This window comes from Ochotona princeps, chromosome 9, assembly GCF_030435755.1.
Source record: "Ochotona princeps isolate mOchPri1 chromosome 9, mOchPri1.hap1, whole genome shotgun sequence".
Lineage (NCBI taxonomy): Eukaryota > Metazoa > Chordata > Mammalia > Lagomorpha > Ochotonidae > Ochotona > Ochotona princeps.
The window spans coordinates 73,543,919-73,688,097 of NC_080840.1; the positions used below are offsets into that span (position 1 = coordinate 73,543,919).

General features: G+C 36.1%; 1 protein-coding gene across 2 annotated transcripts; it reads left to right on the forward strand.

Moving 5' to 3' along the window:
* The first annotated feature begins 34,591 nt into the window (after nt 1-34,591).
* On the forward strand, nt 34,592-105,772 carry TRIQK (triple QxxK/R motif containing). 2 transcript variants are annotated; one of them, XM_058668802.1, is made up of 4 exons: nt 34,592-34,832; nt 79,537-79,618; nt 99,326-99,411; nt 105,387-105,772. In XM_058668802.1, the coding sequence occupies exons 2-4, from the start codon at nt 79,558-79,560 to the stop codon at nt 105,498-105,500; spliced, it is 261 nt and encodes an 86-aa protein (XP_058524785.1). In that variant the 5' UTR covers nt 34,592-34,832; nt 79,537-79,557; the 3' UTR covers nt 105,501-105,772. The 2 variants fall into 2 exon arrangements, with proteins under 2 accessions (XP_058524785.1, XP_004597284.2); XM_004597227.4 differs by having other exon boundaries at nt 34,599-34,832; nt 79,540-79,618.
* Nucleotides 105,773-144,179: the final 38,407 nt, after the last annotated feature.

Sequence of the window (144,179 nt, forward strand, 5' to 3'; positions counted from 1 at the left end):
TAAAGAAAATGCATTCTTATAAATGAGATTCTTTAAGGATGGTTATTCTTTAAGAAGTTAGAAATCTTGGCTTTTCTATTTCTTCATGTCTTATAATAGACCCAAGGTGGGAGGATGACCTACCGGAACTGCTCACCTTCCCATGTGTCACTGATTATTTAGGCACCTTTCATAGCTACTCACAGGACTTGGAACAGTGCTTTGAATTTAAAATGTCTTCTTCTGTGCTTGATGTGCCTAATTATGTCAGCACCAGCTGGAAGGAGATATTGACAAGACAGTACAACAGGCTATGTTCCCTACATAATTCAAATTCAGTGGCAGCCTTCCACCTCCGTCTCCCCCTTCCACCTCCATAAGCAAGAAATGGAGCAAGTATAGTACTCCATATTAAGCTCACAGAAAAGAAAGGTTACACAAAGGAAGCTTTTGTTCCCTACCCTTCAGTACTGAAGTTCTCTAATATCAGAATTATCACCAATGATTAATTTCTAGAACATCCATAGAAAGCGCATGTTGCGTTAGGTTTCAAATGTTTCAACACCATTTCAGTTTGTGTTTCTGATGACAAATGTTAATCATTTTCTTTCCCCTATCTAGGGTAAAGCAGTGAAATGGTTTGTCTGTTTTCTTCATCTTCAGAACATTATTTAGGACGTATGCAGTGGATGCATTTGGCTGATGTCAAACCTATTAGGTAAATGTATCATATACAATCTGCTAAAAGGTGCTGTGGTATTCTTTTCTATTGCATGTTTAATTTAATGAAATTTTAGTGAACTTCATGTACCCGATGCTGGGAATAAAACAGGAGACACTCTGTTTTGTTTCATTCCTTGAGAATTTGCAAGGTCATGAGGGACACTGACGAGCAGGAAAATAAGGTAATTGAAAACAAAGTGAGAAGGAGATTCATAGAATACTACTGAGATCCTTGAATGACGACCTAGTCTTATGAAAATCTTTTTTTTTTTTAAATGTGCTTTTAAAAGTAAAAATTTACACATACTCCACAGAGTAAGATAAAAATCACCACTGTTCAAAGAATAGTATCCAGCAAGCTTAAAGTAAATGAACAGAGACTTTGATGGAGACTGCCTTATATAATTGATCAAATCTGAACTTTTAATAGTCACAACTAAATCACTCTTCTTATAAATAAAACACAGTGTTATTATTAAGAATTGCATTTATTAGGAATTGCATACCCTTAAACTTATGTGATTCAAACAGCATATTCTGCGTGTCATTTAAAATAAAGTTATAATGATTCTATCACTATTTAAAATTAGAAAAAAGTTATTAACTGTTTATCATATTAATACTTAAATGTGAACTATGTATGGAAATATATTCATAGATCCCTATAGATTAGGCATGGAGAGCAAGCATAACAAGTTCATTGTAGAATGTGAAATACTTGTCATTAATAAAATACTTTAAATGTAATTTTTCACTATTAGACATAGGTACATGAATAAAATATGTTAATGTTCTACATATGTTAAGTCCAAAATTAAGCCAGTAGTTTGTTATATTGATTTTTTTTTTTAATATATAGGTCTTTGCATGGAACAAAGATTCATTCAGGTCACCACATATACAGTTAACATTGTAAAAATGAGGAAAACATGATTTCTAGCTGATTTTCAAGGAAAAAACTGGGACAAAAACCTGTTTTTAGCAAGAACAGAAACCTCTGAGAAGCCTGGCCATGTGGTAGCTGGAACACAGCTTCACAAAGCCTAGAAAACTCTCAGGTGACTTATTTGCTCCTTGAACTTTCTGAAGCCACCCTCAGCATCCGCTTTTCACCCCCCAGCTTCTTCTTCTGCTTCAATTTTGTTACCCCCACCTTCGGCATCTCCTTTCAGTCTCACTCAGGGGGCAGATCTGCTTACTGCAGCCGTCAGTGTCACAGGGAGGTAACAGTCCTTCCACCTCTGAATGCTCCGGTTGCCCAGGAGTTAGTGTCCATCCAGGATAATTATGGTGGCCTACGTCACAAGGTCAGATGATGGGAGAGAAAACCAACCATGACTAAGCTGTTGCTTGGGTCTCCTCTAAAACACTTTTATCAAATGTATGACGTAGAGTTCTAGTGCCTGTTTCCAGTGTGTGACGCAATCCCTTTATCAGATGCTTATGTGAACATGATTTATACAATTACATGGTAGGTTTTTCTTTTCATTTTCTAACAAAATTTGAGCAGAATACAGACAAAATTGAAACCAGAAATACTACAAGATTTTTTTCAACTGATTTACTTCTACCATTTAAAAAAAGTAATAAATATCTGTGATTATATAAAGAAAATAAAATAAAGAGAGAGCGTCAGGCTCTAGGGATTTACCAGGTGGAGATTCACCAACACAAAGTAGAACAATTAGTTGCTTCAGTGAATTAGCTAAAACAAGAGGCCGAGAATCACACACTCAAATTAACCTGCTGGGTATTCTGTTTTCATTGTTACTTTTGTGTTTTGTGTGGCATAACTATTCCTCAAAGTTGACATGCTATATGTCAGATATGCAAAGTCCGATTAATCATTAATTTAAAATGTCAGTAACCCATTTGTTGACATTTATTGACCGTGTTCCACGTGTTACTCCTATTCCATTATTATGATGCATTAATGCATTAAATGTCTAGCTGCATAAGTTAGTGACTATTAATTACCTCCATTTACCAATAAGGAAACTAAGTCACAAATGGATTGGAATCTCAGCTCAAGGTCAACACACAGCTGGTAGCTATTGGAACCCAGAGTTTGTTAGAGGCATCTGAATCCAGAACTCATTCTGTTCACTACTGCTACACAAACCCCTAGAAAGGTAAGTTTAGAAGATTACATTACCCTGGGACCAATGCCATCGCTCAACAGCCTAATCTGCTACCTTGAAGTCCTTGCATGTCATATGAACACTGATTCATGCCCCAGTTCAGTCCACTTCCTATCCAGCTCCCTTCTTATGACCTGGGAGAACAGAGAAAGATACCCAAAAGCCTAGAGACATTGCACAACTATGTGGGAGACCCAAAAGAAATTATGGGTCCCTGGCTTTGGATAGGTTCAGCCCTGGCCATAGTAGCCATTTAGGGAGTGAGTCAATGCAAAGAAAATTCTTTCTCTTTGTCTCTTCTTCTGTCTGTAAAATGGCCTTTCAAATAAAAATAAACAAATCTTTTGTTTTCTTAAAAGATGATTATGTTTCCCTGACTTGGAAAGAAAAGTTTTGCTAATTTGTGTGATCCTACAGAGAAAATTTTTCTTTCAGAATTTTAGCCAAGATGACACAGAGTTAAGGAAGAACAGATTCTAATACAAAGTATGAAACCCTGAAGAAAACTGAGTGAGAAAGTAGACTTTTAGGAAGAGCGGTTTGGTCTGCCAGTATGACTGTTCCTACTCCCTGGCCTCTAGACCTTCGTGGACACCATCCAATGCTTCTGGTCTTTGTACTATGGAATTTGATATTCTCCAACTTGCTGAAAGAAAACAGAGCCTCCTTGAATTTATTCTGGTCCTCTTATGAGGTGTAGACATCAGGAAAGCAGGAGTTAGCAGAACTCTGTGTGTGTGTGTGTGTGTGTGTGTGTGTGTGTGCGCACCCCTCTAGACTCTCTAAACCTGACTAAATCATCCCCATGAAGTTTGATTCAGACAAATTTCAGCACACAATGGAAGGCAGTGAAAAACTTGAGTTCCATCACTTGGCATGAAAAGAAATATTTTTAAATGTGATAATGTTTTTCTCCTATCATGAAAAAAATAGGCTGATACATGAGGGTCTCTATATATCCAGATGTGAAGATACAATTCAGTATGCACCTCTACTTCCAAATCAAAGATGAGCTTCTTATGAAACTGTCAGATGTTGAATATATCTTGACAATAAGATGCTGGACTCTGCCATTGTGTGTACCGGCAATGTTAGTATACACTTAAACAACAAAATAATGGACTTATGACTGCTCATGAAGGAGTATACTATTGTAATAACATGGGGGAATAAGTTGGGAGGAGGGAATTTGGGGAGGGGTAAGAACAATCCTAGAACCCATGGAAGTGTATCATAAAATTAAAAATAAGATAGAAGGAAAAATTAAATTGCACACAAACTGGACCCTGGACATGATAAAAGCGTTTTTGTCCCTAACCTACCTGAACTCAGATTCTAAGAAGTAACATCTTTCCTCCACTCATGCATCTATGGCTAGAATTTTCCACAAGCACCCACCAAGGAACAGAGTGGAAAGTACACAGAAATAGTATCATACCTTGTGGCCAAACTGTTTCTTCCCAGGTATTTTCTTTCTCATTTTTGCCTCAAATTATCTTGGACTCAAAACCGGATATCAGGGTCATTAGTTCAGCAGTGGTGTCGTCTTAATGAAATTTTAAGAACTTTTCTAAGAAGCTAAGTCATCAACACATTTAAAAGCCTTTCTAATCAGTTCTTATACTGGCTTGAACTGCTGAGGTGTGTCCAGCCTCATATTTTTGTTTAAAACATGCAAAACACAGAGAAAACTGCTGTATTACACACACATCTTTAATTTGAAAATGATGTTTTCGTATCATTTTTCTTTTTCTTTTTGACAAATTACAAAACACCCTTATTAAGTACAATTGATCTTTTGGTAAATGTATACATTGTAGAATGATAATACTGAGCTAATTAACATGATATGCCCTATTTAACATACTATCTATTTTAAGGTGAGAATTATAAATATCTATTCTTATAAGTAACTGAAATGTATGATGCAATATGATAATGCAAAAGTACTGAGAACTTCTTCTTCCTGTCTAACTGAAGCTTTAGAACTTTTGGCCAAAATCTCCCCATTTGGTGACCTCCCCACTGCAGCGCCTCATCACCATCAAACCGTGTAGTTTTGTGAAATTTAGAGTTCACTGGTAAGAAAGATCACACAGAAACTGTGCCTGGCTTCCTTCACTGAGTCACCCGCCCTACCTCCCAGCTGTATCCATATTGTCACAAGTTCCTGATTTTTAAAGTGTAAGCAGTAGCCTATTCTTATTTTTTAAAAAAGTAAAATCTATACTTAATCATTAAACACTGAGTGCACTAGACCCTCTTCTTGATGGGTGGGATATGTCGATGAGCGACATAGCCCCTACAGTGATTCTTGAGCAGCATGCATCCAGTGTACATTGTTCTGCAATGTGCTGCTGCGGCTGCCTACTGTCCGGTGGGAACTCCGACCAGCACAGCCAGGATGGCCACCTTTCACTCTCCTCATCACTCCCCCAGTGCAAAGGCCCATTGCCTGGCTACCCAATGGTGTGTAGACTCAGCCCCAATGTTTCTTCTTTCATCAAGGTCTTCCTCATTCTGAGCAAGCCTTGTCTCCTCCAAATTTTTATGCGGATCTGCTTTAAAAAAAGAAGAACTGAATTGAAAATGATTTGTAAGTTCTTTTAGAGTTCTCTACAATGGTGAAATCAGTGTGAGATATGTTCTGTAAATTCTTTGTGTTAGAAATCAGCTAAATTACAATGAAACTTTGTTCAAGTTTTGGTAGATCTGTTTTCCCAAACTTGATTCGAAAATTAGCTATTAATAAAATGAAAGGTGCCCCTGAAACTCTCTTCCACACACTGTGCTAAACACTCTGATTAGAAAGGAAAATGTCCACTTGGAATCTCAGTGGTATCAATCCCAGAAGTCATGTGAAAAATTAAGAAATTTGTTTTATTTGATCTGGCAAGTGGGAAACATTGCCTTTTTTTTTTTAAAGAAAAAAAAGCTGGGACACTGCTTTGCAAAATGCACTTTGTTCATTTATGGTGATTACTTTTATTCTAGTTTAAATTATTTATGATGAGATTTTACACTATGTTTTACAGGCTGAGTAATGCGAGTCCTCACTGAAGCTCTTTGTCAGTAAATCTCTGCCAAGAGGCGTTCAAGACCATCAGTTTTCAGTGAGAATGTTCAGAATCACCAGAAGAGTTAGTACATTTTTAGTGTAGATTAGACACATTATGTTCAGTTTTGAGGCATAGGACTCCAGGCGTAGCCTAGAAAAGTTGGACTATATTTGATTATGTTTATCTTGAAAAAAGGTGGCTTTGTTTCTGATGCACAAGGTGTGTGTGGGTAACACTCATTAGGGTTAATGCAAGTAAGATGCAAAAATCTCTCCTGCTTTGTGAAAAATACAGGCCCCGTAATGTTTCCAGGAGGAATACTCTGAAACCTTCATAAAACATTTATATCAGTTGGATAGAAAAAAAGAAAAATCTCTTTTAATAAAACATTTGCCCCTATTACACTATGCTGCTTTAGAATTTTATTTATTCAAGAATCATATGCAGTAAATTTGCATTATACATACGTTTTGCACAGAATGAGAGTGTGTTAATGCCCTCATGGTGTAAGAAAAGCTTCCAGCACAGTGGATGTGCAGATTTTTTAGAATCTTGCCTATTTCCTTGCTGTTGTCCTATGTTAGGTATATGGCTTTCCTAATTTGAGTTGCAACTATTGGTCTTAAATTCATATGATTTAAAATCAGATAAGCTTATACCCATTTAATTTTCTGAGAAAAGGGTTAGGAAAACTATAAATGAATACTGGAAAAAACAGTGTGTTCTTTCTAAAAATTACAAATCATACGTTAAATTCATTTTATAGTATTATTTTACTTTGCTTATATATTAAAACCCACAGTTTAGCTGGAATTTTAGAAATATGCTAGTATTTTGTTAAGGAACTTTGCCTATCAACTTTTTGATCAGATATACTAAACAAAAGATACTTTTTAAAATCACAAAAAAAGAAAAACTATACATATTACCACATACACACACATCTACATCTATTCATGGTTTCATAATTCCAAAAGAGTGTTTCTTAGCTCTATATAAAAATGTTGATATTTTGATCATCTTTAAAGAGTGGAACAGTGCACAGCTAATGTTTATATATCTTGAGTAAAATATGCTATTATTCTTGAGAAAATGTAAAATGCTAAACATCTATGTTCTCCATAAGTAAATAACACATTATATGGCTACATTATGACCAGATTATATCTATTAGTTACTGCTGTGCACCATGTAAATCTCTAGGTTCCCCTGGGAAATGAGAAAATCATTTCAGACTTCAATAACTAACAATCAGCTATTGCTCTGGGCAATAATAAAGCTGGATGCAATTACCTAAAGTGAAGTTAGCAGTGTAACAAATGAAATACGGATTCCTCCCTTTCCCTTAAATAAATGTAGCAGAGCCTCATCCCATGCTACTGTGTACTATAACAGGATCTTCCAAATAATGCATTGTCTGAGCAGTCTATTTAAGATGTGAAATATATATGATTGCATTTACAGAGTTACCTTATAGGATGGCGTTTATTTGATCAATGTTCAAACAACAACACACACACACACAAGAAAACCACCAGCAGCAGCAGCAAACAACAAAAAATCAAACCAGTGAAACTCACAAAAGAACAAAACATTATTTTTTGCATTATTTATTGGACAGGTTCTCATCTTTTTAAAATACTGTGTTTTTTCAGTGACAACAATTTGTTGCTACTCTTTGTTCAAGTAACAAGATGTCCAGTCTAAAAAATGATACCATCGTCTTCAGTGGTAGATACAACTAGCTTACATATTTATCACATTGTTAAAGTGTTTACTAGAGTAGGCACTAAAGGAAAGGAACTGTATCACAACAACGGGTTACTTGCAAATTTTATTCTTAGAATTGTTTTCTGTTATTTATTTATCCAAAATTGATTTCTAATTCATTATTTGCATATATTTCCTATTTGTCACAACAGAATACAGTTATATTGAAATAGATTTCCCAGTAGAAAGTTAATCCTGCTGTTTCACATTTTGTTTAACCAATTTTTATGTATAATTGTAGTCTGTGTTTTGGCATAGACTACTCCTGAAACAGTAGATTTTCTGGCAATTTGGCTGTTAGCATGCATTTGATGGTGAATGTAGCCTTTCATTAGCCCTGTATTCAGACAGCACTGCCAAAGTATTTTTCATGTTTTTTACTCATTTCTGTTTATAATAAATCCTTGGAGGCTTGAAGCTGACATCTGTTTGCTGAAGTAATCCTTTCCTCTCTATGGGTACATACTGACTTTTTATTGTGGGGTTGTTTATTAGAATTGGGCTGGTAACAATTATTATTATTCAAGAAAATGGATTGTTTTGTGGAGAAAAACACATAGGAAAATTGCATGAATAACGTTACCAAACGATATGTAAAAATTGGCACCTACAAACACTGATGACATCTGCTTAAGTGCATATTAATATTCTGTAGTTTTGTTATGTGTTGAAAAAGTTGAGGCATGCTTCTATTTCACAGACTGCATTATTTGAAAATAAAACTCATGTAGCAGTATAAAGAAATTCCTGGATTTGCTTGTCCAGAAGCCCTTTGCTAATTCTATTATCATGCTCAAGTTATTTTTTTCCCTCCCTCCATCCCAACCTCCCATTCATTCTTTCTTCTTTCCATTGGTAATTATTGAGTACGTCGTGCGTCCATCACGATGTAGGCTACACTGGCAGTGCAATGGGCAGTAGGACATCGTCGCTAGCCACAGGAAATTTTACCATCTAATAAAAGAGTGTGAGACATGGACAGTTATTTTGTAAATTGGGGGCTTCAAATATCAAATATTTCTCAATATAGCCTTATTGAACAAGCGTGTTTACTCTTTAGCTAGGGATTTTCTAAAGTTGAGCTTAGTGAAACAATTGTGCTTAGCCGACCCATCTCACTACAACCCAATGACTAAAAGTTTTTGAGTATTTAAGCCTTTGAATTTTAGTGTAGCTGGACAATTCTAAATTCTGTAAATCAGGCATCATGGATGCTCCTTATGTCAAATAGCATGTTTTTCAAATGCTGTTTTTTTAACATATATTTTTATTGCATTTCCTTTTTTTAAAAAAAAACTAATTACATTGCATTATGTGATACATTTTTTTATGCACTGGGATTCCCCCTACCCCTCCCAAAACCCTCCCCCCATGGTGGATTGCTCCACCTTGTTGCATTTCCATAGTTCAAATTCGGTTGACATTCTTTCATTGGAGGTATTTACCAAGCATACAGTCCAGCATCTTATTGTCCTGGTAAGTTCAATGGTTTCTTGGTGAGACCATCTCTGGTCTGAAGGTAGAGCTGGCAGAGTATCATTCCAATCAATTAAAAGTCCCAACATAATATTTCCAACCATTTACAACATTATGGCATTAATTGACATGGTATTGATTAACCAATATGTTAATAGGAAAATGCAGGTTCTCAACCACAACCTGTGACTTCTTCATAGACATTTCAATTTTGGTTTACATTCAACCGTATTCTGTACACCTTAAAATGGCTTAGATTGCTATTCAGCTGTCTCATGCCTACTTTAATTTTAGTCTTAACAGTTTATAGCATTGAAGCATGATTTCGCTGAACCTGGCTGTTTTTCGGGTGGTGTAACTCTATAATTCTAACAGGATCTATGTCAACAGTTTAGGTGAGCATGTTTAGGAGGGGTGTGCAGAGAAATCTTCCATACCCCAGTTAGGAGTAACTAATCTTTGTGTCCCACCCTTCTTAACAGGAGGTCATACGCATAGAGCAGGGGGGACCCCAGAGTGGAGCAGGCGGAAAGGAGGAGGCTTTTATCCCAATCCTGAAGACTCCCAGATCCTCACCAAGGAGCACCGAGGACTACATCCCTACTGCCAAGGAGACCACGGGGAAATGGAGTGCCTTCTGAGACCAAGAACTCTGAGGTCAACCACCCCCATTTGGATCTACCACATGGGATGGAAGAAGCCCCCCCCCAAAAAAAAGTTTTCAATTACAATAAACACTGGGAATAAATGGAGTTCAAGAAAAAGATATAAGAAAAAGTTACAGATAATGCAAAGAGATTTCATTAATACATTGTATCTTATGTATGTATAAATACTGAAAGTGAACAATAAATATTTCTGAAATAAATATCATATGAAGTATTATGTCACTGAACTATTCAATGAGTTAAAAATATGAACTGCATAGTCTACATGTTTTTCTACAATGTTGTCAAGTTTGAGCCACATTAAATTAACATGCATTGTATTATACACTTACATGTAATGTAGCTTTAATTATTGCTAAAGGTATTGACAAGAAGCATAAAAATTACATCAAATTCAATCATCAGTAGCAACAATTGTAGTTCTAGACTAAAGGTGAGCTGATCAAGCAAGTTTACTTCAAGGCAGCCAGCCCGGTGGTTCAGCAGGTAAATCCTTTGCCTGCAAGTGCCAGCATTCCATACAGGTCCCAGTTCATGCTCTGGGTGCTCCACTTCCCATCCAGCTCTCTGCTTGTGGCCTGAGAAAGCAGTAGAGTAAGGTCCAATGTCAAAAGTCTTGGGACCCTGCACCCACATGGAAAATTCAGAAAATGCTCCTGGCTACTGGCTTCAGATTGGCTCAGTTCCAGTTACTGCAGCTATTTGTGGAATGAACCACTGGGGTAGAAGATCTTTGTGCCTCTTCTTCTCTCTGTAAACCTGAATTTTAATTATAACAAAATAAATAATTAAAACATGGGTAGTTAGTAGCATGAAGTCAGCAAACGGGTGAGAAAATATTCATGTCTGAAGCTTCTCTCTTTTCTTGAGTGCTAATCGTGTCATGTGTCTTTCAAGAACCTCTGACATAATGAACAGTTCCTAGCAGTGAACATTTACCATCTTCCTTTAAAAACAGAGAATAACATGAGAACATAAGAGAGATAAGTTATATACACATTTCATATTCTATATTAATGAGCATGAGAGAAAGAAACATCAGGTATGAATCATTTTAATTTTATTTGTTTTAAAGATTTATCATTTATATTTATTGGAAAGTCAGATATATGGAGAGGAGGAGAGAAAGACGAATGTCTTCTGTCTGCTGATTCACTCCCCAAGTGGTTGGAAGGGCCAGAGCTGTGCTGATCTGAAGCCAGGAGCCTGGAGCCTCCTGGTGCAGGTCTCTCAAGGCCTTGGACCACCCTCAACTGCTTTCCCAGGCCACAAGCAGGGAGCTGGATGGAAAGCGGTGTCACTTGGATTAGAACCGGCATCCTTATGAGATCCTGGTGTGTGCAAGGCAAGGACTTTTAGCTGCTAGGCTACCGTGCTGAGCCCAGGCATGAAATTTTTAAAACTAAGGATTTCTCAGTTCAACTAGAGTGTGCTAGGGGCAAAAGTTAGATTTAACAATTTGCTGTATGTATCTTGAGTTTCCAGCAGCCGAAGAAAATTAATTCAAAGTTAATGAATGTTTAATTCATTGCATAGAGATATTACAAATCACATATGGTTTGATTCACATGGATTGAAAGAAAAATATTATTTAACATGAAGCAGAATTGATTCTGCGATAGTGTACCTGAATAGATAACATAGTTAGTTGTCAATAACCTATGAGACTTGAACTGACTGTTAGGAGATATGGCTTTAATTACATTTATGGTGATAATATTCTTGAAAAAAAAGAAAAATAATATATATTTGATATTGTCAAAATTCATTGTGCGTTGAAAATATTTCCTAGTTCAGATTCTACAGTTCAACCACTCTTGAGCATAGGATGAGAGTAGCTCTTTAATATGGTTAATGGATACCTTAGAAGCACTTCATTTGGCTTTTATTTCAACACTCCACTCAGTACCCCACACTTTATTGGAGTAGCTAAGTCTTTGTAAATATTTCCTTGCTGCTCCCTGAAGTTGGAGACCAAGGTCCTGTCTCTTTGCTAAGTTGGTGGCCACAGATATTGAATTCTAGCAGACATTGAGTAAATATTCACACAATTCTAACTGTGCTCCCCCTTACTTCTAGGATGCTGAGTCGGTAATTTTTCAATTAGTATCTTATCCACTTTCTTCTCTGAGAGATTTCCTACAGTTCTTTGGCGAAATTTTTTCCCCTGAGGTGTGCTCTTATTACTACTCTGAGCTTTTGTTCATCTTTGTTTATCAAAACATGTAAAGTTGTCCATGAGATGTTGGCTTACTTTTCTGACGTTACTTGTGATAATACAAGTACCTTAAAGTTGTCATTTCATATTTGTAGCCTCAATTTTGAAAGTGGTAGTAAGAATAGGTCCTTAATAGTTAATAAGAACAGGGCCCGGCGGCGTGGCCTAGCGGCTAAAGTCCTCACCTTGAAAGTCCCGGGATCCCATATGGGCGTTCTAATCCCAGCAGCTCTACTTCCCATCCAGCTCCCTGCTTGTGGCCTGGGAAAGCAGTTGAGGACGGACCAATGCATTGGGACCCTGCACCCGCATGGGAGACCCGAAGAGGTTCCTGGTTCCCGGCTTCGGATCGGCGCACATAGGCCCGTTGCGGTTCACATGGGGAGTGAATCATCGGATGGAAGATCTTCCTCTCTGTCTCTCCTCCTCGGTGTATATCTGGCTGTAATAAAATGAATAAATCTTTAAAAAAAATAGTTAATAAGAACAGGTCCTTAATACCTGAACTGAAGATGGTCACCATAGTATTGATTTCTTCATTAGAGACATGAGTACATTTTTTTCACAGTGCTACTGTAATTAAATACTTACCTACACTTCACCTTTATTACACATAATATACTTGCCATTTCACAAAATGTGGAAAGAGTTTAGTTTCTGTAGAATCTTGTATGAAATAAAAAGTCATACATTTCAAACTACTGATTTGATTTCACAATCTGCCTCTCTGCTGTGCTCATATTATTCCCTCAAGAAATATACTGCTGTCTTTCAGTAAGCTGTCTTTTATCAGTTTTCTCTACAATATTTTTTTAAATCAAATATAAATCCTTCAAACCTAGCTCAACCCACTTCCCTCTCTTTGAGAATTAATGGAATCAATTGAAATGAATATAAAAAAAGAATCTATTTAGTCACTAACAAGTATTTAAATGGCCAATATCTGATCATGTAATATAATCATTAATTTTTGATTTACTTATCCAACAGACATTTATAGAAGGATCACTGAGAGTGTGGTACTGTATTGGATCCTTTTATATAAGATTCAAATATGAGCAAATTAAAGTTAATTTATTGACAATATAGCAGAAAGTGTTAGGTTTGATATTCAGTGAACATTTGTATTTTCCCATTTGTATTTAAATTTGCCATATTTATCATATTAAGTATATATACATATGTATATACATAATATAAATGGAAATATTTTTAATGAGCTGGATGCAACATTTTTAAAGGTTTATTGGATCTTTTTTTTTTTAATATTTACTTATTTTTATTGGAAAGTCACATTTACAGAGAGAAGGAGAGACAAACGGAAAGATTTTTCTCTGGTTCACTCCAGATGTGAACTGCAACAAAGTGGCAGGAATGGCGAGAGCTGAGCTAATCCAAGGCCAGGAACCAGGAGCTTCTTCTGGGTCTGGCATTTGAGTGCAGGTACCCAAGACTTTGGCCCATCCTCCACTGTTTTCACAGGCCAGAAGCAGGGAGCTGGATGGGAAGTAGAGCAGTTGGGATAAGAACCAGTGCCCATATGGGATCCCTGTGCATGCAAGGTGAGGATTCAGCCACTTGGCCTCTGGATGAAAATTTATATTTTAATTATTTAATATAATGAGTATTGTAACATTTCTAGACATTTCTTTCTCATATTTCTAAGTGCTGTTTTTTCATCTGAAGTCTTGAATTTTTCTTGATAAAGTGAAGCTAGAAAGATGTTCAGAGATCAAATTTAAATTCTTTACACTTAATGACTAAATATGGTGAAGCCTCAAGATGTTGTTAGAACTAAGCCTTGTTTGACTCATTTCTTTATTTATTTTATTTTTGACTGAGCTATTCATGCTGTGATGTATTGATGCTTTCATCCGTTTTACAAACATAGATCAAAGGGTATGTTGTGAGATGCTGAGATAACAGTGGCTCTACCAATGTCTTCCTATCTGTTTACCAGAAAATTGAGGAAACATCTTCCAGTGATGTAAAATACAAGAGTAAATCACAAACATCATGTCTCACTATTGATGACTATCTTGTTAAGTACAGAAATTGAGGGGTGTGTATTTATGATGTCATGGAATGCTTGCATCCCAAACCAGAGCTCTTAAGAACAAGTCTCATCTCCAGTTTACTTCCCAGTTTTGTCGCTGTGTCTGGGAGCACCAGATAATGACTCAGACCTTTGAACTCCTGCCTATTGCAAGACTGGTTGTTGTGGACATGTTAGGAGCAAATCAGCAGATGGATGTTGAGATTTGCTAATTGTGGAAATATGCCCCATGAGCCAGACCACCAAATGTCCAAGGGACTCCAAATCTCAGATGTTCTCCACAGACTGAGAATTACACAGGAAGCAAATTTCTTGCTGAGATTGTGGCCACCTTGCTGGCTAAGAGTGCCTGGAGAGGTGTGAGGCATCTTCACTGTCATTTCTTGGTTTTGGTGACTGTGGCCTAAACATATCTGAGTACAGATGAAGTTGTGTTCGATTCCTTTTCTACTTAGATCTGTTTGTCTACTGGTATTGGTTCCTGTAAATCATATTTACTTATCCTGCTTTCAGAGACATGGTGATTGTTCTCCAAATCCCTTGTGATCTATTGTTAGAGCGGCTTGTATGTTATTGGTTAGTTAACTAGTAACTTTCATCTTCCTGCTTGCACTGCAAAAATTATGGTATAATTGCCCAGTATAACTCAATAAAGTGTGCATTGCATTTTTCTAACCTTTGCATCCCCTGTGTCCCAAATTCTTTGTGTAATCATGACACCTGGATTCCCGGTCCCCACTAGAGGGACCCCTGAGAGATGGAAGCTCTTTCTCTTCCTTTTCTCTCTGTCACTCTGCCTATCAGATAAGTAACTAAACAAAAACTTAAAACAAAAACAAGTTGAGTTGAACTTAAGATAGAACAACGTATTTTATTTTTAAAAATATCCTTGGCATTGTAACCTAGAAATCCAAGTGGTTTTTGTAACCTACTGTTCAAAGACCCTTACTTTCTCGAAAATGTTAGGTTTTTGATCGCCATCTTCTAAAATTTAAACAATAAATCTCAAAGCTATAGCATGTATATTATGGTAAATCTAGCAAGATTCATACGTTCATGTGGATTTGTCAGAGGACATTCATTCTAAACAGTGAGACCCCATTTCCCAAAATTAGAAATGTGAGTGGGATACTACCTTCTCCACATTTTGTAAAATCATTAATACTGAAAGCTACATAACACCCACATTTTCCCTTTCACTTGTTTTCTTGGTTTCCTGCCTGTATTATATCATCCTTCACAATGCAAGATTCATAAGGGGAAAGCTTATGATCTGCTTTTCTGTACCCTTTGAATCTGGAACAGTGCCTGGTCACAGAACTGAGTAAACAGGAATTTAATAAATAAGAATCAGGTTGTTTATTCTAACATTTTTGTGGTAACAGCTAATATAAGAAAAAAAATAAAATTGGGTTAAAAGAGACAAAACTACTTCTTTTGTTCTGACAAAAATCCCAAAAATTTAAATTAAAAATAAATGTAACTACAAATAATGAATGAAAAATTTGTTAAGAGGGTTGGATTCTTTCTCCAAGAAGTTTAACTTTGGAAGTTAACTTCCTCCAAGGGCTCTAACCTCGCTACCGTGGCCGATGCCATTGGCGTTGAGTCCTTGCTTACCTGTTCTGATCTCATATATTTTGATGCTCGGTCTTCCGCAAGAAATTCTCTTTCTGCCATCATTTAATCAAAGTTAGCTTTTGTCGCTGGATGTCAATACACTTTACCTGATGCAATAAACAGAACTCATTTTTTGTTTGCTTGAAAAATGAATAATAATAGAAAGGTTTGGCAAGTCTCACTGAGAATTATAAAGAAAAAGGAGCAGCACAGCAAAAATAGCATCCGTATTAGTACATAATTGACTTGGAGTCTTCGAGAAACAGATGCTCTGATTAATTTAATTTTCTTACAAATTGACAAATAAAGAAGCTTCTAACATTTGAGACAACTTTTATGAAACATAGCTTTTCATTTTGCTTTAATACACAGTACAAATATCATCACTTATTGCTTCCTTGGCAAGTTGGGCTTCATGTTTTCATTTTGTTACATTGTGAATATTAATGAATAATCTTTCAGAATGGTATTCTATTTATAAACTTTGCTTTTTATTATTTAGCTTTTATGATATTATTGCTTATAAGAATTTATAAGAATTTATTATTTCTTTATTAAAGTCAGTAAATTTGGCAGCAATCTTCCTGCTAATTGTTGTTCAATTCTCATTAATCAAACAATAATTATTTTAAAGGTTTATTTATTTTTATTTGAAAGGTAGATCTAGAGAGAGAATGAACACCCTCCCCCTCCCCCCAACACACACACAGAAAAAGAGAAAGCAAGGCCTTCCATCTGCTGGTTAATTCCTGAAATGGCCATAGTGACCATGATTGAGCTGACCCAAAGCCAGGAGCCAGGAGCTTCTTTCAGCTCTTCCACATGGGTGCATGGGTGCATGAGTACAAGGGGTTGAGCCATATTCCACTGCTTTCCCAGGCCACAAGCAGGGAGTTGGATTGAACCATATAGAATACTACCTGGTACCCATGTGCAGTACTGGCATGCAGGTGGGGGATTAACTTGCTCTTCTACTATACTACACCTTGAAATAAGAATTTCTAAGAATGTTTTTGCATAGTCAAATCTTTGACTATGCTTGTTTTACTCACTAACTTTAACTGGTTTTTTAAATTACGTATGTATTCTGTTTTATTTTATTGCAGCTATAATTTCTTCTGTATTTTTAAATTTGATTCATGGGGAATTTGCTTTGATTTTTGGGGATCAGTCTTGATACTATATTGATTGTTTTAAAAAAGAAATATATTTTATAGACTAATCTTTCTTTTCGTTCTTTATATATAGTATTTTCTATATCATACATTAAATGAAATTCTTGTGACTAAAGAGTTTACTTATTTTTGTTCTTCACTGATTTGTTGAAGCCTTCCTGTGTTTGTAAAACATTCACTTTTCTTAGCTCTTCCCATTAATTTCACTTTTCAAAGTAAACTTTTCAAAGCTGCTATAAAAAATAAACAATCCCCATGCTCCTGTTGAGACGGCATGAAAACAAGTTGGAAAGAAAGTGCAGACATTTTATAACATTAATCTATGCATATTCATCATACTTATTCTGCTGTATAAAAAGTTGAACCAGACACAATCTCTGATATTGGGAAAATTTTGGTTACTAAAATATGATTCTGAAAGAGAAATATAAAAATTGCCCGTAGTGACTTGAGAATCTTCCAGTTGTTATAGAATAGGATGTGAAATTTGACTGGGATGCACCTCCTGAATTCATGTGTGCGTTTAGACCTCCAAGATGTCAGTTAATGCGACTAAGAAGATGGAAATTTAGTCCAATTACAGTGTTTAGGAAGTGGACCATTTAGAAGGTCCGTAAAGCATCGGAGTAATGCTCTTGGTAGGTTAAGTCTTGTGAAATGGCTATTTGCAATGTCTGAATAGTATCCAACTATTATCCCTACTTTCTGACTACCTGTGTATTCCTTTGTGTTTGTGTGCATCCTCTTGCTGTGTGATGCTCTGAAATGCCTTCATGCTGTACCAGTACGAATCTCATCATCAGATGCCAAATGAAGAAGCCACCTGATCAAGGACCCCAAATCTGTGAGCTTAAGTTAACCTGTTTCTTTCACAGATAATTTGTCTAAGGTACTAACAGAAATCTATTACTGGAAAGTGGCACCTGAAGTGGGGATTATTACCACAGCTACAATTGAAAGTGTTAACACAGCCTTTGGGTTTGGTCCAGAAAAGGTTGGGAGAATTTGGAGGAATGAGCTAGAGAATTCCAGGATATTTTAAATGGAGAATTAGGGGAATTTCCGCAGATAATTCAGTAGATCAGAATGTTCATAGAATTGTGAATGGACCTAATGGTGGTATGTCTCTGTCCTGCAACGATGGACTTGGCGCATGGAGCCTATAATAACATGAATGGACTCTGACTGATGGTCCATAGCCAAAGTTTATTAGCGGCATCAGACTTTATAGACTGAGGGTCATATAGGATAAGTGAGGAGGTATTGAACTCATCAATGGAACCCTTCAATTGTTTCTATACTCTTGTTTGGATCTCTTTTGTCTTGTATTTCCTACAAATGTTCTCATTTACCTGCTATCCACTCAACTGTTCTCATACAAATGATGTCCAATCAGTTATACAAAAGGTATAACTAGTGTTATCATACTAGTGTTATCCAATCAATTGTTAATCCTGTGCTTGCTGACCTTCTAGGGTCACAATTTCCTTCTACAGTGGTGGGATGTTGATTTGGCAGAGGTGATTTCAAAAGAGGAAATAATTCAACCTGCAATATGGTCCTGGCTGATTTTAGCTTCATCGTGAGAATCGGGAGGCAAAGGAGCCGATCAAAAAGACTTGTATCATTTGAAGCCTAAGAGCAAAGAAAAGAATGTTCAGGAGAAATTAGAACTGCAGAGAAACAATTTGCTAAATGGTTTAGTTGGAAGAAACTAGCAGCACTGCTCTGTAGGCATTTCAGAGATCATGACAGTTTCCCATCCCATCACAGTCTCATCCGAAGACTAGAAGTAGAAATTTGTCTCAAAGATCTTCCAGGGAAGACTCCTTATGGGAAACAGCAATGTGGTGCCCTGATCACCCACAACCAGCTCTAGATTCTTGTTTGTTGGTAAAGTGCTCCAGAGTTGCTCCAGTCTGGATGGTTCCAGGCCTAGATACTGCTACCGATAGACTTTGGCATGATCTGCAAGGTGCTGGTGTTGGACATATCCAGCATGCAAAACTTATGGTTGATTCCTGTCACAATTAAGAAAACACATGAGTGGCCGCATAGAGCTGTGTCACAACATTGAAGCATGAGTGGCCACATAGAGCTGCATCACAATATTGGTATGCCTATATTTAGCCCTTGATGGAATGATGTCTAGTAGAGTTAGGAGTAAAGCCAATGTGGAGATCCCAGAAAGCTTGAGGTAACAGTAAATGCTTGCCAAGACAAGCTGTAAGTTGTGTAACAGGAAAGACTCAGAAAGCTTAAGGCATCTGTGTACAGCCTCTGAGAACAGCTTTGTGGATAGAGACCAACAGAGCTATAGAGACATGGAAGACTCCCTCTAGGCAACAAAGAATGTCACGGGCAACCTGGGCACCCAGCAAGATGCCTGTTGTAGGGAATGGAACCACTGAAAGGGTCTCCAGTAGGAGAAAGCCTAACAGAGAAGTGAGCTGAAGAGATTCCCTGCAAGGGTCAACAGCTGCAGAGCTGAGACCCAAGCGCACGAAACTGAAGTGTTGCTTACGGCCAACAAAGCTCTAGGGGCAAGACTGTCCTTGCCACAGTGGGCCTAAAGTATTAGCCGTGCGGTTTATTAATTTTAATGTTGGTGCATTAGGTTTGGGTTTTGCTTTGATGGCATTTATTCTTTTACTTGCCTATGGTTCCTTTTGGAATGTAAACATATGTCCTGGGCTTGTCCCACCATTGTACCTTGGAAGTATGCTACTCAGATTTTTATAGATTCACAGCAAGAGAAGTTGACCTTGAACCACAAATGAAATTGTGGAGGTAAGCTTCGAATGATTTAAGACTGACCGTGGGCCCGGCGGCGTGGCCTACCGGCTAAAGTCCTCACCTTGAAAGCCCCGGGATCCCATATGGGCGCCGGTTCTAATCCCGGCAGCTCCACTTCCCATCCAGCTCTCTGCTTGTGGCCTGGGAAAGCAGTCGAGGATGGCCCAAAGCTTTGGGACCCTGCACCCGCGTGGGAGACCCGGAAGAGGTTCCAGGTTCCCAGCATGGGATCGGCGCGCATCGGCCCATTGCGGCTCACTTTGGGGAGTGAAACATCGGATGGAAGATCTTCCTCTCTGTCTCTCCTCCTGTCTGTGTATCCGGCTTTCCAATGATAATAAAATTTTTTTAAAAGAAAAAGACTGACCGTAACATGATTCTACGGTATATGTAAGGGCATGAGTCTCAGGGACCTAACAGTGGAACTTTTGATTTGAGTAGGATATGGCTCCTAAATCCATGTAGAAGTTTAAATCCTCATGTCAGGAATTAATGATCTGTGCGTGGCTATGATGCTGCTCATAATGCCCATATTTCAAATTGGAGTGCCTGTATTTACATTCTATCTCCAGGTCTAGTGCCAGCTGATAATGTATGCCCTGAGAGACAGCAGGTGATGGTGCCAGTGTTTGTGTCCCTGCTACAAACAATCCAGGATACACCGATTGAACTTGAAGCTCATGGCACAGACTTCAGCTAGCCCCAAGATGCATTCGGTGTGTGTCCGTGGGAGAAAACCCTCTCTCTCTTTCTGTACTTCAAATATTAAATATAAATTAGAAAACCTAAAGGAAGTGAACGATACTGAAAGTGGAAAATTAATCCAATTATAATATTTAGAAAGTATGCCTTGTAAGACGTGTTTAGGTCGATGGGTTCAAGCCCTTGGAAGACGATTTTGGTGGGAAGGTAATTGATTTGAATTTTCTTTTCATTTTACCTTTTAATTAGTTTTTTTAAAAAATAGATTTAATGTAGTTCCTAGATGAAATTCTAAGAATATAATGATACCTCCTTTCTCCTTCCCTCTTCCCCCTTTTTTCTTACTTTCTCTTTTTCGTAGTTTTTGAGATATTCTAAGTTTACATTGAAGTAACAATGGCCTAATTCTTCACAAAGTAAGATGTCTAACAACTGAAAACCATAGAGACATTAGTGGGAGTGTAAAGAATAGCTATAAGTAATAAATAAACGGAAGACTAACCATTTTAACCCTATATAGTGAATTTTAAAGTAATCACCAATCATCAAAACTATATCAATAAAACATTCTTTGCTGTTTAAAAACAAAGTTTTATGAATTATTTGCAGTGTTTGCAGCAACACTGATTTACGTAGGTATTCTTGTTTTGGATTTTTTTTGTTAAATTTTTATTTTGAATTTTTGAATTTTATGGTACAATTTCGTAGAGACTAGGATTCCAATCCCCTAACATCTACCTCCCCCTGACAAATTTTCCCCTCGTTGCTACAATAATACAGTCCTTCATAAGGAGCCATGATTTCATCAATCTGTCATTTAAGTGTGCCCTGACATTGGTGGTACAGACAATGTCAGACAGTCCAGCATCCCATTGTCTACACATGTCCAACAGTTTTATTGGGAGCCCATCTTTGATTTGAAAGCAGGGATACACATTGCAGTGTATCCCCACATCTGGACATGCTAGTCTTTAACACTCCACCACGATAGATTCCCATATTATGAGAAGCCATTGAGATAAGGTCAACAACCGGTATGAATTAGAACACCACCACAAAGATTACAGCACCATGAAAAAATGTGACACTGAGTAACCAAATCCTGGGTGACAAAAGAGAAAACACAAAAGTCTCTTGGGTAAAATGATGCCACTTATAATCAATGAGCCAGCAATTACTTCGACAAGAGAAAAGAAAATATTTGGAAGATATTCAACTGAAATCAAAAACATCAAAACACATGGGATTTTTATTTTAGTTTCAGCTTCAGATATAAGGGGAAACATGCAATATTTATCTTTCTGCTTCTGGATTATTTCTGTCAATATGATGACTGTCCATTTTGCTTCAAGTGGTAGATTTAATTCTTTTTTGTAGTTTAATAATATTCCATTGTACATATATACCACAATTTTTACACATTCAAGTCTTTATATATTTAATGTATTTTGATAAACATTAGATTCTCACGGTAACATAAAATGTATGATACTCTAGCACACTTTTCAACAGCTCTCAGGTTAATGTGATATTAATACAAAGAGAACAGATTCAGTGTTTTTTGTAGATGCAATTTTATTATATTGATACCCTTTCTATTCTTCCCACTTCCTTCCACCCTCCCTCCTTCCCTTTATTTCCTTTTTAAAATTTAAGGGAACACATATTAACTTACTAATGTAGTCAAAGGCTTAGATGCTTCACTAAATAAATAGTTCAATATATAAAAGTAAAAAAAAGAAGATAATCAAATGAAAAGATGCCCATATCACGCATATATCATTTCAAAATATTGACATCTTTATATCTGTTAAATATGACAAATAAGAGAAAAGGATTTTTGTTTTGGGATCTGGCTTAATTTACTTAGCATAATGATCTCTGGTTACATACATTTTGTTGCAAATATCAACACTTCATTGCTTTATGGCTTAATAATATTCCCCACATACACACACACACATATTTTCTTTATCCAGTCCTCATTTGATAGTCTTCTAGATTGGTTCCATTTCTTAGCTATTGTGAATTGAGCTGCTATAAATACAGGAGCACAGGCAAATCTTAAAGCTTTCATTTCTTTTGGATTCATTTCCAGAAGTAGGCTACCTGGGTCCTATGGTAGATCTATTTGTAGTTTTCTGAGGAATCTCCATATAATAGTCCATAATGGCTATACCAGTTTATGATCCCATCAAGGTTTATTAGAGTACATTTTCTCCATATCTACAACCACATTTGTTATTTTGTTAGTTTGTTTTGGGTAATAGCCATTGTAGTTGGGGTGAAGTGATAGCTCACTGTGACTTTTATCTGCATTTTTCAGATGGCTAGTTTTTCTGAGAATTTTTTTTTCACATATGTGTTGAGAATTTGTATTTCATCATTTGAAAAACGCTTGTTCATGTCCTTGCCCATTTTTATTGGAAAGTCAGATATACAGAGAGGAAGAGAGACAGAGAGGAAGATCTTCCCTTGCTGATTCACTCCCCAAGCAGCCACAAGGACTGACCAGGAACCCAGAGCTTCTTCTGGGTCTCCTACATGGGTACAGGGTCCCAAGGTTTTGGGCCATACTTGATTGCTTTGCCATGCCACAAACAGGGAACTGGCTGGGAAACAGGACCACCAAGATACAAACCAGCACCCATATGGGATTCCGGCTTGCACAAGGTGAGGGCATTAGCTGCTAGCCTACTGGGCCGGCCTGTCCTTGCCCATTTCTTACTTGGATTGCTTTCTTTGTTTTTGTGAAGTTCTTGAGTCTCTTAAATATTCTGAATACAATCCTCTATTAGATGTATAGTTTGCAAATATTTCCTATTGTGCGTATCAAAGCTTTTGCCTAGACCAATGTCTTGCAACATCTCCCTTGTTTTCCTCCATTAACCTGATGGTTTCAGGTCTTAGGTTTAGATCCATGATCAATTATGAGTTGAATTTAATATAAGGTGTAAGGTAGGAATTTGGTTTCAGATTTGGTATGAGGAACTGCAATATTCCCAACAAAATTTATTGAAGTTGTTTTGTGAAGGGAAGTGATTTCAGCTCATTTGTCATAAATTAGTTGGTTCCTGATGTATGGATAAATACATGGAATTTTAAAATGCTATTATATTGGTAAACATGTATTTTATTATGCAAGTGTCAGACTGTTTTGATTATATCTGCCCTGTAGTAGGTCTTGAAATCATCTCGTGATGCCACTGGGAATATTTTTCCTTTTTTTTTTTTGTTTTCAATTTCTTTCCCTGATGTTTTGTAATTTTCATTGTTTAGATCTTTCATATCTTTGGTTTCATTTACTCCAAAGTATTAAAAATTGTAGTTGTTGTAATTTGGACAGTTATAAATCTTTCTCAGCCAGAGCATCATTGATTTATAAGAATATTACTTATCTTGATTTGTATCATGAAGCTTCACCAACTTGTCATATGATTTCCAACAGTTTCATAGTGGAGTTTTTGGTTCCCTTATGTAACAATGATGTTATTTGTAAAGAGGGATAATCTTTACCAATTTGTATCCCTCTGATCTTTTCTCTTGTCTAATAACTGGCTAAAATTTTCATAACTATATTGAAAAACAATGGTTATGGTGGGCATTCTTATCATGTTCCACTTAGTAGAAATGCTTCTAGTTTTTTCTCATTCAATCCATATGATGCTGGTTGTGTGTTTTATATTGTCATGATTGTCTTCTACACCCAATTTTAAGGATTTTTTTTTATTATTATGAAAAACGTTCTGCTTTAGTTAATGTGTTCTCTGCATCTACTGAGAGGATCATTAAGATCATTTTTTTAAAATCCTTAATTTTCATGATGCCCTGTATTATGTTTACTTACTTACATATGTTGGATCATCCCTGCATCTCTGATATAGATTTTATTGCAAATTATTTTTAAATGTATTTTTGAGTTCAATTTGCTACTACTTTGTTGAATGTTTTTATGTCTATGTTCTTTTTATTTCTGTGTTGTCAGTTGTAATGTCTCTTTTTTTAGTGGTGATTTTGTTAATCTGAATCTTTTTTTTTAGTTATTCGGGTCAATTTTTTTAAAGTGTCTTCATTTCAATATTTTGAATATTTAAAAATATATCTTGTTTATTTGTTAGTTTCATTACTTCTTTCCTCCTGTTAATTTTAAGATTGGTTTATTCTTCTTCAGCTTTTTGAGATGCTTTGATTACTTATTTGATATCTTTCTAATTTTTTGATATAGGCATCACTGCTATAGGCTGTACTTTTAGCCATGTTTTTACAGTGTGTCATACCTTTAACTTTCATTCATTTACGGAAACATTTTTATTTCTCTTGATTTGTTCCATTATCCACTGGTCAGTCAGGGGTATGCTCTTTAGTCTCCATGCATTTGCTAATTTTCTAGATTTGCTTTTGTTGTTAACTTCCAGCTTTGTTTTATTGTGCTCCTAAAGTTCCAGGATATGATTTGGTGATTTTAATGTCTGAGTGAGACCCATTCATTCTCTCTAATCTCCTGCTAACCTTGTTATTCATATTCCACATGTGTTTCTCTTGCTTTGTGATGTATTATTTCAGACTCTTGCACAACACCAGGATCAAAAGCCAGAAAAGTTGGGATTAACTTATCATGGACTATGAATCCTGAAACATGAGATGTTAATTAATCACATTCTTTAATAAGTAGGTTGGCTTAGTTATGTTAATGTAGTAATTAGAAGCTAACTTAGACACTAACCATATACTACTTCACATTCTCATCACTTAAATAGTGCCTGTCTGTGATTAAATGTCACAAACACCTTTTGGGTAATTTGACTTCTCACGTAACTTACAACTAGGGAGACAATGTGCTCATAAAATAGAGAAAGTATCTTTTTTTCTCCACAATTTAAATTATTCACATATTACTAAGTTTACATCTTTTTACATATTTCAATATTTTATATTCTTTGACAGTTTGTAAGAGAATATTACTAATTTTCAAACACTGAAAATTCAAACTTCAGAGCCAGCAAAAAGTAAAGGATAGAAGTTGGATTGTGTTAATTGATACTTTATGTGGTGTCTCATTGGTGATGGCCTTTTTACAAAAAAAAAAAACTAAAAAAAAACACTATCAAAGCTTAATAAAATATAAAAATGAGTGTTTTCATGTTCTTTTTCCTAAGTTTTCATAGTGCTTATGTATTTTTCATTTAATGCCGTCCCAAGTAATTAATCAGAATTTATATCATCAGCAGGAATATGACCCCTTACCTTTATATCATATACAATGTTAGTTTTAAATGAAGATACAAGTGTATTTACTGGTAGGAAGAATCACAAAATTATAGAACTCAAATTTCCCAGCTTATGTTCTTGCCTAAACTAGAAAAACTACAAACACTGTGAAAAGTAACTCATCCGTTCTAGCAACACTCAGTAGAAACAAGAGACTTGCATAATACCCTTACTTGTACTTACTTTGAGCTTTCCTAAATTCTTGGTCATTACAGACCCACTGGAATCGTTTCACATGGCATTGCACACTCTATATGGAGGTTTGATAAAAGTAAATATCTAGGAGCCTGTGATTTGTATATGTCTCCTGTGTTCCTACACCAATTCCATTCTCTTAGACTGCACATTAAAAAGACACATTTGAGGGCTGGTATTGTGCTGGCAATCTATATTAGTGCTACTCCGTCTTGGATATAACTCCCTGATAATGCATCCAGGAACGGCAGAAGATGCCCTAAGTTCTAGGAACATTGTCCCATGCGGAAGATCTGAATGAAGCTCCTTACTCCTGGATTCAGCCTGGCTCGGTCATGGCTGTTGGGACATTGAGGAATGAACCAGTGGATGTAAAATCTCTACTTCCCTCTTCAGTAACTCTGCTTTCAAGTAAAATCAATAATCTTTTCCTTTTTTTAAGACAAGTTCAAAAACAAAATGATTAAACACTGGAAGACAGCAGTGGTAGAGCATTCATCTACCCTGAGGATGTTCTGTGCTTGGGGTGCTGTCTTCCTGAACAATGTCACACCAGAATAAGGATCAAATGGAACTTCTGGCTTTTGTGGAGGGCTCAACACTGTTTGCTATTTCTGCTGATGGGTTTGACCTTCACTCTCACTCTGTCTGTTTCCTGAAGTCAGATATACAGGGAGATTACTGCTGTCAAACTCCTGGTTGGGATGATGCCATGGGGCATAATGTTCAAGCATGTAGAAAGGTTTCTTGGTCCCAATGACCCACTGGAGCCCATGCACCAACAGCTGTTAACCTGGGCCACCAGCCAGGGCTTCTATTGCAACTGTTGAATAGCAGATCACCTGGAGTGCATTTTAAAGCTAGAAAAATATTAATCCAATTAATCCTATAGAGTATAAAGCTGAAAAACATTATCATTTCCAAACATGCAGGAAAAAACTTGTGACATCTAATTTCCATTTATGCTTTTTAAAAATTTCTTGAAAATTGGACACAAAAGGGAACTTCCTTAACCTACTGAAGAACATGAAAGAATCCAGAGTCAAGATATACTTAACTACAAATATCTCCAGTTCTGATTTCAAGAAAAGAATGCCTACCATCATCACTTCCCTTGAACATTGTACTGTAGATTATAGCATGAACATTAAACAAAAACATGAAAAGAAGTAAAATGTCATAATTTACATATAATGACTATTCAGACATTAAACATTTAAAGAGAGGTTTAGCAGGGTTCCAAGATACAAAATTTAAAAAATCAAGTTTATCAGTGTATATTTCCACTTCATGGTATTGTAAAGTAGTTACTGATGGGCTAGGCCTTCTGCCTAAACCACTGAACGAAATATAGGAGACAGCATTTTTCAGGCACTGGACAAAAGGCTTTACAGTATTATGATCCCTGAGAAAAGGGAGATACAGTCCCATTGATTTGTGGAGGAAGATTTCAGAGTTTGGGGCTATCAAAGCTGTAAGAATATGCAGGGCAATAGACTGGAGAAAAGAAAGTTTCAAATTAAACAGGCTCGACCATCTGTGTGAGGGTTTCCTATAAGTCCTTGGGTTTATTAGGCTGTTTTTATAGTGAGAGATATCTGTAAGCCTTATCAAAGACTAGCTGCAATAAGGCTGAGAAAGCATAAAGATATTAGAGAGTGATCAGGGCTGAAAGATCAAATCCCATCCCAGACAGAGCAAATAAATAACAGACAGAAACACTTCATGAACAAACGTTAGACTTCAGAAAGTCCACATTAGCTAGAAGGAACACACTCCTAGAGTAGTGTTTTCTTTACAGCTGCATTAACTAAGCTAAAAAACCAAGCCTTGATAAGTACACAAGGGAAAACACTTTAGAATCTGAGGAAGCTTTATGAACAGAGCATTGAGACACTCTTTGGAATTTCCACAAACTCACCTTAACAGAACATAAAATTAAGCTTATAGAAACACATTGTGATAGGACATCCTGGAACTGACTACTGGAAAATATAACAAACACCTTTTAGAAGAATAAAAGAACACCTTTTATTTAAGAGAAAAAAACCAACTTGATTGAGTCCGTAGAGGATATAATTTATGTCCAGTATATAACAAAAAAGATACCCAGACATGAAAAGAAGTAGAGAAACCTGGACGATAGCCAAGCAAAATAGCAAGCAAACAAAGTAGCCTCAAGAAGGCCTTGTTGGTTTAATTATCAGCTAAGTGTTCAAAGTCCCTGTCATAAACAGACTAAAAAATTTAAATAGAAGTGTTTCATAACCTTGATGGTTGAAAAGTTACAGAATTTCAGTATGAAATTTGAAATTCAATAAACACTTTTACCATAAATTACAGAGATTGTACAGTAGCAACTGTAATAATCACTGAAGAAGCTTAAAGTCAGGTTGAAGAGAGCTGAAGTGAGTATGCAATATTTTGAGGAAAGAGAGAAAAGACCTAAAAATAAGCAGTGTTTTCGTGATTCATGTAACTCAATTATCACTCATTTAATTGGATTCCTACATTGAAAGAATTACCATAGCTTAGGAAAATGACTTACAAAATCATAAATGTAAATTTAGCAAAGAATAACTAATAATAATAAAATAACAATGATAATAATAAAGAATTTAACTTCTATCTATAAGCAATCAGTTAAATTCAGGCAGACATTTGATGCAGCATTCTATCAGAGTGTTTAAGTCCAGACTGTACTTCTGATCTAGTTTCCCTGGGAGGAAGCAATGATGACTTCAGTGTTTATGTGCCTGCCACCCAGATGAAAGATCTGTATTGAATTTCAGTTTCTCATTTTGTCAGGCCTACTCCTAGCGGTTGCAAGGAGATCTTCCATCCACAAGTTTACTCCCCAAAGAGCCACATATCTTCCACATGGCTGGTAAGAACCAAAGCCACTCAATCATTTTGTGTGCTTTCTAGGCACATTAGCAGGGAACCTGATCGTGCCCATATGGGATGCTGGTGTGGAAGGCAATGGCTGAACCCATTGTGTCACAATGCTACTTCCTTAACTCTTCATTGGCTGGAGCATTAGGTCTTCGACTATAATATAAATTGAAATAATGCAAGTTTACCATAAATATTTGAAAAAGAAAAAACAGAAAGGAATTATATTGTAGCAAGGAACTTACATTTATAAAGTATGGTTCATGGATGAAAATGTGAAGATTGAGTGTGTAGTAAGAAAGTCTGTGCAGTATGAAGAGCAGCAGTGGATTCTGGGGTGTTATATCATAGAATAACACTAAGCAATGTAATAGTAAGTGAATATAATATGGATAACTCTTAGCCACAATTCAACAACACACATTTTTCATTCTTGAATGAACCCTAAAGAAATAAAGCAAATATAGTTAAAGTTATTAGCAAAATAGAAATTAGTGGCTAAACATATTTGACAAACTGAATGTGAGAAAGGACAAAATAGAGAAATGTATAAACAAATAGTGGAGTATACATAGGAAGATAATTGAGTTAAATACTTTATATCAGTTATCACACTAAATATAAATGGAATAAACATTCTGATAACATCAAAGATTTTAAGTTTGGATAAACAACCAGACTCAACAACTTGCTGCCTAAAAGAAACAGACTTATATACAAAGACAGAGATGGATTTAAAGTAAAGATATGGCAATGAATTTGGTAGAGTAAAAAAAATAAGAAACCTATTCAATCTTTATTAATATCAGGCAAAGTAGGCTTTAAGAAAAAGAATATTACCAGAGGTTAAAAAAGTATGCAATGATGAAAGAGTGGCTTCATTAGAAAGTCACATAATGTATATGCCCATCACCAAGCTTCAAAATATATGCAGCAAAAATTAACACAAATTAAATGGAAAAACAAATGTACAAGTATAGTTGGAGATTTAATATTAATGATAGAACGTTAAAAGTATCAGTAAAGGTGTAGGCTATAATAGACAATTTTAAATCCCTTTACAATTGCAGAATACATACATATATGTGTGTGCATGTGTGTGTGTGTGTGTGTGTGTGTGCATTGAAAGTAAACTGAGAATAATCATCAAGACAAATCATATGCTGGGCTATAAAATGAGTCTTAGAAATCTTCAAACATTTGATATAATATAGAACTGTTTTCTAACCAGAATAAAATTTAAAGTCATTAACAGCAAGATGTTAAAAAAGTCTTAAGCATTGGAAACTCAACACAATTCTCAAAACATAATCTGATGGAAAAAAAATGAGTTCTATATGAATGTTAACTAAAATATAACACACTGAAATTTTTCCAAAGAAGTTCTTAGAGGTAATTTCCTAGTTAGAAAAGAAAAAAGAAGTTTAAGCCAACTGTGTTGCATTTTACCTAAGTAAGTGGAACAAAAAAGCAAAAATTAAAGAGATAAAAACCAATAGTTATCCAAGACAAAATTTAATTTTCTGAAAAGATTAATACATTTAAGATGTCATAGATACTACTGTTAGGAGGGCAAAATGGTGTAATACTTTGGGGAAAACATTTCATATACACAGAGAGACGTACACATATATTTTTTGAGAAAAAATAAAGGAACCCAAGTAAAGAACTCTTATGTGCTGACTGACTCCTTTAGATGCCCACAGTAGCCTAGACAGGACAGGGGCAGGAGCCAGGAAAAATATTCAAGTCTCTAATGAAGGCAAAAAGAATCCAGTTGAAACTCTCACCACTGTTGCTAGCATCAGCATGGACAAGAAACTAGACTCAGGAGCTGGTACTGCAAACTGAATCCAGGTACTGACATGGGATGTGTGCATCTCCAAGGACGTCTTCATTTCCATAGTCACCCTGGGATATGTTTTCATTTGGAGTGTACACAAACTCTTCAATTTTGTTATGCTACTAATAGTTATAAACTGCTTAGAGATGCCTTGCAAATCTACACCCAGCAGTTTGTGTCTAGGCATTTGTCATCAGACAATCTTAGTAATATTTCCCAAATCCTAAGAAGGAGAATAGATAACATAAGTTGTTTTATTACAAGCACTAGATTACCATAGGAGATACAAATGAATCAGTCACAGTAATGAACAGCAGCAAATTTAATCCATTATTGAGAATTTGATCAATGATCCTGCCTTCATTGTCTGTGAAGTACTAGACACCGACAAAGATCTCTACCCTAAACAAAAAGCAACAAAGATAAATAAATTATGTAAAACATATTAAAATATATGAGTTACTATGAACCAAAGGACAACTAAGTATGGTAACAGTTGAGAAGAAATTACAATGTGATTCAAAAAGAATAGGGAGACCGTTCTTAGTGATATAATAGTAAATGAATATAATGTTGACATATCTCAGAAATAATATCGAGAGGCAGAAGTGCATCCCAGATGATGTATCTCAGTTTCTCTTTTTAGCAGTATAAACCCCTTCCGATTTTGCTTTATTTTTCTCTGATGTGAGGAATGCAGAAATCTCCTTAGGAGTTGGACGACAAAAACATCAACGCTGCTTGTATTGCTGTGCCAGCTGCTAGACATCAGGCAGTCATTTTAAATTATTACACATACTCTAACAGGGGAAATCTCTTTGTGAGTCATTTACCAGTTGCATCATGACTTAGTCTTTGACACATAAATGTTCAAGGAACTTGGAAAAATTAAATGTGAACATTTTTCATTGGCTATAAGTTATACTTGTCATCTACGCGTCACTTTTTAAGGAAATGACTGGGTGCTACACATTCAGAATTATATTCTTAGGATTTTCAGTGTATGATTTCACCTTGCTTTCACTTTATGAAATAATTGCCAATATATGTTCTTATGCAATTTGAGGAATATGTAGGGGCATTCTTTTCCAGATTTCAGAGACAATTTGCATACAATTATCCAAAATGGAATGAGCACTGAAATGTGCATTTAATAATGCAGTCCTATTCTTTCCATGAGTCTCATTCTATACAAATACTATGTAATTATAATTTCAAATATTGTACAGGGCAATGAAAATGATTGTTTCAAGATTTATGTGAAAGAATTACAGAAAAGAGGGAGACAGGGTGAGAGACATTTTCCAATCACTGCTTTACGCCCCAAGTGATAGCAACAGCCAGGGTTTCTCCAGGAGTAGCACATTGCCAAGCACATGGGCCATGATCTGCGGCGCTCCAGGGCCATTAGCCAGGGGTTGGATTGGGAATAGAACAGCCGAGACAGAAACCAATACCCACTGGTATGTGAGCTTCAAAGCTGATGGCTTTACCTGTTAAATCATAATGCCCATGCTAAAAAAAGATAATCTTTTATGGCTTATTACTTTTCTTTGCTGTGAAAATGAAATTTTAAGGATGTATGTCCATTTTTTAGTTTTGTTGTTTAAATATAGTACTATAAGTTAAAACTAAGACTGTAAAGAATAGGCCTTGGAGATCGTAAGGCTTTTTAAAGGAACTCACAGATTAAATCATTGCTTTAAATTTAAACAATGTTCAGCCCATCATTTTCTAATAAGATTGTATATAAAGAGCAATATTTGTTTTGATCTAATATGTAAATAATTCCAGATTCTTGGAGAGTTAGGTTGGACAACTATACTTTGTGTAATCAGGCAAAGTGCTGCTGGACATGGTTAAATATTTTGATACTATAATTTTAATCATTTAATTACTTTGTTAAGAAATTTGAGTTCCTTAATTATTATAAAAATTTCTAGAATGAAGTAAAATTCATTATCCTGAATTTCAAGGTACATTCATGGAGGCTACAGCCATTCATGTATCTAATTATACTTTAGTTCATATTTTGACTTGCCACCATCAGAAATCAGTAATATGCCATCATATGGTAAGGAAATTATTATATTTTAAACATAAACCTGACTTTTAATTCTGTAATTACCCACTTACTTCTTATTCAACGATCCTAAAAATTTGTTTGTCGGTTGGCTAGCCATGCTTGTTTTTTATAATTTCTTTCAAGGAACAATTATGCTTATGGAGAAAATCCAAATTATACATGTTCCAAGTTTTGAAGTCTATGGAAGAAATCAAAAAGAAATAGTCTAGAAGTGAATAGTGTGACTTTTCCTACTGCAACTCTGGGAAGTATTAGGGTTAACTGCCAAAAAATGGTTTTAAAATATTTTGAAACATTTCAGGACTAATTTGGAATAGTTATGTTCAAATATAGCAACTTGCTGCTCATCCTGTAGATTTTTAAACTGCTTGTATGATTAGCTAGGACAGGTTCACTCTGTAAATATATGTCATAATAAAAAATTCAACAAGAGCCAATACTTTATGATAATTATTTCCTTATACTGAATATACTTTAAAAATGCATCCCTATGCAGTATCTTCTATTGTCTGTACAAATAGATATCAAGGTGTAGAATTTCAGAAATTTGAATGAATCAAACATCTGGAGCAGTGCATATGGGAATATACAGCTGTGTTTATTTCAATGAATGACATTTAGATGCATACAGTGCATTTATTTAAATGTATATCTTATATATGAGAATATTAAAATAAATGCATTTGTTGCACATGTTTGATACATAATTGAAAAATATGTAAGAAAATATGTTCCTCATTTTTATGTAACATATGGGACTCATTCGTATAATGTACCTATTAATATACAATCATAACTCCTTGTAGTCTACAACCAAGCAATTTTAAAGGATTAAGGAAAAATATTGGGGAGCATGAGTCATGAAAATTAAGAAAGTTTGTTATAAAGTTATTCATAGTAAACAGACTTTCAAAGGAATTTGAAAATTCAGCAGAATAAGAAAATCATTTCTAATTGGAATTTGTGCCTTTTATTGCAACAGTTTTATCACAATATGGCGGATGTTTTAATTGAACCTTGCTTTTCCAAAAGTATCTACTTTTTTCTACTTACTGCCATTGTATCTGATGAGATACAACTTTTGGGTTTTGATTTATCGACAGAAAAAGCTTCACTAATATAAGCTACACACACAGAGTCACAGAGATTATTAATATAACCTCGCTTAACTCTGTGCTTATTTCTAAGGGAGGATTTGGTGACTAGAAAATGATTTATAAAGACAGAAGTTAAAATTACACGTTACAATCAGTTTTTGGTCACGATATCTAGGAAGATTAGAGGATCTTCTGGTTAATGCAGTTTTACTTGTCTCAGTTTTTTGCAAGCTACTTTTTCCCTAGCCAAGAGCTTTTTAAAACAGATGTGACTGGTTGGCCTCCAGGAGCCTGACTTTTCAGATGAGTGAAATAATGTCTAGAGGCATTTAATTTGTTGACTAGTGGCATAAACAAAACCACTCAGTTTCCTTGTTCAGACCATGAATAACAATGTTTTTCAACAAATTTTGTCAATATTATGTGAGTGTAAGGTATAATGCAGTAAACTGTTCAACCTCTTACCCTCCCCAAACAACACCTTAATATCTGATTCCCACTTTTTGTATATGTGAAAACCACCTGTGCAGAAATTCCCAAATCTTTGGTGTTACTCATGTCTTAGCAATCACTTTTTAAACGCTAAAATGAGGAAGAAACCCCAGGCTGTGTTGTGGCCATGTGGCCAGTTACTCCATGTGCCTTTGCCTCTTTGCAACTCCCCGCCTTTCAGAAAAATATGTTAAAAAAAGAAGCTAAAATTCACATTAAAAAGTTGTTTTTGCTTTCCTATCTGTTTGAATCCCATGTTTAATAGTCATAAAATGAGTACCCGTCCTCACTGGGTGGCACGTAGCAGGCTTCGGACGGCGTCCCAGGGAAGGGAACGCCTCAGGGCGGCCGCCGCGGCCCCAGACCGGCGCAGAGGCGGGAGAGACGCGGACCAATCAGAGGCCGCTCTGTGCGCTCGTCCCGCCCCTGCCCTCGAGTCCGGCCTGTCTCCGGCCTCCTGACTGGGGTGTGCGCCCCTCTCGGCCCGCCCCCGCCTCTGAGTGACAGCACCGTGGACAGCAACAGTGGCCTCCGGACTCGAAGTTTGTCGACCCTTGCCTTGGCAGAGCTGAGGTGTGTGTGTGTCCAGCGAGGGCGAGGGGTCTGGGGAGACCCTCCCCAGGAGGCTTGGGCTGCGGGACGGAAAACGGGCGCCTCTCCTGAAGGGAGCCCTCAAAGCGTTCAGGAACCCCTGGGAAGAGGTGGTTGGGCGGGTTGGATGAGGGAGGCCCCGCGAAAGGAATCTCCGTGGCTTGAGAGAGCCAGTGGGCATGGGGATCCTTTAAGGAGCCTTTCCCTCAGGCGGGGAGCTGCCAGGGCCCCCAGGCGGACGCGGGGTCGGGCCGAGGGGCGTGGCCATCGCGGTTGCTAAGGAACGCGCGGTTCGCGCCCTGCCAGCGTGTCGCGAGCAGCCGCAGGGTCCTGGAAACGGTCGTCCCGCCCACATCCCGGGGCCCTCCGGTCGACTGGGGATTGGCTCGCTCCTACTGTCAGTCAAGCCTCAGCGGCTTGTGCCTGGGCACTGTTCTGAGGGTTCGGTAGTTCCCGCGCAGGCCTGCCTTGGACCCGGTTCTGGTCCTCGCATCCCCGCCACTTTTCCTGTTCATGAACATGTATCTAAAGACCAAAACGTTGCTGCGAAAAGTTTCAGACAACGATGGCTGGCTTTACAGGTGGAGGGGTGGGAGGTGAATTGAGTCCCTGAACCTAAGGAGAGTTGGGTCCCATGTGAGAATGGGAGAAGGGGAAGAGAAGATGCCTTTGCGCTACCTGGAATTCTGTTTTCGCTATGGCTTCCTTGAGCTCAGTGAAGGCCCTTACAAAGTTAGGGCAATGTATTGCTGGGTGGACCCCAGCGTGTGATCTTTGAATCCTACAGTGGAGTTGTGTGCTAAAGTTGTAGTGCCATTCTCTTGCTTCATTGGGCCCATACTTAATGATCAACTAGGAATATCACTTCAGATCTCCTAAACTTCAGTGTTATCATCTGACTCCAAGTGAGTCAGCAGAGCAAACATAAAACATGGAGGAAGTGAAGGTTGATCCTGCTTCGCTTGGCCAAGTTCACCCCAGGAAGGAAGCTCGTACTGCTTGTTGATACTGGGAAAAGCATAGGCCTCCAAGTCAGGAAGTCCCAGGCTAGCTGTATCTGCCCTTGGCCAATACCCCTCTCGACTGCAAAGTAGGGATACTATTGTGCATTAGTCAATCCTAAAAAGGAGGACTGAAAGATGGTGAAGGTATTAGTAAAGTAATTATTTGCACGGATACAAAGGGTTTTAGTTGTACTTTTAACTCATTTTCCCAAGGATGTTAACTTGTAAGCGCATGTAAGTATATGCATTCTGCTTAACGTTTCTTGAATTTATTTTGTGGTTTCATCTCTTATCTCTGGGTTACTTATAAACGGAGAAGGAAACCCATTCACCTATCCATTATTGATATGTGTTGGCTATAAATATAGTTCAGTACTTTTTTAAAAACATGGGTTCTTTAGCTTTCCCAATGAAAGTGGATATTAATAACAAACATAAAATATTAGTACTTGGTATTGGAAAACCCAGAATATGGAAAGATCTATTGCATTTGCAACAAACTTAAGGATGTATATGGAGCTGTTCTTTAGCACTTACAATTTTATTTGAACTATTTAAATAATTGAATATTTCTTTACTCAGCTGTTCATTTCTGGCAGAGAATCAGAATAAAGACAAATGGATTAGGATTTGTAGATTTTATGTGCTCAGTAATAGCTCTTTCCTTCCTTGCATGCGTGTTTAAACAGAAGGTTGGGGTTTGCAATATCAGCCTCCCACCCGGCTACCTGATTGGTGAAGAATAAAAAAAATAATTAATGTCTACGTGAAATAAAAAATAATAAATTGAGCTTCTGACTCCCGCTTGATTCTGCCAGAGTCTACAATTGAGCTCTGTATGGATCAGGCAACTCTTCAGAGGAGCCTATTAAATAAGGTGTGGCATCCGCAGCCAAGACATGTGCTATGGCTTGCTGGACCATTTGGAATGTGTGGGAGTGTTTTATAATTGATAACAATGTCTTTACAGTCATTTTGGATGACTTTTGGGACCCTTATTAATGGTTGCTAATCATTGGACAATTCTGAGGTCCATCAGCTCAATGAATAATTGTCTTCACTCATTCTAATGTCAAAACAGCTATACTGAAAATTGCTGATCACATGAAAGTTCCTCTGTGTAAAAATAGGAAGCTAGGCTAAATTTCCTCCAAGGTTTGTTTGTATCTGTCCATGTTTTTATTAGCGACGTAATTGTTTCTAGAGGTGAAAGTTTCAAAAATACTGCTTCGAATATAGTTTTGGATATTTTCTAAAATGACTACATTATACTAACAAAGTGATTTTTTAAAATTATATTTGTTATCCTCAAGGAATTTCTTGTGGATAATATAAGGATCCTGTAGTACTAGGGCTAGTTATTTTTACAACCATTACAATAACTTAATCCTTATAAGTTTGAAATGTTAAGTATGCAGCAAAAGAGTGAAATAGATAATTTCATGAAAAGAAAATAATTCATTATACTATAATTTTGAAATGTAAAACATTAAGAAGGTAAATATTATATGCTCATAGTTTTAGCAAAGTGTTTAACTGAGGCAGAAAGCGAAGGTTTCCTAAGTGAGATAATTGTCAGTTGCATATTATTTAAGCCATTGTTTGTGGACAATAACAAGAATAAACTTGCCTAGTTCTTCTGTTGTAGTGTTATGTAGTGACCTGTTATCAAAAATGGCAGGCCAATTTGAATGAATAAATTAAAATTTTGGCAAAGAGAAAAGGAAGACGGCTTAATATAGACAATATTTATTTTTGCATAGTTTTAATCAACTTTGGAGGGGGCAGAAATTCCCTTAGGCAAAGGTGCTAAGGGTGGACTACAGTTTCTAATCTATAGAAGGTAGAAGATCCAGAAGACCGAAAGTACTATGACTGAGATTTGCAGTAGATGGGTTCTTTATTGATTGTGTAAGATCTCCAGCCACCAGTTTTGTTATCTATGCATAACCAGTTGACCTTCTGGTTTTCTACTAGTGTTTAGAACAACATGGGGTTAAACAGGCTACATGCTTTTAGGAGGAGTGACTCAACAAAGCTTGCATCTTTTTTGGCATGAGCATTTTTTTTTTTTTTTTTTAGAGAGAAGCAGGGATGATAAAATTTTAGAAAAGATTTACTAATCGGATTGTGTGTATTCTAAGGATCCAGTCTCAATACCTCTCCAACACTCCTTTCTCCTACACCTGTTTGGAGAGCACTGGACTTTGTAGATATGATCTATTTTTAGTGCAAAAATCTTCTGAATGAATTTAGCATTTGTAAATGAGTAAAGTTGAATATAATGTCACACAGAAGTAAGGTAGGGCAAATCAGATGACTCAGGCACAGCTATGTATGTCCAGAGAGAATATTAAGCTAAGTGAGATTCTTTTGGGACATCTTTTGATATTTATCACATTCAAGTAAACATGACCTCTTTGGATAGGAGAATTTCATATGAAAAAAACAAACAGTGATAAAGTGACAATATGGAGATAGAAAGGGAAAATGAAAGTGACAAACTAAAAATACGCAAACCCTATTTGTTGTTTGTTCCCTCTGCTAAACAGATTACTGCAAATTTAGTGACTTGACATGTATTATCTTATGGTTTTGAACTACAGATATCTGGTCACCTTATGTCTGTAAAGTCTTATGCCACATGTGATAACTTAATAACCAATTGTGGGGATTAGAACTTGGATACCTTTGAATTGGTAAATGTATTTCTGCCTAAAGCAAGAGTGTATTTAAAAACTCATGTTTGAGGAATATATTAGCACACTGTATATTGCTTTTGAAATTTAAGTCAGTATGAGAAATAGAACTGGAAATTTCTCCTGCATATAATATGGAAAATCATGAAATGATGCTATGTGGAGATAAAGATTGAAGTGAAATAGATGGATATTTGGAGCTCTGAGGAGGACACAGACTATGTTAGTTGTACTTGAAGAAAAGAGCATTTATTAGAAAAGTGATGAAATGATCATGGGAATATACCTTCTAATAAGCTTAAAAAGACCTATGAATGCTGAGCAGACCTTTCGTGTAATACACGAGAACCTCCAAAAAAGGCAGTATCACAAAAATTTCAAATTAGAATGTTACAAATTTGTTTTACATATCATGTGTACTTTTAAGAAAAATAAAATCTTAGGTTAACCAATGTTTCATAAGATGATGCAATGTGAACATGAAAGTCATGGTGTATATCTGATGGTATTCAGATTGCTAGAACATAGATGTGGTTCTAAATAATTATATGAAATCTAAATATTGTCTCAGATGTTAAAAATGTTCATAGAAGGAAGCACATGTAAAGATAATAACACCATTGTAAGTTTAAATAAAAATGAGTGCTTTCTGGTGCATTTTGTTCAGAAGTAAATCCTGGTGATTCAAAATGATGGATAGATCTTAAAAGTTACCTGAAACGCTGATCAGTAAAATACAACCAGTAGGCCAAGTCTGGCTTCTGCTTGTATCAAATACCTGTGAGCTTCGATTGCTTGACATTTTTAAATGGATGAAACAGCATCAAAGTGAATACTATTTTGCAACATGTGTAACTTACCTGAAGTTGAAATTTTCGTATGTGTAAGTAATGGGTTTTTCTTTACCACATCCGCAGTCACCTGTTTTCGAACTGTCTATGACTGCTTTTGTGCTGTAATAGCAGAGTTGAGAAATTGCTGCTGAGATTCACATGAGGCACTTTGATTGCTTTGCTCTGCGTCTCAGCGTACTGCAAATTGTAGTGACACTACTAGAACTTCATATTGGCTCTTGCAATGCAAAACCCAAAATAAATTGTATTTGGCACATAATGGAGTTTTCCAACTTCTGATGTGCACTAAATGCTTTAACATGTAGGAGGAAATTTTAATTTTTTTTATTCAAGAGTCCCAAATTATTCAATTATTGTTTCCCAAAATTTTACATTCCATAGCATCTCTTTGTTCTTTTGTGGACTAAGGTTAGCATCAGGAATATTCTCTTTGTGTTTGATAATCCGAGACTTCTCACTTCCTACTCTGTGCCTTAGATGAAATACAACTGATGCAAAGAGTCTAGAACTTTATTTCCAAAGAAAAAATCAATCAGTTAATACCTACATAGTATAAATTACAAATGTTTTAAAATCAGAGATTTTACTAAAAATTATAGGCAACTCATACAAAGGAAGTACATAATTGATACTGTGTGGATGAGTATCTAGGCATTCAAATTACATAATACAGAAATTAAATCATCTGTATGTAAGGTAGAAAATGTAACCTTCTCTAGCTCCTCTTGGATAGAACCACCGGAAGACAAAACATAGTACATAGCCCAACATAGAATGCATATAAACACATACACTTTTGTATATGACTTTTGGAAGGTTTAAATGATAGAAGACTAATTGTGAATCATTTAAACACGTTTGGATATTTTTTACTTGGATATCTAGAACACGATGTTTAAATTACTGCTTGGTACTTTTCCTAATAAAATTAAAATATCTGCTTGAATGCCTGTATAAAATTTGACTGCAACTGTATTCCATTTTTATGTTTTAGATAATCTTGTCTCATTCACATTTACGCCTTCATACTGGATACTTAATTTTATAGAAATTATGTCACTTAATTCTTACAAATCTCTGTGATACATAAAAGGATTTTTACTAGAGTCTTCAGCTTAAGGGGATGGTCTGAACATATTCTTCCATGTAGCAAAAATGAAGTACATTTTCAGTCTTGTTAAGATGCGTGTGTCTAAGAATAGGCCATTTTCTCCTAGGTAATTAAATTTTTTGGCATGTAATTATTTTCAATAGTATCTAATAACATTTTGTATTTCTGTAATACCCCATTGTATGTCTCCTTTTTGTCTCTTATTTTTAGTCTTCTGATTTTCTTAGCCTAGTGAAATGTTTGTGAAATTTGTTATAATTGAAAAATCATCCAGCTCATAATTTCTTTGACATTCTCTATTTTTCTTTTCGTTCTATTTTGCTTTAGTTCTAGTCTTTATGATTTTTCTATGTTATTATGAAAAATTATGAAAATTCCTTATTTACTTCATATTCTCTTGTTTCCTGAGAAACGGAATGAGTTCTTATAGGTAGGATTTAGTTGAACCTTCCTTTTAAAAACCCATTCAATCATTTTAAGTCTCTTAATATAAGAATTTAATAATTTTATTCAAGGTAATTTTTGATACAGAAAGTCTTATTCACATTTTTGTTACTGTATTTCTAATTTCCGTTTTAATTTGTTTTTTTTTCTTAATTCTGCATCTAATGCATTCTTTTATATATATATACATTTTATTATCAATGCTATCATTTTATGATACAGTTCCATATTCCCTTATCCCCTCCCCAACTCCCTCCCCCCCATCAAGTTCCTCTATATCATTGCTAACATATACTTCTTCATACTCAGTCATATGTCCATCATTGCGGGGATGGACAATGGCAGAGAGTCCAGAAATCTATTGCCAACATATAGTAAACAGTTTCATTGTAAGTCCATCTTTGCCTGGAAACAGAAATGCATACTACATTGTATCCTCACATCTGGATGTTAGTCTCCATTTCACAGCTACAGTATATCCCCTTAAATGAAAAGTCATGATACAAAAATCAACAATAGAAAGAAAAATAGAAATTTACAATGCCATGAAGTTAAATGACATGTTACTAGATATGACAGTCTCCATTACACAGCTACTGTACATCCCCTTAAGTGAAAAGTCATTCTACAAAATCAACAAGAGAAAGAAAAATAGAAATTTACAATGCCATGAAGTTAAATGACATGTTACTAGATATGACAGTCTCCATTACACAACTACTATACATCCCCTTAAATGAAGAGCCACAAAACAAAATCAACATCCGGGAGGAAAAAGAAATTAACAACACCAAGAAGTTAAATAACATGCTGTTAAATGACTAATGTGTAGCTGAAGAAATGAAAATCAAGAACCTTCTTGAAGAAAATGATGCCACTGCATGATCTACGAGTCATTGAATGATTTAATCAGAAGGAAGTGTTTTGAAGAGATGAAACCAACAGGAAACAACAAAACCCAGTTTCTGTTGATCTTTGTTGAAGTGTGTCTCCTCCAGACAATAAAAAGATGGGTTTTGTTTTTTAATCCAGTCTACTAATCTATGACGTTTGATTTAGCTTAAGTCGTTTACATTCAGAGTTTAATATACATGGGTGTTACTTTGGTCCTGTTATTTTAGGAATGGGTTGTTCATTGGTTTAGTCTTCTGTTGTCATTTTACTGGGATGTTCTCCCCGTTTTTTGTTGGTTTTGTTTGGTGCTATTCCTGTTCTCTGTCGAGAACATCTTGAAGTATCATTTGTAGGGGAGGTTTGAAAGAGGCAAATTCTTTTAGCTTTTCTTTACTGTGGAAGAATTTTATTTCATTTTCAAAGACAAAAGAAAGCTTTGCTGGATATGTCATCCTAGGCTGACAATTTTCTTCTTTTAGAATCTGGAATATGTCACTCCATTGTCTTCTTGCCTGTGGAGTTTCCTGTGAGAGATTTCCTGTGAGCTTAATTGGGATTCCTTTATATGTCAATTGATTTTTTTTCAAGTGCACATTTAAGGATCTTTTCCTTATGTTCAATTGAAGAGAGCTTGATGATCATATGTTGTGGTGAAGATCGCCTTTGATCAAGCCTGTTGGGAGTTCTGTGCCCCTCCTGGATCTTGTTTCCCAATTCTTTCTCTAGATTAGGGAAATTTTCCTTGATTATTTCATTGAACACATTGGTAAACTCAGCTTCTCTTTCTGCACCTTCTGGGACTCTCATAACTCTTATATTAGGCTTCTTAATAGTGTCTTTCAATTCTTGAATACTTTTTTTTGGCCTGATCCAGCTCTGCTTCCAGCTTTTTGTTTGCTTCCCCCTGATGACAGGAAATATCTTCCAATGCTAAGATTCTTTCTTCTGCTTGCTTCATTCTATTTTGGAGACTCTCCACTGTTCTTTTAATTTGCTTTACTGTGTTCTTAATTTCTGATATACCAGCCTTGATTTGCTTTATTGCTTTCTTAAATTCTTTGAACTCTTGCATGAGCTTCTCAATTTTGATCAGAATCTTTGGAGTCTTATGAATTCTGTGCGCCCCATTTTCTCGATGTCTTCCTCAGTCAACTCTGAGGTTGGCATAGGGTTTTGGTCCTTTGCAGGGGAGTTTTCAGGAATATTCGTTGTGCCTTTGTCTCTTCTTTTGCTCTTGATCATTGTACTTAGGGTTAGCAGAGTCTTCTGCTTGGGGCAGGTTTCTAAGCTGTGTCACCCACAGGTCTACAATGCAATTTTACTTATTGTGGTTGGTGCATAACTTTTTGCTTGCAGCCGCTTGTGCCGCAACCTCCAGCAAGTTCCAGGTCTGGGTTCTTATGTCAGATTTCCACCGTGGTCTCCACAGCCCCAGCTCTTGGCTCACTACTCTCCACTTCCTGTGATACTGTGCTGAGCCTGCACCATTGTCTCTGCAACCTTTCTCCCACTTTTGGCTGGAGCAGGTCCCAGGATTAGAGAGACACCAGATGTCCTATATAATTAGGTTGTTGGTGGCGCTGATCTTGTCTAAACCTGTTGGAAGTTAGGTCTGGGTGCCACACAGACCTATTTTGACTGGTACGATGCCACAGTCGGTATTATTTTCCTGTGGGACCAGTGCGATTCACGGACCTCAGTGAGTTCTTGCTAGTTCAGCACATGTGCAGTTCACTGTTGTCTCTTCAGTCCCAAAGCTATTGCCACAGTGTGCAAAATGGCGCCCTACGTACCACCAGTACAGTTCTTGATTTGCTGGCCGTCAGATCCAAGGGCTACCCAGACCTGCCCTGGGTGGAACCCGTAGAATGCCACATCATTGCAGCTCACTCCCAGCTCAGTATGCTCTGTCCTTTCCCTTGCCCTTTCATCCTTACACAAAATGGGTCCCAATTCAGCTCTAGGGGGCTGACTGGGCTATGACATTCACTCTGTTCTAGCACTGCCCATCTGAGATCTGCTGCTCTGTCTGTGCTCCTGGTCAAGTCAAATGGACCAGCAGAACGGACAGTTCTTTGTCTGGGTTCACCTCCCAAGCTCCCAGTGAAAGTCCCTTCCCACCTGGTTGCTAGTGGAATTCAGATCGCCGTGCTGGAGTATCAGTCTCTGCAACACCACACAGCTGTGCCCACTGCTTTCCTGTGTCGGTCAGTTTCCAGGTATCCCTCTGCTGTTGTTCTGTCTTTTACTGTTTCCTGAAATATGTCCTCTCTGCTTCATCCTGATTAAATGTTTTCCATCCATTTAAACGTGTCCTTACCCTTTTCTGACATCTTGATTCTCCCGTCTCTTGCATTCTTCTGTTGTGCTGATTCTCACTGACATTATGCTAACTACTTTGGGTGTGCATATTACAAATTATTTTGCTTTATGGTTATCATGACTAGCAAAAGTATCTTTTAATTAAAATAAGCTTTTGAAATTATTATAAACTAACATTGATTGTAAATGTTAAAAAAAGAAGCAAAGAAATAGAAAGGGAACATACTAACAAAAGTGACACTTGGATTCAACTCTCATTTTTTGAATTTCTGATGTCACATTTACATATCTTTATATTGATTATCTCTTGTGTTTTAATATTATTACTTTTAGTTCAAGTTTTATATTTATATTTTTTACTTACTAGTGTTTATGTTAAAATGATTTATACGATGTTTACAATATTAGAGTATTCTGCATTTTTTGTGTAGTGTGTATGCCTACTAGCTAGTTTTCTTCCTTCTGATATATTTTTTTCTTAGTAATCATTCAGTTTCTGCTTGAAAACTCCCTTTCGTATTTCTTGCAATGCAAGCTTAGGCATGAAAAATTTTGTTAGCTTTATAAACTCCCTTGCTTCCCTCTTCCTCCCATCCTTCCTTTTAAAAACATTTATTTACTTACTTGAAAGAGATAGAGAGGAAGGGATGAGAGGCAAAGCCAGAGATAGATATAGAGATAGAGATGGCAATGGCTGGAGAGGAAGGTGGAGAATGGCGATGGAAATGGTGATAGAGAAATGCTGTTTCATTCCCCAAATGGCTGGAATAGCCAGGGCTCAGAAAGGCCAGGTCTCCAATGTGGTTGTATGGGCAATAAATACTTGAGCCATCTTCTGCTGCCTTCCCAGGTGCATTAGTATGGATCTAGATTAAAACTGAAGCAACAAGGAGTTGAAGCCATATCCGTGTGTTATTCTGATGTGTGAGGCAGCATCCTGACCCACTGTATCACACCACTGGCCTCTCATCAGTTTCTTGCACATAGTATTTAAAGTACAATTTTTGACAAAGTAAAATTTATTTGTTTGTTAGTTTTACTTGTGCTTTGTTGTTATAGCTAATAATTTATTGTCTAACTCAAAATCATGTATTTTTTAATTTTTAAAAAATCATGAATTTTCTTTTAGCATTTTGTAATTTTAGGATTTGCATTTAGGTCTGGTGATTCATGTTGAGTTAATTTTTGTATATGTTGTAAGTTAGGGGGCCAGTATTTTTCTTTTATGACTATAAACCACTGATGTTTCACGTTACATCCTTGAGTTGGATAATTACCATTATTGTAAATACCATAAGTTTTCTATGCTATTTTAATAGTCTTATTATAATTTCTATAACTTGCGATCTTCAATATTTGATATGATATTAGGCAATGGTCTGGAGCCATTTCAATTTGTTACACTTATCTATACAAGAGTAATTGCAGTGTAAACATAGTGATGATTTGAATGAGAGCACATAATATATATTCAGTAAATATTTATTGAATAAAAACGAAAGAATCATGTACTGTTTCATCATTGCTCATATTTTATTTTTTTTAACATTTTGGTAAAATACAATATGTGCCTCAAGAAATGCAAGTGTGTAGATCAATGTGTTTTCACATTGTCACCTATCCCACTCATAATAAACACCCAAGTGAAGCATAAAGCATTGGTAGGACTGCAAGAGTCGCCACAGTTGATCCTCTCCATTTGTTATTTCTTTGACATATGAAATAAGGGTGCTTTGCCACGTAATGTGCCTCAGTGAAACACTGCTATGACATAACAAATGATTTGACATCCACATGATTTTTATCCTCTCTATATTAACCAACACCAATAAGAGAAAGTGCAATCTTTTTATTTTTGGGTCACTTACTTTAGTTCTATCAATTTTGTTGCAAATGTCAGGATTTGATTCTTTTTATGAATAATAGTCCATGGTGTATGTATGTGTGTGTATGTTCATTTAATATTTTCTTTATGCAATCACAATTGAATGACATCTTAGTTAATTCCACATCCTAGCAACTGTGAAGATGTGTGCTATAAACATGGAAGTAACAATCATTCTTTCGTAGACTGAATTGAATTCCTATGGATACATCCCCTGTAGTGGGATAGCTTGGTCATATGTTAGATGTGTTTTAGATTTCTGCAGAATCTCCATATTGGCTTTTGTAATGGTTGTATCAGTTCAGATTTCCACTAGCAATGTATCAAGATACCTTTTTCTCCGATTATTTAGCATTTGTCATTAAAAAAAAATCTAAGGGGGTGAAGTGATATGTGATTGTGGTTTACATTTATATTTCTCTAACTGGGAATTTTTTTTCTCATTCTTCTTTTAGCCCTTTGTATTTCCTGCTTGAAAAATCTCTTCTCATAGCTTTTGCCCATTTCTTAAATGAAGGAAGTGTTGTTATTGTTATTGATTTATTACACTCCTTATATATTTTGGGTATTAATCCTTCATCAGATGTACAGCTTGAAAATATTTTTTTAAAGATTTATTTACTTTTATTAGAAAGGCCCCTGTTCAAAGAGAAGGAAAGACAGAAAGATCTTCCATCCAAGATGCTGCAAAGGCCAGAACTGAGCTTATCCAAGGCCAGGAGCCAGGAGCTTCTTCTGGGGTTTTCACATGGGTGTAGGGTCCCAAGGCTTTGGGTCATCCTCTACTGCTTTCCCAGGCCACAAGCAGAGTTGGATAGGAAGTGGTGCAGCTAGGGCACAGCTGGCACCCATCTGGGATTCCGGCACATGCAAGGCAAAAGCTTTAGCCCCTAAGCTACTGTGCTGGGCCCTGCAAATGTTTTGATCAGTTACTTTTTTCTTGTTGCTGTTTCCTTTGCTTTATTTCACATCCACACTTGTGTTATTTCACCTTAGGGTTTCTGTTTGCAGTGTTTCTCCGATATATTAAGATATTGTCTGTATGATTTATTTTTGAAAGTTTGATACCATGTATTAGTGGAAATCTTTGCTAATTGTGCTTATTTAGGCTGTGTGCTCCCTGTAGCATATTCTGGAGTTTTTCTACTATTATTTCACTGAGTAAGTTTTTAAAGTTATATGTTTTTTTCACATCTTCATGAACTCACGAGAATTGTATATCTGGTCATTTGATGGTGACTGAAATATTTTAATTGATTGCATTCTAGATAAGATAGTTTTTCTTTTGCTTCACCAAGTCTATTGTAAAGGCTTTTCACACTGTATTTTTTTACTTGAGTCATTAAAGAGTTTAATATTTCTGCTGGATTTTCCTTCAGTATCTCTGTCTCTACAGAATTAACTTGTCCATGTCATGTACAGGTTTCATTATTTCGTTTAACTGTTCATCTGTGTTCTTGTGTAAGCTTATCATTCTTTTTGAATTCCCATTTTTCACAGTCCAATATTGGAGTTTTATTGGTTTTTTAGTCCAATGATGCTTTTTTAATTCTTTAATTCTTGATTTTTGTGTTCTTACATTAATTTTTATGCCTCTGGACGAATCACTTGATGTCTCCTCCGGATGTTGTTTGTTTTGTTTTTGTTTTTGATCAGAGGATTGTTTATTGTCATGGGTTTCTGTGGCTCAGTGGGACTGCGGAGTACAAAAGGCTTGCAGTGGAGTTCCTGGGGTGTGTGCAGGGTAGAATCACAGCGGTCTGGCCAGTTTTGTGGGTGGCACAGGAGTTTAAGGTGACAGCTGCATCGGGCGTGGCTGTAGCATCTGTGACTACCCTTGTTGGGAAGAGCGGATGCTGGAGCTAACCAGAGCCAGCTCTTCTCTGTTATGAGGCGGACCAGCTGATTGTCAGATTAGAGTGAACTCATATTTTCTGCGAGGACTATCTACCTAGAACATGCAGCCAGGAAAGCGCCCACCAGCTCCACAATGTATTCACGGGTCCTCTGTGAGGTCCGCCAACTGTACAGGGAGCTCTTGTGATTCCACAGTCAGACCACGTGGGTTCACAGGAAACCCATCACCACCTGCGTCCCTCTCAGCTCCTTGGCCAGTCACAGAGAACGGGGGATCTGAATTTTATTCTCTGAGCTGCTGCATCTCCAGGATGAGAAGGCTGCTGTTCCCTTATTCGGGACAGAGAAAAGCTGCAACTTCTAACTTGCAGTTAGTTCAGTGGGGAGAGGGGATAAAAGCAACACGACTTGACTTTATGGAACAAAGTAGTGGATCAGATTCCTGCCAGGTCTCCAAACTTTGGGGACTGTGGGATTCTTCCCTTGTCAGAACCGCCAGGACCATGGCAGCCTCCTCTCGTTCGGCCCTGGGAAGATGGTGTTTTCCAGCCCTTCATCTGCTGGAGTAAATGGCAGCATGTGGCTGGCAGCTGTGTATCTGTCTTCTCTCCTCACTGCACCTTGGATGTCAGTCCTATTACGTCCAGTTTATACTGAAGATTTCAAGCACTTCCCTGAAAACTTGATCCCTCCTTTTTTTCCTGGTTATCTTTCTGTGAATGGAATCAGTGTGTCTTCTCTTTATTCAGCCATCATGGGTCCTTAGATTCCTTGTTATTCTTTAACGGACAGTAGGATTTTCCTGAGAAATTCATGATTGTGAGTCAACTCGTTAAAAATTGAGATGATAACTAAGTAAGATTATCAAAAAATAAATAAAGTAAAATTAAAAATTGAAATGAGAAAATAATTTCAAATCAGTTACTTTTCATTAAAACTCGACTGAAATACAGTACAAGTACCTCTCATTTCTTTTCAGATAATCAGCAGATCAAATAAAGTTCATTAGCATTTTATATGAAAGCATTTCTCAAAGTCTTATTTTTAAAAATGTGCCTTGTGAATATTGGGCAGAATATGCAGTGCTTGCCAGATGTATTTGGCCATAGAAACTTGGTCTTAACATGTACTAGTGTTAGCAAACCAACCAACGCCTTTTGTAAATGTTCGTGCTGTGATTTTATTTTGTGGACCATTAGGAAACTGGAGACTATGCATTTAGTATTCTTGTATACCCTCTTTTGAATTCCAGTAAGAAAAAGTGACCAAGAATATTATTTTTGGTATCTGGAATTGAATCTGCCAGGGATGCAAACACAGCTTCCTTGATAAAGACCTTGCCTTTGGAAACCTTTCATCTGTTGGCAGCTCTCCGGTGTTCAGACTTGGCAGTGTCAAGGACACAATGCAAGATAGGTCTATTTGGGTTAACATTTGTCAAAAGGTGTTCAGCTCTGTGGTTGTTTTCTTTCATTTTTGTCTTTCTTATTTGGGGTTGTTTGCTTTTGGCAGTGTACTTGGGTTCAGATCATAGGTTTATGGAAGGCCATATTACCAGAAAAGGTTTTCACTTGCATGCGTTTTGTGATATTTTGATAAATTAAGTAAATGAAGCAAGAGTCAGTGTTCTTTATTGGTAATTTCATATTGTTAATTGCCAAGTAGGATTTATTGTTGCGTTAAATATTTGTTCTCTTGATGTTTAAACCTTTTATTATTTTGATACTTTCTGATATTTTTGTAACTAAATATTGGTTTTAATAACCATTTCTGTATATGAAGTAACTAAAAGATTAAGATACCACATTATGAGTCAGTTACTGAATATTTATTATACCATTTTTGTTTAATTGATAAATCTCTATCATAGATGTTTAGGAAAAGTAAATATGGCATATACAAAAAAATGGAATCTCTGACTTCATCTTTTACTGTCCTTTCTCATTCTCACTTTATTCAGGATCTTTTAGAAGCACTCTAGTTCACTCATGTAGCAGCTTTCCAAACAGCCTGTGTACAAAACTCAATGATTTGTTCCCGCTCTAATTTCATGTCTAACCACTGTTCTCATCCTTCCTTACTCTGGGCATGTTGAGTGCTCTGTTTTTCTCTTGAACATGCCAGGGCATTTCATGTCCTTAATACTTTCTATTCTCTCTGCTGAAGTATTCTTCTTGCAGGTATAAGCATGAAAAATATTTCTTACTTTCTTTTGTGTCTTTACTGTAGAGCTGCTTTCTAAATAGAGTGTTTGTTGACCACTATCCAAGTCTTTATATTATCTCCCTGGCTTGTGCCACTTACCACAATCTGGTAAACAATATGTATCATATTGACTGTGTTGCATGATATTATTTTATCTTTTTATTTGCTTTGTTTTTACTCTATCTCTAGCTACTAGAGTAGTCACTGGCCTTTAACTACAGATTATGTAATTGAAGAGTTAAACTTTTTTTAAACACTATGAGCTAACCCTTCTGCTAGATGATGAGCACACTCTTAATTCCTTTAAAACTACAGTTCAATAATGAAAACTTAGTCCTCTCAGTAATTTTACCACTTTAATTGTATTATATTATATAAATAAAATTGTATTCTTACTTGGAAAAGCAATAATTAAATAAGGTTATGTTGATTTTGTGAAAGGTTTCATGAAAAAGGTAACACTGCATCATTGGTAAGAATAGCTTAGGTTACACTGTAAGGACAAATAAATTGATGTTTTGTTGTAATTGAAACAACAAAAATTTGTTTCTCACATGGCTATATAACCACAGTATGTTGAAAGGAGAGTTCAGGGACCCACAACATCTCAAGGCTTTCATCATGATACAGTTTCATGGTTACAGCTGCAATGGGAAGGGAAACTAGCTTATGATATAGTGACCAAAGTAAGTGCTTAATTTCAAATAGTTTATCATGCAGTATAATATTTATTGGCTTCTGCACAGGCGGAAAGAAGAATTGAGAGACTTATGAATCATTTAATGACTTCCGTGTTATTTTAAAGAGAGCTATATACCCAAATAGCGAAGCATTTTCTAAATATTAAGATCATGAGCAAGGATTGTAAGTTGAAATGTAGTATGATAATTTCAGTGAACTATGTGTAGTTCAACATAGCTGCCATGTAGTGGATTGTGGGGATAGATAGCTTAAAAAGTTGGAGGGAAAAATGGATACTTAATATCACACTATGATTAACCTGCATCTCAAGAACTGGAGAAACACTATAATATACTTCAAGGTGACTTGTAGATTAAATTTAAGTCTAAGCTTATTTAGGGTCAGTGTAGGAGTGAGCTTCAGGGAGACAAGGCAAAATGGAGACAGTAGGATCAATTATTATGCTAAAGGAAGAGAGGTCCCAAATGGAGGCAATGAAATACAGGTGGGGAACAAAATGTAAAGTTAAAGGAAGACAAAAATGAAATTAATTTCTTAAAGACACAGTGAGCCTTGAAAAGAGACAGTGTTCATGTCTGAAGATGTATGTACAGATTTGTGTGTGTCAACATGTGAAACATATTATGAAAACATACACATTTAAAGAATATATTTCTGTTTCCATTACAGAGACTCATGAGATACAATCCAACTTGGTCCAAGAATCTTGGATAATTGTAATAATAAGATTCCCATCATTTTATAATTGAGAGAAAATTTTTCTAAAATCAGTGAGATAATTAATCAGTGGCTTCATAAAATAAATTTTCATTATAGACTTCTAAAAAATACTTTTAAAGGTCAGTTTTAGGGTAACAGCAAAACTGATAGGAAGGTTCACATATTTGTAATACACACACACATCATCCGGATTCCCAGCAGAGGAGTTCATTTGTTGTACGTGGTGAGCTGTAATTATCACCCAACATCCACAATCTACATTAGGAATCACTATTGGTGTAATACATGCTGAGGCTTCAAGTATGTGCAATGACATGTCATTATCATTAGAGTATTGTACAGAATATTTTTGCTACCATCAAAATCTGTGTTCTGCCAATTCATTATTCCAAGAACTTCTAATCTCTGCCAACAGTTATCTTTTTACTCTCTTGACAGTTTTGCTTTTTTCACATCATCATACAATTGGAATTAATAGACTAACTTTTTAGGATTGATTTTTCACATAATAATAGGTATTTAAATTTCCCATGTGACTTTTCATTGCTTCATAGCTCATTTATTTTATTACCCTGAGTTATATTCCATTGTGTAGACATATCATAGTTTATTTTTTCGTTCACCTGCTGAAGGGCATCTTGGTTGCTTCTAAGTTTTGTCAACTGTGAATGAAACTTATTTAAGTATTTAGAGTTTTGTGTAATGTAAGTTTTTAATTCCTTTGAATAAATACCAAACAATTAAGTTGTTGGATTGTGTGCAATATGGTTAGATTTTAAAGAATCTATCAAAATATGCTCCTAATATAGTTGCTTTATTTTTCATTCCCACCAGCAATGAATGGAGTTGCTGTTTCTTCATTTCTTTGGCAGATTTTGATGTCAGCGATCTAGATTTTGGACATCCTGATGGATGTGAAGTGCTAGGTCACACTGTCGTTTGAATTTTCTTTTTCATGGTGGTGCATGGCATGGAACATCTTTTCATGTGTTGTATGCCATCTTCATTTTTTTCTTATCTGTTGTTTATCTCCCACTTTTTTCCTACATTTTAAAACTGTAATTAAACAACACATATTATTTAATCTTCTTTTTTCTTGGCATACCAGTTATCTATCTGCCTACATTTTTATTTTGCTGGTTACCCTAGAATGTGCACTGAACACTTATAAATAATCCAATGACAATTTTAGGTGACACTTTACCATCTCATGGGTGGTGTCAACACCTTATAATAATAAGAAAAAAAATTGCTAACTCCTTGCCTCCATTCCTTGTATCATTACTGTATCTTATTTGTGCATAGTTAAACATAAGCATATATGCATATATGTATGTAAGCATACTATATATATACATAATGTGAATAACCGAAAGGATTGGTTACCATTCTTTTCTAAAAATATTTATTTTATTTTTGTTGCAAAGTCAGATATATAGACAGGAAAATCTTCAGTACACTGATTCACTCCCCAAGTTACCGCAATGACTGGGTCTGAGCTGATCCAAAACCAGGAGCCAGGAGCTTCTTCCGTGTTTTCCATGTGAGTGTAGGATCCCAAAGCTTTGGGCCATCCACTGCTTTCCCAGGCCACAAGCAAAGACCTGGGTGGGAAGTGGGGCTGCCAGGACATGAATAAGCACCCATATGGGATTCTGGTGTGTGCAAGGCAAGGAATTTAGCTGTTAGGCTATCATGATAGGCCTGGTTACTATCTTCTTTAACTTCTTTAACTTCTTTTTTAATATTGATTTATTTTATTGGAAAGTTAGATACACAGAGAGGAGGAGAGACAGAGAGGGAGATCTTCTGTCTACTGATTCACTTCCCAAGTGGCCGCAATGCAGAGATTTCAGCCGATCTGAAGCCAGGAACCAGTAACCTCTTCTGGGTCTCCCAGGTGGGTGCAGGGTCCCAGGGCTTTGGCCTGTCCTCTACTTCTTTCCCAGGCCACAAGCAGGGAGCTGGATGGGAAGCAGGGCCACCGGGATACAAACTGGCACCCAAATGGGATCCCAGTGCATGCAAGGAGAGGACTTTAGCTACTAGGCTACTGCGCTAGGCTGGGTTACCATTGTTTTTGAACTAACTGTTATTTGTTTGGTTAATTAAGACTTGGAGAAAAATGTTTTCTTTTACTTTCATTGAATTTTTCTATGATGTGTTATATTTATACAAATACAACTTTCTGACCTATATTATGTACCTTGTCTCCAAAGAATTTCTTTCAACATTTTTGAAAAGAGACTATTTTTGATCAGTTCTTTCCCATTTTTGTTTTTATAAAAGCTTTCTTCCTTCATTTCTTTCTGAAAATAATTTTTAAAAATGTATTTATTTGAAAGAGGTGAAGAAAGTTTCTGTAATTTATATTACAGCCTTTTTAAAGATTTATTTCAATTTTTGTTGGAAAGTCAGATGTACAGAGATAAGGAGAAATAGACACAAAGATCTTCCACTCACTGGTTCACTCCCCAAGTGACTGCGAAGGCCAGAGCTGAGCTGACCTGAAGCCCAGATCCGGGAACTTGTTCCAGATCTCCCACGAGGATGCAGGGTCCTATGACTTTGGCTGTCCTCTACTGCCTTCCCAGGCCACAAGCAGGGAGCTGGATGGGGATTGGAGCAGCCGGGACATGAACCAGTGCCCTAGGTTATAGCTGTTCATATCTCTCACAATTATCTGGCTCTTTCTTAGAACTCCATCTCTCTCCCTCCCACTGTTGTTTCCTGTTCTGGTGTGCTGTTTGCTCTATGCATTAGAGCTCTTAACTTACTTGTGATAGTTTTACATTCCTGATCTGATCATTCTGACATCCTTGACTTGTCTTTTTTTGATATTTTCATGTTTCTTTTTATTTATGTTGTTTTTTAAAATGCCTTGCAATCTTTTCTTTCTAGTCACACATTTTGTACTGAATAAAAGAAATTGCTCTTTATAGATCTTTATTATAACAGCTCTTACCCCTACCACTGTATTTGCAGTGAATATTTTCTTTTTTAATAAAAGATTTATTTAAAGAGAATGAGAGATAGAGAAGGTCTTCCATGTGCTGATCACAATAGTTAGAGCTAAGCTGATCCATGAGCTTCTTCCATGTATTTCACCTGGCTACAGGGTCCCAAGGACTTGGGCCAACCTCTGCAGCTTTCCCTGGTCATAAACTGAAAACTGGAATGAAAATGGAGCAGCTGGGACACAACCTGATGCCGGTATGGGAGGCTGGCACCACAGCGTGGAGGACTTGCCTGACACATGACTGCATCAGCTCTGCAGTAAATACTCTCTATGACTGCCTCGTGCTGTGTGAATCTGCAGAGACTTCTTTCCCCCGGTGGGTACCCGGACAGCAGTCAGTTAACTGAGATGACTGTTGATGGTGTACAAGGCAGTTAGTCTGTATGGCCTATGCAACCATACATAGGGCATACACAAGGAGGATTCATAGCCATGAATGATGCTGAAGGATAGCATGAGATTTTAACATACTACCCCAGTGATACATGTTCTCAACCTTATGGGTTGATGAATTCTGGAATTTACCACTTAATATCTTTTGATTGTGGTTAGCCACAAGTAAAGTACTCTTCAGACTATTCCAAAATTTTGAACAGGATGGAATTTTGCTAAACTCTTTTTATGTAGGTATGAACCTGTCTTTCCTTTATTTCTCTGACACCCTGTTTGTCATATAAATAAATCCTAAAAAAATCCAAAAGAATGGAATTCTACCATTCATTTCTAAATAATTAATTTTCCTCTATGCTGATAGCAGGTTTAGGAAATTTTCTTTTTGGTCATGATTCTTGAGGTGCAACTTGTAAGGCTAAGGGTTCATGCAAAATGTGATTTCGTCTTTGCAATGCCTAAATTAAACCAGCATGATGTTGTAAAACTTACATTTATTGAGTACTTATTATGTGAGCTCATTATTAAATATTATTAAATACTCTATATGTTAGTATCTAATTTAACTTTTACAACAAAGCCCTATGAGCCAGGTATTCTTACTGTACACAATGTCAAAATGCAAAATGAACTTATTTTTTATTAATACTGAGAAGTGACAGAAACACAAAGGAAAATAGAAAAGTGTGTATCAAAATATTATCAAGTTCATCTTTCGAAATGAGATTGCTAATAATACTATTTTAAAACTCAGCATTTTAAATCAAGTTTATAATAATTGAATATCAAATATGGATGATTCATGTTAATATACTTGGATTCTAGAGAACATCACCTAAATTATGTATTAGTATCTAAAATGTGCTAAACATTGGGATTCTTGCATATACAAAACAGAGCTGACTATACTAGTGACACCACATTTTGGTTGAAGGAAGTCAGAAAATAAACACTAGGCTAAATGTAGCCTGAAAAAAATGTTCTCATGCTTTTAAACTAGTTGTCAATTAAGCTAGGATAAAATAAAGGTTCTTTTGCAACATTGCTAGTCTACTTGTTCATAACATTTATAGTGTCTATATCAAACCCCAAAGAAAATGAAATAGTAAATGTTGTAAAATAGTGATTTATTTTAAAAATTAATTTTAGATAAAATATTCTTCACCATTACTGTGAAAAAACCTTCTCCCTCCCTTCCTTGCACACTGAAGATGCAGCATTCCAAGGAAGCAATTACACGTCATTTGCTGTTTGTAAGGCAACTTTTGTTTTCTATAATTACACACCTACTTGGTCCATGGCTAAAACAGCAAGAAAGTAAATAAAGTGGCTGTAAGATTTATTTTTCCTGTGAAGGACATATTTAAGTGTCATGTTAGTACCTTTAAGTACAGACGTTCATGTTTAAAAATTCAGTTTAGCAATCCTTGTTTACACTATATGGGTATGTGTGACCAAAAGGGGGAGGATGAACGTGAAAATGAGAACGAGTTATGCCTGGACTCCCAAGGTGCTTTTGTTCCATAGCTTTTCAGAATCCCACCACTGTAATTAAGGGAATTGACAAAACGTTTATATATATTGTTACTCCCATAGTACGAGATGCCATTTTCCTTGATGTCATTCTTCTTGGCTTTGTGTTACTGCTGTCCTTCAGCAATCTCTGTGTTGTTCTACTGGATAGCGCTTTATGTGCCTATAGTCGGTATAGCTTCCTCAAGCACACTGACAGACCAACCACCTTTCATTAATTCTTTATTGTGATGGATGCGGTTTATGGACTTCATTCTCCAAATAGTAACTTTGTGGTATGGTGAAAAGTTAAAGTGTTTAATCACAAGGTCATTAACAAAGAATGGAATTTAATTAAGGGCAGATGAAAAGAAGGATTTAAGATAAAATCCAAACTCAGCTTGGAATGCTAAAGGAGCACAGTGGTGAAAGAGACAAAAGCAAGCATTTTTGCTGAGAGTAAAATCTGTATTAAAAGAAAAGGCCAGGTCTCTTCTAACTAGATTTTGATACTGGAAGGGATAACAAGAAAGTCTTTGGAATAGAGTCTGAAAAAGTTTCAGGAAAATAGATGCGACAAAAATGATATAAGTAGTTAAAAAAATAAACAGTAAGGATGGCACACATGGTAACAAACTCTGGAAAAATATAATGCAGCCAGCTAATGCGGACACAATTATGCACAATTCTTTTGGGTCTTTTACTCCTGAAGTAAGAATTGTTTTGTTTTACAAATTCCTATCTTCTGATCTGAGGTAAACAGGGCAGATTTGAAGGCAGGAAATTGGAGTAATTCCTAGCCTTTAATGCATTCATTTCTAAATGCCTTATTGACAGGGAATGGCCTGGTTTATGATTCTCATACTTTCCCTGCTTCAGAAAAAGGCAGATGGTATGAAAACTGGACTCCTTTATTTAAAGGGAGTGTTGATATTTATAACCAAGCTTATCTTCAGCAAGATTTGTTTTTTTGCAGCTGTTTCAGGTTGGAAAAAAATATTATATTAAATCTCTGGCTTGTTTTTCTTTCCATATTTAGGGGGGAAATATTCAAAATGTGAAAAAGTAGTGTTTGAGTTTAAGCCTGAATGTAATGTAAACTGTGATTTTGATGTCTATATATGAATTTTATGTTTGTGTGCTGTGATATTACTTTTTTGTTTCACTGATCTGTTTCTTTGCTACATCACGCTTGAAAACATACTCATCATTTTTAGCAGCTCGTTAAAACAGTCTATGAAAAGTAGTGTAATTCATTAAGAGTTAGCCTGTTTCATTAAATTAGCCACTTTTTTATTTTCCATTTCATGTTTTAGTCGTTTTTCGTTCTGCTCCAAGCATCTGCGCCCTGAAAAATTAATTTTTTGCTCATTTTCTCATGTTTACCATGCTTTCATATTTTTTACTTCTATTTTTAATTACAGTTATTCTTTCTCTGAACATGTTTATGATGATTTCTTTTATGATATAGTGGAGAAATAAATGCAAATAAACTAAGTAAACTGACTCAATGAAGTTATATCTTTGGGTATTTATACTATAATGGAGTCCTGTGCCTGAACACAATATGCATATATTCTTTGTATGTATGTAGATCTATATGTGTGCCAACAAAAATGATATTCAATAAAGAAGACTATTTTTAATAAGTATGCTTATTATGAATAAATGTTTTGATCATTGATTAGTGTGGGGGCAGACATGATGCTCTTTAAATAAAGCAGCCCCCACAGTTTATGTACGGAATGCCTTGCTACATAGGAAATGTGCAAATTGAGATTGTGTATTTTTTTTTTTTTTAGTAATCAAAGCCCAGATGTTCATTTAAGCATTTCTGTGACCTCTATATGAACATTTACAATTTCAACTTTATCATGAAGAACAAGTAAGAGTCCAACATTTCCCTTACGATGTCTTTTCCAATATCCCACGTGAGGAGACAGGCAGGCCTGGGCCTCACATATACCTGGCTAAGTCTTACCACCAACCTAATTATCAAACTGCCTCTATTAGTCTATTTTTTTAACCTCCCTCTATGAAGCCCCTCCTGTCAACTTCTGTCCACCTCTCAATGGGAGAACTTTGGGATTTGGGTAGCTGTAGATCTGGGTTCTTCAATAACTCTGTCCTTTGTGACCTTGAGTAATTTTGCTTGTTAAGTATGTCTTCCAATATTGAAACAAAGAAATTCTAAGTGCCCATAAAGCCTCAAATAGAGACAGTTCTTGCTACTGGCACTGTGGTCCCTTTGAGGTCCCTTTGTGGCCACCTGGCTTGACCACAGATTGGTACTTACTGTCTTTCATCTCCAAAAAACCGAAACAGTCACTCTAACTCCTGACAACAGCCACAGTTTCTGTAAGCAGAGAGAGAGGATGAGGGAACCCAGGACTGGGAGCAGGCCACACTAGCTCCATCCCACAGGTCCTTGCTGGCAAGTGCAAACTGTCACAAACACACATATTATTTCTGTTTCTTTTTACACCCTGTGTGCTTCACACACCTCTTGCTAATCAATCTTTTCATCAACTCTTCTAAGGTCATTCTGAACCACTGCCCAATAGTGATCCGCTCTAATCCCCTAAGTTACCCCCTTTCAGTTCCCGGAAATGCCCACCAATACCATAAGGCAGAAGGCTGGAATACTAGGTTGGGCAGAGCAGAAGTGGCTCCACAACCCTGCCAAAATGAAGCTGGAAGTCTCATGCAGAAATACTTGAAATGCCTAGTGACTCTAAACTTGTCTCTGCAAAAGGTCAACAGCTACCTTAGTGAGCACCCTGTGCTAGATGTCACACACATGGCCAAGCCAAGAAGCCGCTGCCTTCTTCCATCTCTTGTGCCTAAGATGTATAAAAATCCAGTGCTGCATACCCTGGGTGGCCATTCCCCCTCACAGGGTCACCCATTATGTGAAAGCGGCCCCTCGCTATCCCCCAACAAGGGGCATTTCATCAGACTCTCCCCTGCCTAGAAACAACCAAACAAAAACCCAAAAAGCCCTTTAAAAATAACTTTTGTTACTTATTTGAAACATAAAAAGAGAGAAAAAGAGACATCTCTTATCCACAGATTCATTCTACAAAAGCCTACAGTAGCAGGAGTCAGGGGAGGTAGGAGCTGGGGGCTGGGAAATCAGGTTGGGATGCTCACATGGTGGCAGGCACCCAGCTACTTGAACCACAATGTGCTGTCTTCCAAGGTGTGCGTTAGTAGGAAGCTGAAATGAGAGCTGAAGCTGGAACTTGAACCCAGGCTCTGTGACAGAGTCCCAAGCAGCATTTTAATCAGTGTGCTATACGCTTGCATTTATTAGCTAAATCTTTGAAACAGACCTGGCATAGCACTTGTCTGTTTCTCTTTATAAGGAATGCCTTTCACTGTAGAACAGCACTTCATTGTACAAACACCATTGTTTTTGAGTTCTTGTCTTATGTGGGATTTAAAGAATTCTAAAAGGAATTCTTCTGTTAAGAACTAAAGTGATGTAAAAATCTAGTGAAATATTTTACCATTCTGTTCTTCTATGTCAAAGCAAGTAAATCTGCAAAAGGTGCTAAACTGTAGAGAGAAAAATGTTGCACAGTGCTATTTCTGTCCTGTTGTTACTGCTCCTTAACTATTGGTTCCCAGCGACTGAGCAGCTCAGCACTATGTGATCTAGCATGGCTTATAAGCTTTGGATTCCCTGGCTCTTAAAGATATAGAAAATATAAGCAAAAATTTCTCCAGTTCTTTGAAATAATAAAGATGGATGGATCCTCATCCAGTCAGTGTCTTATGCTTTGGAATGATACATAAGTTCAGATACAAAAAGAGCTAGGATAGAAATTAAATATATTATTTCATTATGTAATGTAACTGAAGAAGGTGATGCATTTGTTTAAATGGTCCATTTTAGTCTAGAAGTAATAGTGAATTTACTTTAAATAAATTGACTTTTTACATTCAGAGCACACTTATTTATTTGTTAGGTTTGCAGATTTTAATTATGGACATCAATAATCATTACTTCACTAGTTCATCAGGGCAAACAGAAAAGTACTAGTAATAAGTATTTTCTTCGGAAATATCCTTTTTTAGGACCCAATCCAGAGTTAAAATGTTAGCTTTTGTGAAGGAGGATTTAATCAAAACTAGCCCCATCCAGCAATGGAGAATTTACTGTGGTTAAATTTAGATTTATTTCATTTCATTTAGAAACCTTTTGACTTCTTTGATTTTGACTTCTAGCACTGAGATTTAAAATATTCATATGATTTTTTTTGCTTTCACATTTGGGTAATATCTTTATTTTAAAGTCATCTTATATAGGACCTTAATTCTATGAAATATTTTATTATTATTTAGCATAATCTAATCACAGAAGTGATATAGTACATGTACGTGTTCCACTGACAATCGAGGGAGTGAGGCAGAAATTATTTAGGAGAGTCACCGGGAGCCATTTTAAAATATGCCTACAGCTTTTACCATAGTGAATATCTATCAATATGAATTTAAGGATAATTTTCTGAATATGTGCTTAGGGATTACTTCATTATTTTTGTAGTTTACTGCAGGTTTTTCTTTATTCACTCAACATTCTTGTATTTATATTAGACATTCTACTTTCAATATTTCAACTGATGTTATAATATAGATATTCATTTAACCTGAGCTTAGATATAGACACTTATTTATTTAGTCTTCTATTCTTAATGAAAAACCTATGAATTCCCAGGGAGAATTTTTCCTGGATTTGTATTGGACATACAAAAGTATTTGGAAAACAAGCAATATTCAAGTTAATTGCAAAACTGTAAAATATCAGTGCAACAAAAATAGAATATTGCTTTGTATGCAGACAATAGTGAAGAAAGCTCAACCTTGGGTGCAAGAAATACATCAACTGGGCCCAATATAATCTATTATATTTTTATTGTTTCCAGCCGACTTCATTAAGGATTCTTTATCATACATAAAAGTAGCTGTGATATTATGTGGAACACTATCAGCACTCATCATCTGTTTGCTGAAGTTAGTTTTTAGTTAATATGGTCATTTTGATTCTTACAGACTACCAAAACGTGGATGGAGTTTTGTTTTATGCATGTGTTTATTTATTATGGGTAGGGTACAGTAGGTAAAATTCCTTTTGACAGACTTTGTTGAATTCTGCAGTCAAACTGAAGTGCATTGATCTTATGAATGTGTCTCTGGTCAGAAAATTATTTATATAGGTCAGTATTACTAGTATAGGCAGAGCTGATTGGTTGAAAGACAGAATGTTCATGCAATTATGAATACAGATTAATATTTGCATGGTCTTTTTAAAGAAAGATATTTGTTTTGTTAATAGTAAGATTTAAATAAGAATGAAATAAAATTTTTGGTAAGGTTTGTTTTACTGGCCAAAACATAAAGCTTAAGAGCAAGCAGATTAATCACTCTATAAGGTCAATCCCGATATTGTGACTGTGTCATCCTTAATCGTGTAATGATAAGTGTTTCGACGTGTCAGTTGTCACTTCTGCTTCCAGAATCAGTACATTCATACATCTTTTAGTTCAGTTTCATAATTTTTTATTACCAAATAAAGTTCTTTCAATTTTACTTATTTCAAACTAACCTCTGATGTTGTTCTCAGAAGATATATTCTAACTGTCCTTTGGAAAACTCTTAACTGTGAATAAAATTGTGGATATCGAATTGTTGACAGAAAAAAAATAATGGAACCAAACTCAATTTGCATATGATCAAGTAAATATGTATCAAAGCAAGTTGTATATGAACAAACATTGTCTGTTTAATAATGATATATTTCATTATTAAAAGAAATGCAATTAAGTAATATTATAAACATCTGTGGCTCACTCCCAAGATGAAGCCGTAGAATTATAAATACAATTAAAATGTCCTCTTCTGAACAAGATGGAGTCACTGGGGTTAGATTCCGTTCATTGCAGACAGCTACTAATAGCAAACAAACACACACACACATTTTGAACACAGAATAGCACAGAATTACTGTTCCTGGGATGAGGAGAAGAAGCCAGGTAAACTTACAGTGTCCATGCCTTTTTTCCTTGGATCGATTTTCTGACTGTGAAATGAGAGGAGGAACCCAGACATAGCCCAGAAATCCTGCTGCATGTGAGTGACAGAGATTGGAGTGAGCGTTAAGCAGAGGGAGAGGAGCCTTACAGGGCAAAGTTGAAGAGGGAGCTATGCAACCACCGAAGATGAGAAATCTACAAAACAATTCCCTTGCTTCTTTGATGGGTAGCAGGTCATGTTTTAGTAGTGTAAATCTCTAAGTGGAAGGCAAACATGGGAAGGTATTTAAAATGAAAAAGTCTATAGCACTGCAGCAGTTTGGGAGTAAATCTGTCTATCTTGCCTTTTCCCTGTGTGACACTGCTGTTCATATAATTTTTTTCATTCTCAAAGGAAAGTTCTGTGAGTTCACAGAAAGGGCTGTGATACAGGACTTTAACTGATCACAATGACCTGTCTTCATGATCGGCCACAGGATTTAGCTGAGACCTCAGAGGAGAGAGGCTTTAAAAGTAGAACTGGTTGAAGCCTTTGAGTGAAGTCTGTATAAAATCCAGCCCAGTAAAACTTAAATCTGATCAGACAAATGTTAACTATCCCTTTTTCTGTGCCCCTCCCTCCAAAAATCCTCACACTATTTCCATGAAATAAAGTAATACTCAGACATTCAACTATAAAACACACGTGATATGTCATGGGGTAGGAAAATGTGATTAATAACCGGGAGGAAAAAAATGTAGTCCGTTTAAATGTGTTTGAACATTTAGAGTAAGATATTAGCATAAGGGAAAATGAAAGCTATTAGAAAGAATCAAAGGATATTTTAGCAATGGAATGCAATTTATGAATTAAAAATCTCTCTGGTAGTCATTAATCACAGTTTAGACCCTGCCAAAGATCAGACCAGTAGACTGGACTATATTGCAATTAAATGAAAACAAAAGTAAGGCAGAACTAAAATAAACATTCCTTTAAACAATATCAAATTTCATATATGTGTGAAGTCCTAGAATAGTTGCTTGCGGGAGGGAGATATTTGAGGAAATCATGTCATAAATTTTTTTAAACTTAATAGAAATTACACCACAGATTAAAAATTTCAGACAGGGTAAGACACTTTAAAATTAAGTTTCTTAAAATGTAAAGACAAATATCACATTTTTCGCATGTTAAAATTAGTACATAGCATCCAAAAAGTATGTGGGTGTCATATTACTTAACATAGATAATTATAAATATTGTATTTACTGAATGATGCCCCATGTAATAGTATATCTTTGTTCCCCAACTTTATCATCATCGTCATGAATACATATTCAGTGTATTACTGTCTTGTTTTAAAGAAGTTATACTTATGTGTTTATACAATGTCTACTTTTTAAGTGAATATTTTGAAGTAGCCAAATCGAAGAAAGAATATGACCTATAATAAGTTTAAAATGGATGGTAATGGATATGTTAATTCAGATGTGATACCCATTGCATATCTTATGCATATCTTGTGCATCCTGTACAGTTTTTAGTTGTCAATTAAGTATCCTAATATAAAATGAAGATAAATTTGAAGTCTGTTTCATAAACTACAATAATTAGAAGGCAGAGGAGTATTCTCTTTCCAGTACTGTCAGAAAATGGTATTACACAAGCAGATGTAAAGTGTTGAACAATAATAGAAGACTATTTTAATTAGTGATCAGTATATATGTGAGTGTATATTCCACTAACCTCAGTTTTAATCTGCTGGTTATTTCTCTTTAATTTACACTTTCAGTGGTTCTGCTAGAATTAACTAAAGGTGAGTAGTTATATATGTATTCTTTATATATACATATATATATAATTCATAGTTAATTCTGGAGGAATGGATGTCTTAGCCTAGCAGTTAATATGTTTACATTCAGCATTAGAGTGTCGTCATTTGATTATCAGCTCCAGTTTCTAACTCTAGCTTCTCACCAATCCAGACATTAGAAGGTGCTTGTGAAGGCTCAAGTAATTTGAACCCTGGTACCTACCTGGGAAGCTGGGCTTGCATTCCTGGTTACTACTTTGGTCTTTTTTTTTTTTCACATTTTATTATTATTTTATGATACAGTTCCATAGGCTCCTGGTATTTCCCTTATCCCAGCCCCAACCGCCCCCCCCCACCTAGTTCCTCTATATCATTACTAAAGTATAGTTCTTCATATACAGTCATATGTGCATCATTGTGGGCATGGACAATGGCAGAGAGTCCTGCATCCTATTGTCAAGATATAGTGAACAGTTTCATTGCAAGTCCATCTTTGTCTGGAAGTAGAAATGCATACTACATTGTATCCCCACACCCAGTCCTGAGCACTGTAGGCATTGAGAGCTCTGTTTCTTTGTCCCCCTGCCGCATACACAAATAAACTAACTGACTACCTGTTAAAAAGGGAAGGTATAATGGAGCAAAAATTTAAATCCCAAAAAGGCAGGTAAAGATCAACTAGAGGAAAGGTCAGATGGCACAGTGAAAAGGTAAATTGCATAGTGGTAACTATAAATACTAACATTATCTGTACTTTCCCTAAATTTACAGTGTGCTTGGTGAAAAGGCAAGACCCTATGAATCTTGTCAACAAATCCCATGCAATAATTGTATGCAAGCTATCTCAGTTGCGTCTTTTCATGTTCTGCCCACACAGTATAGAATTTGATATTTAAGATTTGGGGGCTTCAATGCATATATATGCATTTTTAAAACTAATATTGGCTATTAATTTGCAAGTTTAAAGTGTTTTATATGTACATTAATATATGTATCTTTACACATTTTAACTGCTTTTACCACTTGATGAATAAATTATGTGAGTGATTTTCTGAAAAGCTTTTGTCTGAAAAACACATTTCTAGCCAACAAGCATACATATAGAACTGTTTCCCTGATACATACAGTAACCATTGGAATTGATGGTTCATGTATGTACTTATATTCATTTTACTTGTTCCCCCCAGTATTTCATTAATAATTTGTTCTTCGTGTTTTAATTAGAATTTAAGCCTGATGAATTCTGTAAGTGCTCTTGTGTATATTAATAATATTTACATTTACTTAATGGAGTATTTTGCTATGATAAATAGTGATTTTTGTATTTGTAGTATCCATGCCATGTTCTTTTAATTTATGTAGGATCCAGTAATTTGCTTGTGCTTCTCCCCTACTCCAACCCCTCTTTAGCATTATGCCTATTATTGTTATGTTTTTCTCTTTTTCCTATGATTTTTGCTCTAAGCTAACCATATTGCCTGAATTTCTCAGCACAAAGAGTATCATTGTCTTGTTTATGATTTTAAAAGGAACATTTTAATTTCTTTGTCCAATAAGGTTATTCTAGTTATTTGCTTACCTATCAACAGGGTAAGAAAGTTCTTTCTATTTTTCTTTTTAAATTCCTTCTCTTCTCTCCTTTCCTGAAAGTCTTACTTCCTCTTTCCTTCCTTTTTTTTCTTAACTTTCAGTGGATTCAAATTGGCACAATTATTTAATGTATCTCATAATGTTATATATCTGTAACATGAATTATCTCTATTTTCATTTTCATTATTACTATTTCGGTTTATTTTATTTCTTTTTATATTTTAAAGGATTATACCTTTTTACTAGAATTAGGGAATTTATTATTTTTGTAAATTTAAGTGTGCTCTGTTCATCATTTTAACTCTTCATATATACACATACTTTTGTAATAAATTTTATTTGGTGCACATTACATAAAGCAACATGAAGACAATGAAATAGAGCAGATGTGAATAGTCACAAAATTAACATCCTGATTATATTATTTTAATCATAATTTCTATTCATTTTAGAGTTGCAGTGCTTTTTTTTGCACCAAAGCAAGTATATCTTTTAATTCCTTTTTACATAAACTTTAAAAAATTACTATGTTTTATTTTGAATTTTATGGTACAAGTCCATTGTGTCTGAGATTTCCCTAAGTCGTCCCCAAATTCCCTCCCCATCAATTGATCGTCCCCATATTATTACAATAGTATAATCCTTCACAAGTCCATTAGTCTGTTATTGAAGCATCTCCTGACATTTCTGGTACAGAAAATGCCAGACAGTCCAGCATCCTATTGTTTAGACATGTCCAACAGCTTCACTGGCAGTCTATTTTTGATGTGAAAGTAAAGATGCACACTGCATTGTATCTTCACATCTACTATGCTGTCACTATATATTCCCTGAAATGAGAAGCCATGAAATAATGTCAACAACAGGAATGAAGTAAAAACAAAAAATTTACAGCACCATGGAGTTAAAGGAATGCTACTAAATAACTGATGTGTTGATGGAGAAATCAAAAACACATCACTTCCCGGCCTTTTGGCTAAGATCAAGTGTAGTGTGAAAAAGAAAACACAAAAACTTCTTGGGTAAAATGCTGCTACTGTGTGATCTATGAGTCAATGAAGAATTTGATAAGAGGAAACTATTTGGATGAAATGAAAATAAGAACAAAGGTATCGAAACCCGTACGTTGCAGCAAAAACGGTATGCAAAGTATTATTGATCTTATGATTTGCATGAAGGCAGTTGCAGTGTTCTAATCTCTGCAGTTTGTAACATTGGAATTGAAACTGTATATTAGATGTGAACAGTGTATTTTGCCTGTGAATTTTCCATTTTTTCACTTGCTAACTTTATTTTTTGTTCTGTGGAACAATGTTTTTGAAAAGGCGAGATATCTGCATTTTTTAAAGATTTATTTATTTTTATTGAAAGGCGATATACAGAGAGGAGGAGAGACAGAGGAAGATCTTCCATCTGATGGTTCACTTCCCAAGTGACCTCAATGGCTGGAGCTGAGCCAATCAAAGCCAGGAGGCAGGAGCTCTTCCGGTCTCCCACGCAGGTGCAGGGTTCCAGGCCTTTGGGTCATTCTCAACTGCTTTCCCAGGCCACAGGCAGGGAGTTGGATGGGAAGTGGGGCTGCCAGGATTAGAACTGGCGCCCATATGGGTTCCTGGCGTGTGCAAGGCGAGGACCTTTCCCTGACGCTATTACACCAGGCCTGAGATATCAGAAATTAAGCAGCACTTTAACACATTTTTAGAAGAAATGGCTTATGAAATTCACACATTTGATAGTGTGGAAATGAATGAATAGGTGACAGGAGATAGAGAACCTTGTAAAATGGAATATCTGATCTTCTCATTGAAATGTGGGTTCCTTTTGAGGAAATACTCTTCTCTGTCAATCCATTGTAACAGAAAAGCTTAGTTATGGTTTTCACTGTTATAGTTCTTCCACTATTTATTTGTATTTGTGTAGCAAGCTTATATCAGTTGATAACTCAGTGTCATTATTCTTTGTTTCTGTTAGGGTTTTTCCACTCATTTTCCAAATATTTGAAATTCTGTACATATTATTGCACTTCTCTGGTGGTATAATTTGGTGGCCTTATAAATGTTTAATTTGAATCATATTTTGTATATATTTTTAATACCACAATCTGTTTGCAAACTACCAGTCTGAGAAAATCTTCTATTAGTAAAGTAATAATGTTATAATCATATGAGATTTCAGTATAATGAATGCATTTAATGCAACCTCTTTGAAATTGAATATGTACTGGTGTTTGCTGACTTTACCATCCATTTTCTAATAGTGTTGTTTTTAACTAATTCATATGGAAAATGAAACTATGAGAAGCAAAATCACTACAGAGAGAACCCTGATGATTGCCTTGGGTTTATGTTTTCTTTTATATACTTAGATTAAGCTTACTTCTGTGGATATATCTTTTTTCAGTTAATTATGTAACAAGTACTGTATTGACATGGTTAAATTCGCAGGACCCTTCAGTTCTTGAAGGATGGACTTAAACGACCAAAAGTAACCTGCTTACAGCAGCGTCCTGCATGGTTCAGTTTTCTACCACATTTTCTTCATCTTTGTTTCAATCTAAAGCGCTTATACGTTAAAAAAAAAACTTTTGGTAACTTGGTACTAGTAATTTTGTAAATTTTAAGTGTATCAGAGTACTGCATCTGTACTGAACACATTTATTTATTTTGGTTTATTTATATTAATACTTCATATACTAATATTTAAGATTTATATTAAATTTACATGGAAAAGGAGAGACAAAGAGAAACATCTTCCATTTGCTGGTTCACTCACCAAATGTCTTTAACAGTTAGAGCTGAGCTAATCTGAAGCCAGGATCCAGGAGCTCCTTCCAGTGCTCCTGCTCAGGATGCAGGATCTGAAGACCCGAGTCATCTGCTGCTGGTTTCAGACCATAAGAAGAAAGCTGGATAGGAAGTAGAGTATCCATGACAGTAACCTGTGTCCATATGCGATGCTGGCACTTGAAGGTGGAGAATTACCCTGTTGAGCCATTGTGCCGGCACTCAGAACACAAGCATATTAATTAGCAATTCCCACTCAAAGGCATTTAATATCTGAAAAAAAAATGCAGAATTGTTTTTATCTGGTAAATCTGTGTTTTGGAGCAGTTTATTGAAAAATCATATGACTAAAAATTCACTAATATTCTGCTAGTTTGAAAGGGAATTCATAGAGATCTTTTGTAATTTTTATAACTGAATATATTTTAAAAATTAAATGTTGTCTGAGAGGCTTACGTGTAGACTGTACTACTTCCCTCCATCAGTTAGCCACGAGCTTTGATATCAGCCAAATTAAATATCTTTTTTAATGTTGACTTGACAATTGAACCAATCTTGGGTTTCATATAATTCTGTTAAAATGAAACAATTTTGAAAGAATATAAGCAATGAAACTTCAGGATTTGTGGCCTTCACAATGAACTCTTTTTCTCAATTATTTTTTGTCTCATTCAAGAGCAGCAGCTTGTAGATGTGTAGATTTGGGGAAAAAATAGTGTATATAAAGAAAGCTGTCTTTTGTCAAGCTCTGAGTCTCTAAAGCCAAGCGTGGCCTTGATTCTTCTTCTTGCGTGAAAGGTGCAAGCTGCCTACCTTACTGCTTTTATGCTAGAATCATAGCTATCTGCTTTCTTTTTTACGTGCTTAGATGTGTGCCTTTCTTTGTATGTGTATTTTTAATAGTAAAAATAGGCTCAGTAGCTTTATTTGATTCTACATTATTGTAACTTTTAGAATTTCTTGAAGTGACAGTTTACATGAAGTAAACCATTATTTAAAAGATAGTGTAATGTGTGTGATTAATGAGTTTTTGATTGCTGTAAGTCACATTAGTTGCCAGTCCTAACTTCCTTAGCACATTATTCTGCAAATACAATAAATTCACTAAAATGCATCTCCCATTTGCTGATGTTAAACTGTAATCTGTTGCTGAATTATAACTAAGTTTCCAAGCAGGAAAATGATCACTTAACAGAAAGTGTTTTCATTTTGTTGCCCCTCAGGTGTGAATTGCCTGTTTCTTTTAAATCTGAGCAAAGTTCAGATTTTGTCCAAAAGTAGCCCCCAGGCTCCAGCTCCCACCGCACCTCCACGCTCAGTGCTGAGCACGGTTGATGGTGCATGCAAGGCAGCCTCTCGTCTATTCTGGGCAGTATAAATTTAATGTGTTGTTTTCAACTATGTCATGTGTCCAGATGCCACAACAATCTGTGCTTCAAAATAAAAGTAAATAAAATATTTGTGGATTTTGTTTTTCATGGAGACTGAGGGATTTGGGATACAATTATGTTTGAATTAACTCATGCTATTGGATTTCAGGAACAACAAATCATTATTTTTGTTGAGCAGTTATAAACATTTTATAGTGTAGATTTCTAGCATTCTTTCATCCTCATCGCCTACCCATTGCCTAGTTCTTCAATATTGCCAGTTTTAGTTGATGTTAATATCATCTGTCTAGCCAGTATCTTGGCTAGGATGACCCAAGAACCGCCTGAGTTTGAAAACTCTGGCAGTGTGTTAGTGCTTTTTGGAAATGCTGCTTCTGTGGCTCCTCCCCAGTACTGTTTCTGCAGCATCAGGCTTGTGCTTTTTATTTTAACTAATGATCTCAAGTTTAAAAAATCCGTGGTATCTTCCATTGTTCCTTTGTTTCATGCCCCATGTCCATGCTGTTCCCAAATTTGAGAAGGTCAATCATCAAATCTTTCTACGATCTGTGTCATTCCATCAGTTCTTGCCTTTGGAGCTTAGCCAGATTTTCTGTATTCTGTCCTATCAATTATCTTCAAGTTTCTCCATCTTTCTAAGCTTATCAAAAAGTATCTGATTGGATTACCGCATTGTACAAAACCTTTGGATGGTTTCCTGATGAATCCTCAGCCTTGAAAGTGTCAACTGATCATGCTGATGTGGTTTGACAGGAAGGAGTGGCACCCAGCCTTTACCCCACTGTGAACACAGGAGAAAAAAGCAAAAGTGAAGCATTTGTCCCACCCACCTTCCTGCATGCTGCGACCCTACTCACCCTAATCAGAGACCCCATTTCGGTATACATCCCTCTCAACCATGTAAGCAATATTCAAAATTAAATTTATTTTACTTAAAAAAAGAAAGTGTGAGCTGATCATTCAAGTACTCTACAGTTTAACCATACTGCCCCAACTGGGCTTTGCCAGCCACCAAAGAAGCTGAAGCATCTCGGAGCATCCCTGATCAGGTTTGACATCTGCTCTCAACAGTGTGCGGGAGAAATGAGCTGTGAGCTCATGATGTGAATGATCATGCCCTAAAGTCTAAAAGCAAAGCACCTCACCATCTATAGTCCTTCCTTCCTGAGATTCCAACTCAGCAGGCCTTTGTTTGGAACTCAGGAATCTGCATTTTCATGAGTAGCTCAGGCAACTCAGATTCTACTGACAGGTGGCCACATGTAGATGAATGCCGTTTCTGCTGAACAGATCCTGAGCCTCTCCCCTCAGGAACTTAATTGCAGTCTGTGGACTGTACCCAGAGGAACTGGGCTATCTCTGTTTTACCCAAGATACAGCTGATTCCATCAGGGCTGAGTGCTCAGTGACATTTTGAAGATAGTACACCTTCCTGTTAGCTTTGCTTGCATCCCAAGAGGACATGATCATGCCCTCTATCACTAAGCCCATGTTTCTCTGTGAGTGTTTGAATTGTTTCATGGACCATTCTCCTGCCATTATCTTCTTTCACCCTTTACTTGTTATTTTCTTTATATTCCCCTCGAACCCCATCACCATCAAGTACTTACTGATTATTATTTTTACCTTAGCTTTAATTGAAACTCAAGTCTTCTCTTAGGCACAATTTCCCTAAAGTTTTCTTAAATTGAGACTCTGTGGTATCCGTGGATCATGAGTTTGGTGTTATCTTAATTATCTCTTGCCAATTCCAGGTCATTTCCATTTCTGTGCATATAAAAGCAAATAAAACAAATTAAGCAAAAAGCCTGGATCCTTTGTGACTACAGTGACCTCTGTCTTTTATTGTTACGTGTGGGTATCAGGGTTTTTTCCTCAGCCTTCCTAATTGAAAGGATGCTTTTTGTCTCCTTGTGCAAGTCCTGTCACCCATTAGGTGACATTTTTCACATGTCTGCCATAAATTTTCTTACCAGTTTCATTAGCTCTGACCAAAATCTGCTCCATCTCAGTTGCCTCATTTTCTCTATCAATAACTTTGTTTTCTTCTTTAAAGTACCTCCAAATATTTGATTATGTTTTATTACTACCAAGTATTCTTATTTAAATATAAGCAAAGTCCCATTTTTTAAGCCACACAATTATACCTTTATGGGACGTAATGTGATATTTCAACATTTACATACTGTATAAACCGACGAATTGAGTAATCTGCTTCCCCAACCTGCCATCCTTCCTGCCTGGTTGGAAACTACCAACACCTCCCCTGTTCTTTGCATAGTATGGAAGCCATTATTGTGGTGTACAATTATCCTTGAGTATGGAACACTGGAACCAGTTACTACTGAGTTTTGTTTTCCATCATATATAACCTCACTCTTCCACCACCTCCTCGCAAATCTTCCCAGGTTCCGTTAGTAACTATTTGGAGTTCAGATTGACTTAGGCAAAACAAAACAAATCAAAACAAAAATTGTATGTATGCTATTTGTCTTTCTGCTTCTAGCTTATCTCATTTAACATTGTGGAGAAAATTATGGAGGGTCCTCAACAAACTAAATTAAAAAAAAAAAACCTAAAAATAGATTTACCAGATGATCCAGTTATCCTGTTTTTGGCTTAAACAAGGGAAATGTAACTTACAGGAAAGAGATATCTGCCCCATTGCTTATTGCAAAGCTGCACAGTACACAGATGTAAAATAAAACTAGGCTTCTATTAATGGATGAATGGATTTTAAAAATGCACCCATGGAATGTTGTTCAACCATAAAAATGAAATCCTGATATTTGCAGCCAAGTTGATAGAATTCACCCTAATCTTTTAAGTTCCCAAAGTAGTACAGTTTTCTGCCTAATTCTAAATCCCTGCTATCTTCACATCCTAATCTAACTTTAGACAGTATGGCGCATCACTTCATCCACACTAATGATAGTTTTTTTTGCCTTTTTTATGCCAATCTAAATTCTGCTTACTCAATCATGTTCCCTATGTCATCATTTCATGTTTCAGAAGTAAATTATTTGAAGTCATGGAGATCAGTGCTATCATAGATTTAAGGTTACCAAATATGTTTTCTTTCTGTTTTCCTTCAGTTCTCTTTCCTCTGGACAGCTGTTGGTATTCTTCCAAATTAAATCCCATCATTTAACTTCTTTGTTTCCCTATTAATTTTATTGTTCTAGCTCTTTTGCTTAGATCTACAATCTTACCTTAATTCGTGTAGTATGAGATGGTGCTTGAGTTTCTCGGTTGTTTCCTTCTTCATAAGGATGTAGTTCTAATATTATTTGTTGACACTGTGCTCATTTGAGTTCCACAGACTGGTTAAAGATTCCTTTTCCAAGAACTTGACCGCAGGCCAACTTTCCTGTATTTACTTTTCTTATCAATGTTCAGATTACTGTTGATAAGGGATTAGATGTTTACACTCATGTTGTCACATATTCATGTGGTTTGGCACTTCTTTTCAGCTGTGAGGAAAATTAATTTGGCAAAGTTTGGGTGAGCTGGTCACACCGACCTTTGCATTTTTTTAAATATTTATTTTATTTTTATTGGAAAGTCAGATATACAGAGAGGAAGATCTTCTGCCCATTGTTTCAGTCCCCAAGTTGCTGCAAAGGCTAGAGCCAAGTTAATTTGAAGCCAGGACCAGGAACCAGGAGCCTCTTCCAGGTCTTTCTATGCGGGTGCAGGGTCCCAAAGCTTTGGGTCATCCTCCACTGCTTTCCCAGACCACAAACAGGGAACTCAATGGGAAATGGGGCTGCTGGAAGTAGAACCAGCACCCTTATGGTATCCTGACACATGTAAGGCAAGATCTTCAGCCACTAGGCTACTGTGCCAGGCCCCTGACCTTTGAATGTTTTAAGAAGAACACTGCTCATGTCTGGTTTTATGCCATAGGAAGATATTCCTCCTTTTAACAGTGTGTTTCAACACAGCCACCTCTCCATATGTGAGTGTCTTGTCTCCATGAATTTAATCAACCACAGTTAGAAAATGGTCACAGAAAGGAAATTCTGTCTGTACTGAAAATGTATATAAGACCACATATAAATATTTTTTTGGCTTCACCTCCAAACCAATATGATAAATTTCTTTCATAAATATATATGAGGTTAACACGTCAGTAGATATTGTAAGTAATCTAAAGGGACTTGAGAGGTACAAAATGATTACATTGGTTATGTGCAAGCATTGTAGCATTTTGTATAAGAACCCGGAGCATCTGGATTTTGGAGTCTCTGGGAAGGTTATAATCAATTTCCCTACAGATACTGACGGGTGTCTGTGTTATATTTACTTACTACAACATTATTGATGAACACACTTCAGGTTGTAAGTAGTGTTTAGTATTATCCTTCCTATATTTTATACATTGTGTATTTCAGAAATGATAGTATTTCAGGTTACCTGTTCTTTTTTTTTCTGTTTCATTTCCTGAGTTATGCAAAATTATTGCCAAATCTCTGAATCTTTTGTGATATACTTTTGACAAGTTTTGAATGATTTACTCAGTTAAGATGATATTTGTATGTACTATTAAAGTATAGGTTCCACAAGGGGAGATGTTTAAAGGACACTTAAACTGCAGAGAATGAGTAAATTCATAAAAATGTGAGTGAGCATATCAAAATTATGGCATGAAAAGCTCAATTCAGTGGTATACCAGAAAGTGCATACTAACAGTCATTACTGATATTTTTGTATTAAGACTTTTTCTTTTATCTAAGGTACATACTACCAAAGGATGACATAAATATGCTAATTTCATGAACAATTTTGACTTTTCACTATTCTGCAATAAGTGAATGTGGTATTAAGATAAGGAACAATGTCCTAGTTCACCGTTATATCCCAAGCTTCTAGCATGAGGTTCTATTTTCACGATGGATGTCTATACTGAAGTTATCTTTTATGCTTAATTATAAATTTCATGCCTAATCACAAGTTTTCTTAATTAGAGTATTTCTTTCAGCCATAAAAACTGAGATCATTATTTTTCTGTGGTCATAAGTTGAATTTTTTAATAACCTGTGTTTTGATATCTATTTAAATGTCACAGTCTGGACTTAATGCTTTTTCTGGAAGCAAAGACATATGTGGAGGCTTTGGGTTTCTTATTTCTTTACTTTTTCATTCTGGATTTCATAAAAAAGGTATAAGTGAGCAATAAAATAACCTGGTTGGTTGGGATGTGATTGAATATAATGCTACCTTTGTTTGTTTTTAAAGGTCACATATTATGCTTTAAAATACATGTAGCAAATTGCTCTGTAAAATTCAGGTTAAAAAAATCATCCTTAAAAGCAGAAGTGCTCTTTAATCTTAAAAGTCTTAAGGAATCCTAAAGAGTGTAAAGTTTTAATTAACAGAAAAATTAGCTATGAATTATTTTAATATGCAATTTAGATATTAAATAAAATTAGCATTTTTCTTCTTTAAATATGTGTTATCAAGTTTAAAGAATGCTAAGAACTTCTCTGATGGTTCAATCTAAAATCATTCCTACAGCTAAATTCATAAATAATAAATACTATCTTATTAATCCATATTTTAGTTAGCTAGGTCTCCAAGCAAGTTAGTTCCTCAGGGAATGCAGTGTTCTTTATGAAAGAAGGTGATGAGACATAATCTCTAAGGAATTAAATTGTGAAAACAATCTTGTTATTGTACATGCTAATATAAATCTGTTATTCCCTTTCCACATCTATCACAACACATTTTAAATTGTGGCTGATCTTGTATGCAAATAGCTGTCTTATTAGAAATTGCGGCTGTATGTGCGAATGTCTCCGTGGATTTCCTGGGAGTTTGCTGTTTTGCCATCAAAGCAGTAGAAATGAATGACGATTAGTGCAAGGCTTTGAAGCACAAAGAGAAGTCAAAACATTTTAAAGGTTCTAGATGTCTCAGGCATTGACAGTTTTCACCATTCATATAAATGAGTTTCTCTTTAAATCATTGAAAATAGCCCTAATGTGATTATTTGCAAAATAAAATATATTCCCTTTAGTGTTTGTTTCATCTAGTCAAATGTGCGTTACTTGTGAGAAGTATGTGTTCTGTAGGCGTTTTCCCTTTGATCGCTTAGTAATTTGTTTTTGCTCAAGGAATAAATGTAATCATTTCAAAGCAGAAAAAAATAGAAGTTAAGATTTTGATTGTTACCAATTACTAAAATATTTATATTTTAAAAAAACCTTCAAACCAGAACCTGTGTAACAAAACTCAGCAATTGAAATTCTTGTACTTTTTTTAACAAAAAGATTTATTTATTTTTATTGCAAAGTCAGATATACATAGAGGAGGAGAGACAGAGAGGAAGATCTTCTGTCTACTGGTTTATGCCCCAAATGGCTGCAAGGGCTGGAGCTGAGCAACTGAAGCCAGGAGCCTGGAGCTTCTTCTGGGTCTCCCAGGCGGGTGCAGGGTCCCAATGCATTGGGCTGTCCTCAACTGCCTTCCCAGGCCACAAGCAGGGAGCTGGATGGGAAGTGGAGCTGCCGGGATTAGAACCGGCGCCCATATGGGATCCCCAGCAGTTCAAGGCGAGGACCTTAGCCACTAGGCCACGGTGCTAGGCCCAAAATTCTTGTACTTTTTATTCAGATTTTATTAATGAATACAACACAGCTATTTAGAGTATAGACTCTTTTTAAGGTTATGTTTTTATAATTCTGTTGTGAGAAATTCATTTACAACAATGTACTTCACTCTGGTGAGAGGATAGTTCTCATAGACCTATTACCTTTTTAGTTTGCTACAGGTAATACTAATTAATAAAACATTGGCCTGTATAAAATTATCTGATAAAGATTTCAGGAAACGGTAAGTAACCATTTTCACAGATAAGCCTAGTAACTTTCTATTTTTACAAATTTAGGAAAACTCCATAAAAGCAAAGAACAAATCTAAATTTAAACGGGTTTATTATCTTATATGTTTGTTCATGTACACTAACTTCCTGTCTAGAATAGAGCAATATCTCTCTTAATGCCACACAATTAAGATGAAAATATCTTGAATCCTCTTTACAATTAATAAATGCACACACTATGCAAATTAAATTGCTATATGAATAAATTATAATATATCGGTTGACATTTTTATGGTTCTTGTCTTGACAGAATGATTTTAATGTTTTAAATAATAACAGATGTGATGGCAGGAAAAGGTGATGTCTTGGATTCATGATAAAATTTAAGGTTAAACACAAAATGATGGTTTATTAGATATAAGGAATTAATTTATATGCCTTTCCCTTCTTTATATATTCGGTGAAATCTTAGTACTATAAATATGATTATTCAAATATATTCACATGAATTTAAGATTTTCTTATATATATGTGGACATTTTTAAAGTGAAAATGACCTTTCTAGTCAAGTACTCTTTCACAGTGTGGGATGTGGTTCCTTGAGTATTACAGACTGAAATTTACCTTCTCTTTCCCCGCCTCACCCTTACGCTTTTCTTGCTTAGACCTTAGCTATGGTTTTTAATTAAGAGGAATTCCCTTATCGACTCACACTGCTCTCTAGATGGTTCCTCCTTCCTGGTTACACATGAAGTTGATGTTACAAACGCGGCAGAGGTTGCTTCCTTAAAGGGAACCAAAAGATGGTTTTCATTTACAGGCTAGTCTTAATCAACATGGCTCCCTCGGTTTTTAGTAACCTTCTTGCAATTTTTCATGAAGTGTGCACGTCAGTTATCACACTGCTCTCTTTCTCCTAGACATACTTCTAGTCTTTGCTTCAATGTGTTTCAGAAGTCTTGTTCTACCAAATACTGTCTGCTTTGAAGGGATCGGAGGCAGGCTCAGCAGGGCTTGCTCGTGCCCTTTCTGCTTCTCTTTTAGCTGACAGATTTTAAGGGATTTTTTTTTTCAGTTTTATTTCCAACTATTTGGTTTTAGAAGAAATTTGCATTTCCAATCTCATTAGTAACCACATTACTGTCCTTTATATTCCCTTATAATTTGATCTGATTTTGCTCGACTTCATCTTTTTATTGTAAATTGTTAAAAGTAGTGAGGACCAGATTCCAGGAAATAATGTATGTAATTACTTTTGTAAACACTTACATGTGTAATAAATTGACCCTATAAATGTGTGACAACTCTACAGAATTTTATTTCTCTCTCATAGTTAGGAATGGTGAACATATTAGTGAAAATTCTATCCTCTGACCATAGGCTCACCAGTGATCCCCTGTTCCTGCAACTGTATCTCAACAGTTTGTCTGGTGATCATTTTCATTCCAGAAAACTGGAAAGGGAAACAAAACGCAGAATCAGACAAAGGTAGAAAATCTAGTATCAGTTTGTCAAGGTACATTTAACTGTTTCACCGGGAGTCCTCATTTTAGTCAGCAGTAGGGACGGCCACTGCAATGGATCTTCACTTTCAGATATGAGGTTGTATGTATGCATCTGTTTTCCTATGCATCTATCTATTTTTGTTTTGCATAAAAGTTGCCTTATATCAGAGAGAACCTACAATATTTGACCTTTGGGATTTGCTCATTTCACTTAGCCAAATAATCTCCATTTGGGACCATTTCTTTGTGTATATCTATAATGTTATCTTGCACTTCAGAAGCAGAGTGTTAAATTTGTAACTTTTACTAAAGATTTACACTTCTATAATAATATGGGGGAAATTATGTGAGGGGGAAATTGGGAGGGAGAAAGACAAGAGAGGGGGAGAATGCTTGTATCTATAAAACTGTCATGGAGAATGATAAAAACAGAACAATTGTTTAAAAAAACAAAAAATAAAGGATCATTTGTATGAATCTTTGTAAGTTTGGGTGTGAAAGTGACATACATTACTTCCGTTCATGTTCAGTTGTTAAGAGATCACATATTTGAATTGATAGTAGGAGCTAAGGTCAAAAGTGCTTGGAAGAAAAAGAGAATATGGATTTTGTGAGCAAGTTGTATCTCTGTTGCCATATTTAAATACAGTTAAAATAACAGGATTTGATAGGTGCAAAGCATCTTTTACAAGGCATGCCAGAATATTTCAAACAAAATTTAAACTATATGAGTTTAAAATTTCAACTTTACTTTTGTTGTGGCATAATAGGTACTAGGAAAGAAGCAAGCTGTTGTGAACTTGTCTTTGGCTTCAACTCATCCGAACAAGCAATACATGATTTTTGCATTTACAGATAATCTTCTGCAGCAGTGTGGCTTAATTGGGCATTGATAGAATTTGATAGCATTAATGTTACTCAGAACAAACGATTGAGAAATTTAACTACTATTAAGCATGACTACTTCAATTTATTTGAAATAATCTTGTGTTCTTTATAGATATCTAATCAGAATATGTCAAAAGCAGTTCCACCCATTGCTTCAAAAATTAATTTTAATGAGTAAATTATTGTGGAAATTTCTGGAAATCCTTCTGTATTCTTTAGGAGAATGTCATTACAGTTATTTTCTTTCTTTTCAGCAGGCATTTTGGAGATCAAAGATGGGTAAAAAGGATGCTTCCACTGTAAAACTTCCTGTTGATCAGTATCGAAAGCAAATTGGTAAGTAGTAAATTCTTTCATATATTCTTGTAAATTAAAATCTAGAATAAGCAATTGTGCATGATGTCAAGAAAATAAATTTTCTAAAATGTATATGATGCAGAGGAATATATGAATAAAAAAGAAGTTTGTAGAGTTTTTAGGAGCAAAAAGTAAATGTATCCTTGTTTACCAGCCAAGATAGACAAGTTAATCACTATTCCAAGTTAATAACATAAAATATCAATTCTATTTTTATGGCTAGATGTTTCTATATAAAAATATTGTTCCCTAATAATTTCTTCTACCCATGTAAAAACATTTAATTTATAGACTATTAATGACAATAATTTGATCATAACTTCAAAATTCTGTTAAAACATGCAAAATGAAATGGAGATAAGGATTCGACCAAAAATAAAAAACCTTTCTTGAAGTCATAAGTGAAAGTTTGTGGGAGACCGAAGACAAACTCTTATAGGTGGATTTGAGACTATCAGTTATGTTAAGGGGACACTACCTTGATAAAATAGTACACTGGAGAAAAATCTACTCATTATTGAAGATCAGAGGGAGCCTCCCTGTTTTAGATTATACTCCACATGTAAGGTTTTGTTTTCCGATATTTTTAAAAAATCCCCATGCTAACCTAAAAGTTGCTAATGTCTTGAGAAAAATCTTACAACCACATTCTTGAATGAAATGTAGTAAACTAGAAATCAGAAACAAAATGGTAACCTCCCCTTCCCATTCACCTCCTCTCTCCTTTCATGCATTTCCTTTCCATTCCTTTGGAAATGAAAAAATATTAAATTAAATTGTACTGACTAAGTAACTGAAAAGAAGATGTCAATTTAGAACTCAGAGAATACATAGAAACAGCTGTTATCTAAAGATAATGTACCTATTTTATAAATATAACAGAAACATACTGCATAAATCAAAGTTACAGAAAGTGAAAACATTGGAATATATAAAATCAAATAGATTTTCTTATATTTTTGCAACAATATGTCAGTATAGAATATGATGTAAAATGATTACAACAAACTAATTAAAACATATATTGTTTGACATTGTGATTTTTTTCCTGTATGATAAGAACTTACACTAATCTTGGCAAAATCCCCACATGCAATAATTATTAACAATGTTCTTAATGTTGTACATTAGATGTTTATGTTTATTCATCCTACATACCTGATACTGTGTAGCATTTGACCTTCATGTCCCTATTCCTCTCTCTTGTCGCTGGTAACTACTCAAAGATACTCTGGTTTTTTTTATATGTATTTTGTTTTATTTTATTTCTCTGTTTCTTGGCCCTGTTTTAATGAAAAGTTCTTACCCATTTCCAAAGAAATTCCTCTTGCAGTTCCTTGGTTTCATGGCATAACTTGGAAGATTATATAAAAGGAAGAATTAATTTCCAATCAGTTTTTACAAAACAGCACCCTGACCCCTGAAGTGGAAATGCAAAATGAGATGTGTGATCAAACCTGGTGAAAAAGATAATAAAGCTAACAAAACCAGTCAGACGGATAGTTATTTGAAAAATCTCAAAGGACAGCTAGATCAGTTTTCAAGTCGCTCAAATACAACAGGTTCATATAAAGGGTACAGACCATGTTCGTCTCAACCTAGCCTGGCCCTCCACAGCCCAGATTATTGACTGCTGTCTTCATGTGAGAAATGAAGAATAGACCTCTGTTCACAGAAGAGCAGGAAAAGCTGCTGGATCGTGTCCTGCACCCGTCTTCAAGCTCTAACAGAGTTTCTATTTTGGTCATTCTCTTCTTTGACATTTCTCATTGTGTCTTCATTCAGGGATGGGAAGGATCTGGGGCCAATGCCATGGCTCTTGGAGGAAAGCTCCAGGATTCTCACTTGGTTGGATTTATTATGGGCTCTTGGAATCCACAGGAACTTGAGCAGGCAGGATCTCTGTGGGGTACCTGCTGGTATTTGGGCACATTTTCTGCAATTGTGAGTGATGTGTTTCCTTGGGTCCTCAAATAGGTAGTGCTCTCCTCCAACACACACCTCATCATGCTCATTGCTTCCCACAACTCACCCTCAGGGCTGCAGCTATCTTCCATGAAGATCAGGCCCAGGTTGATCATGAAGAGGCCACTCTTGAGCACGCTCTGATCATCACCGAGCATTCCATCATAGGTGAAGCCCAGGGCAGTAGAGGACGCGGGACTGGGGGTATGGGTATACTTCTTGCAAGTCGATGCCAAACATCAGGTGCATACTCACCAAAATTCTGAAAACCACAAGAAAATGGTCTTTGTAATTTTTGGTGGTGTGATAACTCAGCATTGGTGCCTCTGTGATCAGTTATTTCATTTGACATTTGAGTACCAGGAGCTACAGTAAATCTGCCCTCTTCTCAGCTTGGAGTTTGTGATGAAAATCTTCCTCATCTTTTGAGTTCTACCAGCTGCCTATTGGTCCTCCTTTTCCTGCCTGTGAAGAGACTGGGCAGGTGGCCCCTGAGGACTCCAGGGAGACTTGGCACCTCAACCCCAGGAACCTCAGTCCAAAGCCAGGAGTCATATGGGTACAGGGTCCCGAGGCTTTGGACCATCATCGACTGCTTTACCTGCCACAAGCACGGAGCTGGATGGGAAGCAGGGCTGCCAGGATTAGATCCCAGCACACTCAAGGCAAGAACTTTAGCGGATATACTACCGCCCAGGGCTCTTTCTCCCTCTCTCTTTTTAAATTCTTTATTGGAAAGGTTATCTACAGAGAGAAGGAAGTACAGAGACAAAGATCTGTTTGCTGTTTCACTCCTCAGTTAGCTGCAACTGCCAGAGCTGAGCTAATCTGAAGCCAGGATCTAGGAGCCTCCTCGGGTCTCCCATGCATGTGCAGCGTCCCAGAACGTTGGGCCATCCTCAACTGTTTTCTCAGGCCACAAGCAGGGAGCTAGATGGGATGTGGAGCACACGGGACATGAACTGGCACACATATGGGATCCCAGGACATGCAAGGCAAGGATTTAGCCACTAGGCTATTGTGCCAAGCCCAAGTGTTTCTTTTCAGAAATAATGCAGTCCATTCTTAACATTCTTATGCATGCGCCATAGAATGTTGTTGGTAAGATTTTGTAAAGACAAAGGAATAAATAAAAAAATCAAGGATATTTAAGTACTAACTAACTGAAAATTTTGGGAGAAAAAGCATTATGTATCGAACTGAGATACTATTTGGTCACATAAATTGTGGTATATCTTCTGTCACCAGCACTCATTTAAATTGAGCCTGCTACATGTTTCTCAGATATGATTCAAAATATGAGAAAATGAAGCTAGTATTTGTCATTAAAAGTGCAGATCTGTTGTTAACAGAACAGTTTGTATTTTTAATCTTAAAATTAATAATTTGATTTAATTTACTAATAAAATTCCATAAAATAGTGACATTATATGTGCTCACTATTCTCCTTGATACTAAAGCCAATTTATTTCACATATATAGTTGATCATATCTGTATAGTCTTTGGCAAAAATCAGTATCATTTTTTGAATGTTCATCTTCCACTAAAAGTTTTGTCTTTTTGACTGCCTATGTACGAAATGACCATGATAAATGATGTTTATTAAGGTGTTTGCCTAAAATTTTTTAACTCAGGTGAGAATCAGGTAACCTAATATTGTCATTGGAAGTATCTTGTAGAGCTCTTCTTATACAACTGAAACTGTTACACTATTGAACAGTGGCCTACAAATGGGTCATATACACATTTCAAATGTCCTAAAATGTTCTCGGCTTTAAGGCAACAAACTGGGAAAAATAATACCCTGAAATGTTTTTGATCACAGAGAGAAATCTATTGCCTTTGGATTCTTTGCTTTTTCAGTAAATCATGTGTTAGAAATCAATGGTGTACAATTGGCTATTATTCATATATTGTTCTAGAGACCAAATTATTTCAAAAAGGGGAAAAGAAATTAAAAGCTAAACATAATTAATATATTTCCTAAAGGAATGTTAAATATATCAACTTAATATTTACATGTGCCAGATGTATCATAAAATGCAGATTATATAATTATCTAATTGTTATACAATAAAAGTAGCTAACAATGCTTAGTAATCCTGTATCATACATATTTCTTTAAATACAGTAGTCCTGTTAGACAGGAAGTATTATTAGCTCCTTTATTGGTAATTAAGAAACCACAGCATGGATAGGTTAAACATTTTTCTTAAGCTTTTACAGTTGATAAGGGGTGGATTCAGAACTTAATTCCCCAAAATTGGCCTCAGAACCTCGTCACCATACTTCTGGTTGAGGCCCAAGACCATATTAGTATTGGAAGACACAAATTTCACTGATGTTGTAACCTTCACGTGCAGGGAATTGATTCTGCAAAGGTACTGCAGTTTGACAAGCATCTGGAGTAATTTCTTCCCTAATTTAAAAAAGAAAAATATGATTCTTGTATTTCTTAATTCTACTTTTAACCACTAAGCCACTACTATACTTTTGTCAGAGAAATCACCTTACAAGAATATATTTATATATGTGTGTGTGTGTATACTGCAGATTCCCGTTTATATTGAAGTCCTATCTGAAATTTTTTTTATCACCTTGACATTTTCAGAATTTCATAAAATTCAGACCTGCTTTTTGGCCATTCTTAGTTGTTTTTTGTTTTTATTTTTTTGTTTGTTTGTTTTCTCTTTCAACCTAGGATTCATTTTATATTCATTGTCCAAAGATGTTTTCATTTGGTGATAATTTGTTTTTATTTCATTGTCCTTTCTTTTAACACATAGTAACTCTGCTGTACTTTAGCTATTATTTTTGGTGCTGGGAAATCAATTAAGTGCTGCTTCTGAATTTGTAATTCCTTTTAAGATTTTGGATTTATGCAGTTTCACTGTGGTGATTCTAGGCATAGATTCGGCTTCCTTGCTAAATTGCTTTCTAGTTCTCCATACCTTTTGTTATTCTCAGATTTTAAAATTTTTCCCCATTTCTTTAAGTGTGAAGTTGAATCCATTTTGGTTCTAGCTTTGATTTATTGCTTACTGAGGTACTTGATTAATTTATCATTTGATATCCTGATTTTGTGATTTTATTGCTGCACTTTAAAATGATTTTTTTCAACTATAATTTTTATTTTTTATTTTTTTATTTTTTAAAAAGATTTATTATTTTTATTGGAAAGGCAGATATACATAGAGGAAGAGAGACAGAGAAGAAGATCTTCCATCTGATGATTCACTCCCCAAGTGAGCACAATGGCCAATGCTGCGCCGATCTGAAGCCAGGAACCTGGAACCTCTTCCGGGTCTCCCACAAGGGTGCAGGAACCCAAGGCTTTGGGCCGTCCTCAACTGCTTTCCCAGGCCACAAGCAGAGAGCTGGATGGGAAGTGGAGCTGCCGGGATTAGAACCGGCGCCCATATGGGATCCTGGTGCGTTCAGAGCAAGGACTTTAGCCGTTAGGCCATTCTGCCGGGCCTTCAACTATAATTTTTAATAAGTTATTTTATTTATATAAGTTTAACAGATTTCACGTATTTTATAATGCAGATTTAGGAATACATTGATGCTTCCCACCTTGCCTTCCCTCCCGCCTGCATTCTCTACTCACCCTCCTCCTTTCCTACTGCTATTCTCTCTCTCTCTTTTTAATTTTTACAATGACACACTATATGTTCACCACATAAAAAACAGGCTTAGCATTCTATTAGAAAAAGAAAAACAAGTGTAGCAAACAGAAAAATACTGTTTCTCGAGTATAGATAAAAGCTGTAAACAATATCCAAATCTCAGAGTACATAGATTACACTTTGCTTGTACTTTGCTAACCATAAATCAGGGAGAACCATAGACCAGGTCACTTTGATCAAATAACATAGATCAGGTACTTTGGCAACCATAGATCAAGGAGAAACATGCTGTTGGTCTTTTGGAGGCAAGCTTATTTTACTAAGAATAATTGTTTCCAGGTGTGCCCATTGTGCTGCACAGATAGAATTTCATTAATTTTTTTCTTTTTAAAAAAATTTATTTATTAATTACATTGTATTATGTGACACAGTTTTATAGGTACTGGGATTCCCCCCACCCCTCCCTAAACCCTCCCCCCGTGGTGGATTCCTCCACCTTGTTGCATAACCACAGTTCAGGTTCAGTTGAGATTCCTTCATTGCAAGCATATACCAAGCATAGAGTCCAGCATCTTATTGTCCAGTCAAGTTCAACGGCTTCTTAGGTATACCCTCTCTGGTCTGAAGGTAGAGCCAGCAGAGTATCATCCCAATCAATTAAAAGCTCGAACATACCATCAGCAACAATTTATAACGTTACGGAATTAGTTGACATAGTATTGAGTCACCAATATGTTAAAATAAATGCGAGTTCTTAACCACATCTGTGCTACTTCATTGACATTTCAATTTTAGTTTATACACAACAGGTTTTATACATCTTAAAATAGCTATAGATTATTGTTCAGCTGTCTTGTGTCTATTTTCATTATAATATTTAGCCTTTTATAGCATTGAAGCATAATTTTGCTGAACCTGGCTTTTTTTTTTCAGGTAGTCTAGACTGGCTTATAACTGCAACAAGACATATGTCAACAGTTCAGGTGCAGAACAGTTTTAGGAGGAGTGTGCAGAGAAATCCTCAATACCCTAGTGAGGAGTAACTAATATTTCATGTCTTCCTCACACCTTCTAGGCTGATGGAAGATTTCTCTGCTCTTCCACCCCCTTACGGAATAACATAGGATATTAAAAGTATATTAGGTTTTACAATTTCATTAATTTTTACAAATGGGTAGTATTCTATAGTGTTTGTGTGCCACATTTTCTTTATTCTGTCATCTGTTGATGGGTATCTGTGTTGATCCCATATCTGGCTATTGTGAATTGAGCTGTGATAGCCGTAAGGGTGCAAATAGCTCTCTCGTATGCATTTTCATTTGGATAAAATCATAGGGCTGCGATGCTGGTTCGTATGCAGACTTTTAGATACCATTTGTTTTTCATCCAATTGGGAAGCATGATATATTTTAATGAAATTGTAACTGGGTAAGAAATGAGTTTTATGAAGCTTATGGTGTGCTTTTCGTTCCTAGCGTTTGTGAATTTAAAGCAGTCATGTAAGTGTTTAAACCATGTTGAACTGATTTTGTGTATGGCTACCAGTTCTCCCAGACTCATACACAAGATCCCTTTCCTACAGGCCAACCTTTGCTAAACACCATTGAAGCAAGTACATGTGGGTCCCTGATCGGACTTTCTGTTTGGTTTCATTGGTCTGTATATCTGATTTTGATTACAGTGGTATACTGTTTTGATTACTGTGTATTTATAATATATTTTGAAATCAGAAAGTAATGTCTTCAGTTTTTTCCTTCTTGATCATAATTGTTTTGTCCATTTTGGATCTGTCAAGATTGTTTTGTCTTTTTTGAAAAATACCATTAATACCATGAGGTAAATTCTAACGGAATGTAGCTATTTTTGGAGAGTACAGACATTTCAACACAATAGTGATGGTGCATGAAATAGCTCCCCTATTTTTGCATCTGCTTTAATTTTTTGGTATTTTTCAAAATAATTTTCAACGTATAACTTCTTTGCTTCTTTGATTAAATTTACCTCTATGTTTTATCTGTTGATGCTGTTGTAAATTGAATTATCTCCTTAATAATTCTTGAGGTATTTCCTTTTTAATATATACAAATGAAAACTTAATTTTTGTATATTACTACATTACTGAATTCATTCACCAGTTCTGACAGTTTTTTTTAATGGAGTTCTATAGTCATTCTATATTTCATATATTATTCTTTAAAGAGATAATTTTACTATTAAAAATTTATTGCTTAGTTGTGCTAACTGCTAATATATGTATGTTTCTGATATATATGTATATATATCATTTATATATATATTGATATATATATCATTATATATATATCATTTATATATATATCATTTATATCATTTATATGTATATATATCATTTATATATCATTTATATAAATGTATATAAATATACATTTACATATATATGTATAAATATATATATATATTTCTGATAAATATATTGAATGGAAGTGGTGAAAGCAGGCATTGTCCTTTGCTTCAGATGCAAAGAAAATATTTGCTGTTTTTTTCTTTTTTAAAAAATAAAATTGAGTAATGTTAGTTGTGAACATTTCATATATGCTCCAAGTTGTTGTGAGTTACATTCCTTCTATAATTTTTCTCATGAAAGGCTGTTAAGTTTTGTCAGATGACTGATTTTTATCAGCTGAAATGACCCTGTAACTTTTAAAGTTCTTTTCGGCTGTGCTCTTGATATCAATTTGCTAATATTTCAGCTCTTTCATTTCTGATTTTATTTGAATATTTTCTCTTTTTAGTTTAGTTAAAAGTTTGTCAATTCATTTGTCAAAATAAAACTTCATCTTCATTTTTGTTTATTTTTTTTATTTTTGTATTCTCTTCCATTTACTTTTGCTCTAATCTGTATTATTTCTTCTGCAAATTTGTGTTTCTACATCCTCGTGGCATAAACTTTACATAAAAATTTTTTTAGGGGCCCGGTGGCGTGGCCTAGTGGCTAAAGTCCTCGCCTTGAACGCGCCAGGATCCCATATGGGCGCCGGTTCTAATCCCAGCAGCTCCACTTCCCATCCAGCTCTCTGCTTGTGGCCTGGAAAAGCAGTCGAGGACGGCCCAAAGCCTTGGGACCCTGTACCCGCGTGGGAGACCTGGAAGAGGTTCCTGGCTCCTGGCTTTGGATAGGCGCAGCACCGGCTGTTGCGGCTCACTTGGGGAGTGAATCATCGGACGGAAGATCTTCTTCTCTGTCTCTTCCCTTCTCTGTATATCCGGCTTTGTAATAAAATAAATAAATCTTTAAAAAAAGTTTTTTTTTTTTTTAAACTGAGGCTTTGATCTCTACAAAATTTTCTCTCAGTACTTCTGTCTTGCTTTTCTGTTGGTATGACAGAATACCAGAAGCTTGGGGATGTGTAAAGAATTTTTTTAAAATGCCAGTTCTGGAAGTGGGGCTGTCCGGGATGATGATCTTGTGAAGGTCTTCGGCTGCACGGTAATGTGGGGCAGGGCATCAGATGATGAGGCTGAGCAAGCATGTGTCCACGCAGGTTTCTCCTCGCAGGAGGCCACCAGTGCCGTGCTGGGTGCCTCCAACTCCAGTGACCTGCTCTAATCTTCATGACATCTCAGAGTCTCTACCGTTACATAGCATTCAGCTATAACGGGACTACATTTCAACATGAATTTCAAAGCAATTATCTTTGCTGCATGCTATACATTTTGGTATATTGTGTTTCATTTTCACTTGTCTCAACTTTATGTATTCATGTATTTATTTATTTAATTTTTGTAATTCCCTTTTGATTCCTTCTTTGTCTCAGTCATTAAGTCAGTTTTTTTCACTTTCATATACTGGTGCATGTGGTGCATTTTTTTTGTTTTTTAAAAAAATATTTCTAGGTAATTTCCGTGTCAGAAAATAAATTTCAATACTTTAAAAATTGGTTAAAACTTCTGTTTTTATCTGGAATGGGATTTATCTAGAAAATGTCAGTGTGTAGTTCCAAGGACATCTAGGTTGTTGCTGGGATGGAATGTTGCAAATACATCCGTTAGGTCCCTTTGGTTTGTTGCGATGTTGTTGAAGTCTTCTTCCATCTTGACTTTCTGTATGTATGATCTATTTTCTACTGATTTTTCCTACTTTTATTGTGTTTGTTGTTTCTCCCATGACTCTCCTACTCACTTTGGTTTCCATTTTCATGGGATATCTTTTTCTGTCCCTTTGCTCTGAGAGTCAGTATGTCATTAATGTAAGATGAGTCTCATAGGTAGAATAAACCGGGATTTTTCAGTCATTTCACTGATACTCCGTTTACACTTAATCTCAGTAGGAAAGTGCTTACTGCTGCCATTGTGTTGTGTTTGGTTTCTAACCACTGTGCTCCTCGCCTTCTGCTGCTGTTGAAGACTTTTTGCACTGGTAACCTTTGACTTTTTTGATTTCTTTTCATATCTGCTGTTGCTTTTATCTTTGTGATTAGCATGAGTTTTGCCTGAAACATGACAATGTAGCTTAAACTGATAACATCAAACATACATGATGCTTTTATTTCTACTCAGCATAGTTATACATTTACAGAAAAAACTTGTGAACTAACAAAGAAGGTTTCCACAGACCCCTACACCCAACTTTATTTGTTATTAACAATTAAGGCTATCGTGCAATATTTTCACAATTAATGAACCACACCTGGCCTTCTTGAATGGACTTTTCGTCTTGTGTTTTATTTAGACTCATCTATTATAATCATTAAGTTTTCCTCTTTTGACTTGGTATGTGGTCAGTTATGTTAACACTTTCTCTGTGCTTGAAAGGAACAGGTATTCTTCAGTATTTAAATGCAGTATCACTTATGATAGCTTTGGTTTTAAAATCCATTATGTATTTTTATGCCATTTGTAGCAAAAGAAAATTAAAATGTTCTAAAGCTATGAATTTTTATAATCCTTGAAATGTCTTGAAACTTCTTTGGATGCTTATTTCTAAAATGGGATGTTTTATAACCATTCTCCCTTTTCTATTAAATAACAAACTTTTTTATTTTAGCAACTATTACAAATTTTCATTGTATATTAACATTGGCAAAACTCTTTTGCTTCATAATCAGGTTTTACAATTCTTCTAATTTTTAAAGATTTATTTACTTTTTACTGGAAAGTTATATATACAGAAAGGAGGAGAGACTGAGAGGAAGATCTTCCATTCACTGATTTACTCCACAAGTGGCTGTAACGGCTGGAGCTGCACAGATCTGAAGCCAGGACCCAGGAGCCTCTTCCAGGTCTCCCACATGGGTGCAGGATCCCAAAGCTTTGGGCCGGTCTCGACTGCTTTCCCAGGCTGCAAGTAGGGAGCTGAATGAGAAGTGGGGCTGCTGGGATACAAACTGGCACCCTTATGGGATCCTGGCGTGTGCAAGGCAAGGACCTTAGCTGCTAGGCTACCATGCCGGGCCATCAATTCTATTTTAATCTAAACTTTAACACCACATTTTAATCCTTTATATATGACTGGAGAATATTTGTTTTTACTATATATATTTAATACTGTATCAATTTTTGGAAACAGAAAATGTAAATATATTTTCATAATTTTATGCGAAATTAGTTTTGTTTGTAGTGATTTTTCCATATTGGTTCACGCTGTAACCACCTTTCATGAAGATTTTGGGCAGAAGTTTAGTGTACTACACCATGGTACTAGCCACTGTTAACATTTTGTAGTACAATTTCTTATAAATCAGTTTATACACCATGAAGAACTTGTTGTTTTTTCTTTGTAGCAACTTAATCCTCAGCATTTATTTCTTAATAGTTATTGTGTTAAATTATATTTTATACTTTATAATTTTTTATAATCTATACCTATGTATTTTGACTTTATATATGATACATATATATATATATATATATATGGTTTATTTTTAAGGAAGCATACAGATTCATTTTTTATGATTTCCTGAATTTAAAGGTGTGCAATGATGATCCCAATCCCTTGGATTCATTTTCTTTAGCTTCTGGTTTGAGAATAATTGTCTTTTTTTCAATTTGATTGGTTAGGTTTTAATCAGTTATTTTTCTATAAGCATTTGTAATTCTATTTTCCTTGAATGTGCTAATGTGCAACTTTGTGGTTTCTGGTGTAACTAACTGAAATTTGCTGAAGTTTTCCCTAAGAGTGACTTCAAACTCTCTTGGTTTTTTTGTGAGCAGCTTCAGTTATTTGTAGTTCATGATAGTGTAGCTGAAATTGTGTTCATGTGTTTGCTGAGAATTTACTTTATATGAAAGATTGTATTGTTCTTTTTAATGGCATTCTTATAATATGGAAAACTAAGATTTCAAGTGCTGTTTGCTTTTGGAAGCAAAGCAAAGGGATTTGGAACAGTTGATGAGGAATTATTCTGAAAATGTTGAAGGGAACTCTCAAAGTCTTCACTGTTGATTAGCAATATTATTTGTTGGTATTTTTGGCTTCCGTAAATAACTCATCTCCAATAATACATTTGAGTAATTAAATTTAGATTGCAAATTTTTCTTTTCAAATATTTTGACTCTTATCTCTCTGCTTTTCTATTGTATCTTAATTGGTGTGGTCTATATAAATGGACAATAAATTATATATCTTTGTTATAGAGATCACACACTGAATAGAACTTGGTATTCATCCCAGACAGAATTATGATTGAATGTATTTGCAAGATTAAAGCACTGAATTTACTTTTTTTCTAATTAAAGGCAATTAAAGATTTCCAGACACAAATAAAAGACAATGAATTGAAGAATAAGTGTAGGAGCAAGTCCATTTGCAGGTGAAAAGATGTGCCTTTGAAGCAGAACCAGCTGTATTTTCACTGAAAGAATAACGGTTTAGGAAGCTTTTCTGCATGTGCTTGCTTGATAGCATAATGTAGCCCTAAGCAGCTTAGGCACTATTCAGAAAATAACAGTGCATTAATTTTTAAAGGCAGAGGCAGAACAGCACTGCCATGAGATGATAATGAGTATGAGTAGTGTAAAGTCGACTGTTGGGGGGCGGTGGGATTGAGCTCCTGAAAAATGAACATTTATAAAACAATAAATAGATATTCACATGATAATGAGGTTGGCCATAATATCATCAAAGGGCAAACATTCAATCTTGTGTTTGGCCAGGGGTACCAACTGAACAGGAAAGAGCCAAAAGCAGTTAAGGAATCTCTTCTTTCATCATACTCTGTGTAAAACCATGTCATATTTAAACTATTGCTTGAAATGTGAAAGAATTAAAAGCATATAATTATTGGATATTTTTGACACCTATATTACTTCACCTATTCCCGTAGTTAGAAAGTTACATAAGAATTTTATTAAATTTTATGATTTATGATAGAGTAACCCTAGGCATTCCCTCATATCATCTCATATTTCTTTGAGCATCTGCTATATATTAAATAACCCATTTATTCTTGGGAACCAGCATAAAAATACTCACTATGACTTCCCACTTTGTCTATAGGCATTAACAATTTATACTGAATATTAGATATCTCAGCTTCTAACTCATGAGAAGAACTATTGTAACTATTCTTAGGTAACTTGTCCTTGAACCTTTGCCACTGGGAGAATCTGTCCTTTATCATTATCCGTTATGGACATTTACAAAGATGATTGTAATAGTGGAGCAGACTGCAAGCTGATGTCATGATATTATAAAGATCCATATATATATATATATATATATATATATATATGCATATATATAGACACCCATGTCTATATATGTATGTATATATACGTAAATATATAAAAATGTTAAAATGATAACCCCATTTTATGGTTTGTTGAACTAAATAATCCCCAATTCATGACTGGTAGGTCAGATACTTGGGTCCTGAAACTCATGGAGAATTAGTCAATCTCTGTCATCTTGGTATTCAAACTATGTGTTGTTGTTTCTGAGCAATTCTAACTTGCCAAAGAAAGGGATCAAAACTATAAAAGTTATTACTTTTTTTATTGAGACCAAATAAATATTTATTCCTCTGTGCTAGTAAGCTGAGATACTCAATTCCCTTACTTTCCTATACCAGAAAATTTAAGAAACAATGTAGGTTATACAGTAAGGAAAATAATTTACTCTTATATGTCTCGTTCAATATTAACAGCTTCTCAGGTACCCTAAATAAATAATGTAGAATTAAAAAAATAATAAGATGAACACAATGTATCCAACATCCAGGTTTATATAATTGGAAACATACCAACCATCACAGTGCCTACGTTATGCTTTCCAGTTGCAACACTATCCGTCTCTCTTAGAGATAATAATAATCTTGATATTTATTAATTCTCTATATACATATGTTACCTGGATGTGTCTTGGGGTGACGTTGTTTGGTTTTCTCTGTTTATCTAAATGAAACCATTTTGTGTATTGACATATAATTTGCTTTTATTGAACATAATTTTTTAGCTTTATTATTCTTAGTGTATGTTGATATAATTCATTCATTTTCTATGCTTGATAGCATTTCCTTGCTTAGATGCACTGGTATTTTTCTGTTCTGGTTTTGGACAATTTTATCAGTCCCATTTCTGTTTTTAAATCTATGAGTACTATTATGGACGATGTTGTCATGAGCATTTTATGAATATCTTTTCATTAATTCACATGAATAAGAATTTCTCTGCAATATATACTTAATTGAAGAATCAAGCAGGGGTACTAAAGTTTTTCCTGGCATTTAAGTAAACAAAACACACCTGTGCTGTAATAGTATATCTCTAGTGTAACTCATTGTGTACAGATATTTGAAAGCTTATATTATTAAAGTTCCACACTCTCTAGATAAAAGTTTCCCTAATAATGACACATGTCTTAAAACAAGTTTAAATACAAACTCTGAAAAATCAAAATATGTATCCAATTAGCAAAACTAACACTACAAAGTAATATTACTTATTTCCATTATTACTAGTGTGTCGATGTACTGAGTTACTAACATTTTAAGATGCATTAAAATTTCAATAATAATGTAAAACAAGAAATTGATAAGCAGTTGTTTTGAATTAGACTGATAACTTAAGGATATGTTTTACTCTAGAGTATTCATGAAAACAATGATCTAAGAGGGATTTTCAACTTCATAATATAGAATTGAAATAAAATATGAGACACTGAAGTATTCCAAAGTGGGCAGGAAAGGTAAATCAGGAAAATAAAAAGGGAAGCAAGTGAAATAATGAAATGGTGGGCCTCAATAAAATGTTACCAGAAGTTCCGTGACATGCAACTGGTCTAAACATGATAGCTGACTTATCTATTTTTATGTTCAAGTTTTATAAAATGATTCAAATGTAGGCTTAAAAATTCAGTGATATAATACATTGAAAGGATGGCGGACAAGTACATCCTGAATGTAATCAGGAGCTGTGAAACTGGCCTCAGTAAGGACACTGAGAACCCTGCCACAAATTATCAAATTCAACATTTTCATAAATCTAGAAATTAAAGTTTGTGAGTCAAAACAGTGGTTTTGTTTTCAGAACAACACCTACATCTCAGGAAGAATAGAAAACTAAGTTCACTTGCCTTAATCCTTTTGTCGTTGTAGTCTTCAACTCTAGGAATGGTGAAAAACAGTAGCTTGGCAACCAATGAAGAAGGCGAAAAATAGGTCTGGGGCACCCCGAAGCAAACTCCCATTCAAGAAATCGTCTCTGTTAACTGGCAGGTCACTGAAACGCCTGTTTAGGAAAACTCGCAACAAAACGATTGGCGGCAAATGTTCAACAGCGCAGCTGTCTGAGGCAGCCTTACCAGTTGGGGATACGCATGAAGATCACTAAAAATACTTAAAAGCAATAACTGAGCAACGAGATGCCTGTAATGTCTGTGGAAGACTCTGATGCAGATTCTTTGGAATTTACGAGGTCAAGCGAATGTGCAAGCACATGCCCTGTCCAGTTACGACATCAAAAAATGTAATCTCGCACTTCTGGCTACCTTTCAGGTTATTATCTAGCAAAAGTATGGCTATGACATAACTGTAAAAATTCCTGTTAAATCATGGGATTATACTCCAAAACGTCCACATGCGTGCATATACCACACACACACACACACACACACACACACACACCTCATCAGGAAATCAGGAAGACTTACTGGTTCAAGATACTTGAAGAAATCTTTGTTCAGCCATGGGTTGATCACTATGTTAACTCAGTAATGTTGTCAGAAGCTGCACATTATGAAGCATATCAACTTTATGTAATTTGGACAAGTCATAAGATAAACCACACTAATAAAAACCAAAGAAGGAAAAACAGCAATGATAAGCCCTGAAAGAGATCTCATTTACAAAACTGACATATTTCATTATTAAATACAATTATGAATAAGATTATGAATATAACACATACAATCATATGTATTATTATAACAAATATATACATTATGAATAAAATCATAAATTATGAGAAATTGTGAAATATGTGAAAAACAGTACAATATGATGTTAAAACAGTTGCAATTTTCTAGCCTGAGGAGTATGAAGAAGAAAGAAAAACACAAAATATACAGAGACACATAGACCTGTAGGGCACACTCAAGTGTGCTTCCGTATCAATGACGAGAGTTTCAGAAAAGGAAGAGGAAAAGGGGGAAGGAAAAAAAAATCCTCAAAACAATAATGACTAGAAATTTCCATAAGTTGGCAATACATGTTACTTTATGTAGCAAACTTAGAATACTCAATCAAATATAACTCACTATTACTGAGTAAATATGAGAGGATCCAATGCCTGGTGTTATCATTGTCAAACTATTAATTGCCCTACATAGAGCATGAATATTGAAAGCTTTATGTATAAAAGGCTTATACCAAAAAGCTGTAAAGCATGGCTTTTATGTCAGGCACAACTATCCTTTTTGTGAAAGGAGAAATGAAGACATTTTATGTAAAACCAGAAACTTGAGAAATGTGTTGATACCGGATTTGTTGTAAGGACAACACCGAAAGAAGCACTTTCTGTTAAAATCAATGTGCACTGGGCAATAATGCAAATCCACACACAAACATAAAATAAACAAACACCAGCAAAGTTGACTGCGTGGCTAAATAGGAGACAAGTACACATGAATGGTGACATTGAAGTTCCAAATTTGCTCCATAAGCTTGAATGATCAGGTTTATTCTCCACATAAAACTTAATGAGCAACTGTTAAATAGCTATATTGTTTATTACATTATGATGCTATAAACAAAATCTGACTGTTAGGCTGAAGAAATAGTCTGCTATTAAAATATAGATGCTGTAAGTGTATTTACTCTAGATGTAAGTGCTCAGAAGGCAGAGACTTCTGAATTTTATGATTCTCACAGTCATGTGAGCATGGGTGTATTTCTTGAGACTAATCCAAATGCTGAAACAATGGAACAATTTAGTTTTAATATAAAGACCTTAATAGATCCCTCTGGAAATTTTGCACATCATACACCAAAGCCACATGTTGCAGCATAAACTCATGGATGTCACAATCAACAGAGAATGTGAAAGTAATGGGAAGTGCTTGGAGTAGTAGGTGTGCAATATTATTTAACACCATCTACTTATTAGAAATGCAATTTCAGTGTTTATGTCTTCCAAATAAACCTGGAGGCATTATTTTGTAGGAGCATATAGGAATTGAGTTGAAACAGGGTAAGTCGCTTAAGCCATAATTGCGTAGTGCTTGGAACAGACTGACAAATCCTCACTGTAACCAGAATCTTTATTTTTTATTTTCTAAAGATTTATTTATATTTTTGGAAAAGCAGATTCACAAAAAGAAGAAGAGACAAAGAGAAAGATTTTTTCCATCTGCTGGTTCACTTCTCAATTGGCTACAATGGCTGCATCTGAGCTATTCTGAAGCTAGAAGCCAGGAGCTTCTTCTGGGTCTCCCACAAGGGTTTGGATTCCAAGGCCTTAGACCATCCTACACTGCTTTCCCAGGCCGCTAACAGGAAGTGGATGAGAAGTAGAGCAGCCTGGACAAGAAGTGGCGTCCAAATGGAATGGATTAGCTAGTAGAACCATCCCACCAGCCCCATAATCATATTTGTTAAGGTGTACTTGAGTCTGTTTGATGACCGATATGTTGTCCAAAATATTGCATATCACTATGAAAAATGTATGGGATAAGATAATCCTTTTCCATGTAGGATATGGAGCATGAATAATGAAAGCTTTATGATTTTATTTATAACATGCTTATATAACAAAAGGGTAAGATAATCCTTTTTCATTTGTGTTTTCTGCAGTGTGCCCAAAGATTATAATGGGGCATATAAAACATAAAACAATGAATATCTTCTTTGGTTTTACATTTATACTCTCCAATTTGTTTTTAGATTTTCATTAGAAATTTGCTTTATAGTTGGAAACAAAGGCATTTCATGTCTCACAGTTCTGAACCGTCTATATGGTCAGCAGGCACCATGACATGAACAATGACCACTGAAATGTGAAATTAAAGTAACACTAGTCAGTATTTTTTTCAGAGAAATTGAATATTGCTAATTTATAATGGCTAAGAGTAATATTTTTTCTGTATCTTGTTTATTTTGTAAACTTAGGTGATTTGATATACAATTTTATGCATGACTCATTTTTCTGAATCATTGAACTCTATCATCAAATAATATTTATTGAACGCCTGCATGCTTAAACATTCAGAGTGACAGCCTTCCAGGGGCAGCTAGGGAAAGAGCACATGATCCTTATTTAAAAAAAAAAAATCTACATTTGTGTATCCTTTCAGCCAAATGCTACTATCTGTTAAATGGACACAAACACAGCATTTATTCATAACTACCACGTATTTGTCCCATTTCTCTCTGTCATCTCTAATCTGAAAATATGTAAGAAATTTTGAATACCTTTGAATCATTAATGTATATTAAGATATAATTATATATGATTTATCTTATGTTTTTATTGGAAAATCAAATATGGAGAGAGAGGAGAGACAGAAAAGATCTGCTGTCCATTGATTCACTCCCCGAGAGGCCGCAACAGCTGGAGCTGCACAGATCCAAAGCAAGGAGACCAGAGCCTCTTCCGGGTCTCCCACGCGGGTGCAGGGTCCCAATGCATTGGGCCGTCCTCAACTGCTTTCCAGGCCATAAGCAGGGACCTGGATGGGAAGCCAGGCTGCCAGGATTAGAACCGGATCCCGGTGCGTGCAAGGCGAGGACTTTAAGCACTAGGCTTCCTCACTGAGCCCAGAAATGTATTTTTGTACATGAATTTTTCTGCTTTATTAGGAAAAAATAGATACATATGTGTGTATATGTTATGGTGTATGTGTTAGTGTGCATGCGTGTGTGTGCTTGTGTGTGTATGTTATTTTATTGTAAGCTGGGCTCTTGCTATTAAATCTATTTTCTCACCAGAGTGGTAGCTTGTGTTATTCAGTGATGGTTTCACCTGATGACCCTGTGCCACATTTTGTCACACTATCTCAGGTTTGCTCATCCTTGGCTTTGAAATGGGAATGTAGATATACTTGAAACTGATATGGAAATTTTAAAAATCTAACCACATTTATTGTCTCAAGAAGAAATAAAAATAAATATATGTTTATGTCAAGTATGTACAATTTTTTTCTTTCATTTCTTTTTAAAGGAAATTTGGGTATATTCCTCCAATTGGTTGTTTGAATGCTTAATTTACCCAATAATAAAATGAGTTTACAATGAAGTCTCCTTTTACAATTAAGAATACAATGTTAACTTTAACTATTAATGAGAAATAATCTTTAATCGATTACTTACATGTTTCTCTCTGAATTCTCCCAAAAGGCTTACTATTTTTCTGCTAAACTTATTTTCTAAAATTTTGTTTCTTACATATTCATTGCACATCAAATCAAAGATATCTGTCAGAGTCTTTTTCCTGAAAAAATGGGAAAGGAGGAAATGTTGACCTTTAGGTGACAACTTTATAGTTGTCACTGCTGGAAACTACTTTGCAACTATGTGTCCCTGTTTTACTCTGTTTAAACATTTGTTGACATTTTCAGATGACTGTTAAACTTGAATTAAATATAAGCATAACTCATTGTCTGAAACTATTTCTTCCTAGGTAAACAGGATTATAAAAAAACCAAACCTATTTTACGAGCAACCAGATTAAAAGCAGAAGCAAGGAAAACAGCGATAGGCATAAAGGTAGACCTGCATTTTTGATAACTTCAAAATATGATATGTGCATGCCTTTTTACGTTCTAAAACTGAGTTGCGGGAATGTGGAGTCCTAAGCGTCTTATGGCATTTTAAACTCTAAACAGCATGTCAAAATTGAAGGTTATTTTTGGGGAGGGGGGTAAAGAAGTTACTTAATGGAAAACATCCTTCTCATCCTGAGATTTTAATGGATCTTAAAGTAAAATACAGTGTCTCTTAACAGACCCACTTAAATTTACATTTCAAATCTATTTTTCTTTAGTTACTCTGTTTATTGTTCAAACACTTCAGTGATGCAGTGGACTTAGTAAAAAAAAACAATAAGAAAAACTTCACTTGCAAAAATATTTATGGTTGTTTAAATTGTGTTAGCCATTATATATACTTAGATCACGCACACAATTTTACTGTGTATCCTGTTGCTATAGTCAGTATGCTGTATGATGGAAGCTAATGATATTCTGAAACTTGCTCTTTTAGAAAACCAGTGTTTTATCTGCTTAAGAGGGATAAAGGCAACTGAGAATGGTGTTGCTACATTAACTCCATATGCTAGTACAATGAGTTCAACAACTTTACATTTATATTATTACTTATGTTAATTTTTTGCCAAGTATATGGAATTGAATTCAGCTTCAGAGAAAGTGTAATTTGGAAGTCCTGCTACCAAATGTGTAAAATAAAAATGGCGTACACACACACACACACATGCACACACATATATATTCATATATATGCATGTGTATATATATCATTTAAATGTAAAAATGTTACAAGGAGATTTGGGTTTTTATCTGGCAGATGAAAAATCAATTTTTCTAAGCATTTACTTATAGCAAATGCCAAGGTATTACTACGCAGCTGTAACAGCTGTTGAACTGCCAGATGATATATTTGGTTGTCTTCCAGAATTTGCTATTATGATCACGAAACACTGCCTTCTTTCACTCCTGATTGCTGATTTTGATCAAGCATTGCTGTTGTGATGTAGTATGTTTTCACAACATAATTTCAGTGCTGTGTTTCAGCTTTTAATGAATAGGAAAACTGTTTTTTTGGTTTAAAAGAGAAGAATTAATCTTTATAAAAATTTCATATGATGGGCTCGGCAGCGTGGCCTAGTGGCTGAGGTCCTCGCCTTGATCCCATATGGCCGCTGGTTCTAATCCTGGCGGCTCCACTTCCTCTCTGTCTCTCCTCCTCTCAGTATATCTGACTTCGTAATAAAAATAAAATAAATCTTTCAAAAAATTTCATATGAAATTTCATTTATTCTTTAAAAATATTTAGAAAAATTGCCTTTTTTAGAAGCAATGCACTTGGTTTTAAATTTGACATGAAGTTACTCAGTGATTGTCTCTTGAATTGAGAGTATTTTATTGTCTTCCAAGGCAATATGTCTCTTACATTTATCTTTCACAATGAGGTGTTTTGTTGTTGGTGGTGGTGTTGGTTTTGTATTTTTTTTTTTTAGAAAGATACTAGGGCAGCAAAATCCACCTGTGACATAATGTAGTGGCCAGTTCTGTATCAGTGTTTAAAAATTTTGGAGGCATTCACGTATTTATAGCCCATTTTTTTAAATTTATGTCCCTTTTCGTAGTTGGCCTTGTAAGTTTTAATATTGTTTTAATTTGAAGAAATGTTTAGTTTGAAGTACATTGTCAGTATGAAACAAAATCTGTCTTACAGTATAGTTATCTAATACTTTTGCCTTTTTGAAAAGCTTTGGTTAGAATTGCTAGTTTTTACTAGTTTCAGTATAGTTCATATATGCAATTCTAAAAATTTAATATTTCTCTCTCCCTATCTTTTTTCCTTTCCTTCTTCCCCCTTTTCCTCCTTTTTCTCTCCCACCCTTCCTTCCTTCCTTCCTCCCTCCCTCTCCTTTTCTCCTACCCTCTCTCTCTTTGTTTCTGTTTTTGAGATAACATATTTTAAATTTGCATAACAGTCAAAGGATTGATTTTTCACAAAACAAAAAGCTTAAAAAATAAAAAGCAGAAAGACCATAATTGGATTGGAATCTAGGAGAGGCTGTAAACAATAATTAAATGGAAATATGCCTATTTCACCTATAAACAGTACATTTAAAAATAATCACAGATCATTGAACATATAGCAGTATAACATTTTAAACCTTTGATTTGGCAGATATAAAATAAAAATGTATAAACCTATTTGAAACAAGATCCATATAGGCATTTCTTCTTGCTTTTGCTTTTTGAATGCTTTTTACTGTCTTTTCTTTTCTTTTAAATTAGCTTCTATTCTTGCAGAACATGCAGTATTTGTGAACTTGTATTTAGATCATTTCATTCAATGTTATATCCTCCATCACACTGAAGATGGTCTGGAATTTGTTTATCTTTTAATAGAAACTTTTTATTTGATTTCATTTGCAACTTACACCAGAGATGTTCTATTAGAGCATACCTCATTATCATAAGCTAGTATATTGGCTTGATTTGTAAACCTGAGGAAAACAAGATTTCAACCTTAAATACTGTTTGCTTTGCTAGAAAATTTATGTGAAGAGCCCGTTAAGATGATAAAAAAAAAAAAAAAAACTTTTTGGAATCAGAACCAGGAAGGGGGTTTACATTTCAAATCTGGCATAGTAATTAGTTTGCCCTGTCAAACTTTGATTGTCTTGTCATTTTGGTGTAGGCTTTTAAATAACAAAGTTTCTTTCAGCAATTGCCATTTAATGCTTTTTAATTTCCCCAGTGAGTGATTTTACCCGTATTGATAATGTCAGAGAAGCGACTAAGGACTAATGAACATCAAATATGTTTTACTCTTATCTTGTTGATACAGAATGACCATAATATTGCAATATTGTATCATTTTACTACTTACTGTTTTTAATGCATCATAGGTTTACTCATAAAATTATGTAAATCTACCAAAATATGAATAAATGATAGAATGGGAAAGTTGTAGCAATGGCAACAATATTGGATGAAAGACACAAGGCCCAGTATCACATCTTATATGCCTCTCACCATTGTCATGAACAAGGTAAATCTAGGCTGGCCCATCTGTAAAACGGAGATTATGGAGATTATCCCTTTCAGTGGGTCACACTGTCAACATAAATAAATGGAGAAAATATCATGGGCCTTGGGATATAGAATTTATTCATGAATTATAAGCTGATTGAGGGTATATTTATTAGAACTAGCCATTTTTCCTATATATAAGTATCACTTCCTGTAATATTTGTCACTATGCTTACTTACACTTAGTCTGCATGGTATGACTATATTTTCTATTACAAAATGTCCTCCTATTTTCTTTGGAAATATTTTTATGGATATGATTGTTGTAGCATTTCTAAAGCATTTTGTAATTGGATCATACCTTATAAAGATCACATAAATATTAATACATAATCCATCTAGAAAGTGTTGTAAGTACTATAATACAACAGAATATGTAAAGAATGCTTAGTAAGATAAGGCATGATCATCTTAGTGGAATTTACCAAATAAAAGCTTCTAGATATCATTATCATTCCAAATCTATAATACAATTGAGACATTGTGGGCTATAACTAGGACTACTTGCAGAATAAATCCTTTATCCTTATGCCATTCAAGCCTTATTAAACAAGCTAGTAATATGTATATTTATTAATGGGAAATATCTGGGAAATAGTTAATAATTTCATCATAAAATATGACTAAATTTGTTAAAATCTGGAATTAATTTCTGTTAAGTTTTCTTTTATTTCTTATGTTTTAAAAATGCAAGTATCATGTCATAATCATGCTGTGCGATGACTGCCAGCCACAAAGTATTTGCTAAGTTAAGTGTTTCATATTTGGTTACTGCTCAATTAGAGGAGAGCTTATCAAGAAATACAGCCTCAATAATGTTTTTGGAATCCAAGTACCTGTGTTTTTATCAGTTACAAGGAATGCCTACATTTTAACTAATTAACTAACTTCATTTAAATTTTTTTTGAAAAGCATAATTACAAAAAAAGAATAAATATAAAAATATCATTACATAAATAAGATTCTCAGTGTCAACCACATGCTTCCAATGACCCATGTTGTTGAAATGTGGTTTGCTTTGTGTTTATTTCTGATTTATAGCTATCAATGGACAAGGGATAGAGGGAATTCTAAATATCTATAGATCTAAAACTTATGGTTAGTGTCAAAGCAACCAGAAAGTGTTAACATTGTTGCACCCTCCAGTCACCATGCACACTGCTTGTCTTTTCAAAAACAAGAACATTTTGAAGACAATTGTTTTGTTCTACTTTCCCACCTAACATTGTTTAATCCATCCTATATTGACGAAATCTAACTGAATCAGTGTACATCTGAAGTGTTCTAGCAGAGTAGTCTATGGATAATCTCTTTTTTTATCCCTCTGGATATTTCAAAGTATACAGAAAGATTACATAGAATTGTTTTAAGGACTAGAAGGAGTTGAAAACAGCAATTAGAATTAGAATTAATTATCAATAAGGTAAGAATCATGGCCTCCAATCAAGAGTAACAAAGTTTCTTCTTCCATGAAGCTTGGTGCATGCCGGCTGCTGTTGGACAGTTTTGTTGTCCACTCCACGGAACAGATGGAGTTTGCAGTTGTGTGTCACTTGTTTATTACATCCTCTTAAAATTAGTAGCTGTAACCAGATGGGTCTGGGAGCACAGCTGTGGATTTAAGAAAATAAATGAAACCTGTCTGATGCCTCCACGCCCTTTTGAGATGCCAAAGTGTTCCAACTGTAACGAAGAAAAATTTACCCCCATTTGACATTATGTTGAAATATTGAATTTAAAATATCAAATCTTACAAAAAATGCTGGAACTTAGTTTTGCAACTCCAACATTTGTATCAGTATTTATTTTCATAATTTGGAAATCCAAGTACATATAATCACTGAGCAGGAACTCTGTGTAAAATACCTGCTTATAGTTTTGGCATGCATTAAAATTGCCTTGTTAGTTATAAATCAAATTCATTTTGATGCCCATGTTTTGATTTATTAATTTTACATTCATATGAAATGTAACATTTATTCATATAAATGCAAACATTTTGTTTTTCCATAAAACAATGCTAAGAGTGTTATACAAGAAGAAGATGAAAGAAAAGAGTAGTGGGTACTTCAGCATATAGAACTGGCACTACATTTCTTCCTTTTTCTATTTAATCAGACGATATATTACCATGGAGGAAATCTCTGTATGATACATGCAGATAAACAAGCATGAGTTTATAAGATAATATGTAAGCTAAAACTATTTTCTCATAGTCTTTGTGGTACATTTTAGTCATTAATCAATGTTGATTAATAAAATCCCTATCAAACCACACTAAGAATCAAGGACAGTTGTTCACTATTGAAAGTCATTATATAGTCTTGAACTAGTAGCTTTGATCCTCCCTGACAATAACTCTAGAGCTTACAATTAAAAATTAGAACTTCAACAAAGTGATATTTAATTAGATAAATTCAAAAATATTTTAGAAACAGGCTATAACTATTTTCATAGTATGAAAGGAGTGATACTTTTCTTTTAAAACTCTGTCTAAATGCTATTGCTAAAAATGAATGCACTGAAATAATGGACCAAGTTAAACTCATAGAAAAAAGGACAATTTTTGGCATCAGCTTCATTCCTTGAATTCAACATTTGGATATCCAAACTTGAAAACATATTGAATTGACGAATTTTAATCTTCTTGCCAGGAATTAACTTGAAAAAATCCTAGAAGTAACTCACCCACTGACATATTTGCCACTACAATATTTGTGTTGCAAAGGACACAATACATTTCTTCACAGTGAATGTGTTTTAAGAAAGAAATTCATTTTAAATTCATTTCAGACATTTTAAATTTAGAAATAATATGATTGTTTTATGAAATGGATAACATAAATCAACTATTCATCAATATCAAGTCTACTGTTTTGTTTTCTTTTTCTCCAGGAAGTTGGCCTTGTGCTTGCAGCTATATTTGCCCTCCTACTGGCTTTTTATGCCTTCTTTTATCTCAGACTGTCATCAGAGGTCGAACCTGAACTAGACCCAAATGAAGATTAGCTGAAGAGTATTCAATGCCTGAAACAGAAATAATTTTATAAAAGCATCTTTGGGACCAGTACTTTCTGAAGTACTGACACTGCAACATCTTGAATTCTTCCTGCTGATGTATTCATTTTACAGACACATCTTTTTAAATAGTTGTCTGACATATCAAGAGAGGAATCTCACGTAGCAAGATAGTATAATATATGGCAGCCAACACTTTTGTAAATCTTTCTGCTTTGACAAGTAACCGTGGTGCATTTAAATAAAATGGAAAATATCCCCAATTTAATTATTTTACATTGTAAGCAGTTCATACAGCTCTATCACTTGCCGATCACTAAATTAGTTTTGTTCTATGTATAAGTGCATCACAAACAAAAGCATATAGTTCTGTTTGCAGAAACATTCTCAAATCACATTAAGAGCCTAAGAAGGAATGAAAAGTCATGGGAAATTTTTTTATCCCACAAAGGAGCCCTGCTTTTTTTCCAGACGTATTTTATGTCATTAGAGAGACTCGCCGCACATGCATCTACAGTACTCTTCCCTTTCTCACCAACTGTTCATTGCACATGTGCTCCATCAGAGCTGGCACCTGCATGACAGAAGCTCAGAGTCACATATGTCTCTAAAACACAATCCTTTGCCTCTCGGGCCATCTGAACCGGTGTAAATACAAAGTTCAGCGGATCTTGATTTTAATTAACTTATTGCTCTATTAATATAAACGTGGAATTCTGTTTTAATTATTCTATTCTGGCAGGTTGGAGTATCACTTTGCCCCTCTTATTAGGGAGAGCTACAGCAATCTGTCATTGAAACATGAAGACACAGAAGTCCTGCCTACCCCCGGGTGTTCTTCATGGCTTTTCTCCTCAATCTGAATGACCTGAAGTTGTTTTGCAAAATTACATTTTGTGTTTTCAGAATTAATAAGTTAGAACTCTTTAGTAAAAAATAAATAAAACATATGCTTAATATTACTCTTATGCGGAAACTTCTGTTTACATAGTTGTTTTCAATGTGGTTTGCATTTGTTTGTGCATAATAACCAGTATATTTAATGTTTTTACCAGCAGTCAAGTTTGAAAAAATATTTTTAAGACTCATGAACATTAGAAAATATTTGTCCTCAAAGTAATTCTTAGCTACTAAAATCTAAAAAGCTGTGTAGAAATGAATAATTTCACTATGAGCACAAGATATTCTATAGATTTTATGTTATATTCATGAAGAATAAATAATTAGCTTTGTCTACATAATGTCCAAGAGAAGAAAGCTTTGACAACAGATAAAGGGCTTTATAAGAACAGCTTGTTGAAAACATTAAAAAAGAAGGCCTTGGTACTTTTGCAAAAACATGGATATGACTATGTAGTGTTAGGTTCTGTACAATTTTTTCAAGCAGCATAATTTATTCCCTCAGTGTGAAAACAGGCAAAGGTTCCAATAGTCTCACAGATCATTTATGCCAAATATCTGAGGACAAAATTTAACTGTGATTTACAGAATTCTTCCCTTTGAACTCATAAACTCACGAGACAGACCAAGAGTTCTTATACACTTACACCGTGGACCAATCCAAGTGGCATTTTTAGGAAAGGTTGCAGCATTTCATGCCATGTGGTATGTCTGTTCGTGAAGTGGGAGGCAAGGGAATATCCAAGCTGGCATTTTGGATATGATGGGCCTTTTACTTTCCTGAGTGACACACCACATGTCAAGAAATACTTCTCTTCCCTACTTTCATCGCACTTACGTGAGTAATTTTCATTTGGTTATTTCCCCACCCATATGGTGTTAAAAACAGGCATGTTAAATAAAGATTATTTCTGATTTCTGGTGTCAATTCAAATGCAAGAAAATGTAATATTGTTTAGGAGTGCTACATGACTGTCCAGGTAAGGAAGAACACAATTTGAAATATTTAAGATAGAGGATGCAATTGGAAATATTTCAAAATTCATCACACTGAAAACACTTTACTATTCTGTTCTATTCTTGAAGTTCTCTACTGTGGAGCTAAAATGTCATTTCTAATGATAAGAAATATTAGTCTAAATATAGTTAAATTGTAACCGTGTCTCATTGCCTCATTCTATGGATACCTTGAATCTATGATGAGGCCTTTTGTAGGCTGGATTCACTCAGGATATCCCCCAGAGGATTTTCTGATTTTCAGTAAATAGCAGGTAAAGTGAGGTGATGTTTATACAACACTGTTTTTGTGAAATGCCAATTTTGAGAATTCACATTAACTGGGAAGCAGCCAATCCGAGTAGAGAATCCCCAGATTGGATGTGTTGTTGGACTCTTTGAAGAGGGACAGGTGATAGCTTTTGGCTGTTTCAGGAAACCACGCTACTGAATAGTGAGTGGTGTTTGGTGTATAACACATGGGTATCCATCCTTCTGCCCTTTCCCCTGGTGAGTGACTGCTCAGAGTATTTTGTAAGACAGAACTAGAAAAAATATATATTAATGACTTTCCAGGATGTTAGAATATATTTGTTAACATATCCTACAGAATAAATTCCCTTTAGTGAAGGCGACTGAAAATATGGTCCATGGAGTACTATGAGGGGAGTTGACAGTTCTTATTTGACATACAAATTTAAACCAGAATAAAGAAATATACAAAGCTATTCGATTGGAAACACTGTAAAATATAACCTTATCTGGATTTTTTTTAGGAGAAAGCTCATTTTTAGTATGTCTCTAAGGTTATTTGTTTCATTTGGCAAATATTTTATGATTTTATAGTGTTCTTATGTTTTTCTTAAAAGCAACAAATGCTTCAAAGTATCCAATGATTGACTATCCTAAGTGTATGCTTTTGTTCATTTCTGTAATTCCAGTTGTGTAGTAATCTACCAATAAATGAATAAATTCATATCAAAACACAAGGTAAATTCTTTTAGTTCTCTTAGAAACTGGTACAATTTGCTGTGTATAGATGATCCAAAGTTATCTGGATTTAATAAATACAAAATAAAGTTCACAGTATTGATCAACTCTTAGCAGTCAGCAAGTATGATCATTGGTTGTCTTGGAACTGAGATATTTCATCCAGTTTCTCTGTAAGATCAAGAAAACTGCATGAAGTATAGAAGAAATTTTGCTCTTTTCTAAGAAATATGCCATTTTTGTCCTACTTATTTCTTAAAACCCATACACAAACCTTTTAATTCACTCCAAACGAAAATAAAATCCATTTATCAATATGATGGTTATGTGAATATTAAGCACTGTGTTGTCCAGCTCCTAAAATCACATCGTCAATGATAATTCTGTGAAACAGACTGCTGTAGATGAGCTTCAGAAATAAAGTTTTATAAATTAAATTCATTCCATTTCAATGTGTGCCCTCCATGCCATATAGTTGCTAAACCAGACCACCTGAGATTTTTTTAATTTCTCCCTTTAAGGACAAATGAGACTTTGTTACACTTACCCCACGCATTCCTGGGGAGATTCCTAGCACCTCCTCCCTTAGCAGTGGTGCCTTCCTTTGTTACAAGTGGTCCAGTGCAGCCTGCTTTGCTTGTTTGCTAGATTTTGTTCCACTTGATAGCATATCTAGCATTATTGCAAGCTACAGTAAAAAAAAAAAAAAGAAAAAAAAAAGTAGAAAAAGCTGGATCCCTACAGGACAGGCTCACTAAGTTGCTCAGGTGCTAGCTATGCTGGTACACAGAAGGCACAGTGAATCATGGGAGTAACCACACCAGTGTGGAAATATCCACAGCAGCTCACTAGTTCATCCACCAGAATTGAATTGCAGCCATGTTCAGCACAGTGCCTCCTTGTCAGACACTTAAAAAAAATTCTTAGCAGCAGATATGAGATCCTTATTTCAAGAAAAATAAGATACTTTACATGCCAGGAGATTTTTTTTTTTTTATGACAGTACCCCCTCCTATTCTCCATTTTTTAAGACAACAACCAAATTGGTGGGGAAGCAGCCAAAATTTGAGGTACCAATGCCTCTTGAACAGATGTCGCACCATTATTTTTTAGCTCGTTTAGATGAATAAACATGTTAAACTGTGAAGTATTACATTTTAGATTTTTTCATTAAAAAAAGAGACAATCTGTTTACTGTCCTAATTGAGACAACAATCCTGTGGTTGCCAGTTTTGGCAGTCATAACAATGAACTATAAATATTTGGACCAATCAAGTAAATGGTGACTATAAAGGCTATAGCATGTGTAAAGTTCTGTTTTCACGGGTACCGATCTTAGTGTGGCATTTTTTCCCCCTGACTTGTTTAAAGATAATTGTTCGTACGAGACTGAAGTTTCACGATAAGTCTAAAAGAAATTTTTTTCAATATCTAATTTCTTTCTAGCGTGTCATCTTTTTCAGTGTTGAGCTATCCATCTGCTTGTGACAAATTGCTTCTCCAGCAGCTCGATTGACTGCGACAAGCCAAGTCTTTCTGGATCTCCTCTGTGCATCCTAGGCAACCGTATCACAGAACTCATAGGTGTTCCTGGCTTCATGTTAAAGAAGGTTAAAGAAACTTTCAAAGTTTCTTTAATTCAGGTGACGGACGGCAGATCCAGTGGCCTCATGACATGGCCCTAAGAAGATCATGATCTAGGCTTTTAGTAGGTCTCGTGCAGCCCCAGCGTGGGTGAAGTTGATAGAATATAACTAACCTCATGTATTACACAAAAGTAATTAATCACCTACTTATAATAATTAACAAAATTTTGTCACTCTTGGGTTTGCCAGGTGATGTGTAGGCTGAGGTTAATCCGATTAATTACTTTTGTGTAATACATGAGGTTAGTGACAAAAAGTTGTACATGAAAAATAAGAGACTGTGGAAAAAGATGTGAGGATTTGATGAACTTACCATTTGATGTATGGATTGCAAATGTTGGGAATCTGCATCGTAAATAACTTTCAAGGTGTCAGGTATTTCTCCCTAGCCTATCAACTTCTTCCACACTGGGACTGTACGAGAAGCAGTAGATGATTCAAGTCCTTGGGACCCAGCACTTACATTTGAGACATAGAAAAAACTCTGGAAGACCTCTCTCCATCTCTTCTCTTGCTGTAAAAGCTGCCTTTGAAATAACAAGTAAATAGGAAAGGTTCACTAGTTTATATGTTTATTCCACTGTTGTGTAACCCAAGGTATCTCAAAACAAACTCTAGTTATCATTTTATGATACGGTTCCAACATGCTATTAGATATGATAGTCTCCATTACACAGTTACTATACATCCCCATAAGTGAAAAGCTGCAAAACAAAATCAACAGGAAGGAAAAAGAGAAATTAACAACACCATAAAGTTAAATAACACGCTATTGAATGACTAATGTGTCACTGAAGAAATGAAAAAGAAAATCAAGAATTTTCTTGAAGAAAACAATGCTACTGTATGATCTATGAGTCATTGAATAATTTAATCAGAAGAAAGTGTTTTGAAGAGATGAAACTAACCAAAAAAAAAAAAATCAAAATCCATGAGATACTGTTTCCACTGATCTTTGCCCATGAAATGTGTCTCCTGTAGGCAACAAATAGATGGGTTTAGTTTTTCAATCCAGTCTACTCATCTATGAGATTTGATTGATGAGTTTAAGCCATTTACACTCAGGGTTAATATGAATGGTGGTAATTTGGTCCTGTCATTTTAGCAATGGGTAGATCATTGATTTAGTCTTCTGTTGTTATTTTACTGAAATGTTCTTTGCATTTGCCTTTGCTTTTGATGGGTGTTATTCATTTACTCTGTCAAGAAAACATCTTTAAGTATCATTTGTAGGGCAGGTTTGGAAGAGGCATATTCTTTTAACATTTATTTACTGAGGAAGAATTTTATTTCCTTTTCAAAGACAGTAAAGTTTTCCTGGTATGTTATCCTGGGCTGAAAACTTTTTGCTTTTAGATTTTGGACTACGATGCTCTATTCTTTTCTGGCCTGTGGAGTTTCCTTTGAGAGATCTCCTGTGAGTTTAATTGGCATTGCTTTATATTCCAATTGATTTGTTTTTCACGTGCACATTTAAGGATCTTTTGTGTATATGTGATTGAAGAGAGCTTGATTGTCATGTGTTTTGGTGAAGATTACTTTTGGTCAATCTTGGGAGTTTTGTGCCCCTCCTGGGTGCTGTTTCCCAATTCTTTCTCTAGATTAGGGAAATTTTCCCTTATTATTTCAGTAAATATATTTGTAAAACGAGTTTCTCTTTCTGCACTTTCTGGGACTCCCATAACTCTTATATTTGGTCTTTTACTAGTGTCTTTCAATTTTTGAATACTTTTTTTGGACTGATCTAGTTCTGCTTCCAGCTTTTGTTTGTTTCCCCCTGGTGACAGAAAATATCTTCTAATTTTGAAATTCTTTCTTCTGCCTCTTTTATTCTGTTTTGTAGACTCTCCGCTGTATTTTTAATTTGCTCCATTGTATTCATTTCTGATATTTCAGCTTTCTTTTGATTCATTTCCAGTGTGACATATCCCTTGAATTCCTTGAATGCCTGCTTTACATGTTTCGCATTGTTGATATGAAGTTTTGTAACAAGTGTTTTAAATTCTGCATCCCCCATTTTCTCTATGTCTTCTCAGTTAACTCTGGAGCTGGCAAAGGGTTTTGCTGCTTTGCAGGGGAGACTTCAGTAATATTCATTGTGTCTTTGTCTCTTCTTTTTGCCCTTGATCATCATGCTTCTGGTTATCAGATTCTTTTCATTGAGGCAGGTTTCTAAGCTCTGTCACCCCACAGGTCTACAGTTTGATTTTACTTATTGTAGTTGGCACATGACTCTTTATTTATAGTAAGCTTTGTCACTCTGTCCAGTGAGTTCCAGGTCTGGGTTCTTATGTTAGATTTCCACAATGGTCTCAGTAGCCCCAGCTTCTTGCTCACCAGTCTCTACCTCCTGTGATACCATGCTGAGGTTGCACTGTTGTCTGTACAACCTATCTCCCACTTCTAGTTGGAGCATGTCCCAGGAGATACCAGAAATCCTATATAGCTAGGTTGTTGTTGGTGGTAATCTTGCTGGAACCTGTTGGCTGTTAGGTCTGAGAGCCACATGGACCTATTTTGACCCGTATAATGCCATAGTCAGTATTATTTTTCTGGGGACCAGTGCAATGCAATGAGCTCAGTGAGTTCTTCTTGAGCTCAGCACATGTACTGCTCACTGTTATCCTGCAGTCTTGAAGTTTTGCTATACTCTACAAAATGGCACTGGATGTGCCACTTCTAGAGTTCTTGATCTGCTGGTAGTTAGGTCTGAGGGCTACCTGGACCTCTCTTTGGTGGAATCTATAGGATGTCACGTTATTGCAGTTCACTGAGCCAGAAATGAGTTCACTCCCAGCTCAGTGCATGCACAGTACTGTCCATAGCCCTTGCCTCCTTAAACAAAATGGCATCTGATTCAGCTCTAGGGGGCAGACTGGGTTGTGAAATTCACCCTGTTCCCATACTGCCCATCTGGGATCTGCTACTCTATCTCTCTTCTTGGTCAAACAGACCAGCAGGATGGGCAGTTCTTTGTCTGGGTTCATCTCCTGAGCTCACAGTGAAAGTCCCTTCCAATCTGATTGCTGGTGTAGTTCTGGCAGCTGTTGCAATTTGGATCACCACTTGGTGAAATGCCGCTGGGGTATCAGTCACTGCAACACTAAATTATTGTGTCTGCTGCTTTCCTGTGTCTGTCAGAGTGACCCTGATGATCATTGCAAGAGAGGGTGGGGATCCAAAGTTGGAACTAAGTAAGGACCAGAGAAAGCTCCTCTCCCTAGTCCCGAAGGAAGTTTACTGTTCTGTTCCTGCCAACTGTTCAGGGCTCCTGGCTGTTGTTCCAATGACCTTGGATCCTGTGAGAAAGGATTTGGGCTTCTTTCATCCCATGTGGTAGATCCAAAAGGAGGTGGATGACCTCTGATTTCTCGGCCTCCAAAGGCACTCCAATTCCCAGTGATCTCCTTTGTGCCACTGATTTTCTAAGAATTCCAACTATACTGTCCTGTCAATTGTAAACAAATAACTTGTTCATTTAAAATTTCTACATCATTAGTTGTTATTGACAATCCAAGAACGCTAATACTGACAAAATGTCATTAAATACTAATAGAGACAGTGGCCATTGTCACTCATGATCTTTGTGGAAATTATTGTATTGCATATTTAAATAAAAATCTGACTTGATATTTGTGCAGATGGTATTTGATGGTCTTCGTATCTGTGTATATGTACAGCTTGACTGTCACTATATCTGTAATGCTTTGAACCAGGAAGGATTCAGATCAGGATCTGTAATGGTTTGAACCAGAAGGAATCAGATGGTAGAGTTTATTTTAATTATGGCAAAATTTCTTAGGGACAAGAAAATATAAACACAAAATTAATTTATGTATTACATACACTGTATATACGTAGTTTGACAGCAGTTTGAAACATTAATTTTCCTGCATTTGAATTCTGACTATGGCTTATCACACGAGGTCGAATGTGCAATTACCCCTTGTGGCATCATGGCAGCAAACAGAAGTTTCAGGTTTTGGATCAGTTAAGGTTTTGACTTTTTTAGGTGAGGGATATTTAACCTGTACACATACCTTAACCAATGGCATCTAATTCAATATTTATCAACCATATATCAACTATGAAACTAATCACACATTAATTTATATAAGTACCAAATCCCATACATAATTTATTAAATACAATTTTGAAAATATATGCAACTGTAATTCTGTATAAATGGCATAAATAAGGTATAAATCCAGAAATATAAATCAAGAAATATAAATGTCTATATAAGTATTTATAAGGAATATATACTTCTAACACAATTGATAAATGATTACATGTAACTACTCAGATTATTTAGCAAATTTTATATTTCACATAAATATCTAATTCTTGAATATGTACTTAACTATCCATAATATCTTAATGCATAGAAATATATATATATATCTTAATGCATAGAAATATATATTATATATAGAAGTATATAAACATATATAAATAAAATATAATAATATATTATATAATATCTTATAATTTATTTAGATTTATTATAATAAATTTATTTTAATCAACATAATAAATTCATAATAAATAGATAAACATATAATGAATTTATAATTTATTGTAATTTGTTACAATTGATTATACTTTATTGTAAAATATAAAATATTTTATTTTATATATAAAATATAATGATATATTATAAATATATAAATATATAAAATGTATGATATAATATATAATATATTATATATAATATATAATATATTATATATAATATATATATAAATATACAAATAATATAAATATATATATAGGAACCAATGTATACTCAGAATGTATCCAACTGTTTTCATTTACTCCAGATATTTTAAAACAGCTATTAAATGTTTTCTTTGCATATTGAGAATCTATGGAGATAATAATAGTTTTTCTCAGATAAAAATCCCAGAGGAATCTCAGTGAGTAAATAGTTACATATTTTTCTTAATATTGAACTACTATTGCATTACCAGTGTAAATATCACTTAATCATGCAATTGTATTTAATCAAGGCTTGTAGTCTTCTAACTTTCGTATTGATTAAATTCAGTCTCATGTATTATGCTTTTTAGGATTAGACATTCTTTATGAAAAGAATGAAGTTTTCTTTAGTGTTTGCATTATGCGTCAGTTTATGATGTATTGTTTCTGAATTATGGTTTTGTAAAATCATAGAAAAATAGATTTTAAACCAAATTTCTCATTTTAACTTCTGGATTCCAGGATTCATTATTTTAAAAATGTTGTTCAATGTTCAGAATGATTTGAGACTTTGCATTTTATTTTGATTTTTCCTACTGGAAATTTAACCTCTTGTTTCATTTTTACTGATGCAGATTTTAAGATTTTATGTCTTTAACTTTTTAATATTTGTTTATATTTTGGTGAGACAGAGAGAAAAGGAGAAACAGACAGAGACCTTTTATTCACTCACTCACTCCCCAAAGACCTGCAACGGTCCTGCTCGGTATCATGAAGCCCATGCAGGAACCTGTTCCCTCCCAGGACCAGCCTAGTGAAGAGCCAGAAGCAGATGTGCAGGGCTCACTCACAAATGACAGGTGCGAGTATTTAGAATAGCATCTTACCCTCAGGTAACCCTATATCACTGTATAAACTTCTACTAATTCATTGTTCAAAAATCCTGCAACTCCTAAGATTTCCTTTCCATGAATGTGTTGTTCAATAGATAAGTTAGAATTTCCTTTCCATGAATGTGTTGTTCAATAGATAAGTTGTGAAAACGTATAATAGATATCTGTGTATACAGACAGAAGGTACTTCTATTTAAATTTTAACCTTTTCCTCCTTTCAATTCTTTTGTTTTTTTCTTGAATCACATTCTTTTTTTCCCCATTCCCAGGGTCAGTAGTTGCTTTTCCGTATTCTATTTTATGTTCTTGCTATTTTTTAAATTATTTATTTGAAAGAGCTAGGGGTGGGGGACAGGGGAAAAGAGGGAGAGAGGACTTCAACTGCTAGCTCACTCCTCAAATGTCTGCAAGGGCATAGGCCAGGCCAAGTCAAAGTAGGAGCCGTGAGCTTCTTCTAGGTCTCCCACAGGGATGCACTGGCCCAAACACTTGAACTATCTTACACACCTTCCCAGGTGCATTAGCAGGACATTAGATCAGAAGTGGTACAGGACTTGGTGTCTGATGCCCACATGAAATGTTGGCTACTGCAGGCATCAGCTTAACTTGCTATACCACAGCATTAACCCTTTTTATTACTAATTTTTAAATTAGCCCATAATTACTCTGCATGTTTATGGGCTACAATATGATATTGTAACACATGTGTATAACATGAAATAATGAAATTCCAGTTTCTCTGCATTGTAATAAATGTCATTTGCAATATTTTTCTCTTTAAAAAATACTTATTTCTTTCTTTTTATGGGAAAGGCAAATCAGATTTATGGAGGAAGAAAGAAAGATCTATTTGCTGGTTCCCTCCCTACATGGCTACAATGGCCAGAGCTGAGCTGATCCAAAGCCAGGAGCCAGGAGCTTCTTCCAGGTCTCCCATGTGGCTGCAGGGTCCCAAGTCTTTGGGTCTTCTTTGATTGATTTCCCAGGCCACAAGCAGGGACAGGATGGAAATGGAGCAGCTGAGACACAAACCTGCGCCCATTTGGGATCTCGGCACCTGCATAAGATTTTAGCCATTGAGCCACCATACCAGACCTGCACTGTTTATTTTATAAAATTGTATGATTTTTCCATTTAACCTAATACGTGATTAGTTTTTGTAAAAGCTTCATGTACACTTAAGAAAGGGTTAGAGCTCATAAGGAGTCATGTTCACAAAGGTCTACTTTATTGAAGATACTATGTAGACATTCTAGTGCTTTCATGTGTTTAACCATGTTTGTACTGAAACTGGTATGTTAAAGTTTTCTATTACCTTGTTTCTATTTCTCCATTCATCACTTGCAGTTTTGTTTTTGAATACTGTGTTTCTGTGATGTGACTCATTCATATGAATATCTATTTATATTTTGAATTGAAGCCTTTAGCAGAATAGAATATTCTTATCGATCGTTAGCTAGACTTTTTTTCTAATAGGGACATTATAGTTCCTACTGTCTTATTGCTTCATTTTTCTGTTATATACATTCCAACCCTATGATTTACAGTTTATTTTAACACTTTATATTATTAGTGTGTATCTTGAATAGAATATAGGGTCAGGATTTGTATTCTGATCCAATTTGGAAAATTTTTTCTGGAAATAGATGAATAAATCCCATTTATGCCATTTTGTCATTAGCTTTTGGGTTCAGTTCCTTAATTCAGTTTGTATAATGTATCTCTTTATTTTGTTATAACAGAATATATATTGAGCTTCTCCTTGTGGTGTTTTCTTTCTAAGAGAACATTTTGGTATTTTCAGAAATGGATGGTTCTCTTCTAATAATTACCTCTGTATTTATACATTTTATTTGACATCCTTTTTCATATAAACTTTCCTACATTTTATTATTATTGCTATCATTTTATGATACAGTTCCATATTCCCCTATCCCCTCCCCAATACCCCCCCATCTAATTCCACTATATCATTACTAACATATAGTTCTTCATACACAGGCATATGTCCATCACTGTGGGCCTGGACAATGGCAGAGAGTCCAGAATCCTATTGTCAAGATATAGTAAACAGTTTCATTAGGAGTTCATCTTTGTCTGGAAGCAGAAATGCATACCACACTACATCCTCACATCTGGATGTTAGTCTCCATTACACAACTACTGTTCATCCCCTTAAAAGAAAAGTCATTCTACAAAATCAACAATAGAAAGAAAAATAGAAATCGACAATGCCCTGAAGTTAATGACATGTTACTAGACGTGACAGTCTCCATTAAATGAAGAGCCACAAAACAAAATCAACATACGGGAGAAAAAAGAAATTAACAACACTAAGAAGTTGAATAACATGCTATTAAACGACTAATATGTGGCTGAACAAATGAAAATCAAGAACCTTCTTGAAGAAAATGATGCCACTGCATGATCTACGAGTCATTGAATGATTTAATCAGAAGGAAGTGTTTTGAAGACATGAAACCAACAGAAAACAAGAAAACCCATGTGATACAGTTTCTGCTGATCCTTGTTGAGGTGTGTCTCCTCCAGACAATAAATAGATGGGTTTTGTTTTTTAATCCAGTCTACTAATCTATGACGTTTGATTTAGCTTAAGCCATTTACATTCAGAGTTTAATATACATGGGTGTTACTTTGGTCTTGTCATTTTAGGAATGGGTTGTTCATTGGTTTAGTCTTCTGTTGTCATTTTACTGGGATGTTCTTCACATTTGCCTTTGGTTTTGTTGCGTGCTATTCCTCTTCTCTGTCAAGAGAACATCTTGAAGTATCATTTGTAGGGCAGGTTTGAAAGAGGCAAATTCTTTTAACTTTTCTTTACTGTGGAAGAATTTTATTTCATTTTCAAAGACAAAAGAAAGCTTTGCTGGATATGTTATCCTAGGCTGACAATTTTCTTCTTCTCCATCCTCTTCTTGCCTGTAGAGTTTCCTGTGAGAGATCTCCTGTGAGCTTAATTGGCATTCCTTTATATGTCAATTGATTTTTTTTCAAGTGCACATTTAAGGATCTTTTCCTTATGTTCGATTGAAGAGAGCTTGATGATCATATGTCGTGGTGAAGATCGCCTTTGATCAAGCCTGTTGGGAGTTCTGTGCCCCTCCTGGATCTTGTTTCCCAATTCTTTCTCTAGATTAGGGAAATTTTCCTTGATTATTTCATTAAATATATCTGTAAAACCATTTTCCCTTTCTGCACCTTCTGGGACTCCCATAACTCTTTCATTTGGCCTCTTAATAGTGTCTTCCAATTCTTGAATACTTTTTTTGGCCTGCTCCAGCTCTGCTTCCAGCTTTTTGTTTGCTTCCCCCTGATGACAGGAAGTATCTTCTAATTCTGAGATTCTTTCTTCTGCTTGCTTCATTCTATTTTGGAGACTCTCCACTGTTCTTTTAATCTGCTTTACTGTGTTCTTAATTTCTGATATATCAGCCTTGATTTGCTTTATTGCTTCCTTAAATTCTTTGAACTTTTGCATAAGCTTCTCATTTTTTATCAGAATCTTCAAATGAGTCTTACGAGTTCTGTGTCCCCCATTTTCTCGATGTCTTCTTCAATTAACCCTGAGACTGGCATAGGGTTTTGCTCCTTTGCAGGGGGAGTTTTTGGTAAAATTCATTGTGCCTTTGTCTCTTCTTTTGCTCTTGATCATTGTACTTTGGGTTAGCAGAGTCTTCTGCTTGGGGCAGGTTTCTAAGCTGTGTCACCCACAGGGCTACAATGCAATTTTACTTATTGTGGTTGGTACACAACTTTTTGCTTGCAGCCACTTGTGCCACAACCTCCAGCGAGTTCCAGGTCTGTGTTCTTATGTCAGATTTCCACCATGGTCTCCATAGCCCCAGCTCTTGGCTCACCACTCTCCACTTCCTGTGATTACTTGTTGAGGCTGCACTATTTTCTCTGCAACCTTTCTCTCACTTTCAATTGTAGCAGGTCCCAGGATTAGAGAGACACCAGATGTCCTATATAATTAGATTGTTGGTGGCACTGATCTTGCTGTAATCTGTTGGACCTTAGGTCTGGGTGCCACACAGCCCTATTTTGACAGGTACGATGCCACAGTTGGTATTATTTTCCTGCGGGAACAGTGCAATCCACAGACCTCAACTAGTTCTCGCGAGTTCAGCACATGTGCAGTTCACTGTTGTCCCCTGCAGTCCCAAAGCTATTGCCACAGTGTGCAAAATGGTGCCTGATGTACCACCAGTACAGTTCTTGATTTGCTGGCCGTCAGATCCAAGGGCTACCCAGACCTGCCCTGGGTGGAACCCTTAGAATGCCACGTCATTGCAGTTCACTGAGTCAGAAATGAGCTCACTCCCAGCTCAGTGCTTGCTCCGTCTTTTCCCTTTCATCCTTACACAAAATGGTGCTCAATTCAGCTCTAGGGGGCTGACTGGGCTATGACATTCACTCTGTTCTCGCACTGCCCGTCTGAGATCTGCTGCTCTGTCTGTGCTCCTGGTCAAGTCAAATGGACCAGCAGAACAGACAATTCTTTGTCTGGGTTTACTTCCCCAGCTCGCAGTGAAAGTCCCTTCCCACCTGGTTGCTGGTGGAGTTCAGATCGCTGCTGGAGTATCAGTCACTGCAACACCACACTGCTGTGCCCGCTGCTTTCCTGTGTCGGTCAGTTTCCAGGTACCCCTCTGCTGTTGTTCTGTCCTTTCCTATTTCTTGAAATATGTCCTCTCTGCTTCATCCTGATTAAATGTTTTTCCATCCATTTAAACATGTCCTTACCCTGTTCCACCATCTTGATTCTGATTCATATAAACTTTTACTATGTGGGATATGAATCTTAAATAGGCCTTTTGACTCCTACGTGCTACCTGTAACATAGTAAATGATCTCGTTCTGCTTCTCCACAATTTAATTTTTCATCTCGAAAGAACCATACTTTTATTTCCTTAGTTTCTTTCTGGCTTTCTTTCACAGTCAGTTATTAAAATTTCACTGCAGTCTATTATAACACTGGAAGCTTTTAATGTCTTTATTTCTGAGATGTGGTGTTTTTTTGTTGTTAATTTGTTTCTTTACTGATATCAGCAAATACTAATAAATTACTCCTATTATTCCCTTTTTCTACTTTTTGTTTCTAATTTCAGATTCTGTCTAACTCGATACATTTATCTACACATTTTTGTCTCATCTCCAAATATTTGAAAGTTTTAGGACTAAAAATGGTGTCAGAATATTCATTTCATTGTGTTTGTGTTCTTTTTTTAATATATACATATTTTTTATTAATTGCATTGTATTATGTGACACAGTTTCATAGGCTCTGGGATTCCCCAGACCCTCTCCCCATGGTGGATTCCTCCACATTGTTGCTGTATCACATTTCAAATTCAGTCAAGATTCTTTCATTGCAAGCATATACCAAGCATAGAGTCCAGCATCTTATTGTCCAGGTAAATTCACCAGTTCCTTGGACAGCCATCTCTGGTCTAAAGGAAAAGCTGGCAGAATATCATCCCGATCAATGTAAAGCCACAACATAACATCAACAACATTTCACAACATTATGGAATTAATTGACATGTTATTGAGTGACCAATGTTAAAAAAGATGCAAGTTCTTAACCACACCCTGTGACTACTTCATTGATATTTCAATTTTAGTTTATATGCAACCAGCTTCTATACACCTTAAAATGGCTATAGGGTACTATTCAGCTGTCTCATGTCTATTTTCATTTTAGTATTCAGCAGTTTATAGTATTGAAGACTAATTTTTACTAAACTTGGCAGATTTTAGGATAGTCTAAACTGGGTTATAACTCTCACAAGGCATATGCTAACAATTGAGGTGCAGAACAGTTTTGGGTAGGGTGTGCAGAGAAATCTTCACTACCTTAGTGAGGAGTAACTAATCTTTGTATCCTACCTAGTAAGGTATGTGTAAGTACCCTATAGCCATTTTAAGGTGTCTGGTTCTAAGCTTTCCTTGTTGTTCTCTGCCTTTCTATTCTAATTCATGTGTGTGTATGTGTGTGTGTGTTTGCGGGGGGGGGGGGGGGGCGGCTCTGGAGCGACCCTGATGGTCATTGCAAGAGAGGGTGGGGATCCAAAGTTGGAACTAAGTAAGGACCAGAGAAAGCTCCTCTCCCTAGTCCCGAAGGAAGTTTACTGTTCTGTTTCTGCCAACTGCTGAGGGTTCCTGGCTGTTGTTCCAATGACCTTGGATCCTGTGAGGAAGGATTTGGGCTTCTTCCATCCCATGTGGTAGATCCAAAAGGAGGTGGATGACCTCAGAGTTCTCAGTCTCTGAAGGCACTCCAATTTCCCATGGAGTACCTTTGTACTAAAAATAGTGTCAGAATATTCGGTTCATTGTGTTTGTGTTCTTGTTGTTATGACATGTTCCTCAGGTATTTTGATTGAATTTTCTGTTTTCTTATTCATCAGCTTTTTGTGGAATTTGCTTTTTCTGTTCCTAAAGATTTTGTAGATAGTCAAGAAATGCCCCATTCTGTCAGTAAAATGAGGTCTGTTTCTTTCAGGAGTGCTCTTAGTGATAGGGGAGATGGAAGTGAGTAGCATGTCTACTTTTTCATTTCAGAAAGATCCTCAATTTGCCTCCTTACTTCTTCCTTCTTTCTGCTGTTTCATCAAGGGCATAATGTTGTACCTCTTTATAAGATCTTTTTTTCTAGTTACATAATCCTGGCCCTCCTTCTAAAAGCTGTTCCCAAACATACTGATTTCTTCAATACTGCTCACCTTCAAATTTCTCAGTTGGGATTGTTCTGAATGCCAAAGTCCCAAGGCGACAAGTACGTCTGCCTTCTGTGCTTTCTGTTTCTGTGGTCTGGGCCTTATCTCGGTGTCCTACTTCTCATCATCTCTGCTAACCTCCTGGCCCCCACCACCTGCTTTCCACATCCATAGACCTAATAAATATTATGTGGTTTGTTTTAACATAGTCTTTAAACATATATTTGTTTCAACATAGTCTTTAAATCTCAATGTATAGGTCATCAGATGCTTTTGAATTTTTCTATTTTCCAGTATGGCTGAAGTCTTCTGTGATTTTATTTGATACTATTAATGCTCAATATACTTTGAAAGTTTTGAAAAAAAAGTTGTTTTAAAAGAAGTCTTACGATTCAAAATTGAGGGGGTACTATTATATCCAGATCCAGAATTTTTAAAAAATATAGTTTCAAATTAATCATTTTAGGTTGGTATGAAATAGAGCTACCCTAGACCTGTTTTTACAAGATTGGTCATTTTTATATTTAAAATCTTTTATTGCATGGCTTCAGGTTGAATGGCCATAAGTGAACTCAGTGAAGTATCTTATATCTTGCAGTCTTGATTTTCATCATAACATTTTGTGTTCCTAACGCATAACAGTTTCTCAGTAAATATTATTTAGCAAAGAACACTATTATTCATTATGTGTAATTATTATATATCAAAAATTGCTGTGTTATGGTTTTGAAAAAAATTCACCCATAGATAAATGTTGAGAAATATCTTCTAAAAATAAAATACAGTTAATTTCTTTAAAAGGAGCTGTATTGTAAGAAAAAGACATATATGGATACATTCTCAAAACAAAAATGTGAAATAATGGAGATTAATTCCTCCAATTCATACTTTTCTCAATACCATCTGTATTTAAAAATTAACTTGCAAGTTTTATTGTTTAGGTTAGCATGTGTAAAAATTAAACTAGCAAACAATAAGAAAATATAACACAGTATTTTAATCTCTGCATTTATTAATTCATTTAATTTAAATGCAAATTATATGTTTTAATAATCATAAATTGCCTGGCATCAGGTTTTTCCTAGTAATGAGCAGCTCTGGAGATGGCACATTCATTTTTTTGAAATTCTAATAAAGCTCAGAATGGAGCTTGCTTTCTTTGTGAACATAGCTGTCCCTTGAAACATCCTGAAATATGAGCTGAAATGATTTAAAACCTCACAAGATTTCTGAGGTTCGAATAGGAATCATTTCTGGCTTCATGGTTAGATCTGAACATTGAAGTTCAGAAGCAATTTTAAATCAATCTGTGGCAGGACTTGACTTCTGATCATGAGCAAACAGAAGCCCTCGCTCGGCTAGGTGTCAAGAGTCATGTGACGGACACTAATGATGTCTGCCGCTTTTTATCATCTGTCAGACAAGTCACGTTTAGTTCCACACAGACAGTAAGGACATTTAATGAAACAAAACAGTATTATCGAGCTCCAGGTTCCCCATCACCTTTGGTCCTGGAAATGAGGTCCCACATTCATTAAATTGTGGCTTGCAGAGGTACATCACAATTATAGGCTCCTGGACAGAAAATTAGAGTAACAGTCCAAGCTAGACTTTTAACACATTCACTCTCGTGCTTCTGTTTCGAAAGTTCAAATCAGTTCAGGAAATATTACTGTGTTAGGCTCCATATATAGAGTTTCCTCATTTTTTAATGAACAATATGTCCATTAGTCAAAATTTAAAAAGCTAATAAAAAAAGATAAACAAATATTTTTTACCGGGATATTTTTTTCTTAGAATTTTGTGTATTTTTCTTTTGCTATTTAACCCTCTAGGCATTATGAGACATATTCATATAAAAGCTGTATAACTTATGTGTTATCACTCCTTTGTTTGTGACTATGCTGACTGAAAGAACCAAAAATGTAAATAGATATAGGTATTTTTTTTGCTAGACTTCTTATTATTAACCACTCATTCAACAAATATTTATTGAATTTCTACCCAATGGAAAGCACTTTATAGCAGCTGGAAATAGAACAGTGAACTTAAAATAATAAAATCCTTGTCCACAAAGAATTCGTATGCTAGATGAGTAGAAAGATATACTAAAAATCAAAAGCTGGTAGGAAATGTTACAGAGAAGAGATAGGGGAAGGGGATAATGAGTGTCCCCATTTACCCTATTTCTCTGTCCATAGCCATAATTCAGCATATGCATGATGCTGGTGTGTTTCAGTGTCAGTGTTTGGGTACTGGGTATTTTCGCCATGAAGCTCATCTTAATTACATTTCAAGCTGAAGCTCCCTACCCCACCCCAGTGCTGCCAAGGCACTTGCCATAGCCATTTCTTCATTACTTAAAGCTTACCACTTGTGATCATTAACTATAATTCAGTTGGTTATGCATAATTTTCACTTTAACTTCTCTCTTATGGACTACAAAAGGCATTGGCAGAGGTTTTTGCTTTGTCATTAATGTGTTTGAAGTGCTGAAATTAGTGCCTGCTACGTTGAAAGAGTTCAGCAAACATGCATTGTATAATTAAGATGCTGTTGGATTGTGATATCTAAGACTCAAGTTTTGAGAATATTTCCAGGCTAGAAATACAAATTTAAGAGCTATGTATTGTGACACTAGAAGTAAAAATTAGAAGAGATCTCTTGGGGAAGGAATTAAAGCAGAAGTGAAGTACTGTGAAGAGACAGCATTTGCACGTCAGTGTTTAGAAAATCAGCAAGATGAGAAGAGCCTAGGAAAGGAGACTGAGAACAGTGGCAGTGCAGGAGGAATAAAACAAGTTGAGTATGGCATCCACAATCCAGGCATGAAAAAAAGTGAGAATCAATTTGCAATACCCATCTGTTTGTAAAAGGTAAACATTTCACATTGCTTAAGGTTTGCAGGTCTTTTTTTTTGCCTTTTTTAAAAAATGTGTTTATTTTTTACATGATCTTACTTAGTTGATTAGGGTACAAAGGGTCAAGGGCTACTGGAATGTGGGTAATACAATTGTGTCCACACTAATATCATCATTTTTTCCCCCGTATCTGGGGCCAGGGAAGAAACAAAGGGAGAAGACCCACCCAGCCTCCCACCCATCCCAGGTCCCCAATGTGAGGTACGCTCCGAGGGTCCTGCTCAAGCAGTTTTGATAGTTCAACAGTTCTGAATTGCTGCCAATCTCACCGTTCCAATCGCGTTGAAACCTATTTGGAATCCACTGGCTGACATAGTCTCTTCATGATTGGGGTTCTGAGATCAGCAGTTCAGTTGGAGGGATCTCCAAGGAAACCACCACCCCAGCTTGCGAGCTAACCTGCAAGACTTATAGTTCCACAGGGTTGGGCCCACACTTCCCCCAGAGTTTGCCCCTGGACCTGGTTCTGCCACGTGCTGGTTAGTGTCTTGACCCTGCCAAATGTGACCAGTCTACTATTTCACCACCCAGCCAAGTAATGGTACCTAGCCCTTCTAGACAGGCCCCCATCCATAGCTTTGGTGTGGACTGGTGTGTGGCAGTCAGTGATACTCTATGCAACAACAGATCTCAGGATTCCTAAGTTGGCTGGTGATTCAGTCTGGTCCAAATAGATCCTATGGACACTCCCCTCCAAACCATCAGGTCTCAATCCCCACGCTTGCCCGAAAGTTTCATGACCCTGCTACTGGGAATCACCCAGAATTCATCTCTCACCTACACTAACACTGGCCTTATTCATGGGTGTCCCTAAGCAGCAATTTCATATCCTGAAAACCCCAGAGCTCACTGCTGAGTGGCCAGCAGGCAGAGCCTGGCACCACTTGATGCACTGGCTGCCCAAAGCCAAGGACTCAGTCATTGCCTTTTGGCAGTGGTTTTGGCCTGAGTCCCGAGCCTTGGATCTGACCTGGCAGGGACAACCCCCACAGCTGCCACAGTGTGGGGAGCTGCAAGCTGCCCCCAACCCCAAGGCCAGAACCCTACTCAGACTCGTCCTGCTGCAAGGTTTTTGCGGCAGGGTGGAGCTAGGACTTTAATCCAGTTCCCAAGGTTCCCTAATGCTGTACTCACCCTGAGGGAAGATTCCTCTTGCACCTGGAGAAAGCCAAGGATTTAGTCACTGCCTTTTGGCAGTTGCTTTGGCCTCAGTCCCCAGCCTTGGATCTGGCCCGGCAGGGGCAACCCCCACAGCCACCACACTGCATGGAGCTGCAAGCTGCCCCCAACCCCAAGGCCCAGACCCCTCCCAGACTCCAGCTTGCTGGTCTTTAAAGTGCCATATGATGAGATATCTTCGGTAATCTCTGAGTGGTTAAAAAAAAGTCTGTTGTAATTCTTATATCATTTTGAATTAATATGAAGATCCTATTTTTTTTCTGTAAAAGCAACCACATTGAGAACTGAAGTACCATTAACCACAAACCAGAACATGAACAAAAATCCTGAATGTATTAAATTGTACAAATTAAACTTTACAATACATTTATTTGATAAATAAGATTCAAAAGATTCCTGAATAAGGTCATTCAAAGAAAATAATCTTCATTTGTCTTGCTCTTGTGTGGTCTTCTGATACTCTTGATGCCATAATATTTCTTTCCAAACATGGAAAGAAATCCCTACGTGATCCCTCTTCCTTCCTTGCAGCCAATGCTCAGCCACCTTAGCTTTACATTCTGTCTGTCCTGTGTGTTCTCTCACTCCTGCACTGTCGCCCCTTTCTCCTTACTCTGAGCATCTTGTTTCAAACCGTTCATACTCCTAGTGTTACTGCCTTCTCTTCCTAACCAATGGTCATAAAAGCCATCACTCTTAAGGTTCAGCCACATTCCCTGAAGCTCCTTGTTATTTCGCACCTATTAAGTCTCATGACAATGCTACTGCATTACAACAGATCTCACTGTCTGATCCATGAAATAGATTTTAATCCTTCCTATGCCTGTCTGTAGCACTGGCCTCCATCTTCTCTGTGACACCTTATTTTCTGATGCCATCTGTCATACCATGTGTTTTTACTCATGTGCCTTCTTGACTCCTTGTGGTCCTCTCTGTGAATTTCCTTGTCTCTGCCTGGCTCTACACTTCAGTGAACTTTGGAGATCAGCCAGAAGCTTTGCCACCAATCCTTGCAATTTGTGATCTAGAATTGATTGTTCCAATTCAGGTACACGGCATCCCTCAGTGTCCACTTACCCTCCACTCCCCGCTCTTTGTTAATTCTGTTCCTATATTTGTGTTTCCTTTTCTGTCTTTTCTGTCCATCTAGTTATAGTTCTTCAGTACTAGTATGTCAAGATTTGACTCAAAATGGCATTTTGCCTTCTTTACAAAAGAAAACCTGCTACTTCTCCACAGCTCGACTCCATGTTTAAGTCATTCATTCCTACATTCACACTGGGTATAGTTGAAACTGATTAAACTATCAGAATGCAGAATAAATACATGTTGATGTCCAAGAATATGTTGTAAAAACAATAGTTAGCATAAAAAGTTCATTTAATTATCAACACCCGTGACTACCTAACACAATCACTCACACACAAATTTAGCCAATAAATTCCTATTCTATTGAATATACAGTGTTTAAGAAGGAATTTTTTAAAAGAGTTATTTATTTTTATTGGAAAGTTAGATATACAGAAAGCAGGAGGAGAGAGAGAGAGAGAGAGAGGAAGATCTTCTGTCCAATGATTCACTCCCCAAGTGGCCGTAGCAACTGGAGCTGAGCCAAGCAGAAGCCAGGAGCCAGGAGCTTTTTCTGGGTCTCCCACGTGGGTGCAGGATCCCAAAGCTTTGGGGTATCCCCGACTGCTTTCCCAGACCACAAGCAGGGAGCTAGACGGGAAATAGAGCTTCTGGGATTAGAACCAGCACCCATATGGGATCCTGGGTGTGCAAGGCAAAGACTTTAACCACTACACTATCGCACTGGGCCCAAGAAGGAATTTCTTTTTTCTTTTTATTATTATTATTTTTTATTATGTTGCATTATGTGACACAGTTTCATAGGCTCTGGGATTCCCCCAACCCCTCCCCCTGCCCTCCCCCCATGGTGGATTCCTCCACTTTGCTGTAGTATTACAGATCAAATTAAGTCCAGATTCTTCAAGAAGGAATTTCAATGAGCAGAAGGTGTAACAAATTCCTGAGAAGTGGAAACCTTATCATAATTCTCAATAATTCTAAATGTAGAAGCACATTTACCAAATTCAAATTGTAATGCTAGTCTCGCCTTCTTTCAATGAACCATCCATCTATGTGTTTATCCATATTTTTTCCACATTTTTACAACATTTTAGGCATTTATTATGTATAACTAAACACTACTCACTACTTTGGCAGAGCTCACTCTGAAATAAAAATAACATTAATGATTATTAATAACATTTTAATGGAGCATTATGGTAACATGTGAGATTAGGGCTTACTACTAATAAGTTTTATGTGATAATTTCTTTAACAGTTATAAAATTTACTATGCCATTATATGAGCCCATTTTCCTTGAGCATTGCTTTGGCTCCTAACTATTGAACATACTGCATTGAATCGGTCAGGAGTTTGAATAACAACAGCATCAATCCTTTACTGAGCACTCTGCTAACACACACACAGTGCTGGAGACTTCATATGTTTCTGTATCATGTTCTTTGATTCTCACAGACTCTTGGGAAATAGACGAATCCGTTATTTCCATTTCACATTGTTAAGATCATAATCTAGAAGTAATGGTTCCATATTCCCAAAACAAGAATGTCTGGCTCCAGAGCCAGGCTTAGGCTTATTTATATCTTCTGCTTTCAGAGAGATGTGCAAATATTTGGGTAGATCACAACACTTCCATTAAAATGGTCAATTTTCATAGTTAATAATTAAGCTACTGTAGCATTATGCTCTAGAAAAAAGCCTAAATATTCCAGACGGGGACCTTATTAAACCCTATGCGATAGTGCTTTCATGGCATTGCTATAATATATTCTTTGTTTAGGGCCCGGCGGCATGGCCTAGCAGCTAAAGTCCTCACCTTGAAAGCTCCGGGATCCCATATGGGCGCCGGTTCTAATCCCAGCAGCTCCACTTCCCATCCAGCTCCCTGTTTGTGGCCTGGGAAAGCAGTCGTCGAGGACGGCCCAATCCATTGGGACCCTGCACCTGCGTGGGAGACCTGGAAGAGGTTCCTGGTTCCCGGCTTCGGATCGGCGTGCATCGGCCCGTTGCAGCTCACTTGGGGAGTGAATCATCAGATGGAAGATCTTCCTCTCTGTCTCTCCTCCTCTCTGTATATCTGGCTGTAATGAAATGAATAAATCTTAAATATATATATGTATATATATATTCTTTGTTTAAATATTTATTTTATTTTTTTATTGGAAAGGCAGAGTGACAGAGGGAAGGAGAAACAGAGAGAGAAAGAGAGGGATAACCACAGCTCAAGTTCAGTTGAGATTTCCCCATTACAAGCATATACCAAACATAGAGTCCAGCATCTTATTGTCCAGTCAAGTTCAACGGCTTCTTAGGTATACCCTCTCTGGTCTGAAGACAGAGCCAGCAGAGTATCATCCCAGTCAATTGAAAGCTCCAACATACCATCAGCAAAAATTTACATCATTATGGAATTAATTGACATAGTAATGAGTAACCAATATGTTAAAAGTAAATGCGAGTTCCTAGCCACCTTCAGTGACCACCTCACTTACATTTCAATTTTAGTTTATACACAACATATAACATTCATAACATAGCATGTTATACATAACATCATATCATCTTAAATTAAGGCAAACATGTGGTATTTAACCTTTTGGGATTGGCTCATTTCCCTTAGCATTATGGTTTCCAGTTCGGCCCATTTGGCCACAAAGAACTGCATTTTGTTTTTTTTTAATAGCTGAGTAGTATTCCATGGAGTAGATGAACCATAGCTTTCTTATCCAATCCTCTGTTGATGGGCATTTTGGTTGCTTCCATGTTTTTGCAATTACTGATTGTGCTGCTATGAACATAGGAGTGCATGTTGGTTTCTCGTAAAACAATTGTTCTGGATATATTCCTAGGAGTGCTATTGCTGGAATCCACCATGGTGGGAGGGTTTGGGGAGGGGTGGGGAGAACCCAAGTACCTATGTAACTGTGTCACATAATACAATGTAATTAATGAATTACAAATAATAAATAATAAAAAAAAGAAAGAGAGGGATAGATAGAGAAAGTAAGAGTGATGGAGAGAGAGAAAAAGAGGGAGAGATAGAGAGATTCTTCCATCCTGTGGTTCATTCCCCAAATAGCCTAAACTGTCATGACTGGACTAGTCTGCAGCTGGAAATCAGGTGCTTTTTCTGAGTCTCTCAACAGGATGCAAGGGCACAGGGAGTTTGGTCATCTTCTGTAGCTTTCCCAGGAGCATTAGCATGGAACTGGATCAGAATCCTGACTGTCAAGATTTGAATCTTTGGCTTTTCCTTCCTGGTGTTCATTCTATCTTTCCTGGTTGAAGATTGTGCTTTTGTCAGAAACAATGTTGTGTCTTGGGGACTTATCAACCCTATTCCCCATCTGTGATCTGTAGATATTGTAACCACTGGAGGTGATCAACAAGCAAATGAGACCTCCTTGCTCCTTCTCTTTTTTGTAATATATGCAAGTGACATTCTTGAGCCTTTTTTACTATCATCAATCAATGTGGGAATTTAAACTCCCTAACAATGTTCCCAAAAGTACTTGTTGGGCTTTTTTTGGAATGTAACATACCTTTTGACATTTAAGATAAATTGGTTTCCTTTGCAGTTGGGATATAGCCCTTGGTGCCCATACTGATAGTCCTAGGTGAGTCTCCAAGGTTGGGATACAAACCTTCTCCTGTCCTCCTGCTCCACTCTGGGTTTCCCCCTTCTCTGTGCATCTTACTTCCTGTTAAAAGGTTGTCATGCTGGCTCTTGATTCCCAGTGTATGTCTTTCTATTTTTGCTAATGTCTAATGTTGATTCGAGTCTGTTGTCTATAAGTTACCTTTTATATTCTTGATAGGTTATACTTAACATCTTCCTCATACATACTAAGAAGGTATAATATTTCTCTGCTCTCCTGACCCTTTACGGAAAACCATGGGGCATTAAAGTATATTAAGTTTTCAGTTCTTTGATGTAGATCATGAGCAGATTGACTCACATTGATTGTTGGTTCATTGGTTACATCACAATATCTTATTGCATGTGATAGAGGCTATTTGCGGTTGAAATGATATTGCAATTTACAGGTACTATTTTTTGGATTGACATCATTCCATCTTAAATTAAGGCAAACATGTGGTATCTAACTTTTTGGGATTGGCTCATTTACCTTGGCATAATGGTTTCTAGTTAGGCTCATTTGGCCAAAAAGAATTTCATTTCATTTTTTAAATAGTAAGTAGTATTCCATGGAGCAGATGAACCATAGCTTTCTTATCCAATCTTGTGTTGATGGTCATTTCAGTTGCTTCCAAGTGTTTGCAATTATTGATTGTGCTACTATGAACATAGGGGTGCATGTAGGTTTCTCATGTGACAGGTGTTTTGGACATATTCCTAGAAGAGCTATTGCTGGATCATATGGTATGCAGATTTTCAGTTGTTTGAGTGTTCTCCATACTGATTTCCATAGAGGCTGTGCCAACCTGCATTCCCACCAACAGCGGAGAAGTGTTCCTTTTTCCCCACATCCTCACCAGCAAGTGTTGTTGGTGTTTTTTTTTTTTTGTATATGAGCCATTCATACTGGCATTAGTTGGTACCTCATTAATGTCTTGATATGGATTTTCCTTATTGCTAGAAGCCTTGAGCATTTTTTCATATGTTTGTTTGCCATTTGGGTTTGTTCCTTTGTGAAGTGTCTGCCCAGTTCCCGTGCCCATTCCTTAGTGGTTTGTTTGTTTTGATGTTTTGGTTGTTCTGGAGATCTTTGTATATTCTGGAGATTAGCCCCCTATCACCTATGTAGTGTGCAAAGATCTTCTCCTCTGAACGGGCATGTTTAGTGTCTTCCGGGTTGTGGTCATTGTCATTCTCTTTAGAGTTGTATAGGCAGAAGATTGCCATAGCCATGTCCCACAAAGGAGAGTCTCAGCCGAGGCCACAGCAAGATGTGTGCCCCAGCTACTGCTGCTGGACCTGCGGTCTTTCCATAGTACACTCTGCCCACAGTGGGTACAATCCCCGAGCTTATACAAAATGGCGTGATAAACCAAACCAAACAAAACAAAACCAACCAACCAAACAAACAAAAACGAAAACAGCATAAATGAAAGAATTCTCACAATTAGGCACAAGACATATTCTGTGGGTTGCTTTTTTACTTTGTTGATCGTTTCCTTTGCTATACAGAAACTTCTTAGTTTGATGTAGTCCCATTTGTTTATTTTGGCCTTGATTACTATTGCTTTTGGTGTTTTTGTTAGGAAGTCAAGACCTACACATAAATCTTGCAGGGTGTTTCCAACATTTTCTTCCAAAAGTTTGAAGGTTTCTGGATGTAGCTTTAGGTATTTTATCCATTTAGATTTGATCTTAGCGTATGGTGAAAGGTGTGTCATCGTCGGCCAAGAACTCTGAGGTCATTCACTCCCTTTTGGATCTCACACATGGGATGGAAGAAGCCCAAATCCTTCCTCGCAGAATCTAATGTCATTGAAATAACTGTCTGGAACCCTGAGCACTCCTGAGAAAAAGAAAAACAGGAAATTTCCTTTGGGACTTGGGATGGGAACTTTCTCTGGTGCTTACTTAGTTCCAAGTTTGGATTCTCACCCTTGCTTGCAATGGCCATCAGGGTTGCTCCAGAGGCCCCCCATCCCCACAAAGAAATTAGATCAGATAGACAGAGACCAATAAGGAAAGCTTAGAACCAGACAGGAAACGGTCGGCTTGGACTCATATATACCTTACTAGGTAGGATACAAAGATTAGTTACCCCTCACTAAGGTAGTGAAGATTTCTCTGCACAATTCACCCAAAACTGTTCTGCACCTAAACTGTTGACATATGCCTTGTGAGAGTTATAAGCCTGTTTGGACTATCCTAAAATCCACCAAATTCAGTAAAAATTAGTCTTCAATACTATAAACTGCTAAATACTAAAATTGAAAATAGACACAGGACAGCTGAATAGTACCCTATAACCATTTTAAGGTGTATAGCAGCCGTTTGTGTATAAACTAAAATTGACAAGTCAATGAAGTAGTCACAGGGTGTGGTTAAGAACTTGCATTTTTTTTTTTAACATATTGGTCACTCAATACCACGTCAATTAACTCCATAATGTTGTAAACTGTTGTTGATGTTATGTTGGGGCTTTTCACTGGACGGGATGATATTCTGTCAGCTCTACTTTCAGACCAGGGGATGGTCTCCCTGAGAAACCGTTGAATTTATCTGGACAATAAAATGCTGGACTCTATGCTTGGTACATGCTTGCAATGAAAGAATCACGACTGGATTTAAACTATACTACTGCAATAATGTGGAGGAATCCACCATGGGGAGAGGGTCTGGAGGGGTTTGGGGGAATCCCAGAGCCTATGAATCTGTGTCATAAAATGTAATTAATTAAAAAAAAGATAAATTGGAAAGCTCTATTTGGGGTTCTGTGTGACTTCAAAATAAATGATCTTGGTTGATTTTAAACTGAATAACTCACCTGAAAATCTGATGAAAGCTTTGGGCATCTTTCTCTGAAATAATTCACCTGTATATTCAAATTTCATACAAATTCAGGGAGTTTCTAAATTTTCATTCATGGATCCTGATGGACCAAATCGTAACTAAAATCCTCATTATTAGAAGTTTGTCCCTTTTAATATGCATTAACCTTTTAACAAATAGTTCAATCAACATTACTGTAAATAAAATAATTTACCTTTATAATTTCTGTTTTGGGGTATAGTATGATGAGTTCATGCCTGCCTTTACATTTTGCATTTAGAAATGAACTTCATAAGTTTTAGTTACTACCTTCATTTTCTATCACATTCTTTTACATTTTTCATTCGTTTAAGGCAGCATTATGATTTTTAAAATGCAGGCATTTGTTAGGCATATGGGAATGAGGCATATTCTTTGAGAATTTCTTTACTGAGGAAAAAGTTTATTTCATTTTCAAAGACAAAGATAAGCTCTGCTAGATACACTATTCTGGCCTACAATTTTTCATTTTTAAAATCTGGAATATGTCGCTCCATTCTCTTCTGGCCTGTAGAGTCTCCTGTGAGAGGTCAGCTGTGAGTCTGACTGGCATTCCTCTATAGGTCAATTGATTTTTTTAAGTGCACATTTAAAGATCTTTTCCTTCTGTTTGATCAAATAAAACTTGATTATCATGTGTCATGGTGAATATCACTTTTGGTCAACCCTGTTGGGAGTTCTGTGCCCTTCCTGGATGTTGTTTTCCAATTTTTCTCCATACTAAGGAGGTTTTCCTTCATTATTTCATTAAATGCAGCTTTAAACTCACCTTCTCTTCATGCACCATCTGGAACTTTCATAACTCTTAAATTTGGCCTTTTAATAGTGTCTCTTAATTCTTGAATACATTTTTTAGCTCGACCCAGCTCTACTTCTAGCTTTTTGATTGTTTCCCTATTGTGACAAGAAATACCTTCCAATTCTGAGATTCTTTCTTCTGCTTCATTCATTCTATTATTGAAACTTTCCACTGAATTTTTAAATTGCTCAATTGTGCTCTTGATTTGCAATAATTTGGCATGATTTTGTTTCACTGTTGCTATTTCCTGTGTGATATACTGCTTGAATTCCTTGAACCCCTGTATGTGCTTATGATTATTCATAAGAAACTTTATAACGAGTTTTCTGAATTTTGTATCTCCCATTTTCTTGATGTATTTTTCAGCTAACTCTCAGGTTGGCAAAAGGTTTTGCTACTTTTAGGGGAGTCTTCAGTAACATTCATTGTGCCTCTGTTTCTTCTTTTGCTCTCAGTTATTGTTATCCTGGTTAGCAGGCTCTTCTCCTTATGACAGGTTTCTGAGCTGTGTCACTCACAGGTCAACAATTCAATTTTACTTATTGCAGTTGGTACCCACTTCTTTTTTTTTTTTTTTTTTTTTTTTTTTTTTTTTTTTGCAGTCACTTGTGCACTCCATCCAAGAAGTTTCACGTTTGGGCCATTGTGTTGGACTGCTATTACCATCTCTGTTGCCCCAGCTCCTGGCTCACCACTCTCTGCCTCCTGTGATCCCATGTTGAGACCGAACCATTGTCTGTACAACGTTTATCCCACTTCTGGTTTGAGCAGTTCTCAGAATTAAGGAGACACCAGATGTCCTAAATAAATAGGCTGTTGATGGTGCTGATCTTGCCAGAAACTGCTGACTATTAGGTCTGAGGGCCACCCAGACCTATTTTGACTGGTAGGATGCCAAAGTCAGTATTATTTTCATTGTGGGACAAATGTAATGCACTGAACTGGAAGTGAGTTCACTGCCAGATCAGCAAATTATACTTAAAGATATTTTCTGGACAGAGAAAAGGAATAGCAACCACCATAAGCAAAGGACAAAAAATAGCAACAGAAGACTAAATGAAAGACTGACTGCTAAAATGACAAGCCCATGTTACCACCTCTTCATATTAACCCTGAGTATAAAGGGCTCAAGTCCATCAATCACATGTCATAGATTAGTAAACTGAATTAAAAAAAATCTATCGGTTGTCTGCAAGAGACACATCTCACCAGTAAAGATAAGCATAAATTATATATCATGGATTTTGATTATTTTGTCTTTATTTTCACGTCTTCAAAATGTTTTTTTTTTCTGTTATTAAATTTGTAATTGACTCATAGATCATACAGTAGCATCATTTTTCAAGAAGGTTCTTGATTTTCATTTCTTCAGTGACACATTTGTCATTCAGTAGCATGTTATTTAACTTCATGGTGTTGTGAATTTCTCTTTTTTCTCCCTGTTGTTGATTTTGTTTTGTGGCTTTTCACTTATGGGGATATATAGTAACTGTGTAATGGAGACTATCATATCCAGATGTGAGGATACAATGCAATCTGTACTACCAAATCAAAGATGGATTTCCAATGAAACTGTTAAATTTATTTTGACAATAGACTGCTGAACTCTCTGTCATTGTCCATGCCTGCAATGATGGATTTATGACCATTTATGAAGAACTATATAATATATATATTAACTATATACTATATATTATAACTATATACATGTATTATAAAGTATATGTAATATACTATGTATAATAAATAAGTATATAATAATATAGGTAAAATTAGTGCAAGGGGAGTGTATCTGGGGAGAGGGTAAGGGAAACCCCAGAGCATATGGAACTGTATCATAAAATAGTAATAATTTTTATAAGTCAAAAAGTAGGCATTTAAAACATGTTAGTCCCATACTTAATCTGTCCAAGCTATGTTATTGTGCTAACTATGATAGTATCTACTTTATGATCTATTGCTTTGCTTATTTATTTTTTAATAGGTAAGAACTGGTGGAAATGACGGCTCCTCACTGGCAGAAATGTGTATTTTTTTTAATGCTATTACTTTGCAATCAACTGTAATAATGGCAAATACATAGTTTGGTGCCTAATCCTTGTACGAATATTGGACGCACATTTTTAGCAACTAGTATGCAGCAAGTCATAATCCAGTTACAACTATTATATTAATGTTTTAGAAATGCCATCATCACAGGGCAAGCCAAGAATTCTCTGGAACATGATTTTAGTTCAATGTATCTGGCAGTAGCTACTTTCCTCATCAGGAAATCCTATTCATATTTATTTTTATGATTACTTCCTGAGATGCCTTCCCTGACAAATCTGCTAATGTGACTTGTTCTCAACCTAGCCCGAGTACTCTCCACTCTGTCATGTATTTGGAGTTTCTGATAATCTACAGTTATCTCTTTGCTTACCTTCATTTCTTCCCCAAAAGTAGACAGCATATTTTCCAAGAGGGTAGACTTTGTCTTGGACACTGCTCCTTCTGCAATGGCAGACGCCATCTCAGGCACTCAGCAAGCACTTGCTAAAGATGAATTGGGATGTATGATGCTTCTTCGGCATCAGACTAAAGTTCTCCTCATGTTAGAGTGATATTTTAGCTACACAGAATATGGAGTTCTACTTTCTTCCTCCTTAAGTTCTGACTTGAGCCAACCTACTTTCTGTGCACAACCCTGAGAATGAGTCTGCAGATTCTGCTTGTTGCTCACCACCAGCCATGTTGGAAATATTGTTCATGATCCAGGTAACGGATGCTCTTGGCTCTGATCCCACAGCTATTTCCCCATTTTCCTTCCCTAACTTTTATTAAGGGTTTCACCCTGCTCAGTGCAGTCCTGACCAACTCCCACTCCAGGATGTAGGTTCTGAGGATTCAAAGCCAACTCTACAGGCTCAGTCTCCTTTCTCACTACAAGCAGCTTTGGGTGGTAGCATGTCAAATGGTGCTGGCTAGGGGAACATTAGGGAGTATTTTCAGAAGCTCTCTGAACCACTAACAACACAAATACCAACATGGCACGTGAACCAGAGTTCTAGAATAAAAGAGAACAGGAAAGTTAAGAATAAGAGGAACAATGAATCAATAAAATACAATAAAATGGATGGCAGAAGGAAAGAACTTAGTATTTTGTAGAATTAAGAGTATAGAAATAAGAGAAGATTGTACATAAAGATTAATTAACCTATCTCTACTTTTATCACCAAAGATGAAAAGATAATAATAAAAAATTACTCTCCTATTGAGTTGACAGCAAGAAACTTCCTGTAGGAGCAGTATATTCAAAATGGATTTTTCAACCTGCTATTTACCTTACTTGACTATGTAACAATAGCAAATCTTTATTCTTTTTTTTACATTACCTTTGAGATCTTAACTATGTCTTAAAATTATTTATTATTGATGAAATTTAACAAAAAACCATCAAAGTATTCTGGATCTGAGAGTTTCTGTGGTATTGTTTGATGCTCAGAGTTTATTTCCATGACATCAACATACACGTCCTATAAAGAATGCCAACAAATGGCTACAGGTGTCTGGCACTTTCTGACTATGGCCAGGAGACCCATATCATTAGGATAATGGTCATGAGTCACCCTGTTTGTCTGTGTGTTTGAAATCAAAACAAGAGGCAAAGCTGACATAAGTGTAGTTAATTTAAGGCATTTTCCCTCTATTTATTAAAGCTAATTGCAAGTCTAGCTTACAATTACCAATTGCCTGCAGGATTGAAATGTCCACACCACTTGACATAATAGAACGTCCATGGCATTGCCCCTGGACTTCAGTATTTCCAGAAGTGGATCTCGTTGCCATGGTGTATTGTGGCTGGAAACATTCTGTCATGAAATAAGTATCAATAATATTTTGGCAATGCCGAAGCAATTTGTGGTTTTTATGACCAACTCTATTAGTGTCTAGTATTAAAGCAATGTGGCTGGAGGCTAATTAATGGTTGCAGGTAGGATGTTCCATCCTGTAAGAGGGAGGTTGCCTGTTCCCTCACCGGCTGCTGGCTGCAGCTCTTATACTGATCACATGTTGCTGCCAGTGTTGCCACCTCATTAGAAAATTAGCTTTTAATTAACATTGGAAGCTGTTGCATGGGTTTCAATAGGAGGCAAGCATTTGTACACATCTTGTTGCAGAATTAAACCACCCCTTCATGTTCTAATGGGCCTCTCCTGCCTTGCAGAAAAGCAGCAGTCTAACTGCTTGTAGGCAGCCACTCCATGGGTAGCAGTGGCCATGCAGCTCCAGCCTGCTCCCAATTATAAAGAAATGTCCTTTATGCCCTCGTGTGCAGCCCCTTACTCCAAGGCCACTTGAGACATTAAGCAGCAACAGAAAACACCACAGTCCCAGATGCTCCTCTTTCATGCCTCTGACCACCAACCTGGGAAGAATGTGTGCCACCTCATTTTTATATTTCAACATCTCTGCCTGAGCTCAGTGGTGATGAGCCTACAGACAAGATAAATGGCTAGATTATCACTCTCCTCCCCAGGGGGACATTGTGTTGTCAATTACGCTAATAGGGGTTCCAGGTTCAGCTTTGGCATGCCCTAACACCAGGGAAGGCTCTCTGCCTGGGATAACTGTAAAGCCCAAAGATGAATTTGAAAAGTGTCCATGGCCCTAGGGTGGTCAGCCAGGCCAGAGCGAAGTCAAGAAGCCTGGAGTAATCATCTGCCATGACGATGGGAGGGCGAGGAAGATGAGGGCCGGTACAGCACATGTGAGCTTTATCATAATTAGACAACTCAGTTGGTGACTTCAAGGGAGCTATGAGTGCTCTCTGTTTAAGAATGGTGTATCCAAGCTTTCCTCAGATTAAGTGTTCTTCTGTCACTCTCTTTCAAGACACTGACTCTGACACCTCTCTTGATCTTCTTCCCAGTTTCTGAGGGACATAGCACAGCTGGCACTTTTGTCATCTTGCAGTTAGTGGAGCTGTGCGAAATAGCCAAGGTTAGTGGCCAAACTAGAATCCAGATGATCAGACTTTTCCCACTTTTTATTTATGATTCTCTACTGGGTCTTACCTCACCTCCAGCCACACAAATTAAAAGAAACCTTGCTGCTAACACACTCTTTCTATAATTGTGTCCATTCTGTCGTTATGCATGGGAATAAACCTTATAAAATCACTTATCTGGGAAACACAGCCTGTGTCATATAATATGAACCTGGAATGCTTAATTATAGCCATGGTTTCTTTTTGTGATTGTGGCAATGCAAGAGTGAATGTATTTAGGCACTAGCACAAAATAATCACCTGTGCAGTGCCCACGGTCAGGTTCCTTGCATTAAAAACAGGGTACCATATATTCTATTTTGCCTGAGAAGATTCCAGATGTCAGCTGTTGTCCAAATATTCCACTGGTTTAAGCACTTGTTTTGAATAAGAAAATGGGCTGAGTATTATTGTGTTCCTATTTATTTGTGTGAGGAGAGAGAGAGAGACAGAGAAAGAAGGAGAGCTTCTATATGTTAACTCATTCTCCAAATGGTAGCAATGGCCGGGGTGGAGCAGGTTGAAACTAAGAGCCAGGAGCTTCACCTGGGTCTCCCGTGTGGGTGCAGAGATCAAGTAATTGGGCCATTTTCCAATGCTTTTGCTGGGCACAGAGAGCTGGATCAAAAGTGGAGTGACAGCGATTTGAACAGGCGCCCCTGTGGGATGCTGGTATCCCATAGGCAGAGAGGGACTTAACTGTATGTGCACAACGCTGGTCCTACAAAGAAACTTTTAATTTCACTTTTCATAAATGATTTAAGTACTTGTATTTCCTAACACTATTTGTTCTCTTTTTCTTTAAAGATTTGTTCCACCTGGATTATTTTTTAGAGAATTTACTTATTTTTATCTATTTTTTAAAAGAGGGAAAGAGACAATATTTGCATTGATTAGTTCATTTGTAATAGCCAAATGCGGGCCATGCCGAAGCAAGAGTACGGAGCTCCATGTAGGTCTCCTATCTGGGTGTCAGATTCCTAAATACTGAATTGTTCATCTGTTACCTCCCAGAATGCACCTAACAGGAAGCTGGACTGGAAGCAGTGACAGGACTCAATTGCAAGCACTCTGATCTATCATGCTAGTATCACAAGCAGCAGCTTAACATCCCGTGCCACAACACCCATCTCTGCTTCCTTCATTATATTCCTATATTCTCAAATCACCATCCATATGAGAGGTTTAGTCTCAAATCAAGAAGAAAGTAGCAGTCTAAAAACGTTATTTCTCATTTGTTGGATTTTTCCCATAGCCGACTCTCAGAGAAGGATTTGAGGACTAATAATGGTTCAGTTGGCTGGGAGGGAAGAAGTGAAGCCGAAGGCAGAGAAATGCTCCTAGCTGGTGTGAATGAGTGCTTTACTATTGTGTAAAACTGAGACTGACTCTGCCAGCAATTTCTGAATAGTGGAGTAAAGCATTGCTCAAAGAGACCCCACTGGAGACTTGAGAATGTCAAGCCACCAGCTCTCATTTGTTTCTTCCCCAGCACTTGCAGTCTGCTCATTCAGGAGAGACCAGAGAAAACCCTTGGGCAAAGAGACCCAGGTGTCTGCCGGGAAACATCATCAGGGTGCAGATGTGCAGACGGAGTTGGCTACACAACCGAAACAAAGACGGAGCTCAACTAACCTACCTAACAAGTGTGTCTTCTGGTCAAAGTCACAGATTGGTTCGGATGTGTGAGATTGACTGCTTCCAATTTGTCATTTCGAATGACGACTGTTTTAAAACAGTCCCTACGAAAACCAAACCTATTTATATTTAGATTGTAACCTATCTGTAGGCTTAAAACCTTTAAAAATGTGTTTTTATTAATTTCAAAGTTAGAATTACAGAGAAATGAAGAGAAAGGAGATCTCCCATGTTCTGGGTCACTTACCAAAAAGATGCAATGGCTAGAGGTGGATCAGGTTGGAGCCAGCAGCCAGGAAGCAGGAACTTCTTCTGAGTCAGCTATGTGAATACAGAGGCTCAAGTACTTGGGCCATGCCCCACTACTTACTGAGGTACATTAACAGGGACCTGGATATGAAATGCAAAATGTAGAATCAAGCCAGTATTCATATGAGATTCAGATGTTGCAAACCACGGGTTTATCTGAATGCCACAATGCTAACCCTGACTTATTTCTCTGTTATTGAAATTTGTATTTTCACTCTCCTCTTGAAAAAAATAGTGTGCATGTATGTGTACACATGTGCGTGCTGGGAAACTATCTGCTAACTTACTTTTGAGTGGACAGGACCAATTTACCTCTGAATTTTTTAGGTCACAAATGATAATGAAACAATGGAAAAGGGTATTCGGAATGTAAAATGTAATATTTCCTCCCCCAAGAAAGGGAGATCAGGGCTGCTTCCACTGTCTTGGGCACTACAAAGGAAAGCTCAATCTTGTTGATTCAGTAAACTGACAGGTAAGCCCAGACACTCCCCATCATTCATAGCCTGAATCGGCTGAAATGCTGCCATCGCTCTCAGATGAGCAGCAGCCCAGCAGAGGAGCAGAGAGGAAATCATCCCTGCTCACTCAGCCTCTCCTGAAGGAACTGTCAAATGTATGTTAACAGCAGACATCCTTGATCTACAACCCCAGAATGGGGCAGAAGGGACAGAAAACAGGATCGATAAATATTGCATCACCATCACCAAGTTTCTGTCACATTACAGTACATTTAAGGATTCACCAGGACAAAAAGAGGTGACTCCATCTCTTCTCTGTCACCAGAAAGGCAAAGATAATCAAATGTTAGAAATTAACACTTGTTTGAAAACTTATTTGATATGGATAATTGAGTAGCATCATCAAATCAATGTGATGTGTAGCTACTCACAGATCTTGTCTTGTTTTGAGCTGCCTAACAGAAAGTGCTTGCTTCTCTTTCTTCATTTTGAATTTTGGTGTAATTATAAGAGAACAACCCTTGTTAATATCAGACACATCCTTCTCTTGAGATCCCAGTGATTCTATTCATCAAACGTTTTCTTCCTGCAATACTTTTCTCTTTTCTGAAGTCTCTGTTTTGAACCAAAATGTGGAAAAGTCACAGGCCATAAATACTTGATGCTTATGAGAAAACAATCAGAATAAGTCCTAAGTGGGCAGTTTACATATTAATGTGTAGATAGTAAGTCACAGGTGTGGAGGGAAAATCCACAGCCAAAAGGAGATGGAGTGGGGATCAGGACTTCAGTGCTTCTTCAGGACTCCAGCTGCCCATCTGTCACCTGCGGCGCCGCCTCGAGGGGACTGTCCGTGTGGTTCTCTCAGGATTCCAGCTGCCCATCTGTCACCTGCGGCGCCGCCTCGAGGGGACTGTCCGTGTGGTTCTTAGTGAGCCCAGAGATGTCACAGAAGGGAGCTCCTCCCCTGACGTGTATTTAACTACAACTTTGTGTTTGTTTTCCCAGCGTAGGGAGATCATGTCCTGAAAGCTATCTCACCATACACTAGATCTTCCCTTACTCTTCTGTGGCCACCTCACCAGGGCTCAGCAAATGGCAGTGTCACCAGTCACAGCTAAAGTTAATCGCTGGGTAAAGAGGAGATACCCTTTACCATTTGCATTTTCTCTAAACAACATTCCAACATTCCGTCTCCCCTTATCTTAAGTTTCTTGTTTTGCTTTTTTAAAAAGTGCTATTTCCTTATAGTATCTATTCCAAATGAGGACATCCAGAGTTTTACATCTGTTTACTTAGTTGGGTAATGCTCTCCCTTCATCCTCTCAGTCTCCCAACAGCTTTCTCCAGCTTCTTACATTGTTGCCTTCCAGGATCACTCCTCTCTTCACAGTCTCCAACAGTTGCAGGGTTGAGTTGGCAAAGCACAGCTGTGATCGTTGCATTGAGATGTTCCAGAAAGTTAGCCAGAGGAAAATAAATAGATAGGGACATAATAGGGAGAGATTTTATATGTTAGACATATACAATATATATCATATTAAATATATCATATTTAACATATAAGATAAATGCTGCTTCCTATACACAGGGGCATAATAGGGAAGGGCTATGTGTGTGTATTTCATATATATATAAAATGCATTTATATTATATGTGCGTATATCGTAGGAACCTGGCACATGGCAATGCTGAACCGAGTAGAGATTGTGGGTTGAAGTATATATAACAGTAGAAATTAATTAACTGTTATAGCCAGGATTTAGGGGCTGACACCATGGCACAGCAAGCTATTGCTCCTCCTTTGGTGCTGGCAGTCCATATGGGCACTTGTTCATGTCCTGGATGCTCCATTTTTTATCCAGTT

Excerpts from the sequence above, each read along its gene's own strand:
- TRIQK (XM_058668802.1), top strand. The coding sequence starts at position 79,558 with ATGGGTAAAAAGGATGCTTCCACTGTAAAACTTCCTGTTGATCAGTAT. Across the intron at positions 79,619-99,325 it reads TCAGTATCGAAAGCAAATTG|GTAAACAGGATTATAAAAAA; the intron begins GTAAGTAGTAAA and ends ATTTCTTCCTAG. Across the intron at positions 99,412-105,386 it reads AAACAGCGATAGGCATAAAG|GAAGTTGGCCTTGTGCTTGC; the intron begins GTAGACCTGCAT and ends CTTTTTCTCCAG.